The sequence below is a fragment of the Equus caballus genome, chromosome 8, assembly GCF_041296265.1.
Source record: "Equus caballus isolate H_3958 breed thoroughbred chromosome 8, TB-T2T, whole genome shotgun sequence".
Taxonomy (NCBI): domain Eukaryota; kingdom Metazoa; phylum Chordata; class Mammalia; order Perissodactyla; family Equidae; genus Equus; species Equus caballus.
Window position 1 is genome coordinate 25,181,143 of NC_091691.1, and position 121,896 is coordinate 25,303,038.

At 46.5% G+C, this 121,896-nt stretch overlaps 3 protein-coding genes and 1 long non-coding RNA gene across 14 annotated transcripts; 3 read left to right on the plus strand and 1 right to left on the minus strand.

Moving 5' to 3' along the window:
* Nucleotides 1–3,446: 3,446 nt before the first annotated feature.
* Nucleotides 3,447–14,784, plus strand: DENR (density regulated re-initiation and release factor). Its single transcript, XM_001492695.7, has 8 exons — nucleotides 3,447–3,472; nucleotides 4,427–4,541; nucleotides 8,404–8,423; nucleotides 9,400–9,484; nucleotides 11,372–11,455; nucleotides 13,331–13,447; nucleotides 14,241–14,380; nucleotides 14,488–14,784. The coding sequence occupies exons 2-8, from the start codon at nucleotides 4,436–4,438 to the stop codon at nucleotides 14,530–14,532; spliced, it is 597 nt and encodes a 198-aa protein (XP_001492745.2). The 5' UTR covers nucleotides 3,447–3,472; nucleotides 4,427–4,435; the 3' UTR covers nucleotides 14,533–14,784.
* A 3,533-nt stretch (nucleotides 14,785–18,317) lies between these two features.
* HIP1R (huntingtin interacting protein 1 related) lies at nucleotides 18,318–88,162 on the plus strand. 10 transcript variants are annotated; one of them, XR_011420847.1, is made up of 35 exons: nucleotides 18,613–18,847; nucleotides 21,194–21,386; nucleotides 24,063–24,229; nucleotides 26,426–26,527; nucleotides 73,073–73,136; nucleotides 73,678–73,820; nucleotides 74,157–74,213; nucleotides 75,399–75,479; nucleotides 75,855–75,931; nucleotides 76,217–76,278; nucleotides 78,401–78,541; nucleotides 79,288–79,345; nucleotides 79,469–79,544; nucleotides 79,704–79,844; nucleotides 79,973–80,034; nucleotides 80,265–80,337; nucleotides 80,447–80,630; nucleotides 80,754–80,842; nucleotides 80,938–81,054; nucleotides 81,160–81,261; nucleotides 81,583–81,777; nucleotides 82,812–82,959; nucleotides 83,066–83,152; nucleotides 83,534–83,641; nucleotides 83,807–83,943; nucleotides 84,212–84,322; nucleotides 84,627–84,714; nucleotides 84,985–85,015; nucleotides 85,098–85,160; nucleotides 85,514–85,628; nucleotides 85,736–85,841; nucleotides 85,985–86,108; nucleotides 86,184–86,245; nucleotides 86,348–86,554; nucleotides 86,832–88,162. XR_011420847.1 is itself a non-coding variant. In XM_070220336.1 (35 exons), the coding sequence occupies exons 1-35, from the start codon at nucleotides 18,812–18,814 to the stop codon at nucleotides 86,877–86,879; spliced, it is 3,612 nt and encodes a 1,203-aa protein (XP_070076437.1). In that variant the 5' UTR covers nucleotides 18,613–18,811; the 3' UTR covers nucleotides 86,880–88,162. The 10 variants fall into 10 exon arrangements, 5 of the variants coding, with proteins under 5 accessions (XP_070076439.1, XP_005612678.1, XP_070076437.1 ...); XR_011420846.1 differs by having other exon boundaries at nucleotides 85,514–85,614; XR_011420845.1 differs by having other exon boundaries at nucleotides 84,656–84,714.
* Nucleotides 88,163–90,404: 2,242 nt separating this feature from the next.
* On the minus strand, nucleotides 90,405–118,304 carry VPS37B (VPS37B subunit of ESCRT-I). Of its 2 annotated transcripts, XM_023647255.2 has the most exons (6): nucleotides 118,143–118,304; nucleotides 117,663–117,849; nucleotides 116,354–116,641; nucleotides 95,313–95,484; nucleotides 93,574–93,656; nucleotides 90,405–92,689 (listed from the first exon to the last, which is right to left on the minus strand). In XM_023647255.2, exons 3-6 carry the CDS (start codon nucleotides 116,462–116,464, stop codon nucleotides 92,195–92,197), a joined length of 861 nt encoding a protein of 286 aa, XP_023503023.1. In that variant the 5' UTR covers nucleotides 116,465–116,641; nucleotides 117,663–117,849; nucleotides 118,143–118,304; the 3' UTR covers nucleotides 90,405–92,194. The 2 variants fall into 2 exon arrangements, with proteins under 2 accessions (XP_023503023.1, XP_014597678.1); XM_014742192.3 differs by lacking the exons at nucleotides 116,354–116,641; nucleotides 117,663–117,849; nucleotides 118,143–118,304 and adding an exon at nucleotides 96,334–97,190.
* LOC111774666 (uncharacterized) lies at nucleotides 116,471–119,541 on the plus strand. The gene is made up of 3 exons (XR_002809764.2): nucleotides 116,471–116,644; nucleotides 118,086–118,192; nucleotides 118,397–119,541. It is a non-coding gene; the product is annotated as an uncharacterized lncRNA (long non-coding RNA).
* Nucleotides 119,542–121,896: the final 2,355 nt, after the last annotated feature.

Consider the following 121,896-nt stretch of genomic DNA (forward strand, 5'->3'; position numbering starts at 1 on the left):
ACAGATGGGTGATGAAACGATGAAAGATCAAGATGACAACAAAGAGTATGCTACACAGGACACCTAGTCTTCTTTTTTGCCCATTTAAAAATCTTTCACAATGTTTCCGGACAGAAGGGATGCCCTCCTCAGCATCTACCTATAGCGCATTAACCGGAACTGTGTCACACAGCCACCTTCACTGCAAGGGAGACTAAGTAATCACATATCTTTAGCTGGATCTGGTGATGGACCACTGCTATCTCAAGCGAAATAGGATTCTATTAATAAGGAAGTCTGCCTCATCTATTCACCCATTTGATGTGTTAAAGCCACTAGATTTTTAAATAATTTTCAGCACATGTGAGTATGAGGACGTCTGTAGTGGACATCTGCTGTTTTTGATACTTCAGCATCATTCCCTCTTCTGGTCATAGTGCCTCAAATTTCCTTTGAGATGTTCCCTGTCCCACTCTCTAAACCCAGCTCCAAAGGTAGACAGTTGACTCAGGGCTTGTTTAGTTATGGTGACTGATTTAGGGTGGGACCTGACTGGGGCCGGGCCAATCAGATTCAACTTTTGGATTTTCTTGGAACAAAACTGTAACTTACACGAAAAAATAGTAATACTTACGTCTGAAAGATATTTAGTCAATTTCCTGACAATGCTTGGTGCACAAGTGGATTCCTGTATCCTTTGCAATAATTCTGCTGGCTCTCAATGAGTCTATGGCTTCCTGATAAGAAACCACCATGACATTTCTTTATTTACTATGTCGTTCCTCTTTTTAGAATCTGAGAGCTGATAGGCTGTGGTATGTGCTAGGAAGTGCAAATCTAGGTTTGAAGGCCAGTAGTGTCAGGCAGAGCCCACCCAGTAAACAGAACTCCATCTAAGTATTTAAAGTAGAGGAGAATTTCATTTAGAGGATTGGCTACAACGGGGAGTTGAACTGTTGAAAAGCTAAACAGAGGTGGTGAGGCAACTCAGAGATTAGCAGCAGCAAGTAGCCATCAGTCACCACCACTAGGCTAGAGACTAGATACTTCCTGGAAGGGGGCTATGTTACAGGAGCCCAGTGGCTGGGATCCCCTAATGACGCAGAGGGAGAACCAGCTACTGCCAGAGATGCTACTCAAGGGGGCGAGATGGAGTGGCTGGGAAAGGGGCGGCTCCCATTGCTGTCTCCCATTGGCTGAGCTTAGCTGGAAGCTCCGGAACCAGGAAGCCTGAGAATACAGTCTATCGAGTCAGAACCCGCTTCTCTACAAAGCAGAGCAGAAAAAGGGCGAGGAACGGAAAAAGGGAAAGGGTGAAGATTGGGTCTACTGTGAAGGACTGGCCATCTATCCATATTTCATCACATCTAAGATGCCATTGATTGTAAGATGCACCATTATTTTATGCATCACCAAGAAAGAAAAATGCTTCCAATTAAACTATAATGCAACACTAAGACTCTGTCCACTGAAATACATCTTGATATGAGAGATGGTAATATGTGGAAAATAGAGGCCACCCGTGGCCAAGTGGTTAAGTTTGTGCACTTTGCTTCTGTGGCCCAGGGTTCACCCGTTAGGATCCTGGGAGCAGACGTACACACCTGTCATCAAGCCATGCTGTGGTGGCATCTCAATAAAGGAACTAGAGTGACCTTCAGCTAGGGTATACAACTACGTACTGGGGCTTTGGGGGGAAAAAAAAAGAGGAAGATTGGCAACAGATGTTAGCTCAGGGCCAATCTATCTCACACACATACAAAAAAGTGAAAAATGTGAACTTTTTTTCTCTTCTTCTTTTTCTTCCCAAAGCCCCCCAGTAAATAGTTGAATATTCTAGTTGTAGGTCCTTCTGGCTCTGCTATGTGGGATGCCGCCTCAGCACAGCTTGATGAGCGGTGTTAGGTTGGCACCCAGGATCTGAACCAGGAAAACCCTGGGCCACCCAAGTGGAGCACACGAACTTAACCACTCAGCCACAGGGTGGCCCCTGATATGTGTCTTAAGATCAATAAAATATGCTATTAGCTGTGTAATCTTAAGCATATGTGAACTTAATTCATTTCCACCTTTGAGCTTTGATTTTACCATCTGGAAACTAGAGACAATACCTTCTTCACAGGGTTTCTATGAGGATTAAATCGGCTAATATGTCTAAGACTGTTAAGTTTAGTGAGAGTGGGGACTTTGTCTTTTATTCACTGTATCCGCAGGGCCTAGCACAGTGCCTGGTGCATAGTAGGAACCCAAGAAAGTTTTATGGAATGAATCCACCTGGACTTTATCCCCAAATGGGCAGGTTCTTGGCAGATAGTGGGAGGTGGGTGTCAATAAATGGAGGCTGTTATTATTAGAATCAAACAGGCTTGGGAACAAGATCTTTTTTCACTAATGTCATGTAGAATTGCTCTTCTGTGAAGGGGGAACTCTTTAAGAAAGATGTCAGAGTGGAGGCAACAGTCTCTAGTGGAAAAGATTATTTCAGATGGCTTCCTGCCCACACACAGTAAGTTGTGAGCAGAAAATTTAAGAGTGATAGTGGTGGTGGCAAATGGAATTGGCAGGGAAGGAGAGGAATGAGGCAGGTGTGAGTGGAGGATAAAGCAAGGCAGAAAAGAAGAACCTCCACCACCTACGAAGCACTTTTTGTCATCATTTCCCTAACCCTCATAGCCCTGCAAGTGTTGTAGGGACTCAGGCTGAATATGGACATGAAGGGATTTTCCCAAATGAGACAACTAGATGGAAGCAAAGCTAATGTACACCGCGTGGTCACATGTACCAGACTCCAGCCTCCTGAGAGCAAGCCTGAGATGGGAGAGATTAATTCCAATTTACAACACACGGAATGATAGATAGGTAAACACGAAGAAGCTGATGAAAATAGTTGTTAGGGCGGTGAGACTGTAAACGATGAGAAAAATTTAAATAGCGTTGAAATTTTCTTTTCAAAAATAATTCCGCCAATGTAGGGAACGGTGTTGAAATGAAACAAAACGCCCATTCCAGCTGTAATCTCCCGGCGGGGGAGTGACTTATCCACCAGACTAAAGGTTCGTCAGGACTCCAGGTTGCAACCCAGAGTCCGGGTCAATGTTCCCTGGCTCATTAATAGGGAGTCATTGCTGACTCAAGCGTCCGTCTCCGCTACCCAATCAGCGTCCTCTTCCACGCGCCAACCGCTGCCCACCCACCCATCCTCTTCCACGGGTAACGAGCACCGCCTACCGGCTGTCAGCCTCTCGACTGCTTGGCTCCGCCCCCGAGCGGAATGCGCATGCTCCCCAATGCCTCTCCGCCCCCGCCTTCGGGCTTCTCGCGACAGCCGCCCAGCGGCAGCCTGAATCTCGCGAGAAGGACTTATTGTCTCGCGGGACCGCGGCTGGCAGACGGGCTCTCGGGCGGCCGTAGCCGGGGAAGAGGAGTTGCATGTGTCGCTTCAGCTGGCGGTAGTGGCGGGAGCGGAGGCGGCGGAGGCTGTGCGACCGCCTGGGTAATGACCCCTCGGGCCTCTCTCGCTTCCGACAAGCTCGTAGAGAACGTAGGGGAAGCTGAGGTGCCGCCTGGCGGAAGGGGGTCGGGCCGGGCGTCTCCACACCCCCGCCCACATGGGCCCCTCCGGGGTCCCCGGGATTGCCCCTTTGCCTCAGATCTGCCCTCACACCTGGCCGCCCTTGTCGCCTCAGTACTCTTACATTCTGCCCCATCCTGGCTCTTCTGCCCCCATTTTCTCTCCTCAGACTCTGGTCTCCCCGCCCCCTCCCACTCCCACCCCTGTTCCTGACTCCTGTGTCCCCCCCTTGGCATTTAGCTGCCCCCACACCCTGCACTCTGGGTACCACCTTCGTAGGCTTTTCCAGCCTGTCTTTCCAGCTGCTTTGTGGCCTTTCTCTGTTGCTGCAGTTTGCATGCCTTCCAGACCTTTTGCCCCGTCTCCACCGAAGTCATCCTCCCCATCCTTTTTCCCATTGCTTCCTCTTTCACTAGTGCCCTCCGCCCCCTATTCTTCGCGGTCCATTTGCTGAGAGTCTCACTGTCACCTGCTTCCCTGTAGACCTGTGGACCTGGTAAACGGTGTGCTCGGAATTGCTCATATTTTGTGAATCCTAATGCAGCTTGTAGCCTTCACTTAGCAACAGAGAATCGAAACAGATTTGGGATTGGGGGATTTCTAGTGGGAGGAGGTGAGACTACACCTGAAAACTGTTTCTCTGGGCTCTTGGTCCAAAATAGTCAAGATGTATTATTTACTAATTTTTAATTTTTTTTGTTGAGGTCATATTGGCTTATAACATTGTGTAAATTTCAGATGTACATTATTATGTATCAGTTTCTGTATATGCATCGTGTTCACCAATAGTCTAGTTTTTATCCATCACCGTACATATGTGCCCCTTTACCCCTTTCGCCCTTCCCCCAGAAGATGTGTTATTTTCCTTGCTTACAGGTTTGTGAGATGGCTGCTGACATTTCTGAATCTGGTGGGCATGACTGCAAAGGAGACCCAAGGAGCAATACCAAGTTAGATGCGGATTACCCACTTCGAGTCCTTTACTGTGGAGGCAAGTGTTGAAAGGCAGAAAATGGCTTTTATTCTCTGCATTTTTATGCGTTGTGATCATAGTGTCACATTTGGTACCTGTAATCTCTTTTTCATCTGTGTTTGTCATTTGGCAAAGCCTGAATTGGGAGGTGGGGAGATGATGAAGAGGACGCATGAGTTAACAGATTTTCCCCATCTGTGTGTGACTTGGGTCTTGCTGCTTGGCCTGGAGAAGCTTACAGTCCACTTGAAATAGAGATGTGCAAACAGATTATTTCAGCTGACTGTTACTTGCTAGTCCGGCTATTAGAGGAGGGCTTCTTGGAAGATCTCAAGTGTTAAGGGAAGATAGGGACAGGATGAGGAAGTGGGGAAGGGCATCCCAGACTAAGTGAACAGCTTTGCAAGAAAAAGCTTGAGGCATGTCTGTGGGAAAATAAGCAGCTTTGTATTAGGATAGCATGTAGAATAGGGAGGGAGTCAGTCAAGAGTGGAAGGTGATGAGGCTGAAGTGATGGGTAGAGGAACAGTCTTGGGAAAGTATTCTTGCTTTGACTAGTGAAATGTGTCTTAGGTTGAATCAGGATTTTTTTTCCTTTGGGTGTTTTCCTTCATTTTCAATTCCCTTTGGGTGTTTTTCTTCATTTTCAATACAGAAATATTTGTGAATTAGAAATATTCTAATTTATTAGCATCTTGGAAAGTTTCAGGAAAATTTGAAGATACAAGACAATAAAAGGGCAAGTAAATATTAATTTTTTTTAAAAAGTATTTTTAAGATATTTTAAAATATTAAAATATTTCTTTAAGTATTAAATTTTTGACCACTTACTATGTGCCTAGCAGTGTTTTGGGTTCTGGAGACTGAGTAGTGAATAAGTCAGAAAAGGTCCTTTTTCTCGTGGACCTTACATTCTGTGAGTGTCATAGAGACTTCATCTGGAGTTTAAGTGCTATAGAAGGAGACGTGATGTCACTGAGTTAAAAATTATATCAACTTATCACTTACTGAATGTCTTTGATAGTAAAATAAAATTAGTATAAAATACCTCAGTAAGAGAGTAGGCAGGGGAACTTTTTGTAGAGTTGATTGAGTTTTGTTATATTGGTCTTATTAGGTTATATTGTTTGCCTTTAGAGTCACAGTCCAGGGTTTGCATCCTGACTTCAGTGTTACCAGCTATGTGACCTTGGGCAGGTTACCTAATTTCACTAAGGGTTAGAGGTCTGTTTCTTAAAGTCTGTAAAATGAAGATGATGATTACATCTTAAATCAGAGGATTCCTGTAAAGCACCTGGTACATCAGCCAACACAACAACATAGTACAATAAGTGCTATTATTATTATTATTAGAAAAGCATACTAGTTTAGTATGGTTTATTCATCCTAGTTTGTTAGATGTAGTTAAGAGCTATTGTTTTTTGTACCCTATTTCGTCGAATCTAAGACTCCATATTTTATGTTCCACTAAGAAAGAAAAAATTGTTCGGTTGACATGCCGTAATTATAAAATGCATCCTTACAAAAATAAAAAAAAAATTTGGAATTGATGAAATACGGTATATAAAAATCATCCTGTTGAATTGCATATGTCACTCAAGGTGGCTTTTGAACAACTAAATATGCAGTTCACTCCATTGATAATTTGTGTCGACCAGAGGTCCCTAACCTTTTTGAGAAAGGATTATTTTGATTTCCTTCCCTGGTTTGTGTTAATATTCCAGGCACTAGGATGGGGAGAGGGTTACTTTTTCCTCAAGGAGTTTAAGATCTAGTTGTAGGAGAATCACTTAGGGAATATTAAATGCTAAATTAAATGATACTGAATCTGTGAATTAGGAGTTCAGGAAGGAGAGGGATCTTTTTTTCAGAAGGAAGTGGGAAATTTCCAAGGAAATGAGAAGCCTTAGGTAATAAGTAGAATTTGCAAGGAAAATTGAAGGAATTCATAAGAACAATGTGGTGGCAAGATTTAATATAGTTTCTTCATGGGAGAGGGGAAAGAAAGAGCAGAATGCTGGTTGGAGTATAGGGAGAAGCAATGGTAGGTAGGATGGGGTCATTTCCAGGGAGACATCTTGTCTTTAGGACTGAGACTTCAGACTCTGAAGTCAATCTGAGTTTGAATCCTGATCAGCCATTTACTTACTCACTGTGTGACCCTGGCCAGTTGCCTCATCCATGAAATGGATAACAGTAGAGCCTACTTCAGATGGCTCTCGAGAAGAAGAAATGAAATGATAGTCTCAAGGGCTCCACCTCCTAATACCATCACATTGGGTATTAGGTTTTCACCATGTGAATTTTGAGGGGACACAGACATTGAGAACAAAGCAGAAGGTTCCTTGGATGACGATGCATTGTTCTTCATCTTGCATCACGTCAGCAGCTACATAAAGTCAGGATGTGCCACTCTTAGTGATGTGAAGTTTGAAGATGGCTGCTAGATCTTTGTGTTGAAAAGCTACAGTTTACAAACAGTAAGTGATCTGTGGAGGGAAATTGACTTTAAGAGCAAATAACTGTGAACTTGGAACAATTGTCCAGATTTTCTCATTGTATTAGAATCGTGCTGAACTGAATATTATTCGAAATGGTGTACAAAGTTTTACAGCTTTGGTATTTGCTGTAATGGTATTTAACCTATAATTGTGTGTATATAAGTGTGGGTGGGTGTCTGTACCTACTAGTATTTGAACTTGAACTGTGAGGACTATAGAGCTCTGGTAATTAGGGAGAGCTTTAGTGGAAATGACTCTAAACTTGAAATAAAGAGACACTAGATTCCAGTTTTCTTCTGCCGCATACCACCTTTGTCATTGGATGAGCTATTTAACCTTTTGTAGGGCATCTATAACATAGCGATGGTGGGGTGAGAAGGACGATCACTGTCGACTGGCTGGCACACAGCTGCCTTGCCTGTGTACATTGTGTAATCTAATTTAGTGGTTAAGAGCATGAGCTTCAGAAACAGACCAGGGTTCAAATCCTGTTCTAACCAGATGCAAGTGGGTTATTTATGCTAAGTCTCATTTTTCTCATCTGTAAGATAGCTGTGGTAATTCTTACCTTATAGGGTTATGACAATTAAACATAATGGCTATAAAGCATAGCAAAGTGCCTAGCACATAATAGGTGGTCAATAGATGTTAGTTGCTATTATTAGTAATGGTGTACCACCTCTCCTCTCCCTCATAATCTCAAGACATTGGGCACACTGAACTACTCCTTCCTTTGCCTTAAAAATAAAAACAAAATAAGCAATTGACCCAGTACTAGAATTATAGTTAAAATTGGGAAACCCTTTGAGTTCTTCTAGTCCATTAGCCTGTGCAGGCTCTACAGTGACAGGATTGAACCAGTGTTCCTTCTAGCTTTACAGTTTCATGATCTTATGTAGCATAATAGGAAAAGAAAAGGAAAAGTATATTGCAAAGAAATGGTGGCAAAAGTGCTGCTGAAGTTTATAAATGTGGTAGTGTGAATAAAAAGTAGTGGCTTCTTTGGTAAAGCTATCAAAAGAAATAACCAGCTCCATTCAAGCTTTGTTGTATGGGGAAGTGTTCTCATTTTAGCTTAGTTTCAGATCCATTGAAGTGGTTATGGTAAAACCTTAAGATGTGCAAGTTGGTATAGTTTGATGTTGCATCAACTGAAGAAGACATTCTTCTTGAGATCAAAAAAATAAAGATAATATCTTTATTAACCATGTTCCCCTCACCTCAAAAAAAGAAAAACATTTGAAAAGTGGTACAGAAGAGTTATAGGAAAAAGTAGAAACGAAGCATGTTTTCAAATTTAAGATAAAAGTTTTGATGAACCCTGTGTGTGTGTATATATATTTTTTAATTTTCAAATCTTTTTCTCTCCATTTCTCCAGTCTGTTCATTACCAACAGAGGTAAGTCCTTTTAAAATGATTTTCTCTTTTTAAAATTCTGCATTTGAGGTCATTCATTTTAGAGCTGGCTTGAGAACTTCTTTTTCTTATTTTTCGTTTTCTATCATTTGATAGTAGGGTTTCAACCTTTTATAGAGAACTTTGGTTTAGAATAATTTCATAGTCTTACAGATTGTTTTCTTTAAACTTTGAGTCACGTGGACATCTTTTGCACTTGGCTATACATTTTGGATTTTTCCATGGAACTCATAGTCAGCTAATAAAAGATGAGTCACTTTATAGCCAAAATTTAATGTCCAAGCAAAGGAGAGAAAGCACAAATTAAATTATGTATAAGACTTTCTATTAATAAGCTTGTAAGTCAGGTTCTGTGGGCAAGTCATGAAAATGAAACACCTATATGTCCAAAACAAGAAATAGACATGCTTGTTTTTGTCTCTTTGCTCCTTCTTCTAATGGTCTTTCTGTTTGATGGAGAAGAAATAAATTACTACAGTGAGGAGGGGCCTAATCCTTTTTAATTTCTAATTTCTTATGGGGTATTTCCTGGTTGAATCCAGATTTTCTGTGGATAAGAGGTCAGGTGAGAGTAGTTAGTTTTATCTTTCTTGATATAACAAGTATAGGGAATGATTTTTAATTAAAATGTATTGGTTGGGGGCTGGCCCAGTGGTGCAGAGGTTAAGTGCACACATTCTGCTTTCGTGGTCCCGGGTTCCCCGGTTCGAATCCTGGGTGCGGGCATGGCACTGCTTGGCAAGCCATGCTGTGGTAGGCATCCCACATATAAAGTAAGGGAAGAAGGGCACAGATGTTAGCTCAGGGCCAACCTTCCTCAGCAAAAAGCAGAGGATTGGCAGCAGATGTTAGCTCAGGGCTAATCTTCCTCAAAAAAAAAATTTTTTTTAATTAAAAATGTATTGGTTGAATGAAAATGTTCTGTTGTGACTCAATTTGTTCTTTTCCCTCCCACCAGTACTGTGAATATATGCCTGATGTTGCTAAATGTAGACAATGGTTAGAGAAGAATTTTCCAAATGAGTTTGCAAAACTTACTGTAGGTATGAACATCTTTTTCTTTCATCAAAGCTTGTATACCTGAAACAAATGTATATAAGGAATTATTTTAAAGATAGGAAAGTCTTCCTTTAGTAGGATATTATAGAATTATATTTATCTATATCTACTAACTTTAAAACTGTTTTCAGTTCTTGGGTTAAAATTACTTGTATAAAGTCACACACTGTTTCCTGTGTCTTATCTCCCTGAGACAGGATAGATCAAAGTATCGACGTTCTTACATAAAGAATAGTAAATGATTTAGGGGAAAATATATTTTCACTCATTCACTTAACATTTACTTGTGAGCCTAGTATATGCTCCACACTGTTTTGGATACTGAGGATAAAGCAGTAAACAAAAGATCCTTTGGGGATGGCCCAGCCCCATGGACTAGTGGTTAATTATGGCATGTTCCACTTCGGCGGCCTGGGTTCAGTTCCACTTGTTAGCGGCCATACTGTGGTGGCAACCCACATAGAAAAAAGAGGAAGATTGGCAACAGATCTTAGCTCAGGGTAAATCTTCCTCAGCAAAAAGAAAAAAAGATCCTCTGCGCCCAGAGCTTATCAAAGGAATGGGAGAGCGGTATGAGATGAACTTAGAGAAGTAATGGAGGACCACATCTTAGAGGCCAAGTCTTGGCTTTTACCCTGAGTGAGCTGAGGAGCTATCGATGGTTTGAGCTGAAGAGTGATAAGGTGTGACTTTTGTTTCCACGGCATCTCTGGCTGCTGTGTTGAGAATAGGCTGAAGAGGGGCATAGGCAGCCAAGAAGGGAGACCAGATAGGAGGCTCCTGCAGTTATCCAGTCAGGAGATGATGATGACCTGGACCAGAATGATAGCAGTGGAGGTGCTGAAAAGTGGTCAGATTCTGGATTTTTTTTTTTTTATTCTTCTCCCCAAAGCCCCCCAGTACATAGTTGTAGATTCTAGTTGTGAGTGCCTCTGGTTGTGCTATGTGGGATGGTGCCTCAGCATGGCCTGATGAGTGGTGCCATGTCTGGCGCCAGGCGAACTGGCGAAACCCTGGGCTGCTGAAGCAGAGTGCGCGAACTTAACCACTCGGCCACGGGGCCGGCCTCCAGATTCTGGATATATTTTGAAGATAGAGCTAACAGGATTTTATGATATGTTGCACGTGGGATGTGAGAAAAAGGGGCATCTAGGGCTTTAGCCCGAGCAACTAGAAGACGGGAGTTGCTGTTGCCAGAGGTAAGGAAGACTTTGGAGGATCAGAATTCCTCGATTTGCTAAAATTGATGGCTTCTTTTACAAGATTGCTAAAAATGAAGGCAGTCATAGGAAGAAGGGAAAGCCTTCTATACCCACTGTTACCCCACTATTTGCCGCTTTGATTTTTCAGATTGTTTCCATGAGGCAGGCACAACCCCTGAAACTTGAGAAGGCTGTTTCGGTAGTAGTAGCCATATGCTCTCTGTCAGTAGTTGGATGAGAACTCTCATGTCTGGTGTGACAGTCAGTGTACATGGTTGGCCCTGAACATGACCTGCTAGGACGTGATGTGACTTGAGGAGGGGCTGGGAAGCTCTTCATATTTGGGACCAGACTTCCTGTTAACAAGATTAGTATGTTTAGATGCTAAACACTTCTGCAGAGTCTGAGTGTTTTATGCTCCTTTCATGTGGCTGAAAAGATCCTAATCCTCACCTATCAGGCTTTGTTTTGTCTTCTGTTTCCATACACTTACCATAATGACTTCAGAATTAGCCTTGATAGGAATCTACAGTATAATCATTTGCTTTATAAACGTCATGCTCAATTGTTGGTAAAATGCCTTATTTGTGTATGAGATTGCTCAAAGGTGATTTTTTAATGTTAGTATTAAGTGGTGATAATGCTTTTGGATTTCGTTTTTACATTTAGAAAATTCACCCAAACAAGAAGCTGGAATTAGCGAGGGTCAAGGAACAGCAGGGGAGGAGGAAGAGAAGAAAAAACAAAAGAGAGGTGAGACCTAAATCTATTATTTGATCTACACAAACATACCTTCTCTCTGCTAGAAGAAATAAGTAATGAAAGCTTCCCCAAAGTCAGTAACCTCTACCTGTTATTGTAATGCCATGTGTATATCATACAGAGGGATACAGAATCGTGTTCCCAGGGTGGCTAGATGTTGTGTGATTTGGGCTTTATCAGTAAATTAGACCTAAGAAAACAAGCTTTATTTGCCATCTATATGCAGGTAAAAAGCAACGTGTATATGATTTGAAAACTTTGTTACCGTATTAAAATAAGCTTATAAATAGTTTCAGGACTTTGCAGCTTTTAAAAAAAATTCCCCCAAGATCCCGTCTCTTTCTTTGCCTTAATCCCTTGCCTTCCCTTCTTAGCCAGACTTCTTTAACAAGGCTACTCACTATCCCCCTTACCATTCTGTCGTTCACTCTTCTCTCCTCAGTCAGTCCTAACCTGACTTTCATGTCACTAAAACTCCTCTAATAAGGGTCACCAGTGACTGGGTAATTCCTAAATAGTAAGAGCATTGTACACTCTCTTCTTCTTGAAGTGTTGTGCTTGCTTGGTTTCTATGACGTTCTTCTTCCTCATTCTCCTGTCACTCCTCCTCAGTCTTCTGTGCAGACTTCTCTTCTCCCTTCTGTCCCTTCACAGTTGGTGTTTCCCAGGATTCTGTCTTCAGCCCTCTGACCTCTTCATTCTGCCTGTTCTTCCTGGATGATTCTTCCACATCCATGCTTCTGCCATCACTCTACTCTTATAATTCCCAAGTCTATAATGTCTCGTCCTGGCCTGTGTCTCTAGACTGGAAATGTGCATGGTTCCACAGTCACCTCAAATTCAGCACTTCCAAAATAAATTTACTAAGTCCCAAATCTGCACCTTTTGTGTTCCCTATTTTGGTTAATGATAGCACAGTTTATCCCGTCATCTGAGCCAGAAACCTGAGACCCATCCTAGGTTCTCTCTCTTGCTCCTTTGAATCAGTTCTAAATTCTGCTATTTCTCCTCCTTACTCTCTTTCTCCTATGCCTAGTGGCCATTACTGTTGCCACTGCTTTGTTTAGATTTGGATTAATTTCTGCCTGAACTGATGCAGGAGCCTCCTCAGTGGCCTCTCTGTCAGTCTTACTCTTTACAGACACACTCTCCACACTGTAGAGTGATCTTGATAACACATAAATCTGGTTATTTCACTCCTGCATAGTTGTTCAGTGTTTTGTCTTCTTCCTCAGTATAAAATAACAGAGCTTGAAGTACTAGTCCTTTAATGACTGGTATATAATCTTCTGCTTTTATGACTTCATCTGCTGCATATCCATAAGCCTCCTTCATCAAGACAAGTGTAGTTCTCAAATATAATGCCTTTTTCTATCTCTGTACTTGTTCCCTTTTCCTGGAATGTCCTTTCTTATGCCCTTCTCCCTTCACCTGGACAATTCCTTATTCTGCAAGAACTTAGATGCCACTTCCTCTAGGAGAACTTTTCTGTCCTCCAGAAGCAGAGTAAGCCATTCCTCAGCAAAGCTCTGTGAGTACCACATTCATGGATCCTATTATAGTATATATCAGGTTGCTATAACTATTTAACTTTTTTTGTCTCCTTTTACTAGACTGAGAGTCCTAGAGGGGAGGGACTATGTTCTGTCCTGTTCCTCTTTATGTCCTCATCCCTTTGTGCAGTGCTTGGCACCTATTAAAAATATTTATTGTCTGAATACTCATGCATCTGTTTATTAATTTTGTGTTAGGAAAAGAAACTTAAGAAATTAATATTTAGTACCTTTCGAAAATTAAATATAAAGTCAATATTCTCTGTGTTAAAAACAAAACAATTAATGCTGAGCTCTTTCTTAATAAATAAAGGTGGAAGGGGTCAAATAAAACAAAAAAAGAAGACTGTACCACAAAAGGTTACGATAGCCAAAATTCCCAGAGCAAAGAAGAAATATGTAACAAGAGTGTGTGGCCTTGCAACATTTGGTGAGTTGAAGCTTAAGTATGTTTAAAATGTGTAAAGTATATTCTATCTCTCTTTTTTAATCTATCATGAAAATTTCACAGGTATGTTTTGCATGAGATTTTGCATTTCTAACTATAGCTTCAAAATCAAATTTTGAAGAAATTTAAAAATCTTTTGCAGACAGAACTGGTTTAACTTTTTACTTTCAGGAATTCCTGCTTGGGCACATCTTATGTAGAATGAGGAGGGCTAGAAAGGATTCCCTTTGAGCCTGCGTATGCTGCTCCTCTCTCCCTGTATGCTTGGTGGCAGCAGGTTGCAAAACAGCTTCTCCCCTCTGGGAATGACAGTAGAGGGTGAAGGAAGGTGGGTAGTGGCAGATTGTCCTGCTTCAGAGCCCCTCAGTTCCTGGAGGCCTTGAGTCAATAGTGAAACTGAGTTGAAATTATAAACCAAGGTCCTTCATGTGACAACACATTCAAAAACAATCACTGGGCCACATTATAAATACTAGGTTTGTTTCTCTGCTGTAAATTTTTCTTTTGTGAAAAAGGATAAACAAAAGAATTTCTATGAGTTATGAACAGTAAGGATGATGCTATTTTTATGTACTGAGCTTTATTTGACCTTGAAAATGTAAGTTGAATTGTTAAGACCTCTGCCTGTGGTAGTTTGTTCTGAAAGTAGTAATGTGAAACCCATTAATGCAGTCTGTTTTATGAATTTAAAATGCAGATTAAATTTCAAAATGGGGAAAAATATCTTTGCCATATGACTCCAATTTTAGTCTTGCTTTTTTTTTTTAAATAACAGAAATTGATCTTAAAGAAGCACAAAGATTTTTTGCTCAGAAATTCTCCTGTGGTGCCTCAGTAACAGGAGAGGATGAAATCATCATTCAGGGAGACTTTACAGATGACATAATTGATGTCATTCAGGAAAAATGGCCAGAGGTAATTATATGGAACATGTGTATCTGGAGAAATAAGTTTTTAAAGCAAGTTGCTTTCGTATTATTTGCTACAAGAGCTCATGAAATGCAATTATTTGTGTTTTATAGGTGGATGATGATAGCATCGAAGATCTTGGAGAAGTGAAGAAGTGATTTTGAACATTTGTCTCTATTTAATGATCTGAACTGAGAGTTGATATGGCCAAAGGGAGAGAGGCCTTTTAAAAATATATATATTTATGCTACAGTAAAACTGTAGACTACCCTCGCCCTTGGCATTTTCACTGTTCTGTACAAGGCTGCTTGTTTTTTTTATTGCCAAAGTCTAATAAACAGGGGTGACTGTCATGCTTATGCATGAAATAGAATTTAGTCAAATAAAAATTTTTGGTCATTTGGTACTGACTTTTCTCTTTCTCTCTCTTTTTAACTTTTTATTTTTGGAAAAACACTGTAGACTTTTTGTGGAAAGCTTTTCTGTTGATTATTTTTAAATAATCATGATTTAATCAAATCATGATTTCAAGCTGAGTAATTTTTTAAAGAATTTGAATTTGGCTTCATCACCAGTAATAACTCTCCTTGCTTCTTTGGTGTGATAGTTTTGAGATGCTTGAGCATCTAATAGATTTTGTGGTTGAATTTGCTTCATTGTTACCAACCAAGTCCACTTTCTGGGCACATTAACATACTGGTGGTAGTTGTTCAAGTTATTCTGGAGATTATTTGGTAAAGTATATTAAAAGCCTTAAAGCCATCTGCACTGTTTGACCCAGTAAGCCACTTGTTTGACATTATCCTAAAGATATACTCAATCTTGCTTAAAACTATGGATGACAGTGTTCATGACGATGTTACTCATATCAGAAATTTGCAAATGATATAAATGAACAATTGGGAAATGGTTAAAGAAATGATGGTATATCATATGGTAGAATATTATGCATATATTTAAAAATATTTTCCAAGAATACTTGGAAACATGTCTGGTAATGTTAAGTAGGAGGCAGACCCCAAATCCATTTTACACATTATTATCATTGTTTTGAGTGGAAGGCTATTCAGAGAGGCTAAGAATTCTTATTGAGGCTATAAATTATGTGAGTAAAATTCTGCTAACCAAGTGAAAATAATATACCCCCATGTTCAATATATAGTCTGGGAAATAGCAATTGAAACATGTTTTTCTCACACTAGTGACAATTTTAATGAATGCACTAAATTAAATTTTGTTTGTAATAAAGGTCCTAGGTCAGGTGCTACAAATTGGAAAGAAGACTCATGGGATTTTAAAGTGCTATAGACACCTTTGAGAAATTTAGAACCCATTGTTTATTGCCCTGCAAATTACAATCTTGAATGAAAGAGTGGTTTTTTAAAAGTAATTAAAGTCTTAGAAAGAATGTGTAATAAAGATGTGAATTAAGAAAATGAAATTCTACATTAACTGAAGTTTACTAAATACGATTATCTGATGAAGCAAATTTATCCATTAAGACCATTTGGTATGTGTTATGTATGTATCCTGTTGGTGCTGGAAGATGTCTCTGTGCCTGTGTCAGCACACGTGACTTCGTGTAAAGATTCTTAATGTTCACAGTTCTTTGCAAATGCAGTTTCAATCCATATATAGGCAGCAGTGGATGTTACTGCAGGAAAATGCAGGATTAAAATTGTCCTTGTGTATAACGTGTGAATCTTTTTCTTTGACCTGAAACTTAAAATGCAGCATAGTTTAATCTCTGATGAAAAATGTATTGAAAGTTCAAAGGTTGACTTTAATTCATACATTCTCTTTATGTATTATGTAAATGTTTTCACAGTCTAGTATTTTTAGCAAAAAGAATACTAACCTTTAAATAGCCTTATCTCATAATATGTATAAGAGATTTGCCATAATCAAGCTGGCAACTTCAAATGCAAATACAGTTTTGGTATGTCGTATTTTATTTATTTTAAAAAAAATAGATGCTGATAATTGATTTTAAATTGTTTCTCAGTTATTACATAGATGCTTCAGTAGTTACTTAGTTATTACATGGATGCCTGTAGCTTAAGATATAATCCGTGGTATCTTTCTCACTCTTAGTTAAAAAGTTGGTAAATTATTATTTTAAAGAGGAATGCTACCTTGCAGATCATGTCTTTGTTATTCAGCCAGCCCTTGTGGTCTAGTGGTTAAGATTCAGTGCTCTCACCGCTGCAGCCCAGGTTCCGTTCTGGTCAGGGAGCCACACCACTGGGCTGTCAGTTGTCATACTGTGGCGCCTGCATGTTGCTGTGATGCTGAAAGCTATGCCATGGGTATGTCAAATACCAGCAGGGTCACTCATGGTAGGCAAATTTCAGTGGAGCTTCCAGACTAAGAGTAGGAAGAAGGACCTGGCCACCCACTTCCAGTTGTAAAAAATTGGCCATGAAAAATCTATGGATAGCAGCAAAGCATTGTCTGACATAGCACAGCAAAGTGAGAGGATAGAGTTCAGCTCTAACAGGGCTGCTAGGAGTCGACCTGACGGCACTATCAACAACTTTGTTATTTACTAAATTTCTTTACTTAGGAAGTAAGGTAGACCAGAATGAGTCTGTTTAGTTCATCATTTTGAAATAGAGTGTAAAATCAGAAGGAGTATAGTTCTTGTAGCTTTCATAAAACATCATCTTTTGTCATTTAAAGAAGTTATATCTTTGAAGTTTTTTGTTTTAAAGAAAACCTGCGGGAGTGAACTTAAAAATATTGAGGTTTCTGATTTGCAACTGGTCATAATCCTCTCACCACATTCAATTAATGTTTAACAATCAGGGGCCGGCCCAGTGGTGCAGCAGTTAAGTTTGCACATTCTGCTCCGGCGGCCCGGGGTTCACCAGTTTGGATCCCGGGTGCAGACGGGGCGCTGCTTGGCAAGCCATCCTGTGGTAGGCATCCCACATGTAAAGTAGAGGAAGATGGGCACAGATGTTAGCTCAGAGGCAGTCTTCCTCAGCAAAAAGAGGAGGATTGGCAGCAGATGTTAGCTCAGGGCTAATCTTCCTCAAAAAAAAAAAAAATTATAATCTCAAAATGAGCTTCATTTATTACTACTTTTTTTATTCCTACTTTTACAGTGAGTGTTAAGTATGTGGTTGCTTGGTGAACAACGGCATTTTAGGGCTTCCCAGAAAAATACCAAATCTTGCAATGTGAGATTTGAGAAGCGTGTGGATTAAAATGCTCCTCAATTGGGAAATTGACATTCAGCCACACTCATTTTCATCTTTCTCGTTCCACCAAGACTACTGCATAGCATCTACTGATAAGCTGTTTTTAACTAGTCAGAATTTGCTTTCTTGATTTTAAATTCTAAAACATTGTCGTCTTGGTTCTCCTAACCATAAGCCTATCCTAAGGAGGCAAGTGTCACCCAAATAAGTAAAGCTTCAAAGCAAGAAATTTTAATTGTGTTTTTCCATTTTGAGATTGTCTTTTAAGAACACAAAGGCATGTTTTGCTAATTCATAGTCAACCAAAAAGTAAAGTTGAAAGGCTGGTCATTTGTCTTCCCAGTAATACCATCTTAGGAGTTAAGCAGTTGGGCTTGGGCCGGCAGGAGTTAAATGTGATAAGTAGTAGTTTTCCTTAGTCCAGTTCCTGTATAATGTGAAGTGTAAATTGGAGAAGGGGTGACTGAAGCAACAGGTGAAAAAGCTTAGATTCAATCCAGAATGTGGTAAATTTTGTCACGATAAAGCGCCAAGGTTCTCATTGCTATTCAAGAGCTAAGTCGAGAGTCCAAAAAGAATTTTTTTCTCTTCGTCTGTGATTCTTAGTTTAGGGCTGCCTGCTAGGATGGCCAGCAGCTATTAGCTGCCAGGGCTGGCGTCTGCCTCCATCCGTTTACTCGTTTGAATGCCCAACACCGTCCCCAGTGCCAGGTAGACAGCGGCTAACGAGACCGAGCTCACAGTTCGGGAAGACGAAAAGAAGTGAGCAACTCAAATGCCACAAACCAGGGTGATGGGGACAGAAACAATTTAATCTGCTTCCCCATTCACCGGGTAACGGTAAAGACCGATTCTTTGAGGTCCGTGCGGAATGGGTTTTACAGTCTCAGTTCACTCCTGCGAGAGCTCCCAGGCCCCGATTCGGAGGAAGAATCGCCGGGAAGGCGGCGCCGGCCGCGCCCCCTCGGGCCGGGGAGGGAGCCGGCCTCCTCCCGCGCCGGGTCGCGCGGCCGCCGGGCTGTCGCGAGAGCCGGGGCGGCCCCTCGGCGACGCCGTAGGAGCGGGCCGGGCGCGCTCCGCCGGGCAGCGGTTTGGGCGGGCGAGCTCGGGGCCGACGGCGCGGGGCTCCGGGGCTCGGGGCTCGCCCCCGCCGCTCGGGACAGGCGCGCCGATGGCGTTTCTCAGGTGACGCTGCGCACAGCGGCTTTCTCCGGGGGCGGAGGAAGCACCTATGAACCTGTCGGCGACCTTCCTCGCCGGGCGCCAGGTGAGCGCCGCCGCGTCCCGGGGCTGGGGGCCCGCGGACCTCGGGGACAGCGTGCACTGGGGCCCAGCGTGGCTGGGTTTTAAGGAGCAGTTTCTGCCCCGAATCTAAAACGATGCACAGCACGCAGAGGAAAAACGGAGCGTCACATCCGTCTCCTTACCTTAGGGAAGACTGGGTTTCCGCCCCGGCGCAGACTGGCGGCGAGCCCCGCGTCTCACTTTTAACCCCAACGGGGGGCATCTGTAGGGCGGCTTTGGTATCCGCCGCCTCGCCTCCGCTCCTTAATTTACTTCACAGTAGCCAGCGAACGGAGGAGCGCTCACAGCTCCGTTTTACCAAAAACTCTTGAAAGGGAACTTGGGGCCGGCCCCGTGGCCGAGTTGTCGAGTTCCCGCGCTCCGCTTCGGCGGCCTGGGCATCACCGGTTCTGATCCCGGGATCGGACCTTAGCACCGCTCATCAAGCCATGCTGTGGCGGCGTCCCACATAGAGGAACTAGAAGGACCTACAGTTGGGATATACAACTATGTACTGGGGCTTTGGGGGGAAAAGAAAAACAGAGGAAGATTGGCAACAGATGTTAGCTCAGGGCCAATCTTCCTCTCCAAAAAAAAAGAAGAAAATGGCAAACTTTAGGAAAAAATAAAACAATCTTCAGACACCTCTAAAAAAGAAAAAAGAAACAGAAAGTGAACTTGCCCGATGTTTGCATTTCTCAGTATACAATGAAAGTGTTTTGTATACTTGACATATTGCTTGTTTTCCTATGCTAATGTATATGCTCCTTGCCGGCGTACTCGTTGCTGTATCCCCAGCCATTTGGTGTTGAGTAAATATTTGTTGAGTGAATGAATGAATGAGTGAATGAATGGCTTACCAAAGACCGGAATTCATGTCTAGTGACTTGGAATCCCTTGACTCCAAATTCCATTTTCTGTGTTTAAGTTACTAGTAAGTAACTGTAATTTATTCACCATTATCTATTTTTCAGAAAGCAGGAATGATGGACACGGGCCTCTGGTGAACTACTTGTCTTTAAGGTAGAATTCGTAAAGTAACACTTTTTAGTCTTTATTTTGTAGGTGGGGACAGTACCATATTTTGAAGTGTGACTTACACTCTTAATAGGTAATGTTTGTGGAGTGCTTTCAGAGCTTATCTTGCTTAATGCACACAACTCTAAGAAGTGAAAGTGCGGTTATTACCGTTTTACAGTGAGGAAACTAAAGCTTGGGGACACGAAGTAACTTGCCCCAGGTTAGAGAGCCACTAAGTGGCTGATTTTGCGTTCACACGAAGGTCAGACCAACTTCAATGCACTAGACTTTCAAATGATGGATGCTTAAAAGGAATTATTGTAGATAATTTTGTTAGGTATGAAAATGGCATCATGGTTGCATAAAAATGATCATTTTTAGAGATGCATACTGAAATATGTGAAGGTAAAATGTGTTTTTAATCAACAAAAAGAAAAAGGAAAATTGCAACGCATTTGGCAAAATCTTGATTATGGTCGGACCTAGGTCCCGAGCATATGGGAGCTTACAGTTCTATTCTGTGTATGTTTGAAATGTTTCCTTTAGAAAATTTGTTTTTAAATAGGTGTGTTGAGTTTGGACCAGTCACAATATTAAACTGTTCTTGGTGGCCTGAGTGTATGGGCATGTGTTAGATGTTATGAGAATTATTTACATTTAAACAGTAATTATTTCATGTTTCCCTTTACTCAATTACACCAGAATGGCTGGGGCAAGGTGAGGGTTCACAGCAAAGAAAAAAAAAGCAGAAATGGGTTTATTTGTGATGAGCTAATGGAGGTTTTACAACCAGTCCCGCTTTCTAAGAGTGTATGTGTGATATGACTGGAAATGATGGAGACAGGGTGCACAGTAGCTGTGAACTTGTTTTATTTGTTTATTTATTTATATTTTTTCCTGAGGAATATTAGCCCTGAGCTAACATCTGTTGCCCATCCTCCTCTTTTTTTGCTTGAGGAAGATTAGCCCTGAGCTAACACCCGTGCCACTCTTCCTCCACTTTATATGTGGGATGCTGCCACAGCATGGCTGATGACTGGTGTAGGTCTGCGCCCGGGATCTGAACATGTGAACCTGGGCCGCTGAAGCAGAACGCCCCGAACTTAACCACTACACCACAGGGCAGCCCCCAACTTGCTTTAAATATGCATAATTTTGATGCCATGTTATAAACGGTGAGTAACGCTTGGTTAATTTAACTACCTTGAATTGGCAGCAAAAGAAGATCTAATTATTTGGAAAATATGCTTTGGCCAATTTATGTTATTCATTAGTCTTATTTTGATATAAAATGACTTTGTATGTTTAGAACATCGCGTCAGAAGTTGAGAATTCCACTATCGAAAAACAACGGAAAGAGCTGCAGCTGCTCATTGGAGAATTAAAAGACCGAGATAAAGAGCTCAATGACATGGTTGCAGTCCATCAGAGACAACTTCTTTCATGGGAAGAGGATCGGCAGAAAGTGTTGACTTTGGAAGAACGTTGCAGCAAATTAGAAGGTCAGAAATATGTTCAGCGACATCCGTTGTGCACTTCTCTATGCTAACACGTTGGAAGGGCTCACAGGAAAGACAGAGAAGGAATGTGTCAACACAGTCCTTGCTGTCCCCGAGCTTAGTTTAATTGAAGAGAGGAGGACTTTCTGAACCCTCAGGATCAAACAGATAAACATAAATGTGAATCACAGTCCGACAAACAAAGTACTTCATTGTAAAAGGGTGTCAGGTAGAGCTCCAGCCCACATGGCACGGCAAGAGCGAATCTCAGGGAACGTGGTTTTGAGGTAGAATATGGATAAAGATGCCAAGGCTAGCCATTTCTCTTGAACTGACTCCAAGATTTTAAACTTTCGGTATTGAACGTGATCTTAAGTACCTAAAACAATCATCTTTTAAAATTACAGCAATGTCAAAAGTGGCTGGCAGAAATTTTCTTTCCTATGGTATTTTAATTTTATCATCCCTTTAGTGCTGCCCTAAAGTCTGAATGTTCTGCTGACACTACATTAATACTAGAATGTATTAGGAGCCAGCCCCGCGGCCGAGTGGTTAAGTTTGCACTCTGTGCTGCAGTGGCCCAGGGTTTCCCTGGTTCTGATCCTGGGTGCGGACATGGTACCGCTCATCAGGCCATGCTGAGGCGGCGTCCCACATGCTACAACTAGAAGGACCCACAACTAAAATATACAACTATGTACTGGGGGGATTGGGGAGAAAAAAGCAATAAAAAAAAGAAGAAGATTGGCAACAGTTGTTAGCTCAGGTGCCAGTCTTTAAGGAAAAAAAAAAATACTAGAGTGTATTAGAGGGGAAAACACTAGATCTGTTTAATAGGAAGATAACCATACAGCTCCTTCTTTTTACTTATATTACGCAAAGGATCCTGTAAACATGACAATCTAAATATGCATCTTTTTTGTTTCTTTGATGACCATCTGATTTTACTCTGACCATACCTGGTCCCATATATATACACATGAACATAGTGTTTAATATAATTGTACATGGGACATAATATCTTTATATGAACATGTTAAATAAGAAAGATAACAGATTATATGTAGCCATCAGTGTCTGGTTTTAAAATGAGTAAGAAACTTGAATAGGCCTTTCGTGGAAAACTGAATGGCCAGTAAATATGTAAAAGGGTTCTCATTCTCATTAGTAATTAGGGAAATGCAAATTAAAACCATAATGAGATACCATTTTATACTTACCAGACTGGCAAAAAATATCAGGTATTAGTAAAGGTGTGGAGCCAAGGGAAGCCTCATTCACTGCTGGTAGGAGTGTCAGTTGGTACAACTACTTTGGAAAATCATTCAACAGTGTATAGTGAAGGTGAAGAGATACATAGCTTGTGGCCTAGAATTTCCACTTCTAGGAATGTACTCATACTTTAATATACACATGAATTACCGAAAGATCTTGTTAATATGTAGATTCTAATACAATAGGTCAGGGGCCTAAGAGTCTGCATTTCTAACAAGTTCTCAGGTGATGTCAATGCTCCTGGTCCAAGGACCACATTTTGAGTAGCAAGGCTCTAGAGAAACTCAGGCGAAATTGCACCAAGACACGTGAACAAGAATATTCAGAGCGACATTGTTCATAACAGCTGCCAAGTGGAAACAACCCACCCAACCATCAATAGTAGGATGGAGAAATAAATTTCGGCATAATCACATAATGCAATATTATGTAGCAATGACAGTGCACAAACAGGAGTTACACACAACAACATAGATAAATCTCAGGATCATAATCTTCAGTGAAAAAAAGCAAACAAGAATTCATAGAGTATAATTCCATTTATGTATGGTTCAAATTAAACTATATTTTTAGGGATGTGGTCATAGGTGGTAAAACTATAATAAAAAGCAAGGAAATGATTAAGATCAGTGTGGTGGGGGGCTGGCCCCGTGGCCCAGTGGTTGAGTTCACGCGCTCTGCTGCAGGCGGTCCAGTGTTTCGTTGGTTCGAGTCCTGGGTGCGGACATGGCACTGCTCGTCGGACCACGCTGAGGCAGCGTCCCACATGCCACAACTGAAGAACCCACAACGAAGAATATACAACTATGTACCAGGGGGCTTTGGGGAGAAAAAGGAAATAATAAAATCTTTAAAAAAAAAGAAAAAAAAAAAAAGATCAGTGTGGTGGCTGGGAAAATGGAAATTGGAGAGAATGTGTTCAGGAAGTGACATACGGGAGGCTTCTGGGTTGCTGACAGTATTCTGTTTCTTCACTAGGGTACAGTATCATGCATTTCATAATAAAACTTTTAAAAGAAGAATTAATTCTGGGGCTGGCTCGGTGGTATAGTGGTTAAGTTCTCGCACTCTGCTTTGGTGGCTCGGGGTTCACAGGTTTGGATCCTGGACACAGACCTACACACCATTCATCAAACCATCCTGTGGTGGTATCCTACATACAAAAAAATAGAAGAAGATTAGCACAAATGTTAGCTCATCGACAATCTTCCTCAAGCAAAAAGAGGAATATTGGCAACAGATGTTAGCTCAGGGCCAATCTTCCTCACCAAGAAAAAGAAAAAAAAGAGAATTATCCTTTAAAAAATTCTTTAGCACACTTACTTTTTAAATGTGTGTTTGAAAATAATGCATTTTAAGTTTCAGATCTGACCAGGAATAAGTTATTGATGACGTTTCCCTCAGGTGAACTACATAAAAGAACTGAAATAATCAAGTCACTCACAAAGAAGGTAAAAACCCTTGAATCTAATCAAATGGAATGCCAGACGGTTCTTCAGAAGACTCAGCTACAGCTTCAGGAAATGGTTCAAAAGGCGACCCATTCCTCTCTCCTATCTGAAGACCTTGAGGTTGGTAGCCCCACGTTCCGTCTGTTTCATTTATTGAGAAGTTAGATTTAAATGTTTCTATTAAAATGCATCTGTGTGTGTATGAAAGTACGTGCATCCGTCTATCATAGTTTTGTGTTCATCGTACTGCTTTGCTTAGCTACACAGCGCTAGAGATGAAGCTTCGTTACAACCCTTTTTTAACTGTTAGCCATTTGTTTTAGAAGGCTATCGTTTTATCAACAATGGGTTATTTTAGAAAGCCTTTTTCAAAGTCTGAGATCCGTATCATCAAGTTTTGGTAGCTTCAAATTATGCTTTCTAAATAATTGTGTCTTATCTGATATGATAAACAAAAATCAACACCATGTTAGTGGTGTACTGGGAATAAAATCTGTAAGACAGTTTTCAGTTTTCAGTTCTAACTGGTCAGTCATCAAATACTTTTTGAGCTCTTGCTTTGTGAGAGGCACAGAGAGAAAGCCATTATTTTTGTTGTTGTTATATCCTCCATATTCTTGTGTCATAATGATATTCAGTATAGATCTTGGTAATGAGTCTTAGTAATTCATAATAATAGTATAGATTTTATTTTATGCCTTTTTTATTTTTTCAGATTACTATTCTAGACAGTTTCTAGCTCTAAAATAAGTGAAAGCTATCCTGTAATCTACTGATGTGTTGAGTTAAAAACAGAAGTGCATTAGTCAGCTTGGGCTGCCGTAACTGAATGGCCTAGACTGGGTGGCTTACACACCAGAGAGTTCTTTCCTCACAGTTCTGGAGGCTGGTGGTCCAAGATCAAGGCGCCATCATGGTCACTTTCTGGTGAGGGCTCTTTTCCTGACTTGTGGACAGCCGCCTTCCTGCTGTGTCCTCAAGTGCTGGAGTGAGAGTGAGCAAGCTCACCTCCGCTTAGTTACGCTCAAAGGCCCCCCCCCTCCAAATACCACCACACTGGAGGGTAGAGCTTCAACATATGCGTTTGGCGGGGGTGCAATTCAGTGCATGGCAGGAAGTTTTTGGGTTTTTTTATTTTTTTAGTTAATAAACTTTATTTTTTAGAGCAGTATTAGGTTCACAGCAAAATTGAGTGAAACCGTAGAGAGATTTCTCATACATCTTCGGCCCTCCCGCACACACAGCCCCCCCACTGTGGACATTCTGCACCACAGTGGTACATTTGTTATAATCAGTGGATCTGCACAGACACATCATTATCACCCAAAGTCCATAGTTTACGTTAAGGTTCGTTCTTGGTGTTGTACATTCTATGGGTTTTGACAAATCTATAATGACATGTATGCACCATTGTAGTATCATACAGGATAGTTTCCCTGCCCTAAAAATCCTCTGTGCTCCATCCCTCCCTCCCACAACCCCTGGCAACCACTGATCTCTTTTACTGTGTCCATAGTTTTGCCTTTTCCAAAGTGTCATGTACAGTCACGAGTCACTTACTGACAGGGATACATTCTGAGAAAAGCATCATTAGGTGATTTCATCATTGTGCAAACATTGTGAAGTGTCCTTACACAAACCTAGATGATGTAGTCTGCTGCACACCTAGGCTATGTGGTATTAATCTTATGGGACAACCATTGTTGACTGAAGTATTATGTGGGGCATGACTGTAGTTAGAATCATGTAGTATGTACCCTTTTCAGATTGGCTTCTTGCACTTAGTAATATGCATTTAAGTTTCCTCTATGAAGATATCGTTAAAAAACCCTGATTGTTCTTTTTTTCCAACCAATAAATACATCATGTACAAAATAATTATATCAGATATAGTTCTATGGTTTAAAAAAACCCTGATAACTGGGAATACCCCACTTGAAGCTGAAGTTCTTTTAACATAGAGTTAAAAAAAATGCACAGAAGTTCACTAATGCTTCTTTATACTGCCAAAGGAAGTTTCTTACTAATCCAATTTTCATTCTTTCATTCATTTTCCTCTTTCTTGCCAAGCTAGAATTATAGATTGTTTATAAACATAACCAGTATAACTCAGTTGGGCAAACACGAGTATTGAGAGGATGTTAGAGGTCATGGCGAAATCAACATTTGTATTCCTTGTTGACGACTGCTTATTTAGCCCACTTTGTTACTAAAAAAAGTTAAATAAACAGAAAAATAAGCACAGATTGTGGCTGGTGATAGTAATGAAAGCTTTTAAATGACTCAATTAGTATTTTATGTGTTGTTCTCTTGTAGGCTAGAAATGAAAACCTCAGCAACACATTAATGGAACTTTCTGCTCAGGTAGGACAATTACAAGCTCGAGAGCAGGCTCTCACTACCATGATAAAGCTAAAGGTAATTCACAATAATACCTCCATTGCCAGGGCACTTTGTAGTTTATAAATTATGGTCATATACATTATCTTACATAAGCCCATAGCAACTCAGCTACCAACGTTGGTCTCTCTTTTTAAATTCTAGTTTTAGAAATGAGGGAAACAAGTTAAAAATGATGTCCCCAAGGCATTGAGAGAGGAGGCAGGACTCCACTTTTGGTCTCTGTCTCCAAGGCCCATTCCATGGTATAGCATGGCTGGATTAACGTGTTTTCTTCCAAGGCATCCATTATTAAGTCTCGTGAAGTCACTGACAGTCAGATTGCTTGTTAATGTTTTTTTAAAATGGAGAGAAAAACTGTTAGCAATCAAGCATTGATATGGTCACTAAGGTGCCATAAACAGTGATTGATGAACAGTCTCTTCTGTAACACGTGTTTTTGATACCTGGTGAGTAGGGGAATAATGTTGGTATATTGGGACAACCCATGCTAATTCATCTGTGGCTTTTCCCAGCACATTAATGTTTGGAAGTGATCACGGGCAAGCTTTCTTAAAATTCAAGAGAAAATGTTAATATCTACAGAATTGTCTTTAGTCAAGAACTGACCGGTTTAGAGACTTCAGCAACCACTATGGTTTCCATCGCAGCAACTCCCTGGCAAAGCTGTGATTACTAACGCAGGTGCTGCAGAGGCATTTCCCCTGCATGAAAAAAGTGGATTGGTTAAGAAGGCTGTATTTCCAGAATTAGAATTTTTATTTTGATGAAAATGGTCTCTATGAGAAACAAATGCCCTCCAGGACATACTTACAAAAGAGGAAGAAGGGGTCTCAGGTTTAAGCCCGAAAAGGATTGACTGTTAGGTCTACACTGGCATTTTCCAAACGGTTCATATTTATAAACTGTGTTCGTTAGGACTGTTGTTTTTCGTTACTGAACTGATCACAAATTTCCGTTGGTTTTTGGAATGGTCTGCCCAACCCTGTTTTTCCCATAAGTCCTCCTAGTGTGAGGGTACAGACTGGGAGGTTTTTCAGGAAGGTGTATTTGATGCTGTAGCAGAAACGCTTCTATGCATCTGCTTAAGCGGGGGTAAAACCTGCTAATTTAAACAGTTATGTCAGGTGAGTAGTGAAGGGAGAGAACTTTTACTTATTATTTTTATTCTTTCAGATATTGCTTGAATTGCTCTTCAGCAAATGGATAGCTTTTTTGTAATTAAAACAACCACCTCAACAATAAGAGTTTCTGATTTGAGTAGGTTTGGGGTGAGGTCTTGGAGTCTGTCATTTTAACAAGCTGAAAAGAAAGGGAGGGAGCGCGGGGCCCATGGGATTTATCTGTAATACAGAGAATAAGTCCCTTTCCAGGGCCGACACCCTCCTATTGCTATTTCAGTTTTTTAGGTAATTGAATTGTCTGGTTCTAAACTTTCTGAGACAGACAATAAGCTATGATGGTTTGTGCATGGTTTCTGGAACCAGCTGACTAGGTTCAAATTAGGGCTCCATCACTAACTAGTTGTGTAACTGTGGGCAATTTATTTGTTTATTAAAGACTTTATTTTTCCTTTTTCTCCCCAAAGCCCCCTGGTACATAGTTGTATATTTTTAGTTGTGGGTCATTCTGGTTGTGGCATGTGGGACGCTACCCCAGCATGGGCCGACTAGTGCTGCCATGTCCGCGCCCAGGATTCAAACTGGCAAAACCCTGGGCCACCGCAGCAGAGCGTGGGAACTTAACCACTTGGCCACGGGGCTGGCCCCTGTGGGCAGTTTGCTGTTGACTTGTCTGTCTTGTGGAGATAACAATAGTCCCTATCTCCGAGAGTTACTTTGAACATTAAGGGAGTTAACACTTGCGAAGTGCTTAGAACGAAACCTGGCACACAGTGAGATAGATCTTAGTAAGTGTGATCTTTTTGTATTGATTAGTTAGAATTTAAAAATCTTATAGAATGGTTTTCAAATTTCGTTTTTAGGACAAAGATATTATTGAGGCAGTCAATCACATTTCAGACTGCTCAGGAAAATTTAAATTGTTAGAACATGCCTTACGCGATGCTAAGATGGTGGAGAGTTGTATCGTGAAAGAAAAGCAAGACTATAAGCAGAAATTGAAGGCACTTAAGATCGAAATTAATAAATTAAAAGGTAAGGAGGAGACATCAATTTAAGCATTTTATTTTGGGAATATATTTCTTCGTTTTGGTTCACTTAGTCTTATGATTGAGAGTAGGTCTGTTGCTGGCTTTGGGGCCTACCACGCAATATTCATTTCATTTGTTTAGAATTATGCTGCAATTTTTGTGTTACAAGATCAACAAAAGAGTTGGGGGAAACTGCATAATACATTATATTTTAAAAGTATTCCTGCCTTGGCTGTGCCAGTTATCTATTGCTAATATATGCTTTGTAACAGCCAACGACAATATCTCAGTGGCATGCAGTCGTAAGCATTAATACACTCATGGATCTGGAGGCGAAACAGGAATTGGCTGATCTCGATTGGGCCCAGCTGAGCTGCTCGTCTGGGGCATCTCTGCTGTATGTGTCTAGTCATCTCCTCCCCAGTGGGCTAGCCTGCGCATTTCTTCCCATGGTGAAGGCAGAAGCTTAAAAGAAGCAGCAGAAGCACATGAGGACCTGACACCATCGCTTCCCCCTTGTTCAGCCTGTTGGCCAAAGCAAGTCACATGGTTGAACCCAAAGTCAAGCGGTAGAGAAATATCCTCTGCCCCTTTGTGGGAAGAATTGAAAAAAATTGTGGGAGGAATGCAGGGCGGAATGAGGAATTGCCACCAACAGCACAGTCTGCCAGAGGGCTTTTTGGGCCATGTTTTATTTTTGAAAATTCCCTTTCGGTTCTCCTTGTCTGTTTTCATTCTCACAGTAACTCCATGATTTGTTCTTTCTAAGTAATATTATTTGAAGTTTAATAATGGAATGAAGGCTGGGCATACCAGATAGGTTAGTGCTATGCACTTGAATATTTAAAATTTAAATTTGTCTACAAAGGGTATGGAGGTAGGCCCACTTTTCTCTGGCCTTTCCCCACTATGGAGCAGAGTGAACAGTTGGACTGAGAACCTATCATTTTAGTCTTAAATCTGCACCCATAGTATCATATTTTATAAACGGTGATCACATCAGACACGAAGACCGCGTCCCACTGTGGAACAGGAAACCTTAGAATGACAAAGCCATTCTATGTCGTGGATGTTACTCTTCCCTCTGTCTAGTGGGGTGCCTCGTGAAGCAGTGAGTCGCTGTTGAAATTGTGATAGTTTATCGTGGCTAATTTAATTGAAAAGACTCAGCCTTCTAAAATCTTGTTCTTATGATGCCCTGACTTGTGGCAAATCACAGGTTTTGTCTCCATTTGTAGCTTCAGCTAAAACCATAATCATAGTGTAAGCCCCTTGACAGCAGGAGCAAACTCTCTTGTCTCTTTTTCGGATCTGCTGCTAATAGCACAGCCCCCAGGGTACAGTGTAGACGTTCGATAAATATTTATTAAATGCTGTGTATACCTAGGTAAGATATTCAAGTAAACAGAAGTCAGTTTTATCAGTATTTATGCCTTATTTTATAAATTCGATATTTTTTAAAAACATTTTGTAAAAAAAAAGGAAAACAAGGTAATGGATAGTGGACTAGAAAGTGAGGGAAATAGAGTCATTTCCTTTGGGTGGACTGGGAAGACATCTTTGAAGACAACGATTGAGCTGAAGCTTGGCTGATGGGAGGAACCAGCCGTGTGAAGATCTGGGCCAAGAATCTTCTGTGCAGAGGGAACAGCAAATGCAAAATCCCTAGGGCGGCTTTTGAGCTTGGGACCTGCTCAAGGAACAGAACAAAAGGAGAGGAGAGTGACAGGCAGGGCCAGGCCATGCAGGGCTTAAGGTTACGAGTTTGGACTTCATCCTAGGTGGAGTAGGAGGGCTTTTAACAGAGAGGTGACTTGAGCAGATTTTTATTCTTTAAAGATTGCCCTGATTGCTCTGTGGACAGTGGGCTGTAACAGGAGAGACAAAGGTGAGCGGGGAGACCAGTCAGGTGAGAGAGAGGGAAGCCTCAGCAGGGTCCTTGCCAGGGACGCGGTGAGATGCAGGATGTGGAACATATTTTGGCTGCAGATTCAGCAGGACTTCATATTATTTGGAAGGGAGTGCTGAGAACATGAGAGGTATTCATAGTGTGTATTCTCCAGAAATTAGTATTTATTTGAGGACTAGTATTTTATTGAGGACTTTTTTTCTTCTATTTGTAAAGAGGATCTAAATGAAAAGACAACAGAAAATAATGAACAACGAGAAGAGATCATTCGCCTCAAGCAAGAGAATAGTTGCCTGCATGATGAATTGATTTTTACTGGTAAAAATAGATAATTAGTTTAAGTGATTGAATAGTTATATATTTGCAACCTAAACTTTCTACGATACTGCTATGACAGGCTAAGGAATTACAAACCTCTTTCAAAATAGTTTCTGTTTGTGTTTTTTACATCCTTTAAGTGGCGGGGAGGGACCAGGCAGGGAATTTTAAGCATTATCGTGCCTCCCAGTTAACTGTTTCCTCTTCTATAAAATGAGGAACTACCCTCCCTTCTAACCTGAGTGTGTGACTATACCTCTCACTAAAAACATAGTACTTGTGCTTAAAAATCCATTCAGAAAAAATCTTATGAATTGAGAAGGAAGGATATTTGTACTTTTGCAAATACTAGATAAAATTTAGGAATTCAACATTTTTCCATTTTCGCAAATAGATTACCTGTAATTATTACATTTGGGAAAATACTCATGTGTTTTGTTACATCATTATGACCCTAAAATAATAGCGTTGGGAATGAATTTTTCATGATTTAAAAGGAAATTTATTAATAAGGTTTAACTTAGGTCCCTTTCTGATAAACGTGAACATTGCGTTCATCCCCCCAGCCGCGTTCTCCCGTCTGTGTCCCGGTATCTCAGAGTTTGCACTAGTGAGAGCCTCTCCGTTTCACCGCTCCCAGCTGAGAATCACCGATACACAGAGCTTATCTCTGTCCCTGCCGGCCAAGCAGTTCTTATTCGGCTTTCATTTTGGTAGTTTTTGTTATGAAAATCATAGATTTGGAGGTAAAGTTCCAAATAGAAATTAAATTAACATTTTTCAAATCTTCTCATACGTAACCACAATGCCCTTCCTTCTAGGACGAGAATACATTTCTGTAAGTTAAAGGGCAAAATTCGGTATTATATATTTTTTTCAAATAAAATGGAATTCTTAATTTTAATCTCGGGTGATTAAAGATTGGGGAAATGTGGTTTTCTACCACTAGAGGTCACTATTCCATTAATTCTGGGATTGCTGCGCCTTAATAGTGTCTCTTATATTGCTAAAGATATATACATGGATAGCTTTACAGATATGTCCGTATATGTATCTATCTTTATAGAGATATATATGGATATATTTGTAGCTTTACAGTTTAATTCAAACAATCTTTGGATAAGCATTTGTGTGCCAGGCACTCTGCCAGTTGCCAAAAAGCTCATAGGCCCACAGAGAATTTAGTACTACATATACAAATGCTGTGAATAAAACGCTCTGGGAGGTCAGACGAAGGAAAAAAATTTACAGGATATTTTAATAGCCTCCTTTCTTTTTGATTCATAACTTTTTACTCATACATCCTATTAGGTATTACTAGGTAAAGTATATGAAATTTGTTAGATAGCACTATAATCCATTTTGTGAAATAATTTTTAAAAATCATTTCCTAAGCTGGTTTTGTAAACATCTTTTCTACTCATACCACTGTCTGAAAATAATTTTTGTATTTTTGAATTATAAACATGAATTAAGGGGCCGGCCCCGTGGCCTAGTGGTTAAGTTCGTGCTCTCTGCTTCGGTGGCCCGGGGTTGCACGGACGTGGCACTGCGTGTCAAGCCATGCTGCGGCGGCATCCCACATGCCACAGCTAGAAGGACCCACGACTAAAATATACAACTATGTACCGGGGGCTTTGGGGAGAAGAAGGAAAAATAAAATTTTTTTTAAAAAAAGTGAATTAAGCCTAAAAATAATTTTAAAAGGCTTCACATGGTATTATGCTGTCAGGGGCTATGGCTAAAAATTAACATGTATTATCTGAAGTTGGAAGATGTCTTAAAAGTGTGCTTTTCTTTTAAGTTGAAAACTTTTGTTTCCTCTTGTTGAAGATGAAGTTCTTCACGGAGGCTTAGACACCTGTTTCGTTTGTTTGTACATATTGCTAATAAGAAGTTTACAAATAAAACAGTGATACTGGTTTACATTTCTGTGGTCCTGACAGTCCTGTCAATGAGGCCTCTGAGACTGAGTGCCTTGCCTGAGGTCTCCCAGTCAGTGAAAGGCAGAGCCTTGACCCAAGTTTAGCAGGGTCCAGACTTCCAGTCCCCTTCCATTGTGCTGTTTCTTAGCAGAGTTCCAGACCTCTTTGTTCTCTGTGACCAACTTGTGGAAATAGGTGGACCTACTCCACTTTGATCTCTCAGGTAAACCCAGCCATGTAGAAAACCATCTGATTTAGGGAAACATTTATATTTACAGTAAAGTTGCCTCTTATACAACAATAGATTATTCTAAAGTCAGAGCTTCAGGCAAAACTCAAATATATTTAAAATGACCCATGAGTGCCAGATAAAATAGTTGGCTTTTGTTTAGGGGCTGTGCTGTATCCAAAACAAGTATCTCTGAACACTAGGAATATACCCAGTGTGTCACAATGCTGTTAATATGAGAGGCGTGTGGAATTGAGACCATCTGAGAGTCACAGATGCACTGTGGGCATCACTTCCACTGTTAGAGTAGCTGTGTTTCCTTTTTTCTTTTCTTTCTTCTTCTTCTTCTTCCTTTTTTTCTTTTGGTGAGGAAGATTGGCCCTGAGCTAATATCTATTGCCAATCTCCCTCTTTTTGCTTAAGGAAGATTGTCACTGAGCTAACATCTGTGCCAGTCTTCCTCTATTTTGTATGTGAGATGCCGCTGCAGCCTGGCTTGACAAGCAGCTGTAGGTCTGCATCCAGGATATGAACCTGTGAACCCTGGGCTGCCGAAGGGGACTGCATGAACATAACCACTATGCCACTGGGCTGGCCCCATCCTTTTTTATTTTTTTCTTTGTGAATGTAATTGAATTCACATAAACTAAATGCAATTCCACATAAATAATGCAAGTGCACTACATTTATATGATTTTTTTGTTGTGGTGTTGACTATGGTCTAATTGGTATCAATGGTATTGACTATGGTCTAATCCAAAGAAATAAATTCAGAATTGAATAGAAAAGACAGAGTAGTTTAAACCTGGAGCTGGGCTTTCACTGTGCTTTTCTTCTCTTTTCTTTTTTTTTGAAGATTAGCCCTGAGCTAACATTCGCTGCCAATCCTCCTCTTTTTGCTGAGGAAGACTGGCCCTGAGCTAACATCTGTGCCCATCTTCCTCTGTTTTATATGTGGGACGCCTGCCACAGCATGGCTTGAGGAGCGGTGCATAGCTCCGTGCCCGGGATCCAAACTGGCAAAACCCAGGCCACCAAAGTGTAGCTTGCAAACTTAGCTGCTGTGCCACCAGGCGAGCTCCTTATTGTCCTTTTCTTCACGTTCTCAATTTTGTGTACCAGGATTACCGTAAAAGTAAGACAATGCTGCAGACCCATATTGGAAGGGCTGAGCATTAAGTGTGTTTCTGGGGGCGGGATGGCTGTGCACAGATCCCTCTCCCTGTTTGCTCTGCTTGGTCCCCTGTGACACAGCAGACACTGCGGCATAGCTGTGTAGGTGGGGCTGCAATCTACAGCACAGTACACGCCTCTGTCCTTAGGTGGTTTTTGTGATGTTCCAAATGGAGAGTGAGAGTAAATATTTTTATTCTTTTCATCCACAAGAAAGATGATATTTGGAAAAGGTGTTTTATGGAAGAACCAAAGATATAAATTGTAAATTTTGATTTAGATTGCGTCAGATTCACTTAAAATGGATTCATGTAGCGAGAGAGGGTAGTTTTATACGTTTAGTTTGAACTTCTTATAAAGATACTGATTTTTTTAAGTGAAGCATTTATTGTTGATTTCTCACTTTTATGTGAATCAAATTGTTTCTTCTTAAGCTTAATTTTATTGTTTTCTGATATAAGTCCTTGTATAGCACTTTAGATCCTTTCCTTTCTGTGAGTTCTCGTTTACCAACTTCTGATCCTGTTTTTAAAATATTGATTTCTCGTGCCCCAGCTCTAGTAATACTGAAGTGTCCATGTTTCAGCAAAATGTTTATGGTTGTAAAAGAATGAAGATTAAAAAAAATTACTTCTCTATTCTGTCTTTTTGCACTAAGAAATTAAATGTATCACCATGTATATTAAAGAGAATTCTGAATCTTAATTACCTATCAGATAAAAAGAGTTTTCAAGCAATAGAAAGTCTTTAAAGGAGTGCTGGGCTGTTCTTCAAGTGGAAATAGTTTGTCTGCCTGTGCGGGCGCCTCATAGGGACAATTATCTACGGTCTTTGGTCAGTGAGAATACAGCGGAAGGGCCTGTGAAATTACTGTAGCAGACTGATTTGCATGCTGTTAAAAATAGTGATTTTTCGCCCCTTGTAATGTTATTTTTTTCTGTTAATAAAGAGAATGTGTCTTTTAGATTTTTACAATGAAAATGCATTCATAGGTTACCTGTGTAATGTGAAAAAAATTGAAAATTAGAGTAAGACATATTAATTCTAGAGATTTGGAAACCAGTGCCCGCCCAAGAGAAAAAGAAGAGAGGAAAATCATCATCATTAATACTGCCATCCAAATGTAACTTCTTTTAGTACCTTGGTATACTTGCTCTCAGACTTTTTCTGTGCGTCTGTACATACAAACACACATGCATTTTGATCCTAGAGTTGATACAATTTTGAATCATTTTTTTTGACTTGGCATTAATTATATTGTGAAAATTTTCTCATTTGATGTAGGATCTAGTCAGATTAAAGCTCTTCCCAGCATCCTCTTTTGCAATTTTTAAATTCAGAAATGAGGGAAAAAATGTTAGCTGAGCATTAAATTGTTGGAAATGAAGAGGTTTGTGTTGATATGACTGATGAGAAATATTTTAATAATATTTGTTCTTACATAGCAGAGAGAGAGAAAAGGAAAGATGAGTTACTTGATATCGCAAAGTCAAAGCAAGAGCGTACAAATGCAGAGCTGCGTAACCTGAGACAGGTAGGTCCCCAGTCAGGCTTCTAACACTTAGGTGGAAACGTTTATAAACAAACACCCAATCAGGAGAACAGGATGCCTGTTGATTTTGTTTAGGGTGCTTTTGGAATCCTAACTCCTTAATGGTATATCATATGTAGCATAGCAGATGGCGTCCTGCTCATGGTAATTAAAGGTTAGGAGACTAGTGGTATTAACAAATCTCATTGCTAACGTAGGAAAAATAAAATCAAAGATATTTAGTGTATTTCTTTAGTCACTATCTGATCTGTTTTAGTGTTTGAAAGTACTAAATTATTGGCTCCATTTAGTTTTGTTGTTACATTTTATATTGATTTATCAATATCTACGGCAGATTTACGTAAAACAACAGAGTGATCTGCAGTTTCTCAATGTCAATGTGGAAAAGTCTCAGGAATTGATACAGATATATGACTCAAAGATGGAGGAGTCAAAGTCCCTGGAATCCGGGTAATCTTAGCAAGATGCTGTTAATACCATCTTGTATTTTATTTCATCATTCAGTCAATATTCCTTAAGTACTTACTATGGGCCAGTACCTAGTACTATTCCCTATATAGCAGGGACTAAATATATGTGAGCTAATATTTATCATTATAATCCTGTGTGTAACGAGACCTTGTCTTAGAATTCTAGGCGTGATCCTAATTTAGCCACTTGATAAAAGAAAGTCATTAAACATTATTTGTGTGTCTGTTGTGTAGAAGGCTTTGAGCTAAAGTAGAAACTTCAGAGATGAATCATTTATTCATTCATTCAGCACTCACCGTCTTTTAGGCACTGGGCTAGGAATAGGGAAAATAAAGATATGTAGGACATGGTACTTGCCTAAAAGAAATGATGCCAAAGAATGATATAAATAACTGCAATAGGAGTTCAGCTAGCTGAGGGTCATCTCTGCTCTTAGCTTGATTTTCCTGTTTTCCTTGTTAATAGGAGACGTCTTCTCTTACCTATAGCAAGCAGTGTGAATTAAATTAGTTTCTGTAAAATTAAAATATAAGTAAATGAGGTGTGGTTTAATTTAACAGGCATATAACTGTCCCACAGTTAAATTTAGTCTGCTTTTCTAAGCAGAAACGTTACAAGGAGTGCCAAAAAGGGACTTATGGAAGTTCCCGGCAACTCCGTGTGCCCGCAGAGCCTGCGCTGGAGTGACGGCCTGGTGCTGAGTAGTCCGCAGGAGTGGTCCGCAGGAGTGGGTGTGAGCGCCTCTTGCTACAGACAGCACCACCCAGATTCAACCGCCCTTTTCTGTGCTGGCTCTCCTTGTCTTTTGAGGCCTTCTGCTGGGGTCGTTACACTGTTGCTCTGTATCCCAGCGGCTCCTGCTGCTGCTAATAAACACCAGACCAACCCAGGGTTCTCTTGCAGGCAAAAGCCCCAACATAGACGCTCTTTTTCCTTTAGTACTTCATTGTCCCTGGGAGGTACCTGAGCTCCATGAGGGACGTTATTCTTTAAGAGTATAAAATGGTTTATGCTATTGTAGAAGGAGGGGTTGAGCTTTCTGAGGGGTCAGAACTATGCAGATCAGAATACCTGAGTAGGTATGACATGAAAAACTTTAAAAGATGGTGTCTTAAAAGGTTTATCACATATATGTAGTATTCTTCATTTTTATTTTATGCACGTGTCATTTTTACTTTAGACTAGCTTTCAGTATATAGCTATGTAAGTATTCAGCACATAAATGGGATAGTCCTGACTGCAGTATGGAAGACACATTGGGCACTTTCCCCTTTGTCTTTGTACCTTGAATCTCCATTACCTTTCAGTTCTGGCTTTACCTCTGTTTATTGTGAAACTAATAGAATTAGGAAGAGAAATAACAGATCAATCAACAAGTATTTACGGAACACTTAATATATGTTAAAGGCTGTCCTAGGTGCCAGGAGGATTAAAAATGCCTCTATGTATTAAAAAACTTAACAATCTGTTGAGAAGATAGGATATATGCATGAAACAGTGAACAATATAGCTGGAAGAAGAGATTTGCTGTGTGATTAGTTAGGTAATATATACAGTAGGATAATGACGTGATATAGACAGTAAGTCCAGAGGGAGTTAAGGATGGGAGGGGAAAGTGTGGGTCGTGATCAGAAAGACTTCCTAGAGAAGGCTGGGCTGAAATTGGGTCTGAAGAAAGGATAAATGTTCATTATATTTTCATTTCATAAAAATGGGTCTTATTATGATTTAGCTCAGTTAATGTGGGTTGGGTGAAATATTTAGAATGACAATATCAAGTATATCTTATAACTTCTGTTTTTTATAATGCCATCATAGCAGAGACATGTGTTTATCAGACCTTGAAAATAACCGCTCAAAAGTCAATATTAAGAGGGAGAAAAGTCAGAAGTCACTGGTTAAGGACCCAAAATTTGAGACCATGTTGATTCAGCAAAGTAAGTCAGACAGGAGCTCTTGTGATGTATGCAAAGAGAAGAAACTACAGGTTAATACTTCATTTGGGGAAAAAAGTGTAATTGCTATCTCGTCTCTGTTTACGAAAGACTTAATGGAGAAACAAAAGTCTTGGGCTCTGGGAGGAAAAATCCAGGATGAACCCGAAAACAAAAGTATGCTGTGCAAGATCCATGCAAAATCACCACAAAGTGATGGACTTGGCATTCAGAATGAAGAGAAACAACTCTCAGAAACATTAACATCCTTATCTGATGAAAAGCAGTGGCACGATGTCAGTGTTTACTTGGGCCTGGCCAACTGTTCTGGTTCAAAGCAACCAGAAAAGCTGGATGTTGAATGTCAAGATCACATAGAAAGGTCTGGAATCTCATATTGCCATAAAAATGAAGCCTGCCTGGGTGAAAGTGACATGTGTGAATCCAAATGCTGCCACCCGAGTAATTTCATAATTGAAGCCCCAGGCCACATGTCTGATGTAGAGTGGATGAGTATTTTCAAACCTTCTAAAGTGCAAAGAATCGTTCACCACAGATCTGTGTGCACTTGTTCAGAAAGTGCCAGTGGAGAAAAATATAACTCCCCAACAAGGTTAGTAATGTTTCACTTCTGTAAACATCCAGGGAGCCCACAGACTGTGTTTAGATATATAAAGGGCCGCAGTAGCCGCTTCATGTGACTGTTAAATGGAAAGGAGTGGCTTTTTTTTTGCTTTTTTTCCCCAAAGCCCCTCCCCCAGTACATAGTTGTATGTTCTTCATTGTGGTCCTTCTAGTTGTGGCATGTGGGACACTGCCTCAGCGTGGTTTGATGAGCAGTGCCATGTCCGCACCCAGGATTCGAACCAACGAAACACTGGGCCGCCTGCAGCAGAGCGCACAAACTTAACCACTCAGCCACGGGGCCAGCCCCGAAAGGTGTGTTTGCAAACAGAGATCATGTTTAAGACAAACCATTTACTCCTTTCATTGCAGCGGAGGCTGTTGAGTTTTTGATTGTGCAAAGAGAATGTATTAGATTCCAGTGGAAAGTTTGTACCTAGGGCAGCTTCTGAGACAAAGATTTTGCTTAAAAACAAAGCCAGTTGTCATGAGTTGGGCAACTGTGTTTTATTTAAAACAAACAGGTGGGTCACTTTACAGAATAGAATGCTGCTCTGGGGCATTCCTCACCCTAGGATTCTTTTTGAATTGATAAGCTGTCTCTTTGTGTCCAGATTGCATTCCTTAGACCCCGGATAAGAATTTCGCTTTTTCCTCCCATTGACATATTTACATATCCAGTTGCTTCTGCCTTTGTGTTCATTTTACATTTCCCAAACTTTCTTACTGTTTAAAATCATGTAAGAGAAAGAATTTTTATATTTAACAAGCTGGTAAAAGCTATTGGTTTTTTAAGAGAAGAAAATAGATTAGTTATTAGCATTTGCTGCATTATTCAGGCTCATCTTATTGTTAGAACTGCTGAATCTTCTGGTTGAGGGGCGCTATCATAATGTCTGCTATTTTTGGATAAAACCTAGCTCTTCAATATTTCATTACAGAAAGAACAAAGTTTCTGTACTGAGAGCCTTGTTTTAATTATCACATCGACTTTCATAGGACTTTGTGATTAAAAGTTCGATATTTTCATTATTTGGATTATTATTTGGCTCTTTTAGAAGCCTGAGTCTTTTAAAAATCATACAGATAGTTACTGTGAGTTGCAAAATTTAAAAAAAAATTGGTGCCACACTAAATGTCATCTATTCATCATTGGTTTTGAAAGATCTTCTTTAAATAATTGCAAGTATCAGTAGGGCACAATTGCATATTTTTCACTACTGAACAAGAACACACGTACATTTAAGGGAAGAGCTCACGTTAGATAGTTTTCAGAGCATAAAGGACATATATTAAACTTAATGTATGAAAGACATTCAAATTTAATTTCAGAGTTTTCTTTCAAGGCCCTTTTGACCTCCCTGGCTTGAAATAGTTGAAGTGACTTCTTGTTTTGCCAGCAGAGGCACATGCCAAGGCACCGCATGACAAATACATGATTAAGTAGAAATGATAATTATGTTTTCCTGTTTTTCCTTAGATTATAAGAACTTGTGTACCTACTTTATTATCTGACTAAAGTGTTCACATTTGTACCACGGTTCCGTTTGGGAAGTAGAGGTTTGCCTGCGGAGGGAGAAGCCAGGGGCAGGCTGCTCTCACTTAGAGGATCCATGGGCGGAGGAGGTTCCGGTGCCTCCGGTCTGTTCCAGGACAGCTTTTGCTGTTAACTTTGCTTTGAGCCCAAACTTTAATAATGTACCCAGAGGCTTAGCTACGTGTGTTTGTTCTCTAATACTAAGAGCCTATAGAAGAATTTTTCATTTTTAAAAATTTTTTATTGCAGTAACTGGTTTATAACGTTATATAAATTTCAGGTGTACATCACTATATTTTGACTTGTGTGCAGATTACACCATGTTCACCACTCAAAGACTAATTACAATCCATATCGAAGAATTAATAGCCACAACAATGCTATTCTACTTTCACAAAAGGACTTTTGAAAACCATTAACAAAAATCAGTCTCACAAACCAAAAACCCAAACTTCTCACAAGTTTAACCTTATACTGTGTTGATTTTTGTCCTTCCTTTTGGATGATCCTGTCCCTCGAACATTCTTTTCTTTGTTTTTTTTTGTGTGTGTGGGGGGGAGAGAAATTCTCTATTCTGTAGTTACTCTTTAAGAATTTTGTTTTAATTCTTACTGCAAAGGGTTGCATTAATTTATAATATTCTACTCATATATTCTATTCAAATCCATAATATTCTGCTCAGACTTGAGCTTCTTCATTAAAAAAGAAAAGCAGCTTTGTTTTTGTCCTGTTGAGAGACTTTTAAGTTTGAGTCTTGGTGATAAATGCTTGATTTTGTGTGTTTTGTCTGGTTTTCTTATTCACAGTGAGCTAGTTGCCATCCAGCATTCCCACTGCTGGGGTTCTTCAAAATCTGCCTTAAGAGAGGATGAGAAGTTGATAGAGACAGAGTCCTCTTCTGATAAAAAGCACGCTTCTAAGATTTTGTTAATCAACAAAGATGCAGCTTTGCCCGGTGAAAAGGTGTGTATTTCGCTTAGTAGCATCCCGCTTATTCAGGCAAGACTTTTCCCCAGCATACTTTTAATTCTTCTCTAGCACTATTGTTAGTGTGCTTAATTTTGGCCATTCTTCAGGGTTTTTTTAATTATAGGATTTTAATTATATTATTTAGCTAAAGTCAAAATTGCTCACCTTCTGTTTTCTTTAAATATTTTGTAGATTAGCGTTAGGCAAGATGTCTCTCAGGCCCTCCAGGTGATTGATGTATCTATTTTTAATTAATAAATATTTTCAGCATACAAAAAAAGAAGAACCTGACAAGGAATTGTGCACCTAGTTCAGATTTAACATGTTTACATTTTGCCATATTTGCTTCATTTTTTTTGCTAAAGAAATAAAATGTTACACATAAAGTGTAAGTCCCACATGCCATTCTCCCCATGTCCATTCCCCCCACCCCTTAACCACTGTCCTTAAGTTGCTTCCATGCTTGTTTTTATACTTTTACTACATAAAAGTATATACTGAAACATTACATAGTGTTTTGTGTGTGTTTAAAATGTATATAAATGGTAAAATACTGTCTATATCCTATTGCAGTGTGATTTTTCCAACTTTGTCAATATTTTGTGACATTTATCCATGCTGACACTTGTGACCTAGTCTCTTCATTTTGCTTGTTGATTAACTTGTAGTCCCTTGATTGAATAAACCAGTTTGTTTGTCCATACCCCTACTGATGGGCACTGAGGTTGTATCTACATTGTCACTATTGTGGATGAGCCAGTGTCTTCATCATGAGCAAAGTCTTTTTTTTTTAGAGTTCAAATTTTGTTTTTAATTCTTTTTTGGGTAACATTTACATAAAATGGAATGCACAAATCTTAAATGTACAATTTATGAGTTTTGGAAAATGCATACATCTGTGTAACCTACAATCCTAACAATATATAGAGCCTTTCCATCACGCCGGAAATTTCCCTTATGCTCCAGTTTCCAATCAGTTCCCCACAAGAGGCAACCATTTTTCTGATGTTTTTCACCATAGACAAGTAATTTTAAAACTTTATGTAAATGAAATCATGCAGTATGTTCTCTTTTGCATCTGGCTTTTCGCCCAGCATGTTGAAGTGATTTACCTCTGTTGTTGCATGCATCAATAGTTCATTCCCATTTGTTGCTGAATTGTTAGTCCATTGGATAAGTATGCTACAAATTGTTTATATATTTTCTTGTTATTGCCTCTTTTGGTTGTTTCCAATTTTTGGCCATTTTTGCTGTGATGAAGCTGCTATCAGCATTCTTGTGCAAGTTTTTTTGTGGACGTATATTTTCATTCTCTTCAGTATTTACCTAGGAGTGGGATTGCCAGGTTATTGGGTAGAAGCTGTCAGTTCTCTCCAAAGTGTCGTACTGGTTGACACACCCACCAGCAGTGTTGAAGCTTTCTGGTTGCTCCACATCCTTGTCAACATTTGGTGTTGTCAGTCTTTTTTAGTTTTAGCCCTTCAGGTAAGGGTGTAGTGATGTGTCATTGTGGCTTTACTTTTACACTTCCCTCATGACTAATAGTGTTGAGCACATTTTCATCTGCTTATACAAAATGTATGTATTTTTGTCTTTGATGAATGAGGTCTTCATCACAGATCTCTCACAAAGAAAACAAGTTCAAGTAAACTTAATTTACTTTGATGTCATTTGGGGAAGATATTGGGCTTTGAAATCAAACTGACCTGAGTTCAAATCCCCATTTTACTTTGTCTTAGCTCATTGACCTTAGCAAAGTTGTTTAATTTCTTATGTTTCCTCATCCACAAATATGCAGTACTAAGATCACAGTCATTTTGGTGAAATGAGATGTCGTGGGGCCTGGCCCCTAATGGGTATTTGCTGAGTGTTAATTCTCCATTGACCATGCCACGTGTTGACTAGAATCCTGGGCAACTGCGAGTTTGATTCACTGACGGTGAGGATGTAAAGAGGACAGCCACTGTGCATAACACTTTGGTAGTTTCTGTAAAGGTTAAATATACACCTACCATGTGACCCAGCTATTCCACTCCCAGAGAAATAGAAATATATATCCACACAAAGACTTATACACAAATATTCAAGCAGTGTTACTTGTACTAGCTAAAAAACTGGAAACGACCCAAATATGTATCAGTAGGTGCACAGATAAGCAAACTATGGTACATCCATACAATGGAGTACTTCTCAGCAATAAAAAGGAATGAACTATTTATATACAACATGGGTGAATCTCAAGATAATTATGCTGAATAAAAGAAGCTAGGGGCTGGCCCGTTGGTGTAGAGGTTTAGTTTGCTCACACCACATTGACGGCCCAGGGTTCGCCGGTTCAGATCCTGGCGTGGACCTAGGCACTGCTTAGCAAGCCATACTATGCCAGGCATTCCACATATAAAACAGAGGAAGATGGGTGCAGATTTTAGCTCAGGGCCAGTCTTCCTCAGCAAAAAGAGGAGGATTCGCAGCAGATGTTAGCTCAGGGCTAATCTTCCTCAAAAAAAAAAAAAAAGCCAGACAGACAACAGCATGAATCTGTTTATACTAGCAATGCAGACTAATCTCTGGTGACAGACAGCAGGTGAGTAGTTGTTTGGGAATAGGGGGAGGGGCTCACAGAGGCAGGAATTCCAAAGGGGCCTCGGTGTGAAGAATACGATCCCTGTTCATTGGGGGGATGGTTTCATGGATGTGTGCACATGTCAGAACTCATCAGACTGTACACTTTAATTGTACAGTTAATTGTATGTCAATTATACCTCAAAGCTGTTAATTTTTTTAAGTTATACATTTGAGGGGAAATACTAGCTATTACCTTTTCTAGCTTTTAGGAGACCCTTTTTCGATGTTTGCATCTACTTTTCTGAGGCAGTATATGACATTGCATGCCTATGTTGTCGATGCATGTATATATATCTGTATGTGTGTGTGTGTGTGTCTGTATGTGTGTTGTATATATGTATATACATAGATATAGTCATATAGCAGATATTTATTAAATGTCTTCTAGATCAGCTCAGTATTGATCATTGTTCACGGAAAATTAGAAATGAACTTTTCTTTTTCTTTTTTTTAAATTTATTTTATTTTATTATTTATTTATTTTTTTAAAGATTGGCACCTGAGCTAACAACTGTTGCCAATCTTTTTTTTGTTTCTTCTTGCTTTTTTTTCCTCCCCAAATCCCCCCAGTACATAGTTCTATATTTTAGTTGTGGGTCCTTCTAGTTGTGGCATGTGGGATGCCGCCTCAACATGGCCTAATGAGCGGCACCATGTCTGCGCCCAGGATTCGAACCCTGGGCCGCTGAAGTGGAGCACGCGAGCTTAACCACTCGACCATGGGGCTGGCCCCAGAAATGAACTTTTCTTAATGGAAAAATTAGCCTAGGTGTTGTTAAAATTTGTTTTGTTTTGTTCTGTTTTTGAGGAAGACCAGCCCTGGGCTAACATCCGTGCCCATCTTCCTCTACTTTATATGTGGGACACCTGCCACAGCATGGTTTGACAAGTGGTGCGTAGGTCTGAATTGGTGGACCCCGCGCTGCTGAAGTAGAACATGCGAACATAACCGCTACACCACCAGGCTGGCCCCTAGTCTAGGTGTTTTTGAGAGCAGTTGGCATGCTAAAAAATTCAGATCCCAAAGTTGAAAATTAAACAAGAACAAACTAGGGCATAGTTCCACATATTTTTAAAAGCTTTACAAGCCTTTAGTGTTGAAGTTGCATTTTGCAACTATTTTGACATTCTAGTTATGGCCTAGGAAAGATGATTTAGGAGAGCTAAACAATGCCTGGTATTCTTTTATCACTTGGATGTTAGTTAATTAGTTGTAGTAAATTCTGTTTCAGACAAGTTATTTAGCTATGTGAGTTCTAAGAAATACATGGACTTTGGTTATTCTAGTATTTAATATCCTGCTTTATAATACCTAAAGTCAAAAAATATTAACAAGTAGTTAACATTTGTGTTTGTAACATTGTATTTGTGAACGTAAACATTTAAAAATGCTTCTTGATCTCATGAATGCTTAAACTGCGTTACCTTGGCAGGATGATTTTTCTCCCACTAGCAAGCTTCAGCGTTTGCTGGCAGAATCCCGTCAGATGGTTACAGATCTGGAGCTGAGTACTCTGCTCCCCCTCAGCTCTGAGAGTTTCAACAGCAGTGCCCAAAATGTACGTGGTTACTTTTCTTTTGACCCCATCTGTTGTAACTGAACAGTCCACTGAGTACTTGTGTGCAAATATTGCTAGCAGGGCAGCCTTTTCTGTTAGAAAGTTTATGTCTCTGAGAGAGGGAGGTAGTACACTGGTTTTAAGGAGGAGGAAAAAGTCACACTCAAATGTTGCTGCACCCAAACTTCCTCTTTCTCATTACCTGGGCATATGAATATAAATTCTGGGAGATTTTTTTTTCTTCCCCTGAGGAAGATTCGCCCTGAGCTAACAGCTGTGACAATCTTCGTCTGTTTTGCATGTGGGTTGCCACCACAGCATGGCTGCTGGTGAACGGTGTAGCTCTGGGCCTGGGAACTGAACCTGGGCCACCAAAGCAGAGGGTGCTGAACTTAACCACTAGGCCACAGACTGGCCCCCTTTTGGGGATTTTTGAAAAACATTTTATTGTAGAAAATTTCAAGTACACACAGAAGTAGAAAGACTAATATAATCACAGACTGTCGAGAACCATCAACTTTCTGCCATTTTTGTTTTATCTTCCCCCATCCATACACATTTTCTTCTGAAGCAATTTAAAGCAAATTCTAAACGTCATATCATTCCACTCATAAATACTTCGTTATATATCTCTAGCAGATAAGGACTTTTAAAAAGCAACCAGAACGTTATCCACCCAACCAAATTAACAATAATAATTAGATGATTTAGTCATCTAATGACTAAATCATATTGTTTTCTCCATTAATCTCAAAAATGTCTTTTTACCCTTTGTTCAAATTAATATCCAACCAAGGTCCATATTTGGCATTTGGATCTGTCCTGTGAAGTCCCTCTTAATCCCCAACAGTTCCTTCTCCTGCCCTCTCTCTGCCCTGCTTCCTTCCTTCCACTTCCTTCCTTCTTCCTCCTCCCCTTTCTTCTTCCTCTTCCTTCCTCTCCTTCACTTTTTTTTTTATGAGGAAGATTCACCCTGAGCTAACATCCATTGCCAATCCTCCTCTTTTTGCCGAGGAAGACTGGCCCTGAGCTAACATCTGTGCCCATCTTCCTCTACTTTCTATGTGGGACGCCTACCACAGCATGGCTTGCCAAGCGGTGCCGTGTCTGCACCTGGGATCCAATCCGGTGAACCGCAGGGTGCCGAAGCAGAACGTGCGCACTTAACTGCTCCGCCACCGGGCCGGCCCCTCAACTAATGATTTTAGCATTCCTTGACTATTATTATTTAGATTTATTACTTCATTAGGAATTGCAAAATAGTAATTTTCTAAATCTGTCATTCCTTCAGGAATTGTTTCACATGTTAATTTTAACTGCTTTTTCTGAGCATGGTAACATGTCAGTAGCCATGATATAAGTTGCTTTGTAGATTTTATAGCGTTAACGTAAACGGTGAAAAGAACCTCAAACTAGAAATCAGGATCCTTGGGTCCCAGTTTCCTAACCTGTTAAGTAAGAGCTTGGAACTGATGCTTTGAGTTTAGGCTTCCAGGTTCATGACTTGTGTGTGTTATATGCATGGTTAAAGATATTTGAAAGCCATTGAGTTAAACTTTTTTGTATCCCTGACCAAAAAACTAAAATAAAAAAGGTCTCCAAGAACACTGAAATACTTTTCTTTTATCAAGGTTTTTTTTTTTTCCTTTTTCTCCCCAAAGCCCCCCAGTGCATAGTTGTATATTTTTAGTTATGGGTCCTTCTAGTTGTGGCACGTGGGATGCCACCTCAGCATGGCCTGATGAGCGGTGCCATGTCCGCACCCAGGATTCGAACTGGTAGATCCTGGGCTGCTGAATCGGAGCCCATGAACTCAACCACTTGGCCACGGGGCCGGCCCCTGTACTTTTCTTTTAAAATCTACTTTATTGACGTATAATTTGTATACAATAAAATAGAGATTTTATTAGGAATGTCTTTAATGCCTATATACTTGTTCTTTCATGAAGAACTGGTACAGATCGCTAGTTCAATGAGTTTAGGTAAATGTATATGTGCCCATGTAACCAGCATCTCTGTCAAGATATAGAATGTTTCCATCTCCCCAGAAAGTTCCGTCATGCTCTGTAGAGTGAATCCCTCCTTACCCCACTCCAGGCAGCTACTGGTCTGGTTTTATCGCTAGAGCATAGTTTTGCCTGTTCTGGAACTTCACGTAAATGCGCTCATACAGCAGGTGCTCTTCAGCTTCTTCAAACAGAATTATTCTCGATTCATCCATGTTGTTGTGCATCAGACCCTCACTGCTTTTTACTGCTGCTCAGTGTTCCAGTGTATGAATAGACTACAGTTTGTTTTCTCACCTGTTGATGGGACATTTGGGTTGTTTCTAGCTGGGGGCTATTATGAATAAAGCTGCTATGAACATTTTCATACAACCTTTTTTTATGGACATATGTTTTCATTTCTCTAAGGTAAATATCTAATAGGTTAGGTTATGTAATAGGTTAGGTGGATGTTTAACTTTTTTGTAAACTGCCAAGTTGTTTTCAAGATGGTTGTACCATTTTACGTCTCTACCAAGTGTATGAAAGTTCCAGGTGTGCCACATCCTTACCACCACTTGGTTTTGTCAGTCGATTTAATTTTAGCCATTCTAGTAAATACGAAGTGGCATCTCCTTGCCATTTAATTTGCATTTTCCTGATGACCTAATGATGTTCATCTCTTCATGTGCTTATTGGCTCTTCATTTCTTTTGCAAAGTGTCTCTTCAAGTCTTCTGCCTGTTTTAGCTTTGACCTGTTTCCTTTGTTATTGAGTTTTAAGAGTTCTTTGCATAGTCTGGACACAAGTCCTTTGTCTTTTGCCAGATGTATTGTGAATATTTTTTTCCAGTTTGTGGTTTGCCTTTTCATTTTCTTAAGTGTCTTTTGAAGAGCAGAAATTTAAAATTTTGATGAAGTCCCATTTATCCATTTTTTTTAAATGGTGCCTTTTGTGTCATAGAAATCTACTCCAAGATTGTGAATATTTTCTCCTCCTAGAAGTTTTATAGTTCTGATTAGGGCTATAGTTCATCTTAATTTTTGCTGATGGTGTGAAGTAAAGATCAAGGTTCATTTTTCTCATACAGATATCTAGTTCCAACACCATTTGTTGAGAAGATTGTCCTTTCTCCATTTCGGCACCTTTGTTGAAAATCAGTTGATTATATACGTGAGAGTCTATTTCTGGACTCTGATCAGTTCCACTTGATCTGCTTGTTGTCCTTACAGTAATACCACACTGTATTGATTATGTAACTCTATGGAAATCCAGTAGTATACGTCCTCTACTGTTTTCTTCTTTTGCAAGATTGTTTTCCCATTCTAGGTCCTTTGCAAGTCTGTAGCAGTTTTAAAGTCTACTTGTCAATTTTTGTAAAAATGCACACTGATACTGTGATTTCAGTGAATCTGTAGGTCTTTTGGGAAGAACTGACATCTATGGATAGAGTATTTCTCCATTTATTTAGGCTGCCTTCATTTCTCTTAACCATATTTTATAATTTTCATTGTAGGGGTCCTGCACATCTTTTGTTAAATTTATTCCTGATATTTTTCACTGATGCCAATATACATGGTATTTTAAATTTCATTCTCAAATTGTTTGTTGATGATATAAAGAACTATAAATGACTTTTGTAAATTGCATCTTTGTTAAATTCACCTAGTCTAGTAGATTTTCTGTTGGTTCTTAGGATTTGCCACCTAGACAATCATGTCATTTGTGAATAAAGAATTTCAGGGGCTGGCCCAGTGGCACAATGGTTAAGTTTGCATGTTCCACTTCTGTGGCCCAGGGTTCGCCAGTTCAGATCCCGGATGCAGACATGGCACCACTTGGCAAGCTATGCTATGGTAGGCGTCCCACATAGAAAGTAGAGGAAGATGGGCATGGATGTTAGCTCAGGGCCAGTCTTCCTCAGCAAAGAGAGGAGGATTAGCAGCAGATATTAGCTCAGGGCTAATCTCCCTCAAAAAAAAAAAACAATTTCTTTTTCTAATCTTTATGCCTTATTTCTTTTTCTTACCTCATTGCTCTGGCTAAGACCTCCAGATCAATGTTGAATAGAAATAACGAGAGTGGACTTCTTTGTCTTATTTCCATGAAATACTCTCTGGGGGCATTTCTTACTTAGCTCTTCTTCACATGGCATTTTGTTAGACTCAAGAGTTCCATGGAGCAGTTTCCATGGGACACAGATGATCTGAAACTAGAACCTTAACTATTTTAGAATCAACATGCTCATTGCCACAAACCTCAACAGGTAGTTGCAAAGATTGCCTTAAAGAATAATGGGCTCCAAAAATAGTGATTTTTAAAACTATACATACCATATGTGCCATATAAGCTTTTCAAAGTGGAAACCATGATGGACTTTGTGGTGGTTTCTGGGAAGATACTTTCTCAACAAACTCTCTTGGAAGCATTAGTGAAATAATTTATATACATTGGGGCAGAGAATATTTTTAAATATTGGTAAGGGCTTTTTAAAAACATCTTTATTGAGATACAATGTACATATCATAAAGTTCTCCCACGTAAAGTACATAATTCAGTGGTTTTAGTATATTTACAAAGTTGTGTGACTATCACCATAATCCGATTTTAGAACATTTTCATCATCCCAAAAGAAATCTTGTCCCCCTCAGCAGCATTCCCCATTCCTCCTCCCCACAGTTCCTGGCCACCACTAGTCTACTTTCTGCCTCTCTGGATTTGTTAGGTAGAGGTTTTTAATCAGAGTCTGTTGAGTAGAATTCAGGGGATCCATAAATTTTGATGGGAATAAAAATTATACCTAAGTTTATTTTGATTAACTCTAATTGAGATTTAGCACTTCCTTCATTAAGAATACAGGAAACAAGCCACAGTAATGCCTGATACCTGTGACTTTGTCACTAGTAGAGATCACAGATAGTTTCACGTCACATTTCAGTTATTACAGGTATCGTGAAATATCATTTATCCTTAGAACTACCTCAGAATTATGGAATATTAGCCTTGCTGCTAGATCTTCTTATTTAATGCACTAATGGAGTATGTATTATTATATCACTACCTTGCTTAATACTGTGATAACCACAGTTTCTTCTGCTGTAATACAACGTGTGAGTTCCTAAATTTCACCACACAGTGCACAATTGCACAATAAAAACCACACAGCTGACGGGAAGAATGGGGTTAGGAGCATGACACTCAAACGCTTGTGTCAGTGACACATTTTTTAAAAAGGACAGGAATATAATCAGAATGGTAGGACAGCTTTATACATGTCAAGTGGTTACGAAATACTTAAATACTGCAGTAAATATGCCACTACCTTGAAAAAGACCGAAGTTTGCCTGCAGGATTGAGTGGTGTCGGAGAGGTTGCTGCACGTGACTCCTTAGGAAGTGGTGGAAGGAGGGCTCTCGGATGGAAGCTTCTCGCCGCAGATGTGGGGAAGCCAGGACATGTCTGAGGGGTGTATGTGAGTGTGTGTGTGTGTGCACGTGCATGTGTGTGCGCGTGTGTGTGTATTCCTACATGGCGGGGCTCAGTCCAGCTGGGTACATAGTTCACCTAGTGTTTCTCTTGGACAAAATCTCAGGCAAACAAATGCAAACTTCACATTATGCTCAATCTGTTCCCTAACATATCAGATGTGTTGGAACAAATTCACATTTTCAAAATAAGTGTATAGCAGAACTTACTATATTTCAGTATAATCTACCTGACAGACTCCTACTCAGCCTCCTGGCCTCAAGCTTTTCTCTTAACCTGTTCTCTAGGGTTTTACGTTAAATTCCTGTCTAAGATATGGTCAGTAGCTTCCCCACTTTCGTCCTCATAGCACGGCTCTGTGTGTGTGATGGTGTACGGATCTCCCTCAGAGTGCACGTCACAGTAAATGACATACCCATCTCCCTGCCCCTCTGTGAGCGCCGTGAGGAGCCCCCTCCTTCATCTTGGTTTCCCCAGTTGTGGCACACACAGTACCTGGTATGGAGGATACTGTGAATGGAACTGATAGGGAAAGCGCAGGAAAAAGGCACAAAACAGTGACTTCAGGTATAGACTGAAAAAATGCTAAAGCTTTTTGAGGTTGGTGAAAACTTAATTTGAGAGAATTTTTGAGCTAGAAAGATCCCTAAAAGATATCTGTCAGTCTTTTACTTTACAGGTGAGGAAAGTCATTAAATCTCCTAACATCTCACAGCCAGCGTCAGATATCACTTATTTGGAAAAAGTATCGGCTCCAGACGTAATATATTTTCTTGTGGATTGTTAACTAATTCTAGAGATGTTAGGAAAACAGAATTTAATGAACAGAAATCCCCTTGGCCACGGACTTTACAAACTCCTCTCTTCTAGTTCTTTGAACTGGGTATAGCTAGTTACAGAAAAAGCAAATAATTTTGTAAAAAGTTCTTAATTTTTGCAGTAAGGAAGCAGGGTAGAGTTCTGAGAGTTCTGTCTGCCTCACCAGGGCTTTGCCATCTGTTAATAAAGACAAGAGTCTCGTTTCAAAGCCTTTCTCTGAAACAGGCCCTATGGTGCTGGCACAAAGTGATGCAGTCCTTCTGGCAGGGAACTTGGCAATATTTCCTGAAAATTGCAGAACTGACCCTTTAATGCAGCAGTGTCACTTTAGGAATCTCTCGTACAGTTATATCTGCATGTGTGTAAAGTGGCATATGTATGAGTTTTTCATTGCACCATTGCTTTATCATAGCAAAAGTTAGGAAATGATCCAAGTGTCCAGCAAAAAGGAACTGAGTGAATAGCTATGGTATGTCCACACACTGGAATATTACCCAGCCATGAAACAGAATGGGGAAGATCTTGGATGTGTAAATGTTTCCAGAATATATTATTAAGTGAAAAGAAGCAAGATCCTGAAAGATTTATGTGGTATTCTACATATGTACAAAAGGGGGCAGGAATAAGAATATACATTGTTTTTATTTTCAAATCATGTCAGTATATCAACTATTAAAAAAAACCAATAATTTAAAAATAGGGGAAAAAGGAAAGAAAGAGTAAAACACAGCACAGCTGACCACTCACCTTCCCCCACAGCAGGCTTTCTACTTTCCTGAAGTGTGGGAATGGGGAGGGACTCAGCCTGAAACTGAACTTGGAATTTTGACTAGAACATGGGACTGGACATCCTCAGGACTGTTGTGAGACTGTTGGTATTATTTGTGGCAGACTGGTAGAGGCCTTTTAGAATAATGTTTTGTTTCTTGGGGTTTTTTTTTAAGATTTTATTTTTCCTTTTTCTCCCAAAGCCCCCCAGTACATAGTTGTGTATTTTTAGTTGTGGGTCCTTCTAGTTGTGGCATATGGGATGCCACATCGTCTGACGAGCGGTGCCATGTCTGCACCCAGGATTTGAACTGGCGAAACCCTGGGCCACCAAAGCAGAGTATGTGAACTTAACCACTCGGCCATGGGGCTGGCCCCTAGAATAATGTTTTTAAATGAATAAAATAAAATACATCAGATTGTAAAATATAGGAGGGCTATTTGAGTAGAGAGGAAGCAGCGTGAGTAAAAGCACAGACGTCTGGAAGCTCGGAGAATAATCCTCGGATGGCTCAGATAGAGGCCCCACGGGGAGGAGAAAGAGGCTGAGAAGGCAGCTTACCCTGCATGCTGAAGTTCATCACCTGCGAGTACCCGTGTCTGGCCAGGTGTCATCCTCCTCCTCTTTCCTCCTTCTTCTCTTCTTTTTTAAATATCTCCCCCAAACTTAACAATGCTAACTAAGCCCTCAGTAGGCACTTTAATGAATTATAACACTTAGACTTGTTGATTCTTCTGATGACTGTTGCTTCATTAAGGGCTCACCACATCGTCTATGTTGGGCTGACAAAGAGCCGCTTATATTTGGGCATTAGCTGATTGCCAGAGTTTAGCAATGACACATATGGTAAAGCAAACAGCATTCCTACGATGCCATGAGGGACAGAGGGCCCCACACAGGAGTAGGAAATCCCTACCTCTTTGTTGGACGGATGGATGGTAGTTGATGAAATTACTTCCTTCTATTCCATTAATTCCCAAAGGTCTTTTAAAGGCAATTCTGCTATGTTTGTGTATTGTCTTCTTAAGTATTTTCTAGTTTTCCTTTCCTGGGTACTGATTTGGGATTTGTTTTGTAGAATTTAGAAGTCTCAGAAGAGTCAGCTCAAAAAAATACCTTTCTCAGTAATTAGAGAAAACAAAAGTCAACTCCAGTCTTTGTTGTGATCGTGGGTAAGTCACCTTTGCTTGTCTCACCTGTGTCTCAGTTGGCATTTAATAAGTAACTTGGGAACATTGATAATGTGGAGTCAAGGCCATGCATTTGGACGCCCTGTAATCCTTTCTCTTGTGCTTGACCTATTTATACATACCTTCTAAATTTAATCAGAGGAAAATGGCAGTTACTTGTAAGAGAAATGCAGATCAAAAAGTTCTTGTTCTCAGTACCCAGATTTTTAACCTAAGGAAATGAATACGTACAGCTTTCAAAATCGGAATCTAAATGAACATTTCAGCATTTCATCTGAATGTCTGTCTGGAAAGAAGTCTTTTCCTGGGGGTTTCAAGTTTTATAAAAAGGTTTATTGACCCAGTAACCACTTTCTTGATTTGTGTTTTCTTCTATCAAACCTTCATTTCATATGCAAAGGCTCTTTAGAATCCAGTTACGAAGTATAATCATGTCAGTTGTTTTCAGTGTAAGCGCAAGAGCAGAAAACCGTGGGAGCAGTGAGCTTAAGAAGCCCTCTCCCTTGATCCCTCTCTCCTGTTCTCGCCCTTTGCTGGGAAGTTTTCATATTTAGAATATCTGGCACGGCCGTGTGTTGATGAAGATCAGGATGTGTAGTTAATGTCTGAGAGCCCGGAGCCTAGAGCACGCCGGGCAGCCCTCATCGATTTTGATTCTATTAACTGCGTTTCCTTCCTGTAGAAGCCGATTTCTCATCTATGTGGAAGGCAGGAAGCAGACATCAATACCTGGGACTTCACCTTTGAAAACAAAAAGAGGATTGTAATCCTTTGTGAGCAACATTTAATACCAAAGGGGAGCAGAAACTGAAAGTGAATTTTTAAACATCTATATTTTGTTTTTCAAATTACCCATTTTCTTATGTAAGAAATATTTTTCATGTGCAAGAAATTAGCCCTTATTGTATATTGTTTGTATACGACGGTTAAATACTAGAAAAGCTCTTTAATCAAAATAGAGAAGCCTGCATATAAAATGCTATTTTAACTATCTGATTTTTTTAAAGCTATGCATACATTTAAATTACAACTAGTGGTTTATCAGAGTCAGCTCCAAATATATGAGAAAAAGTATTCTCTTCTCTTGTGGTTTTAGCTCTGGACTTTGCTGTGTAAATAGACATGAAATGATATAATATAAAATATTTTTAACTGGAATTAGCTCCTCGGTTACTGACAGTCGCGGTCCTTCTGTCCCAAAGCTGAGCAGAGCCCAATGTTGTCGGGGTCTGTAGTCCCGTCTACTCAAACAAACAAAACCTTGCTGGCAGATCAAGTCTTATATGTATTTTTTTTTTATCATTAAAGACTAAAGCACTTATGTTTTAACTTGTAAAGTAATTTAATTTTTTGAAGAATATACTATGTGCCTCTCTGTCCCTTCTAAGAGAATTGATCAGCTTCAGTCAATAAAAAATATTTTTAATAATAAAAAGTAATTTTCTTTGGTTTCTGTTTATTATACAGTGGTTAAATAGGAAAGTTAGTTGCTTGAAAACGAACCTGGCGAGTTAATTTCCTCAGGAATGGGAGTGTATTTTTTTAAGCATTGCAGATAATCAAAGTTCTATTGTGCTGTATAAATGCCGCTTTGTTAAAAGGTTTCAGTGCTGCTTCAGAGATGATTTTCATGAGAGTGGAGGAGCCACCCCATTTAGCCTTTTTAATTAGGGTGCTGAAAAGAGAAATTGGGTGAGGTTTGGCTATGTTCTTTCTAAATGCTTCCTTTCTCCCTCAGCCTATGCTGGTTTGTACAGAGCAAGTCTGAGGAAGGTATAGCTGATTCTCAACTATCCCCTCCAAATTGGAAACCTAAAATGTCCCTGGACAGGCTGACTTCCAGTCTGAGAAACAAAATATTAAATTTTCTCCTTCTCTTTTTTTTTTTTTGAGGAATATTAGCCCTGAGCTAACATCTGCCGCCAATACTCCTCTTTTTGCTGAGGAAGACTGGCCCTGAGCTAACATCTGTGCCCTTCTTCTACTTTCTGTGTGGGATGCCTGCCATAGCATGGCTTGATAAGCGGTGCCATGTTCGCACCTGGGATCCGAAGCAGCGAACCCTGGGGCTGCTGAAGCAGAACTTGTGCACTTAACCACTGCGCCACCAGGCCAGCCCCTCTCCTTATCCTTCTGATAGGTTCATGGCAACATGTCAATTTGCCTGGTGAAAGGAGAACACTGATCAGGTCTAAGTAGGAAAATTTGGGAAACTAAAGGATTTGAAAAAAGTCAGACATTATTTTGTGGCTTAGTATATTTTAACTCATAGGGTTATAGTATCTACAGTACCTGTTCTTACCCCAACACATTATTGTGAATTATAACATGTGGAATTAAAAAATGGGAAATCTTCATATTATCAATTTGTCTATCTCAACCTAAGTTATTTAAATGTGTGAGCAATTTCTGTTACAGAGAGGCAGCCTCAGTGTGTTTGAAATAGTTGCAAGATAAAACTAGATTTTAGCGTGTATATTTTGTCATCAGCATTCTTTCATCTTAAGAGGAGGCAACTAAATTATACTGTAATTTGCCTGCCAGAAATTCTCAGCCATCAGAAGAGACTGATATAAGGGTATTTTTAGAATTTGTGAATAGATCTTTTAAACAGAAATAGAAATAGCCCAAAAGAAAGAAATTCTGAATCAAGATAATAAATACTAACAGCAGTTTTACCTAAAAAGTGCCAGTAGAATGCATGGAACTGAGAGGCCCTGGGGTAGGGCTGGTTCATTTCAGGAACGTGGCTGAGGATCGAAACCTGTGTCTGCTCTGACTAATTGATCCTGGAGTTTTTCTCGGTGGCCTTGACCTGAGATTTTCCTTCCCTGGAGTTCTGTAGTGTCCTTAATGTGATTGTTTCGAAGTAATGTACCTTTGCTTCTCTTGAGCCATTTGGCGACGATTTTGTTAGGGTCCATTTCAGGAAAGTTCATCATTCTCAGTCTTAAACAGAATAATCTTAACCACTTCCTACGTGATAGAAAACAGTGACTAAGATCAGATTAAGAAACCAGACACATTAATCAGGACCACAGCTGACAAGGGAGGTTAAAACCAGGATGGTTTTTGAGAGGAGTTTGTCAAACGAAGAGGGCGTATGAATCAGTCCCATAAAGGATGATTTCTGGGTTCTCAGCCAAATGCGAGCTCAGGAGATCTAAACAGAAAAGAACAAAATAATTTGAGTACACAGTAAGTACTGCTTTGCTGGCCACTGGAGGCACAAAGTGAGCAAAGCAGACTCAATCCTTGTTTACAGTCTAGTGGAAGAGATAGACCTTAATCAAATAATCACAAAGAGGTCATAGAAAACTGGTAAGTGCTATGAAATAATGCTTTGAGCTAGGGGCCTAGGTGGAGGGTTCTGGGAAGGCTTCCCTGAGGAAGTGACGTCTGAACTAAGCTAAAAAAGGAGTAGATGCTAACTGGCAAACAGGAGGAGGAAGAGCATTCCAGACAATGGTAACAGCATGTGCAAAGGCCCTGAGGTGGGAAGGAGTATGACATATTTTCAAACCTAATGGACTAGGATGACGCAAGATGAAGCTGGACAGAGAAGCTGGGGCTAGATCATACACATGTGTTAATGAGGCACTGGGGATTGCAGCACCATCATTTTAGTAAGCCCAATGATGTAAATGCTACTGTTTGTCTTCTTGGGTTTTCCTTGAAACAAAGTCTAATTTGTATCCCAAACACTTTGCCTTTGTAATAGTCTGGGGGAAGCATTAAAGAACCCTGGAGATACACCAAACTGGCACCTTGATTCTAATGACATGAGAATCTCAGCCAACCAGGGATGGAGCCAGTACTAGAACCAGGTGTCCTGTCTGAGATGTTCTGAGAGATGAACCTAGACAAACTAAGAGTGGGGAAGCTTGTATCCTTGTGTCCCCAGGAATGCTCTTTCATAAAACTGAGCCATATGGTGAAGTGTACCAAATTATGGGGAGTTGTTTACTCACTTTCAGCCCTTCATTTCACGGGCGTTTATTGAACATTGCTGATGCACCAGGCACCCTGCTAGGCACTGAGTGTATGAAACTGAGTAAGACAGAGTGGTCCTTGACCTCTGGTAGCTGAAAACCTTGCTTACAAGCAGATAAGTTACAAGTCACTAGAGATGTTTTAGCCAAGTGCTCTGGGATCCCAACACATGTTGAGCACAGTGTCTGGCACAGAAATAACTCTATTCTTAAGAAGAGTGGTAGTTGGTTGCTAATGTTAAGTCACTGTGGCAGACATCACAGATCCAGAGGGGTTGTTGCCTCGATTAAAAGAAGATACTGTGTTAAGTGTGAAGATGACAGGAAAACTGCTTTTGTTCAAGTCGAAAGAGGAGTCTGAGAAACAGCTTGTACGGAGCCAGCAAACTCCTTTACTGTGGACTTTGACCACAGCTATTGACCAGGGTGCTGAGGATTAAATATGAAATAATACATGTAAAGGGTTTAGCCCAGTGTCTAGCAAACAATAAGCATTCAATAAATATTAGCTATTGTTATTCTGGTAAAGAAGCTTTTCAGTGATTGGAATTACAGAAAGCATGGTTAATTTCTCTAGAGTGAGAGGAGAGCTCTGTCAAATACATCTTTCCAGTACCCAGCATCAGCTCTGGACCCAGGCAGCCAGGAATCCGTGAGGTTACAGAAAGGGTCCGGAGACAATGTTCAGGGTTATGTAGGCATCACCTTCCCTCTTGGTTCCTGTATTGGGCGATTTCACACCTATATTCTGAGAGGAAAGCTGAGGATAGCAGAAACAAAATAACCATTTGAGAGCACACACTTGGGAGAACTGTGATTTTTTTACTTCAGTCTTGTTTGTGCCCAATAATTTAAAAAGCAAACCAATAATAATGGTTTTAAAAGTCTCACACCACCTCCTGCGGCATCTTTCCGATGCACTTCGATGGCCCAGCACTGTGTTTTGTTCAGATCTGTCTGCAGGCTGTCCCAGCCCTGCCTCCCGGTCCCCTTACTCTGGCAAGGCGTCTGCATGCTGGAGCCTGCAGTCTCTGAAATTTCATCCCACAGCCCCGCACTGATAACAACTGCAGTTACGTTAGAGATGCACAAAGAGAGGACAGCTTAATTGTATGCATTTTTGACACATAAGTCAATATAAGACTAAAAAGGAAAAGTGAAAAAGGCTAGTTGTGCTTCCATTGGTCAGATTCACTTAGGCCAAGTTTTCTCCAATTAACCAGATCCTGGCCTGGTGTAGACAGGACTTAGTGTCCGGGGTGGAGGGTGTGTCGGGAGGAAGGGAATTGGCCCGCGCCCGGAGTTCTGAGGAAGGAGGAAGCACGGGTGTTTTCGCTCGGCCTTGAGAGGGGAGGGTGGAGGTGTGGAGGGGGCGCTGGCTTGCGGCTCGCCTGGCGGGAGGCGGGGCGGGGGCGGGGCGAGGGGCGGGGCCTGGCTCCTCCCCCGGCGGGCGCCGTGCGGGCCTCGCGGTGCCTAGGCTCGGGCGCCGGCGGTGACGCGCTCAGTCGCGCGGAGCCGGGCCGGGAGCGCGGGCGGCGGGCCGGCAGGATGAACAGCATCAAGAACGTGCCGGCGCGGGTGCTGAGCCGCAGGCCGGGCCACAGCCTGGAGGCCGAGCGCGAGCAGTTCGACAAGACCCAGGCGAGCGGCGGGGCCGCGGGCGGGCGGGAGGGAGGGAGGGCGGGCGGCGCCCTCTCCCCGGCCCCTCGCGCGCGTCCCTCAGGGCCCGGCCTGCCCGCCTCCGAGCGCCCAGGGCTGGGGCCGCCCGCGCCGCCTCGCTCCCCGGCCTCCGCCGCCCGGTCGCCCCGCGCGCAGGTGGACCGGAAGCGCGCGCCGGAGCCCGGCCGAGGTGGCGGGGGAGCGAGGTGGCGGCGACCGAGATGCGGCCCGGGGAGCGAGGTGGTGGGCGACCGAGATGCGGCCCGGGGAGCGAGGCGGCGGGACCCAGGTGGCCGGGGAGCGAGGTGGCGGGGGACCCAGGTGGAGCGGGGCCGAGACGCGGAGGCGCCCGGCGGGGTCGGGGTGCGTCCTGCCGGCGCGGGCCGACGGATTCTCTGCCCTGGCGGTGCTGCCCTCCCCGGCTCCTGCAGACGGGCTCCTGCCACCTGCTTCCACGCCTTATAAAAATGCCCCCACCTCAGGGAGGCAGTGCATTTCCTTGAAGGAAACTCCCTGTTTCCTTTTCTCCTGAGCTGTTTTCCAGGGCCGCACAATATCTCATTATCTACTTGGCGAAAAGTTGCACGTATGCAGCCAGACTTGTTTGCCGGTGCGCTGGCCCACATATATAAATAGGTTCACACCCCCTTATTAAATTCCAGCGCCTGACAGATAGAAACTTCCTCGGGCTCCCTTCCCGCACTTCCCACGCGCCGGCATCTCCTCCAGAGCATGGCCTATCCTGAGAAGGCTGTTTTAAAAATTAAACAATGGTGTGTATTTCTACATGTGCTCCTGCTGAGACCCCACCATGCAGGTGTCGCTGTGTTTCTGCTTTTCTGTTCCTTTTTATTTTACCAACACTGGGGTGTTCTTATGCCCCGGGGAGGGGAGAGCAGACTTGCTCATTTGCCAGAATAAGTCAACCAAGACTGAAATAGCAGAAAACTTTTACTTTAGAAATCAAACAAGCCAAAAGGACCCCACCCACCTCTGTCTGAAGCAGGATGATGACATTTGTGGCTGCCTTTAGCAAGTTCCTTCCCACCTCTCCCTGCAGAGAGCCGTGACGTCTGCAGTTGCTTTCAAATCAAGTTAGCACATGCAGCCTGCAACAGCTTTCGTTTTGAAATAAGAAAAACTCAGGGAGACCTTCTCACCTTTGTGCTTGTAATTAACAATGAAAATGATAGTAAAACCTTGAGACATCAAGGCTATGTGAAAGCCAAGCGCTGGAACCAACCTGGCCGCAAAGTATTAATTTATCCTTGTGATCATCATCATCATCTGGCCTACGGTGTATTTTCAGCCCGGACAGCCCATCGTGAAAACAAATGTGGCATTTAATTTAAAGTTACTAATGCATAATTAATTGTGCCAGGAACTTGCGGAAGGAATGGGGAGAAAAATTTAATTGGCAGAGAGAATCTGGGTGTTGTCACAAGCTTTATTTATTCACTGAGTTTTAGATTTTCTCCGTGCTTTTGAGGATAAAGAGGTCTGATTGTTTCGTAGAGGAGGTGGAATTTAAAGGGCCAACTTCATTGATCTTAAGTTATAAATCAAGGGCAACCTTCTTTAATGTCAAAGAGAACTCTGATTATAGGTCTACACATTTTAGTGGGTGGCTTGGTAAACTAGAAGGTATTTTGTTTTGGTTTTGCCATTGGGTTTTTCTCAGCGTCTGAGAGGGTCACTTATAATGAATAACTTTCTAATGGGTGAATCTCATAGGATTTACCCATTCCAGGGCCCTTTTCTCTGGAAAGGTAGAGTTTGGGTTCAGTGTCGGAGTTTGCTTGTCGTCAGAGTGACTTATTGAGGGATGTAGGAATAAGGTTTTGTGCATGGTTAATATTTAATTAGATCGCTCCCAGAAATATCTAGTGAGCCGCCAGCCAGGCCCCGTTGGTGGAAAGGACCTGGAGAGCTGAGGTTGCTGCTTGCATGTCTCCCTGTGGACAGAAAATAGCATGCCCCGTCCATGGGCCCACCTTCCCTGTGGAATACGCTGCCTCTGTCTCCACGTTGACCACAGTGCCCCGTGTCCCAGAGGAGCACTTTGGCTTGCTTAGAATTTAAGTCACCGTTCTGCCAGCCTCGCCTTTCCTCTTGGGCTCCTGAGCCAGGAGGAGGAAAATGCTTCCATATTAGCTTACTTGACAGGCCACGCCCTGTTTTGCAAAGGTCCCTTCCCCACCCAGTCAGGAGTGTTCAGGGAGGATAGCTGGTCCTTGTGATTGTTGTATGGTGAGAGAGAGAGTGTGTGTGTGTGTGTGTGTGTGTGTGTGTGTGTGTGTGTGTAATCCCAGGGGGAATGTCTAGAAAGCTGCTCAGTTCTTCCCCATGACTTTAGTCCTTTGGTGATAAAACCCTTTTCAAAATGGAGGTGATAGGATTGGCTTTTTGTTGGTGTTGCAGTATTCTGAATACAGAATGCTATAGAGTACAGTATGCCTGCATTCTGAACCTGAAAATTGCCTGTACCATTAAAAGATGGTGTGATGTCATGGAAAGTGCTTGTAGGCAGGTAGATCTGAGTGCTCGCCTGTGTCCCTGGGCAAGTTGCTTAAGTCCTGAATTTGTTTCCTCATCTGTAAAAATAGAGATAATTCAGTCTACCTCCTACGGCTGTCTTAAGGTGTAGATACGGTGAGGAAGGCTGAATAACAGCCTCTCAAAGATTTATGTGTCCTGATGCCTGGAACCTGTGAATATGTTCTAGTCCTTGGTAAGAAAATGTTAATCAGCTGACCTTAAAATAGGGGGCGTAGCCTGGGTTATCCAGATGGGCCCAATGGAATCCCAGGGCCTTTAATGAGGAAGAGAGAGGTGGAAGGAGTCAGAGTGATGCCATATGAGGTATGAGGAGGACTCCACCGGCCATTGCTGGCTTCGAAGAGGGAGGAAGGAGCTGCCAGCTGAGGAACATGGGCATCTTCTAGAATCCAAAAAAGGCAGGCAATAAATTCTTCCATAGAGCCTGTAGAAAGAAACAGCCCTGCCGGCACCTTGATTTTAGCTCCATAAGACTCATCTTGGACTTCCGACTTCCAGAACTGTAAGATGATAAATTTGTGCTTTTAATCCACTGAGTTTGTGGTGATTTGTTATAGCAGTGATAGGCAACTAACGCATACAGAATGCAAACACGTAGTAGAGTGCTGTGCGCATAGTCAGGCAGCTGTCTTTCTCCCTCCTTCCCCACCCCAAAAAATGCTTTAAAATTTGAGAACTATTTCAGACCGTCCACCAGAGAGGAGACCCGTCTTTGAGGCCTATCGTGGTGAGGACTCAGCAGATAGGGGTCTTAGAAATGCTCAACTCAGCCTTGCTTCTTCCTTATCTAAGAGCCCCTTTGCTTCTCTGGGCCTCAGTTTCCCCTGCAGGATATGGAAATAGAGCCCCAAAGCTTCCTTCCTCTCAGGTCAGGACGAGAGAGAGGGGCCATGCTGCTCAGTGAGCCAAGCCCCAGGGTGGGCGTTAGATACAGGCATAGCGGTGAGACTACCCAGGAGCTGGGGGTTTCCACTGGGGGTGGAACTGTGGAGGGGGGCCAGCCGGCAGACAACAGTTCACGGGTTCAATGTTCCGGGTCAGTGACACGTGCCCCTCCTGCGCCTCAGCAGCCTCTCTGGAACTGCAGACTGGTAAAGATTAACATTTATTGACACGGACTTCACAGCCCCGGCTCGTGTTATAACAGCACTGTCCAATAGAAACAGAATATGAGCCATGTGTATAATTTTTAGATTATTGAGCTACATGAAGACAGCAGAGACAGGCGAAATTCATTTTAGTTGTGTATTTTCTTTAGCCCCGTGTATCCAGAATATAACCAGTTCAACATGGAATCACTATAAAAATTATGAGTGGGATATTTTACATTCTTTTCCTCCTAAGTCGTCAAAATCCATTGTGTGTTGGACACTCAGCACATCTCACTCTGGGCTCTCACATTTCAGTTGCTCAGTAGCCACTGTGGCCAGAGGCTACCATATTGGACGGCATGGTGTTAGAATCACGTGGGGAGGTTTTTAAAAATGTCAGTGCCTAGGTTCTGGAGATTCAGAGTGGTTTGTTCTGAATTGGGGCCCTAGGCATTGGTCTATTTTTTTTTTAAACTTCCCCGACCAGGAATTCTTTGGAACCCTCTTGTTAAAGGCAGACCACAGGACACAAAGAGGTGTTTGGGAACTTAACTCAAGTTTCTGGTTTGCGGTGTTCTTCAGGACTCCCATTTTTTGCACACGTTGGTCCCTCTGCCCTGACTTCCTTCCGCCTTGTACCCATCCCCTCCTCCCTGGAGTCTCCTCTGATGAGCAGGTGGACTTACACACCCCCAGCTTTATGTCTTCATTATTCCTTACAAACACTCTAAGTCACTAACCACTTTCTGGGCCTCCTTTAAATGTTCACCTGAAAAAACTTCCTCTGGCCTCCGAGTTTGGGGAGAAATCTAAATCATGTGGTAGACAGCCAGAACACCCCCCACCTCTGTCCCACCACTGTCATGGGGGCCACTGTCAGGACCCTGGGGGCAGGGGTGGGTCTGTCTTCTCTTCCTCAGGTCCCCACATACCAGGTACAGACTGGTTGAATAGCTGAAGAACAGAGGTGAGCCAAGGCTCCTTCCTGAGAAGGAGAGAGAACCAGGCTCCCAACCAGCCTAGGGCATTGCCCCCAAAGCCGAACAGGAGCCAGTCCAGGAGCTCTTACCTCCCCCGCCCAGGCCTGAGCCAGCTGGAGTGGGTTGTGGGTAGTGAGCTGTGCCCTTCCTGCCACGTATGCTGCTGTTTCATGCCAACATGCCCTCCACCTGGTTCTGCCACATCAGCCTGCTTGGCGATGCTCAGACAGGCAGCTGACTTCCTGACTCCCAGGCTGCCGGAATCCCCTCGGCTCCCTGGGTATCTGGTGACCTCTTGGTCCAGGGTAGGGATGGGGCTGCTAGTCCTCCCCTCCCCCTTCCCGCCTTTGGTGTGTGTTTGCCCCCATGACAGTTCATGAGGACCATTTACTGTGTGTCTTTTGGCTTGTTCCTGGTGCTTTGGGGTGTGCTACAGGAAGATAAAGATCATTCTTGTTCCCTCCCAGAGTTTTCATTTCAGCGAAGGAGGTGGGAGAGGTGGGAGATGGACAGGTGTGCTGTGGCAGAGTAGTTGAGAGCAAGACTCTGCCTTGGTCTCCTCACCTGCCAAATGGAGATGGTAATAGTAGTACCCATGTCATGGGGTGATTGTGAGTATTTACAGGACTTCATAGTGCCTGGTGCAGAGTAAATGCTGTTACATTGCGTACAGAGAAGCAGGTGGGACAGAAAAAATAGCAATCCTGTCCCTCTTGGGTTCTGGGCCCCTAGTTTAGCCAACTATGAATGAAGAGAGGAGTGAGGGCAGTTTGGAAGAGAAGCAGATCTACAGCCAGGGTTGGGCGGACACAGGAAGGTGGGGAACAGCCCGTTCCTGGAGGAGTGAGCCTGCAGGTGCTCACGTTCCAGACTGGCCGGCCCCTTCTCCAGGACAGCAGGCCTCTGCTTCCAGGTGACGTTGTCCTCTGGGAAGATACTCCAGGGGGAAGCCCCAGGGAGGCTGGCCAGCATCTGACTCCTTTGGCAGAAATGCCCGCTCTTCTGACATTGCCCCCAGGCCAGCATCCCAGGCTGGACAGGCTGGGGCCGTTTGTGACTGAAACCCGACTGGGCACTTGATTCCAGCATCTCGATGTGGAAACTCTCTGGAGTCAAATCCAGGCCTGCTTGGCTGAGGGACAGGGAAACCCAGCCAGCTAACCTGAGACGCCCGGCCCGAAGAACGGAGCCACTTTGGCCAACCAGCTGTGTTGTCGGCGATGCCCTTCCTCTTCACCTGATTTCAGGGTGGACTCAAATGTCACCTTCTTTGTGAAGCCATCAGCTGCTTTCCTCCTGCCCAAGCCTTGCTACGCGTCCCCAGTTCTCATGTGTTATTCGCACTGTCTCCCCACCTCCACGATATACTGTGGCTGAACCGGCAGAAGTGGACGGATGCAAGGTTGGGCATGTGTTTAGGTCCCGGGTCATGGGAGGAGGGTTTGCACTGCCTGCCCTCTGAGCCCCCTAAGTACTAGGCCCCTGAACTCCAAGATCCTCAGGCTGGGACAGTGTTGGCTCCTCTTGTGTCCTAGCACCCAGGAGTGCCTGGCTCAGGGAACACACTCAGTGTGCGTGCGCCGAATGAATGGATGATGCCAGCGGGGACGGGCGAGTCTCCCTTCTTTGAGTGTCCCTTCTTTAGTACCATTGCTTAGCGAGGCCTGAAAGGCCCACAGCACCCACTGCAGTGAAGGATGAGCCATGGAGAAAAGTTTAATTGAGGCGGGATTGTTTTTTCTCTTGCTGAAATAAACACAGTCCTCAAACTGCAGTAGGTTCGCCTGCCAGGAAATGTCTCAGCTCCTGGCTTGTGGGACAAACAGGTCTGTGGAGTGATGTCACCAGGGCCCAGGGAAGGAAACCTCCTGGGCTGGCTCCCTGTTGATTCTGGAGGCACGACTTAGGGCGTTGTCCTCCTCTTCCTCATGTGTCACCTGCAGAGCGCAGGGGAGAGGTGGCAGTGGGCTGGGCTGCCCCCTCTGGACTGGGTCCTGGTGAGAGGGAGGACCCTTCCCTGGGCTTACACCTGTCCTCTGGAGGGGTAGGTGGCCCCAGCGCCACCTCCAGTTTCATAAGTTGGAATGATTGAGAGGCCTGGCCAGGGCGGGACTGGGGGACGTGAATGAAGAGAGAGGAGGTTGAGTCGGTAGGACCAGCCTTGCTCTGCTGACTTCTCGTCTGCTGAAATCACCGGGCTGCAGACCTCGGCCCCAGAGCTCCTCACCGCTTTGCATGCGACCACATCCTAGCCGCCGCCTCAGCTACAGAAATCCTGTGTTTGCTTCACCAGTGGCTTTGAGGTGGCAGACGTGTCTGAATGAGATCGCTCTGTCCTTCAAACAGCTCTCTGGAAACGCTAAAGCAGAATGACCCACCTCTGCCAGCCCCTGTGCCGGCTCTTTGAAGGACGCTTTTGTCCCTGCTGACCGCTGCCGTTCACGTCATGATAACGTTACAAGGAGCCTTAAGTCTGATTCATCTCAGGGTTGATTTTAAAAACAGAAATTGTTTTATAGTTGCCTTTACTGTTTAACTCTAGTGGTTAAATTATTAGCTGGAGAAAGAGACACTCACTGCCTTGAATTTAACCAGTACTTAGATTTGAAAGAGCTTTTGTTCATTCAAGTGTTCACTTTCATTCATCCAATAAAGATTTATTGACGCCAGGCACGGGTCTGGGGCCTGGAGATACAGCAGGGAGTGAGACCGACGGATTCCTCAGGCTGTGTACATCTGTTCGGGGGCTGGAGGTAGAAACAGAATAAATGGTAAACAAGATGGTTTCCAATAATAAATGTCCCGGGTGAAATTAAACGGGAAGATGCTGCCCGTGTGGAGGGAGGGCCTGCTGTAGATAGGGTGTTTGGGGAAGACGCCCCCAGGAGGATGCGTTTGAGCTCAGAGCTGGGTGAGGGACGTGGGACCTGGCTTCTCTTTGAGGAACAGAAGGAAGTACATGTGGCTAGAACCTAGTGAGATGTTTCATACAAGCTTTGTGTGTGTTTGCATTTTAGAAGACCTGAGAATTTTTTATTCCTGCTTCTCAGATGGGAAAGCTCTGGTCTGGAAAGGGGAAGTTTCTAAAGCAGAGGCTCCCCAGTGAGTCGGGGCCCAGGGGACCAGGGTCTGAGGGCTGGGGTGCTGCGGCCGGCAGCTGTGGAAGTAGGCAAGGAAACCTGTTTTGTCCCCAGACCCGTGGGCTGCCAGACGCAAGGGCTTCTGGAGAATGGGTCTCCCCGAGTCCGTGTTCCTCTGCTGTGCAGGTCTCCCCAGGGACTTCAGGATGTCAGATCTCACAGAACAGCCAGGGCTGCGGCCCCTGCGGTCCCTCAGCTCTGACCCCTCACCCAGGGCTCTGGGTGCCGGCGACGGTGTTCTGACATTGGCACGCATTGGGCTGAGGAGCTGTGGCCCCGTGAGAGGCTTACACTCTTGCTCAGTCCTCAGTGATTGTCCCCTCCCTTCTGCTTCCCTGACTTTGTGGGTCTTCCTAAACTTCCTGGGAACCCCTTTGCCCAGCTTGAAGCCCCACAGCCAATGGGGCTTCCCGGCTCGGTCATCTGGCTTCCTCAGTGTCCATGCCCCAAGGCTCTGCTTCTGTCTCGAGCCTCTTGGGGGTATCACCTGTGGTGGCTCTAGCCCTGGCTTGGCTGGCTGCCTCCCCCAGCTCTCTTCTCTCTAGATCTCCGCTGAGATGCTTCCTGGTGTGTGTCCCTACGAGGGGCCATCCAGGGACGAATGGCGGCTCTATCTGACCTGGTCCTGGGATTGTCTCCTCAGGCTTGACTCCCAGGGCCTCTCCTGGATTGGGTTCTTATTAGACAGACTAGGACAAGATTGTTCCTGGAAGCAGGCAGGTGTGTCTTGAGGGCCCAGGCTCTCTTGGACCCGATGGGGCCCCTGTTAGAGGCCTTCCCAGATGTCCCCGCCCTGGCCTCAGGTCAGAAGCTGCCCGGGACAGAGCCACAGTGAGCCGAGATGAAGGCTGGGGCCCAGAGTCAGATGCTCTCTCCACAGGAATGAGGGGTCAGTGGAGGAGCCCCAGGAGCTGCTCAGTGCCTCCCCAGTGATGTTATTACCCTGCTCTGAACATATTCCCCAATCCAGAATCTGCATCCTGGCTTGGAGTCGGGCCAGGTCCTGCCTGAGCGGAAGTGGGCCCCTGGGGAGCTGGGTTCCTGTGGTGGGACAAAGAAGGATGTCTGTGTTGATGCACTGCTCCCTCAGCCCAGCCTCTCTTCCCCGAAGACCACGAGGTGGCAGAGAGGACAGTCCCCAGAGCCGAGCAGCCTGGCTTCCAGTCCTGCCAGCCACCCTGGGCAGTTGCTTGACCTGCTGTGCTGCAGATTCCTGGTGCGGGTTGATGGGGGAGGATTGTGTGAGGGTCGAGTCACTACAGTAAAGTGCTTAGAATAGCACCTGGCAGGGCTTAAGCACTCGTCAAAATGTCATTATTATGACCTTGGGCAGGCGATTAAGCTCCTTAAGTCTCGCTTTCTTCATCCGCCTGCTTCCAGGGTTACTTAGGAGATTAAATGAGATAATACCAGTGAATTGCTCAGCACGGTGCCTGGCACATGGCTGAACTCGATAAAAATCATTTTATTATTAGGTTATCGAGATCAGTTTGCTGGTCTGGTGGCATGAAGTGCACCTTTTACAAACTTCCCAGTGCTGTGGATTTCAACGTTGTCTCTAGAGCATGCTGGAACCTTCCCATCCCTTGGCCTGTGGCCACCCCTAGTGTTGTCCTCACCTCTGCCCTTCAGAAGGTGAGGCCCCTCACTCTTCCAGCACTGGGTGGAACAAGGCGCAGACTCTTGGAGAGTTCCAGGGGAGGTGGCTCCCCAGAGCCTGGGGTGTGGACTTGTTGGATTTTTCCAGCACAGAAGGAGCAGCGGTGGTCTGAATGCCCATGAAACTGTTTGATCCCCACCCTCACGGGTCTAAGGAGCGTCTTTGCCTGCCCTCTGCTGTCTTTGCAGACCCTCCTGCTCACTCCCCCAAAGTCCCCCTGGGCATTTCTGGGGATCTCACAACAGCTGTGGAACCCACCGCTTTGCTCTTGCCCTGCTTCCTCTGTTCAGACGTGGGGAGAGCCGCTCGCTGCCCCCACCCCTGAGCACTCAGAGGTGGAATGGGAACGGCTCCCCTTCCTCGCCCGCAGGACCCTTCTCTCCAGCTCCGGGTTTTCTACCCTGACACTGAGGCCCCTAATCAATCCATTCCACTCAAAGCTTGTGTCTCCCTGGAAGGTTTCTCTCCATGGCAATTGATCCCACCAGCTGTGAGGGATTAAATTCGCTGGGGGTGGTTCTGGCCCGGGTGGCTGTACCAGGGCAGAAGAAAGCCTTTTTTCAGGCCCGCAGACTAGAGAGAACCCACACGATGGTCCTGGATTTCCCTCTGGCTCCCCCTTACCCTGCAGTTTTCCCACAGTCACCCCTTGGGGTGGCATGAGGATGCCATGCTGTGTAGACAGAACCAAGTGTCACTGGCAGATCTGCCTTGAGACTGGGCTATGTCAAAATCTCCTGGCATAGATTCCAGTGCTGAGGGGAAGAACCCTAATGTTCTCCCCACCTCTGCAGCCTACTCAGGACAGGCGGGGGGAGGTGGACGGGCGCCCCCAGGCCTGACGTCCCCTCCTGGGACGAGGCTTGGCTGCTGCGCCTGGCAGGAAAAGTGAGGCCCTGTGAAGTGTCCACAGACTCCCTCTGTGTGAGCACTGTGCCTCCTTGTGAGGCTTCCCGACCCACACATCTGCCGCCCTGCACACAACGGGGCCGTGTTCCCGCTGGGGAGGACCCTGTTCCTGTAGCCAGCGTGGGGAGTGGGCGGCACTGGGGGCCGGGGGGTGGAGGCCTGACACCCTGACAGACTGTGCCCTGTACCCAAGTCACCACATCCCGCTGGGTCCCCGGAGCCTCCCTCCCTGCTTCTGAAAATCTTCCCTGTGCCGGGCTCTGTTTAGGGATGAGGGTACAGCAGCGACCAGAGAGGCAGAACCGCTTCGCTTGTGGCGCTGACATCTGGTGCGGTGGGGAGAGATGGATAATAGTCAAATAAGGAAAACATTGTTCTCAGGGGTGCTGAGTACACAGAGAAGCATAAATCAGGCGGGATTTAAATAGGGTGGCAGCAGGAAGGTGACAGGTGAGCAGAGACCCAAAGGTCGGGGGAGCCTGGCACTCTTTCTGGGGTCCAGTGTCCCGCCATGAGAGGGGCCTGGTGTACGTTTGTACCAATGATGAAGTAAAAGCCTGTGCCTAGTGACCCGTGGGGAAGACTGGGAAGTGGAAGTACCTAACCTTGCCCCCAGCTAAGCAGTGCCGTGGCTGCCCTCCTCCCTGCTCCAGGAAAGGCAGCCCTCCCCCTGGGCCCCAGCCAGCCCATTCCTCTAGGGTGTGTCTGCTTCTGCTCTCCAGCTGCAGGCCCTGGGAGGAGAAAGGGGGAGGCCTCCAGGAGGGAGAGGAGTTAATACGCAGCCCCTTCCTGGGGTGTGCTCTGGACGTGGGGAGGAGAAAGCACTTGCTGTGACTGTGGTTGCATCTCTGCGTCCACAGCTGCCTCCTGGCCTGCTCTGCATGTGTAGCTTCTGCTCTGCTTTGCTCTTCCTTGGATTCTGGAACCAGGTGGCAGTCGTCAGAAGAGGCAGCTCAGGTGACAAGGCAGCTGGGGATGGGGTTACACACCCCCAGAAACAGGACACTCCTGGCTTACAAGCTGGCAACTGCTTGCTACTGGGGGAGGCACGGCCCCACCCCATTGCCCTGTGCACTGCCATGCATGCCTGTCTCTTCCCAGCTCTGCGCCGGCACGGGAAGGAGGTGCCTGGGGAGCTGTAGAGCAGACTTACTAAGGACGCCAAGTGTGGAGTCAGCCAGCCCTGGCTTTGCCCTTAGTAGCTGTACAGACGAGATGCCTAACCCCTCTGTGCATCAGTATTCTCATCAGAATTTTGGGCTCATGACCACTTCCCAGGCTTCTTGGTGGGAGGCATGTTGCCTGTGCCTGGCGCAGGGTAAGCACCCAGTAAATGGCGGTTGTTGATCATCATCACCACCACTATTGTGGACAGAGTTCTGCTGGGTGGGGTGTGATTTTCATGTGGGACAGGGAGTGGCCCGTGTCAGGGCACAGTTCCTCTCACGGTGGCTGCTCAGTGATGCTTGTTGAGCAAAGGCAGGCGCCAAGGCTGTGCTGGCAAAGGATTGGCAAACAGAACAGATCGCCAGGGGAGCCTTCCGTGTCTGGCTTGCTGAGGCTTTGAGAATAAGAGGAGCCAGAGCCTGTCTGGGTTTCTCTTAGGGCCCTGGTTCAGGGAGGCAGGGAGCTGCTCTCCCAGCTTGTCCCTGATCCCAGGAGAGTGGCCCCTGAGGGGCCCAGGGTGGTGTGTGGCTGCGGCCCCAGGACTCCCCACACCCCACGAACCGGGCCACAATGGGCACTGTGTGTGAAAGGAGGTCAGCCTGCCTTGTGGAGTAGGGGGGAGGGAACCAGGCCTCCTGCTTCCAGCCCCATCCACTCCTAGGTCTGTGTGTTTGATCAGAAAGGACCGCCTATACTCCCGTGGGCTGCTTTTCTTACGGAGGAAACCTCACAGCCTGCCCAGTAGGCGAAGGTCGGTTCCCAATAGACTGTAAATGAGTGAAATCACCTCCTTGCCGGGCAGGGGCAGCTATTACTGCTCAGATGCCAGAGTGGAGAGTGCAGTGGCCTCTAAGATAAAAAGGAAGTGCCAGCGCTGCCCCTCAAGGCTCCCCCTGCCGTGTCCCCGCTCCTATGAGGACTGCTGGGGCCTGTGCTCCTGTCCCAGTCACACCATGCAAGTGCGTCCTGATGACGAGGCGGCGACCTGCGGGCTCAGGTCCTGGCTACAGGGTGACCACGCAGCCCCTGGAGTCCTTGCTCTGCCCAGGGCAGGTCCTTGGAGGGCGTGGGGGAAGCTCAGTGTGGGCCCTGGCTAAGGACCTGAGGGAGACTTGGGAGAATCAGCTGGCCTGGAGAGGTGTCTGCATTTGTCGAGTGTCCTGTCCCTTCCTCCAATGGCACAGGAAGCTCTTCTCAGCCCACAAACACTGATGTCCCTAGCTCGGTGCTGGATGGGTGGAGAGGCTTCTAAGACCTGCCCCCAGGTGGAGAAATAAATCATATCCACAAGTAAACCCAGGACTGGCAATAATTCCAGGGTGAGTGGGGTGGAGGGTGACAGTAAGTGCTGTGAGCCTTTGGTGAGGGAGCAGTCACGTCCAGGAAGCCTTCTTGGAAGAGGAGGCATTGAGCTAAGGTAGAGGAGACAGGACTCCAGCAGATGGAAATGGGAGAGGCCCTTCTCCAAGGGTGAGATTGCTGCTTGCTCAGGGCCCAAGTGACAGCAGCAGGTGTGCTAAGTGGACCCCCCACTTCCTGCCACTCCTGCAGGGCCACAGTTGCCATCTGCATTGGTGGGGATGGGAGCTGAGTCAGGACTTGGGCCCACCCAGGAGAGGTTGCCTGCGTGGCAGACAGGCGACGGGAGCTGGGCTCATCCTGGTTTTCCACATAGTGGCTGTGTGGGCCTTGTCAGCTTGCATCATTTCTTGGGCCTTGCCCCACAGTAAGTGGGGATGACGCACAGCTCTTTAAGGTGGGCCGTGAGGGCTCAGGTCCCAGAGGAGGGACGGAATGGAGGAGGCCAGGTTGTGCCGTGACTGGCCGCTCCCCTGGGGCCCAGAGGGCCTCACCTCCTGGGGACAGCTAAACGCATGTAGGTTTCAGACCAGAGGTAGTCTCCTGCAGCCACAGCCAGCCTCCTCCTTATTCCCCAGACCCTGGAGGCTCTCGGTGGCTTTGTGGCTTCGGGTGTTAGCTGTAGTTTGAGCCGCACATATCGAGTGAAAGAAAAGTCTTCAGACGTCTGGTTTGCTTAGGTTGAGAGAATTTCTCTACACTCGCCTTGAAGTGGAGAATCCATCCTGTCTGCCTGTTGCCCTTTCCCCCTGTGAGGTGTTCTCCCCCAGGGAAGCCTGCCCAGCGGGTGTGTGAACTCCCCCTCCTCTGTTCCTTCACAGGCCATCAGCATCAGCAAAGCCATCAACACCCAGGAGGCCCCCGTGAAGGAGAAGCATGCCCGGCGTATCCTTCCCTGCCTCCAAACGGCCCTCCATGTCTCTGGGCTCCTGGGGGCAGGCGGGGAGGCTGGGAGGCTCTGAGGAGGACCTGGGCCTCCCCGGCATGGCCTCTGAACGTGGATTTGGTGGGAGTGAGTTATGGGGGCAGTGTGGCTCTGCAGATGGCCACCAGCGCTTTGTGAAGTCTGCCCTCACTGAGGAGGGAGGCCCATGTCCTCGTGTGGCCTTGGACCAGCTGGGCCTCCCGTCTTGCTCAGCTCCTCAGACTCTGAATCCCATCTCAGGAGCACCATCCATGGTCTTAGTCTGTTGGGCCCAGTTGAATTCGTGGGGCATGATGTTGCCCTGTTTCATGCCCTTCGCTAAAGACCATAGCTCTCGGTGAACTGTGGAAGACACGGAGGGAGAAGGATGTGGGGAGAAGGCGCTCAGTGGCTATGGGGTGAGGGCTGGCCTCCCATGCGTGTCTCTGCAGTCACTGAGTGGCCTCTGACCTTCCCCACGCCTGAGTCTCTGCTTCCTGCACTTGGCCTTGACCCTGGTAGGCATCATACTGGGCACTCACCACGAGAAGGGGGCCTTCACCTTCTGGTCCTATGCTATCGGTCTGCCACTTCCCAGCAGCTCCATCCTCAGCTGGAAGTTCTGCCATGTCCTCCACAAGGTCCTTCGAGACGGGCACCCCAATGTAAGTAGCTGTTCACCGGTCCCGGGAGAAGCAAATCTGTTCCAGCCACCTTGTGCTTCCCAGGGCAGTGGGAGGCCTGGGAGCCTGGGTCCTCCATCTGCTGCTGCCTGAGCAGGCCAGTGCCCCAGGGAGGCAGAGCAGCATCCCTTTGAAATGAGACTGTCCCTGCGTCTGTCTGCCTCAGCTCGGGGCTGGCCCACCCTGCCTGATGCCTTCCACCCCATGCCTCCCCGCCCTCGGCGTGCCAGCTAGCGTGGGGAATAAATGTGTCGGGACTCTGCTCGCAAGCTTCTGGATCCCTCACCCTTCTCCCTTGTCTCCCCTTCCGTGCTGCAGGTGCTGCACGACTGCCAGCGCTATCGGAGCAACATTCGGGAGATTGGAGATCTGTGGGTAGGTGCGGCCTGAGCACCCTACAGACGGGCACCGTCCAGAAAGTCTAGCTACAGACCTGCTAGGCATTTGTGTCCCCCAGCGCACGGGGCTGAGCAAATGGGAGCATCCTGTGACGGGTGTCTTTCTCCTTTCTCTCAGAGCAGAAGTTAGTGATGTTCTTTGGGGCTACAGTGGAGGGAGATGAGCATCAGTAAGTGAAGTTGCAGCCTTGCTTCTAGGGCCCAGTACAGGAGGTTCCAAACGCAGAGCTCACGGGCCCTCCGGCTCCAAAAGTCACCAGCCTTCAGTCCCTGTGGGTTGGGAAATGTGGCAACACCCAACCCCAAGTCCAGGCATCTCACAGTGGTGCTTAGAGCCCAGGTGAAGGCTGCAGACTCCTGGGCCCCTCAGACCAGCTGCTTTAGAATCTCGGGATTGGAAGTCTGCATTTTCAGAGGGCTCCCCAGAAGATTCTTACCCACAGTAAAGGTGGAACCCCAGAGCCTGTGTTCTAGAGCCCCTCCCAGACCCTCAGGAATTGGAGGTATCCTCTAGGTGGAAAGAGGGCCTCAGGCCTTATTTGTCTGCTAAAACTGCTGGGGCCGACTGGCTGGGCAGGAACAGGGCGGCCTCTGGGAACTGACCTGGCCTGCAGAAGGCGGCGCATGACCCAGAACTGCTGTGTTTTTCGCATGCCCTTTGAAGTGAGGAAAACAGTGCCGTGGTGCCATTTGCAGATGCAGGCCCAGCTGGCATGGCCACAGGAGACGTGGTGTTTGGAGGTGACAGAGGAGGCAGCTGGGAGGATGTGTACACACGCCTGTTGGAATGTGCCTCCCTGACTGCCACCAGCATTTTAATAAAGTATCCCAATCAGAGTTGGCCTGTTGCCCTGGACAAAGTGCTCTTGTCACAAGAGTTTCCTTGGCAAGAATGACAAGGAGGAAGGTTGAAAAAGAGCTATAGACTAGGAGGGAGATTGGAGGGGGCCCTTAGGAATGAAGAGGTAGCCGCCTCTGGCGAGTTGAGCAATATTTGTTGGTGAAGAAGTGACTGAGTGGGTGGGTGAAGGAATGATGTTCAGCTTGTGGCCTCGCATCTTCCCGCCTCGGCTTCCTTGTCTGCCCTGAACGTGCCTGGGTCCTGTAGGATAGCTGGGCGTGTTCACGGGCAGCCGCCTTACCCTGGGCTCCTTCTCCACAGGGGCATCTGCATGACCGATACGGACAACTGGTGAACGTTTACACCAAACTCTTGCTGACCAAAATCTCCTTCCACCTCAAGGTAGTTTCCCCGGGAGAGCCGTGGGGCTGCAGGGACCCTGGGCTCTTCCCTCTGTCACGCTGTAGGACAGAGAGGAGCACAGGATCTGTTCTGTCCCAACCTTGGCTCAAGGAGAACAAGGGATGCCAAGGCGTCAGGAGAGTCACAACACCCTCGAGGCCTTTCCCTGGGATGTTGGGGGTGGTCTCAGCCTTGCCCTAGGCTCCCAGCAGCCTCTCTGGTCCCTCCCAGCCCCTCCTCAGCCAGCACCCAGGGCAGTTGGTGGCTTCACAGGCTGGGGGCATCTCTGGCCTCTTCCCCTCCCTCAAAAGCTAGAACCAGTTCTGGGCCAGGGCCAACATGGGCTGCACTTGAGTGGGGGTGTCCTCTCTGCAGCACCCCCAGTTTCCTGCGGGCCTGGAGGTGACAGACGAGGTGTTGGAAAAGGCAGCTGGGACGGACGTCAACAATATGTGAGTCCCTCAGGATGGTGGAGTGGCCTGGCCCAGGCTCCCTTCTCCTCCCTCAGTCTCCCTGTTTGTTCCTAAAGTCTTCCACACCCAGGTGCTCACGTGGGGCTGGTGCTGTCGGTGACTCTCGGGGGCTGAAGGTCATGTTCCCAGGAGATGAGGCCAGAGTTAAAGGGATGGGGTTCTTTGGAGTCAGGCATTTTTGGCTGAAGGATTGTTGTCCTGTGCAAGGGCGTGCCGATGAACTGTGCTCCCATCTCATCACTCCCCTCCTCCTTTCCCCTGTAGCTTCCAGCTCACCGTGGAGATGTTCGATTACATGGACTGTGAGCTGAAGCTTTCTGAATCAGGTGAGCCGAACGAGCAGATCCAGGTCCTGAGTGCGATTCCTCAGGACCCAGGGTTGGGGTGGCTGTTAGCCATACTGACTTCCCAGTCTTGAATGCCCACCCCCTGGGAGTCCATGTCCCTGCCAGGAATAGGAAACAGGGCCTCCAGGTGCCCCCAAAGCATGGGCGAGACGCCTGCCTACCCCTGCAGGATGCCAGGCCCCGGTGGTGTGTGCAGGGCATGGTCTTGCCGGGCCTTCCACTGACTGAACCCACTCTGTTGGCCCCAAGGCAGGGAGAGTGCAGGGCAGGGGCCGCTGGGAGCCGCCTCTTCAGGGCCCTGACCTGAGCTGGTTTGGGTCCTCTTGCCCATTTTCTGCTGTAAAAGGCCTCTGAGTCATGTTGGACTTCCCAACCGGGAACTAGCAGCCGTTGGACAGGAAATCTCAGAGGGCTCCCCCTCCCGGGGCCACAGAGGTGATTATTTTGGGTGGCAGCTTCAGAACAATTTGTGGGTGACTCAGCGCTCTCCACAAGACGGCGAAAAGTAAATGCCTTTTAAGGGAAAATCAGGAGTTGGAAAGGTGGGTCTGGGCAGCCTCCTGGTGTTCCCGGGTCTGGCCTCCCAGGCTGGGCGAGTCCAGCGGGCAGCTCGGACCTAAACTCTCTGTGCCCTGGAAGGCCTGCCCAGGACCCGGCCTGGGGAGCCAAGGGCAGGTGTCCAGGGCCATGGCTGTGGGTTCTGTGTCCTCGCAGAGATGTGCCAGGCGGAGCCAAGTACTACTGTCCCCACCCCGTGCTGCTCTCAGCCTGGGGACGACTGGGCCGAGTGTGGGGAGGCAGTGGTCCCCAGGAGGGAGGGTGGAGAAAACCACAGGCAGGCGCCCCACTCCTGGGAACACTGACGTCTCGCTGAAGCACAGAGAAGGGGCACACAGGTTGTCCCACGTGCCAGCATCTCCCTGGAGAAACGGTGCAAGGGGTTTCCCACCGCTGGGTTTTAACAGCCAAAAAAAGGGAAACACCATCAGTGCCCCCTAGTGGAGAAATGGCTGCAGCACACTGTGCGCTTGGGGTAGGAAGTGGAGAGAGATGCATCTGTATCTGCTCTGACAGGGGAAGAGCTAGAAAACGTTCTGCAGAGCGAAATAAAGCCCATTGCAGAACAATATTTACCCACGTGTTTAAAACTCAGCAGTACTCTGTGATTTAATTTTTTATAAGGAAAATGTACTTAACATTTAGCTAAAAAGTAATTTTTTAAAAGGTGAGGGACAGCTTAGCTCTTTCCTTCTTGTCCCTTCCTTCCTGGGGATTCTCATGTCACCGTGGAGGTTTGCAAATGGTCCCACCCCAGGCCAGGTAAGAGTAGGACCCCAGGGCTTGGAGCCCACTGTTCTGGAACTGTGTGCTGGTGTCTGTCCCGTGCGGGTGCCCTGGCGGCTCCCCTACCCTGGCATGCTGCCTGCTCATGGTCATTTCTCTCTCTGCCCCAGAGAAGAGGCCACCTGGGGAGGCAGCCTCATGTTTGTCCCTGTCCCCCCTGCTCGGTCAGTCTGATGAAAGGCTTGATTGTCAGGGGCAGGGAGATTGACCCCAGGTGCAAGTAGGGTCTTAGGGTCCTTTGGGATTTGCAAAGCTGAGTCCTGACCCTGCTGTGGTGTGACTGACCAAGCCAGGGCCTGTCCCCATGTCTGTAAAGGAGGCATTTGGGCTCCCCAGCCTTAGGCTCCCTAAGATGGAGAGTGAGCTTGAGGCCCACAGGTACAGGACTGTCTAAGTCACCCTTGTCTGGGGCCCACCACATGGAGGGTCTGGAAACCCTGGCCGAGGTGAGCTGGATTTCATTTGCCCTGACCTCGCTGTCACCTAGTTCACAGGAGCACTGGACCTCCGTCTGGGGCAGCCACAGCACATGGGTTCCCATTCTAGCAGTTGGAGCATGTTGGGGGACCCAGGATAGAGTCCCACTGCCCAGCTGGGAGCAGTAAAGCCTGTTACTACCCAGTAGTAAAGCTGCCCCATCTTCAGACCCACCTCCCAGGGTTGCTGTGATGGTGCCATTCGCATCATGGCTGTCACCAACGCTGGTACCTGTGGGGTCCCGCACTCATGCTCCTTCTCCCGCCTCTCTTTTGTGCAGTTTTTCGGCAGCTCAACACAGCCATCGCTGTGTCTCAGATGTCCTCAGGCCAGTGCCGCCTGGCCCCCCTCATCCAGGTCATCCAGGACTGCAGCCACCTCTACCACTACACAGTCAAGCTCCTGTTCAAGCTGCACTCCTGTGAGTCCCCCAGCCCTCCTGCTGCCAGCCGCGGGCCCCCAAGGCTCAGCTGAAGCCCCAAAGGGCTGTGTTTATGTAGCTTATGTTGATCAGCATGTACTGTTATCAGAAGTGAAAATCAAGAAATTAGTTAAAAGTAGCCAATAATAAACTCATTATCCATTAACACAAATAACATACTTGTTATGAAAAATCACTATTTTCCAAAACGAAAAAAGACTTAGTGAGAAGAGTGGCCTAGTTTTACGTGTCTCTGGCTCTCTTGAATGAGCGGGCAGCCGGCCTCTCACCTGCTTCCCTGCTCCGTCTGTGTGGACCCGGTGGACCCTCTGAAAGGGTCTTGTCCCCAGACCCACTTAGAGAACTGCTGGCCTAGGGTTTGTGAGCTATTCAGACATTCGCCCAGGGCAGATGCAGGTCTGAAAGTGACTTCACGGGGCGCCCCAGGGCCAGGCATGCGCTTGGTTTGCTATGGTTGCGGGATGTCCTTCCTACTCACCATTTCCTTTTCTCCCCTCACTTGGAAAGTCGAGAGCTAACCCCTCAACCCGGGTCTCATCCCACCCTTCTCCCCACGGGTGGGAGGGACCCAGCCAGGTGGTGGATGATGGTGATCTCTCTGATCTATGACGGTTTCTAGAACGTGGAAGAACAGGGAGGGGAGAGGAAGGGAGTGAATGTGCAGTCTTCCTAAGCCACAGAGCAGTGAGCAGAGAGGAAGTCCGTTAAACCTGTACCGCCCGCAGGTCTCCCGGCAGACACCCTGCAAGGCCACAGGGACCGGTTCCACGAGCAGTTTCACAGGTACCCGCCTGGGCAGCGCTGAGGCCCGGCCGGGAAGACACTCCGTGGCTCCCAGCCACGTGTGCTGGGGCTGCCCGTCCGGAGCCCGGCTCCTCAGTGACCTCCCCTGTCCATCCCCTGCAGCCTCAGAAACTTCTTCCGCAGAGCCTCGGACATGCTCTACTTCAAGCGGCTCATCCAGATCCCCCGGCTGCCCGAGGTGCCTGCCGCCTGCCGAGCTGTTCCTGCCCTGGGCTCTGGGCGCTTTGAGGATTCCGGGCGCCCAGCAGGGACCCCACGTGGGCTCTGGGGATGGTGGAAGGAGGGCTGCCTGTAGGGGAGGGGACGCTGAGCAGCTCCCCACCCGCTGCCCCTGTAGGGACCTCCCAACTTCCTGCGGGCCTCGGCACTGGCCGAGCACATCAAGCCTGTGGTGGTGATCCCTGAGGAGGCCCCCGAGGACGAGGAGCCCGAGACCCTCATCGAGATCAGCACAGGGCCCCCGGCCGGGGAGCCAGTGGTGAGCTGCCCCCATTCCCACGTGGGGTGTCGGGGAGGGGTCTGGCTCCCTCCCTCTGCTCCCTCCTGCTCCTGGCCTGGAGGGCCCAGGGGAGTCAGGGTGGGGGTCACCGTGCTTTGCTATGGCAGGTGGTGGCTGACCTCTTTGAGCAGACGTTTGGACCCCCCAATGGCTCAGTGAAGGATGACAGGTGAGGGCCTGGGGAGCTGACTGCTATTGCAGGGGCTGGAAATGGCTTCACAGAGCTGTGGTCAGGAAAGGGCACAGGTTGGGGACACAACTTAAGATACCCAAATCCCATGGGGCCGCTGATGAGAACACCAGTTCCCGTGCCCGGGTCTTCTGATTTTCCTGGTTGACTGAACTTGAACACCAGGACTGTGTGGGCCTCAGAAAACTGCCCTCCTGACCTCTCCTCAGGGACCTCCAGATCGAGACTTTGAAAAGAGAGGTAGAGACGCTCCGTGCCGAGCTGGACAAGATCAAGCTGGAGGTGAGGGGCATGGGCGGAGGGCGGGCCTGGGGCTGTGGGGCTGCCCCCACCACCAGCCAGGCCAAGCAGGGCCCCCACGCCCACCCCCACGCCCGTCCTGCCGCTGCAGGCCCAGCGGTACATCTCGCAGCTGAAGGGCCAGGTGAACACGCTGGAGGCTGAGCTGGAGGAGCAGCGGAAGCAGAAGCAAAAGGCTCTGGTGGACAACGAGCAGCTCCGCCATGAGCTGGCCCAGCTGAGGGCCGCCCAGCTGGAGGGCGAGCGGAACCAGGGCCTGCGCGAGGAGGCTGAGAGTGCGTGGGCCCGGCCGGGGCGGGCGTGTCCCCACGTGAGCGCCTCGTCCCGAGGTGTGGGCGCCGGGCTGCTGGGGGGCCTCTGCCATGTTTGGGGATCACGGCTTGGCCTCTCACCTGCAGAGAAGGCCAGCGCTACAGAGGCGCGCTACAACAAGCTGAAGGAAAAGCACAGCGAGCTCATCAACACGCACGCTGAGCTGCTCAGGAAGGTAGGCTCCAGGCCAGCCCTGTGTAGGCAGAGCTGGCCCGGAGGAGGGGAGTCCCCAGTGGTGGCAGAGCATGAGCCTGTCCCCCGCCTGTGCAGAACGCAGACACAGCCAAGCAGCTGACAGTGACACAGCAGAGCCAGGAGGAGGTGGCGCGAGTGAAGGAGCAGTTGGCCTTCCAGATGGAGCAGGTGAAACGGGAGTCCGAGATGAAGGTGCGTCCCCTGTGTGCACAGGGCCCCGACCTCGTCAGTCTCAGCAGCCCCGCTCTGGAGTCCCCGGCAGCCCTACTGCCTCCGTGACACACTGTCCTGTTCCAGCTGGAGGAGCAGAGTGACCAGCTAGAGAAGCTCAAGAGGGAGCTGGAGGCCAAGGCTGGGGAGCTGGTGCACGTGCAGGAGGCCCTGAGCCGCACAGAGCAGGTGTGGTGGCTGCTGGGCAGCGTGGCCTCCCAGGATCGGGTGGGACAGAAATTAGGGGCCTCTTTCCTGTGAACTGGGCCATGCCTAGATGCCACTAGGTTGGCTCAGAGGGGCCCTCGGCAGTCCTGGGGTGTTGCTCTGACCCAGCCCTAGCGGGGATACACAGGAAACAGGACCTGGCCCTGGCCCTCAGGAACCTCTCAGCCTGAGAGCAGGGGATAGTGAAGACATGGCCCTAAGGAACTGTCTGTCAATTTGCGGGGGGGATGCGGGGGCGGGCAGGGCCCCTGGAAGCCTTGCTCACATGCCAGGTGTTAACAGAGCGGGTCAGAGCTGAGCTCGAGGCTGGACACGCTGAGTGCAGAGAAGGACACGCTGAGCAGCGCCATGCGGCAGCGGGAGGCTGACCTGCTGGCGGCCCAGAACCTGGTGCGGGAGAAGGAGGAGGCGCTGAGCCAGGAGCAGCAGCGAAACTCCCAGGAGAGGGGCGAGCTGCAGGGGCGGCTGGCGGACAAGGTAGCGGGCCCCCCACCCTGTATAACAGCTAGATTGAGATAGAATTCACATACCACACAGCTGACCCGTTTAGAGGGTACAAGTCAGTGGTTCTTAATATGTGCACAGGACTGTACAAGCATCCACCTTGTACTTCCAGAACATTTTCACCACTCCAGAAAGAACCCCTTATCCAATGAGCAGTTAGTCCCCATTCTCCCTTCACAGTCCCCACCACCAGCCCCTGGCAACCACTAATCTCCTTCCTGTCTCCGTGGATTTACCTATTCTGGACATTTCACGTAAATGGAATCACATGATATGACTGGCTCCTTTCACTATGCATGTTCCCAAGGTTCATCCATGTGTCAGTACTTCCTTCCTTTGCACGGCCCAGTAATATTCCGTTGTATGGATAGACCACATTTTGTTAATCCATTCTTCAGTTGATGGAGGTTTGGGTGGTTTCCACTTTTTGGTTATTGTGAATGCTGCTGCTTGAACATGTGTGTACAAGGTTTTGTGTGAACGTGTGTTTGCATTTCTCTTGGATATATACCTATGAGTGAAACTGGATCACATGGTAATCCTGTGTTTAACTTTTGAGGAACTGCCAAAGTGTCTTCCAAAGTGGCTGTGCCATTTTGCAGTCTTACGAGGAATGTATGAGGGTGCCAGTTTCCCTACATCCTTGCTAATGCTTGTTACCATCTCTTTTTTATTTTAGCCGTCCTAGTAGATGTGAAGTGGTGGCTCACTGTGGTTCTGATTTGCATTTCTCTAATGGCTAATGATGCTGAGCATCTTTTTACATGTTCACTGCCACTCATATATTTTTGCAGAAATGTCTGTTCAGATCCTTTGCCTATTTTTAATTAGGTTGTTTTTTATTACTGTGCTGTCCACTCCACTCTTGAGGGAGCAGCCCAAGCACTGGGTGGAGTGGGGCCTCTCCTCAGACCCCTGTCCCCAGCGAGGGTCTCACCTGGGTCGTTCCTGCTTGGCTGGCTGTCCCTGAGGCGGGATGTCTAATTTGCTTCTCCCTCTCCCACCAGGAGTCTCAGGAGCAGGGGCTACGGCAGAGGCTCCTGGATGAGCAGTTTGCGGTGCTCCGGGGCACTGCCGCTGAGGCCGAGCGCATCCTGCAGGACGCTGTGAGCAAGCTGGATGACCCCCTGCACCTGCGCTGCACCAGCTCCCCGGGTAGGGCTGCTGGTGCAGGCACTCGCCCTCCCTGAGGGAAGCAGGCGGGAGGGTGAGGGGGCCTCAGGCCAGGCACCCCGCTCACCGCTGCTCCCTGTGCTTGCAGACTACCTGGTGAGCAGGGCCCAGGCGGCCCTGGAGGCTGTGAGTGCCCTGGAGAAGGGCCACACCCTGTACCTCGCCTCCAGATCAGGTGAGAGCAGAGGGGGACTGGACTGGGACAGGACTGAGGCCACCAGCAGTGGTGTGCTGGTTCCATTGGCCATTGCTGCCTCCTTCCTTCCAGGGGGTTTCCCACAACAGGCCCCTCTCCAGGAAGCTGAGCAGGTGCCCCCAGGAGCCCCGCCCTATGAGCCTGGGGTCACGCAGACCTGGGTTTGGCTCCTGCCCTGCTGCTTTCCAGTTGCATGACCTTGGCCTAGCACCTTCTCCCCTTCAGGCCCTCCCCTCCTCATCTGCAAACTGGGGTTCAGGTGTCTGTCTTGGGCTTGCTGGGCAGCCTGTTGTGAGGCGTCAGCCAGGCCTTGCTCCATGGCAGCAGCCTTAGGCTTCCATTGTTTTCCTCCCCTCACAGATGCCTCTGCCCTGGTGGCAGCCCTGACCCAGTTCTCCCACCTGACTGCCGACACCATCGTCAATGGCGGTGCCACCTCCCACCTGGCCCCCACTGACCCTGCTGACCGTAAGTGGGCCTCAGGCTTGTGTCTCATGGGGTCCTCATGGTGGACCAGGGAAAGATGGGGGCCTGCAGACGGGTCCTGGCGTCAGATCCTGGGCTGGGGTCTGTGTGTGGGAGCTTCTTCCAGGGTCCTTGGGCACGGGCCCCCTCACATCTCTCTTGCCCCAGGCCTGATCGACACCTGCCGGGAGTGCGGGGCCCGGGCCCTGGAGCTTGTGAGGCAGCTGCAGGATCAGCAGGCTCTGCAGCAGGCCCAGCCCGGCCTGGTGCGGAACCCCCTGCAGGGCATCCTTCAGCTGGGCCAGGTGAGGTGTGCAGCCACGACACTGAGCGTGGGCCAGGGTCTGGAGCCAGGGCAATGGGCTGGGGTGGGGCTTGGGTCCCCGACTTCTCTGCACCTTCCTCCACTATGGCTGAACAGGGGCTCGTGTGCAGAGCCTGCATCTTCAGGACATGGGGCAGGGACAGAGCACCCCCCCAGAGCACTGCTGCCCACCTGTCTCCCAGGCCCCCGGTGGGGTTGCTAGGGGTCGAACCCACACTGTCTGACTCCTGGATGCCCTCCTCCCCCAGGAGCTGAAGCCCAAGAGCCTGGATGTGCGTCAGGAGGAGCTGGGGGCCATGGTGGACAAGGAAATGGCAGCTACATCCGCAGCCATTGAAGACGCTGTGCAGAGGATCGAGGTGAGGACTGGGGTGCAAGGCATCCTTCAGTTCCTGCAGGAGCCCTGGGGGCTGGGCTGAGTGCGGGCTGTGCCCACCTCTGCACTTGGTCTTTGTGGAAGGGACAGATGGCCTCTGCAGGTCAGAACTGGCAGGGCAGGCAGGTGGCCCTGGCTTTTCCACCCTGAGCTCTGCCCTCTCCTCACCAGCTCAGTGGCTGTTCTCAGGGACTGGTACTGTGCCAGTGTTCCCTTTCCCCAGCACTGCCCCCTCTCATGCTGCCCCCCTCTCGCGCTGCCCCCTTCTCGCGCTGCCCTTCTTGCAGCCTGCTCACAATGCTGTCATTGGGCGTAGGACATGATGAACCAGGCCCGCCACGCCAGCTCCGGGGTAAAGCTGGAGGTGAATGAGAGGTGAGCCTCCCTTCTGCCCCCCAGTACATTACGAGGCAGGTTCTCCACGGCCCTCCTAGATCCATCGGGGTTGTGCCCTCCTGCTTGCTTCGTTCTCTGGAAAGAAGGGCTGGAACAAGCAGAGCTGGACCCACCCTGCAGGCCCACCCTCTGAGCACCTGCTGTGGCCAGGCCCTGCGATTGTCCACATAGAGGCCAGGCCAGGCTCCCTGCTACCCACCCTCTGTGGTTTATGGGGCCACACTGCAGATCCTTCTCTCTTCCCCCCAGGATCCTCAACTCCTGCACAGACCTGATGAAGGTGAGTGCTGAGTGAGACACCAGGACAGGCTCTGTACCTGGGAGCGCCGCTCCGAGAGTGATATGTGTCTTGGTCTTGGCAGGCCATTCGGCTCCTGGTGACAACGTCCACCAGCCTGCAGAAGGAAATTGTGGAGAGTGGCAGGGTGAGCTGAACCGCCTGCTGGTCTGAGAGGCCGTCCCTGGCTGGGCGAGTGCCAAGCAGGCCACACAGCTGGGCCAGCGAGGGACAGATTCCTGAAAGGGCCATGACCCAAGAACACTCCAACCTGTGGCTGAAGCCGACCACAGGGCTCCTTTGGGCGTGAGACTCCTGAAGTGTACAGAGTGATGAGACGACCCCCCCAATGCACACCACATGCCCAGAAATCACAGCCAAATCGCCCCACGGCCCAGGGATGCGCCCTTGTGGCTGGGGTGAGGGGAGAGGGCCCTGTGGGGATCCCTTGCCACCTGTGATGTCATTGACTGATCCGCCCTGCCCTCCTTTCACCACTAGGGGGCAGCCACACAGCAGGAGTTTTACGCGAAGAACTCGCGGTGGACGGAAGGCCTCATCTCTGCCTCCAAGGCGGTGGGCTGGGGAGCCACGCAGCTGGTGTATGTCGCCCCAGGTCGGGGGGCAGCAGGGTCTGTGGTGCTCACGTTGTGGGGAGGAGCGTAGGGGTGGCCGGCTGTCCATGAGGTCAGAGACCCAGGCCCTGCCCGGCTCCATCCCCAGGGAGTCAGCTGACAAAGTGGTGCTTCACACGGGCAAGTATGAAGAGCTCATCGTCTGCTCCCACGAGATTGCAGCCAGCACAGCCCAGCTGGTGGCAGCCTCCAAGGTGAGGCTCCGTGCTCAGCCTTGCCTTGCCTCGCCTCGGGTTACTCAACTCCTGGCCGTGGTGGATATGCCACACGTGGAGGGGAGACCATGGGATGGAGGGCGAGCCCAGCAGGCCCCCTGACTCACCCCCATGCTCCCCAGGTGAAGGCTGACAAGCACAGCCCCCACCTGAGTCGCCTACAGGAGTGCTCCCGCACTGTCAATGAGATGGCCGCCAATGTGGTGGCTTCTACCAAGTCAGGCCAGGAGCAGATCGAAGAGAGAGGCAAGTGGTGGGGCCCTGGTAGTGGCTGGGGTGGGAGTGAGTGCCCAGACACTTACGCCCTCTCTCTGGCCACAGACACCATGGACTTCTCTGGCCTGTCACTCATCAAGCTGAAGAAGCAGGAGATGGAGACCCAGGTAGGGTGCCGGTCTTGGGTGCATGGCTGGCCTCTGGGCCTGTCCGTCTCTGAGGGCTGAGCTCCGAGAAGGGCCATGCTGAGTGGGGTTGCGGGTCTGCAGGTGCGAGTCTTGGAGCTGGAGAAGACGCTGGAGGCAGAGCGTGTGCGGCTGGGGGAGCTACGGAAGCAGCACTATGTGCTAGCCGGGGTGGTGGGGACGCCTGGCGAAGAGGAGCCTGGCCGGCCCAGCCCTGCCCCCCGCAGCGGGACCTCCAAGAAGCCACCCCTGGCCCAGAAGCCCAGCGTGGCCCCCAGGCAGGACCACCAGGTGCCAGGCATCAGCGCTGGGGCAGGGAGGGGGTTGATGGGAGGGCGCCTGGGAAGTGCTGTCCTGGCCTCTGCTCCTGGGTCTGTGGGGCACGTGGCCATGGGAGAGTCAGAGACCACTGAGAAGCCCCAGCAGGAGCAGAAATGCTGCACCAACAACATGGGGAACACAGCAGGTGGCAGGGCCTTGCTCAAGGGGAAAATGCAGGGGCCAGGAGAGGTGGGGTGTATGGGGGCCTGGCCATGTCCACTGAGCCCCTCACCTTTGACCCCTGCAGCTCGACAAAAAGGATGGCATCTACCCGGCTCAACTTGTGAACTACTAGGCCCCCAAGGGGTCCAGCAAGGAGGCTGGTGGGCAGGCCTGGGCCTCACATGGCTTCCCTGACTTGGCCGAGGAGCCTCCAAGGGGTCCAGTCGCCGGCCGATGGCACCAGCCCCCACACCAGGTGCCCAAGCCCCCTGCCCCACGGCCCGGATCAGTGTCCCAGAGGCCCACAGCCCTTGCTGAGCCCATGGGATCTGGGCTGACCAGGGTGGTTCTCCTGGACATGCGTCTATTTATCTGCAATAGGAACTGTGAGAACAGCCAGGACCCAGCAGGCCTGAGCCACAACTCTTCAGGAAATACACGGAACATTCTCAGTATTCCGAGTTAGACCTTTTCTGTATGAGTTTGTTTTCAGCACACTGGGAAGCAGGGCCTCCCCTGCCTTTTGGATTCAGGGTCTGAGGTTAGAGATGAACAGAAAGAACAGAGTCCGTGCTAGCTGTAGGAGACGCGAGTAAGACGTCACCTGTTTATGGCCTTGGGGCACTGATTCCATGGAGACGGGACGTGGTGCGACCTCAGGCAAAGCAGGATGTTCCAGAGCAGGCTGGGGGCATCCCCCCTTCCTCCCTACCTCGCTCTGGGGCACCAGCGATGAGAGTGCGGAGGGGGAGGGCGAACACTGGATGAGTCCCTTGTCCAGAGGGAGGGGCAGAGTCCATGCTGCCGCCAGGCAGGCAGGTGCTGTGGCTGCGCACCCAGCCCCGGCGCAGGTGCTGCGTTCACCCCTGGAGTCTGTTACCCTTCAAATCTGTGGTGATTCTCCCGTTTCATGTTTTTCGTGCCCCTGCCCTGGTGACCCAGTTCTTCCTGCTCCCCATTGCCCCCTCCTCCCCCAGGGTGATTTCTAGCCCTCCTGAAGGTGGGGCCTTGGCCCTGGGCTTCTCCAGCTCAGCTGGAAAAAGCCCAGAAACCAGGAGCTGCCTGCCTCCGAATCAAGGGCTCCTTGTGCTCCACAGGAAGGGGCTGCCCTCAGGGAAGGACCACCGCTCTGCCCAACAGCCCTGCCCTAGTCAGAGGATAGAATGCATTCCTTGGGCCCCACCCTCTTTGGGGAATCGGGGGGTGGGGGGGACCTGACTGGGAGGACAGGACCAGCTGCTGGGTCGGACGAACCCCCCCACCCAGCCCTTAGCCGTTTGCCGGTGCTCTGGGAAGGCTGCCCGATAGCAGCCACGGTCTGGAGACAGCACAGGAGCCAGCTCTTTTGCTTTGCGTTTATTATTCCCGTGTGTTGATGAGTCAGATTGGCAATAAAACGCACTTTGACTGTTGTCATCACTGCCCCACAGTGAGGGGCTGGGTCTGGGCTGTTCATTTCTCCGGGGCCAGGACACTGGGTAGGAACCACTGAGTCGGACTCTGCAGGGAACAGACTTCTTGCGACCACAGAAAACCTTGCTAGTGCTGCTTCTGGTTCTGCCAAGAAGTGTCCCGGCTCGTCTCTGGGAGGTTTATGTGACTCAAGGTCCTGGGAGGCCTGTATGGTGAGTCGTGGCTTTTCTCTGCCACCCCAAGTCTACCCTCTGAGGCCCCCGTGGTTCCCAGCCAGAGGCCCCTCCCCTAGCCCTGCTGGAAATCACTTTGGGAAAGGGAGGAATGACCGCTACTTGTGCAGTTGAGAATTTCACATATATGACCTTGTTGGCAGTGACCCTGAATCCTGGCTGCTCTGGACTTGACGGTTGTGGCCACACACACTCTCTCTATTAGGGAACTTAGGTGTCCAGGTTCCCGAGACCGAGCAAGCACCCACTTTCCCCAGGAGCACACTGCTATCCCCTCCCCCGGGAAGGCTCCACACTGGCTTGCTGCGGCCTACGTGCCCTCAGAAACTGCCCTCCGCCCCCCGCCTCCAGATCACCAGCGTTTGTCGAACAAAAGGACCGTGCAAGTCAGGGGAGAAAGATCAGCTTAGGCGCTCCCACCGAGCTGGCTCCTGCCATGTGGACTCAGACAAGTGTCCACTCCCTGGCCTCGGCTTCCTGAAGGACGCAGTGGGGCCGCCCGGCGCTGCCTGCCTCCAGGGTGGTTGTGAGAGGCGGGTGGGGGCAGGTGTGACAGTGCTTGGACTGTAGTCTCCACAAACAGGACGGGTGCCGAGATGGAGCAGGCGTCTGGTGCTTGTTTGTTAGGGAAAACAGCTTCAGAAAGTAGACTTCAGAGCAGACGGCTCTCCCCACCAACTGCAAACCAGTGAAAACTGGCCTGAGTTGACTACACTTAACGGAGCCAAGGAAACCTGACTTAAGTCCTCAACGAGCAAACCTTTAACTGGAGACCCCAGAAGAGAAGCCTCGGGGTCTGGTCTTGCCACACCCACCTGCCACTTTAGCTCGGGTCAGGCACTGTCCCTCCCTGGACCTTCCCACGAGCACTGGGGCCGGGAGGGTGAGGAGAGGCTCAGATGAGGCTGGGCTCGTGAGGAGCCACGCTCACCCTCACCTTAGCACCCTCATGCCTGGACTGCAGACCTGGCTCTAAACTTCCTAGCGGCCACTGGGAAGAGAAACGACCAGATAGAGATTGTCTGAAGCAAAAAACAAATGTGATTTCTCAGGAAAAGCTTCCCTCGTCCTGACAGGAAAAGCACAGCAGTGTCTCCTGCGCGGCATCACTGACGTGCCGGGCACGCATCCCTCGCGGAGGCAACAGCGATGGGTGAGCCTGTGCAGGGCTGCTCATGCTCCACCGATGTGGGGAGGAAAGTCCCTCCCGGGGCCTCAGGCCCTGACACACAGCTGAACTGAGGGGCAGACCACAGGAGGAAGGGTGCCCCTCAGCCTCGAGAGGGAGGCAGCACCTGGCTTGGTGTGGTGGGGAGGGCAGCCCTTGAAACACCTGTGGGCACGTCCCCAGAGCAAAATGGCAGCCACTGAATTCTATCATTTACTTGAAACAAGCAGAGAACGTCCTAACTGGAGTTTCTATCAGCTGTGCAGCACATGGTGGTGACCCTGTGGACAGGCCAGGGAGGGAGAGGGCAGTGGGCACCCTCAGTCCCCCACTTACAGGTCCCTGCGACCCTGAAGACAGTCCTCTGACACAGGAGGAGTGTACTGCTTTCTGCCCCTTACTGACATTTATGACACTATGATCAAAGGGAAAAGGCCCTGCCCTTAGTGCTGGGGACCCTGGACAAGCAGACACTTTGGCTGTCTCAGGGGGCTTTAAGATTGGCTCTGAGCTAACATCTGTTGCCAATCTTTTTTTTTTTTCTTCTCCTCAAAGCCCCCCAGTATGTAGTTGTACATGCTAGTTGTAGGTCCTTCTAGTTGTGGCATGTGGGACGCCGCCTCACCGTGGATTGATAAGCAGTGCCATGTCCACACCCAGGCTCTGAACTGACAAAACCCTGGGCCGCTGAAGTGGAGTGCACGAACTTAACCACTTGGCCCCGGGGCCAGCCCAGGCTTTTAACTTCAATAGACAAGCCAGCTCGCTTCACTGTTGAAACTGGATCACTGATATTCTAGAACCAAACCCATCACCAACGTCCCAGGTAAATAAATGACAGGGCTGTTGTTAACAATTCTCTCTTTATTAAAAAGGGTCCTACAGCTTTACAAACACAGCTCAGACGTGGCCCTGCAGAGATGGCGAGGCCAGCCTGGAGGCCCCTGCACCATGTCAACATCGAGCTCACACGTTTGGCTGCGCCCCGTGCGGGCTGCGGGCACCCCGACAGCGGGGCACGTGGCAGAGGTATCGGGTGGTGGCACCGCACTCTCAAGATTCACAGAACATGGTAGGCCCACCTGATTGGCATGGCACTGAGTCCTGTACAGCTTTTAAAAAGACAATTATGACACAGAGTTCAAGTCCAGGAGAACTGTACAGTAATTGAGTACAAAGTTTGGTGGCCTTGCCCGTGGCCCGCTGGGACAGATGCCATTTGAGCTCTGCCTTGATTCTGTCACCCGGGTGGCAGCCAGCTGGGTGAGTGGTCACAGGCTGGGGCCAGGGGTTCACCAATGAGCACACAGCCCTTTTTTGCCAGCAGGTGGGGGGTGGCCTTCCCCCCACCCCCACGAGCCCTGGGAATTCGGCACGTGTGGGTGAGAACCCAGAGGGGAAGGAAGAGCCTGGGGTGCTGCCAGAGGTCTGAGTGTGCTGGGGCCCTCTAATCTCAGGGGGCGGGCTTCTCTAAACCCAGCTGAATGCTGCTGGCATCCCTGCCCCACTCGTGTCCTGAGGCCCAGCCAGCCAGGGGCAGAGAACACTGGCTAAGAGGATCCTGGCTCAAGGTGGGCAGACTTCCTCCAGCGGCAACAAAACAATGCAAAAAAGCCCCTGTGGAACCTAGAGCCACCAAGGGTGGTGGCAACAGCAGCTGGTAACAGCCCCCACCGCCTGCCCGTCCTGAGGCCCACAGGGGAGCCACGGCCGCCCCTCACTGGCACCAGGTGAAGCTAAGGCACAGCACGGGCCGCGGTGCGACTGGGCACTACTTCCAAGAAGGGCACTGCATTCACTTCGTGTGCACTTCACTCTGCTCAGAACAGTATGTGCATTTTTATAGTTTCCCTGAATGGTCTTGTGTCAAAAAAGTTTTCTTTGCCAATAAAAAATAGGAAAATTACACATGTAGTAAAAATACGGGGGGAGTATTTCTTCATAGAAACCCTCAGGGCTGGCTCGAGGCGGAGGGAGAGCAGGAGAGCCCGGAACATCATCTGCTGTGCAAAGTCCAGCTCGGAGCCATCTCCTCAGGGCCGGCCGCAACTCGCCCGGCGAGGCCGTGGCAGTGGGCCAAGTGCAAACTCTGCGTGTGGCTTTGAAACACCCACGTTCAGGAGAGGAGGGGGTGACTGACGACCACCCCACACAGATTAAGCAAGCACCTTCCGGGCTAGCCCACCCAACCAACCCGTACCAGGGGCTGCGGCGGGCGGCGGGCTGGGACACACACAACTGTCTTTTGAAAACAAACCAGAAATGATGAACCATGCTTACTAGATAAAGCTGCAACAGGAGGACCACGATTCTAAACAGGAACGGAGGGAGGCTTTTTCCTCCAAACTCGTGAGTTCATCAACACTACGAGACTTAGAAATGATACCGAGAACGCAAACCAGCGCAACCACAGGGATGCCAGGCGGAGGCCCAGCACACACAGCCGCCTGGGTGTACACGACTGGTTTCTACGTCTACTTACCACTGACCTACAGTTCTAAAATCAGATGGACATCCCGGCCCAGGGCACCGGAGCCCTTGGCAGAGCACCTGGTCCTCGAAGCCTCCCCGGTGTGTGCGGAACCCCGGCCAGCAGGCGCAGGTGAGGGAGCCTCCCAGGAGGCCGAGGGCCACTCACTGGAGGATGAAGCCCGGCTGGTGAGGCAGCCGGGGTGGGGGTCTCTGGGGGAGAGGTGGCGGGTATGGTGACACAAACTGTGTGGAGAATCCTTGGGGGGGGGGAAGGCCCACGCGGGGGGGCAGGGGTGGGCACTGTGATCCTGGGTACGGAAAGGCCTGTCCTGAGGCCAAGGCGGCGGTAAATGGCGTGGCTGACCGTCCTGCAGGCACCGGGGGCGGTGGGGGTGGGATGCGCCGAGGCACGACTGACGGGGGCCCGCTGGCCTCCGAGGCGGAGTAGGGCAGGGGGGCAGCGGGCACTGGTTCGGGCACCCTGGGGGGCAGCGGGGCTGGAGCTGGGGCCTGCGGAAGTCTCTGCCCCTTCAGCACCATCTCCTGGAGCTTCTCAATTTTAACTCTGCGCATGTGGGCCAGTTTCCGCTTGCTCTGGTAGACATCGATGAAGGAGTCGAGAGGAAGCTCTCCATCGAGAAACTTCTCTGCCATGTTCTGGAAGCAGCAGGAGAAACCCGATTACAGGGAAGGTCAGCTGTGAGGGAAGGCGCTCCCTCACTACCCGGTGCGCAGGGAGAGGCAGCACCCAGCTTCCTCCCAACACCTGTCCCCTTCTGCTATCTGCCACCGCTCCATGCTGCTGTCCTCAGTGGGGGCTCTGCCCTGGACAGATGGGCTGGTCATGCCTACCCCACCCTCCCAAACCACAGGCCAGACAGGCAGCAGGCCGTGGGGAGAGCCAGCCTTAAGACGAAGCCCCGAGCTGCTGGCTCTCCCGGCCCGGAGAGGAAACCACTGCACCCAGTTCTGACCCTCCCGCGTTAAACCAACTGGAATCCAGTGTTTCCTTCCTTCCACCAGCCGCATCCTGACAGACTGGCCCCGTTCGGAGTCAGCAGGACAGAAATTTGCTCGTGCCCATCAGGGCTCCCGCCTAATGGCGATGGTTAATTAGACCAAGTAGCCTAACTTGGTAACACACTGCCAGCCCTGATGCGCTACAACTGCGCAACTTTCAACCCTGACTCATTTATCACTTAGTGAGGCTCCAGCCTCAAGAGCCCAGCTGGCCACATCCCACAGGCCCTGCCCCACCAGCTGACTCAGAGCGAATGGGAGCTCAGCCACTGGCACCCACAGGACCAGTGCCAATTCACAGGGCAGCGTGCATCCCTCACTTGAGGACCAGACCTCAGCTTGGCACTTTCTCTGACCACAGGCCAGGCTGCCCAGGCTCACGTGCAGCTTACACATGCGGGAGGCACCATCTCCTGGCCATGGAGATGTGGCACTCACTGTCCCCGAGGGAACTGGGCCCAAAGTGGCCAGGACACGGGTAACTGTGCCCTGGGCACTCCACCAAGGCTGGCTGGCTTTACCTCGGTGTCTTCCTCGATCTTGGCCCCTTCCGCCTGAAGAAGTGCTAGCAGGGTCTCCAAGGAAGCACTGCTGGACTGCTTATCTGGAAGAGGAGGCGGCGCGATGAGAGGGGCACGACCCCCAGCCCTTCAAACCTGCTCCTCCGCCTCCTTCCCTCCCCTGCCAGAGGAGGAGTGCCTTGTAACTGGAAAGGCACTAGGAGAGTCAAACCTTCTGAGAGCTGACTTTCCAGGAAGCTGAAAGTGAAGTAAGGCTTAAACTCCAGGGGAGGAACAAGTGCACGGACCAGTGTGGGCACTCGGGGCTGCACATGCATCAGCGTGCCGAGCATCAGCACTGCCCTAGAGAACTGTACGGAACACCCGTTACATATGTCCCTTGTATTTCTGAGTGATAACTTACATAAAGCATACACGTCATTAAGTGTATCACGTGATTTTTTACATATGTCTAAACCCCAGCAACCAGCACCAGCTCAGGACATAGCATATTTGCAAAGCTCCCTCAGGCCCACCCCCAGCAACGCCCCCCAGAGGGAGGCCCTGAGCCGACCTGCACCACCCTGGAGTGCCACCCGGTCCTGAACCTCACACAAGCGGCATCACAGTGTGTGCTCTGCGCCGGCTTCCTGCGCTCACACCAGGTCTCTGATCTCACCCTAGTGTCATATGAATCTGTCTGAGTCAGCAGCTGTCTCCTTCACTGCTGTGTCCATTGTGTAAATATCACAACTAACCCATCCCTCTGTAGCCTGACATCTACACTGTTTCCACATCTGGCTGTCAGGAATACAGCTCCAATGACCATTCTTGTGCATCTTCTGAGAGACATAAATGCGCACTGCTGCTGGAAACAGACCCGGAGTGGAAGTGCTGAATCCCAGAGCACGCACATCTCTCACGTTAGCAGGGACTGCCAAGCAGCTTTTCCGAGGTGGTCTTACCAGTTTACACTCCTACCAGCACTGGGCAGTGCCAGCCTTTTCAACTTTATTCACTCTGGTGGGCACATTAAAGTCCATTTTTGCTGCCTTTACAGAGACAATGAAAGGGGATTTGGGCATCAGAAGTCTCTGTAAACCTCTCTGCAGGGGGTAATCTTTAACCTTCTCTAATCTAAGTCTCTTCGAAAGCAATCCAAAGTATGGAGGACTCGAACAATATCCAACTCCACGCTCTCTTCAAAATGGCTGTGAATCAAAGTGTGACATTAAAATAAAATGTTCCAGTGAGGAGTATTTTTCAGAGTTAATTCTGAGGGCTAACTTCACAAGATAACACATTTGTTGAACCATAATTCAGAAAACTGCCTCTTTCCTAATGCTGTTTGGAGAAGGTGGAGTCTTATTTAAAAAGCAGTTAAGTCTCTTTTCTAAATTGGTGACAATTCTAAATATAAACCATTTCTTTGTGGCAGTAATTACTGTCTTAATCTGAAATTTTCTCATAATAATATTTCTTTCCTGGTAGTGCAACAGCTTGAAAATGTGTCCTTCCCTCAACTCTTTATTCTTTTTTTCTTTATTTTTGTTTTTTTGGTGAGGAAGAGTGGCCCTGAGCTAACATCTGGTATGTGGGCCACTGCCACAGGGTGGCTTGATGAGCAGTGTGTGGGTCCATGCCTGGGATTCGAACCTCCAAACCCTGGGCCACCAAAGCAAAGCATGCAAATTTAACCACTACACCACCAGGCTGGCCCTCAACTTTTTATTCTTGAAAGATCACCCTAAAAAAGTTACCTAATTTGGTCTTCTTTATCTGATAGGCTTCAAAGAGAACCTGAAGTTCCTGGTATTTTTGGGTCAAACGTGCTTTCAGAGCATCCAGTTGGGGCTGGTACAAAAGGTTTCCTTCTGCCAGGCTCCGGTTGCTGGCCAGCGTCATTTCTTTGTTAAGCTGAACGTTCTGTGTCTGCAAGGAACACACAGGATGATGAGAACCAAAGTGTGTTAGTTCATAGGCAAGTCCCCAGAGGTTCCCACGCCCCACGCCCAGGAGCTGCCACATCTGCTTCCGTTTGGCTGTGTCTCCAGGCTCGGCCACGTGCGGGGCAGCCATTCCCAGCCCCAAAGACTCCAGCCTCTCAGATTTCTAGTTTGGACACTGCCCCCTATTCTTAAACAGTGAGGCCACTTCCTTTCCAACCAGTTTGCAAGATGGGCTTTGTCTTGTGACCTGTCGAGGCTTTCGCTTCAGCAGCTGCGCCGTGCCTGAAGTTCCTTACTCCCGCCACTGTGCTTGCAGGAATAGACAGCTGTAAAGATTTAGGGCTAGATTTTTTCAAAACAAGTTCCTGCTACTCCAGAGAGTTAAAGAATCGCTTTTATCAGAGGAGGACCAGTCAGTGCAATGTCAATTCAGGCTTAACACTCAGGCTTACAGCTCAAGCACGAAAGCCTGAGGCCCCAGGGATGAATTCCGTTTACAGGATTCTGCCCTCGTCCCTCCCCCACCCCAGCACCAGCTCTTCCTGGCTGAGGGGAGGGCCTCATCTCGCCAGCTCCTGGCCAGTCCCTCAGTGAGGCTGACCCAAGGCTGGGCAAGGGGGACTTACTTGCCCAACAGGGTTTCATTCTCCAAGTGGGGACACGTTATTTGGGAGGTAGAGAAGCCCGCCTGGACGTCAGGAGTGAGAGGGAGAAATGGAAGGTCTGAGAAAAAGGTAAGGAGCTCCTAATAAAACTTAGCAAAAGTATATTAAAGAAAAACCAAAAAACACAAGGCATCCGTGCCATGTCCTCCAGCTCCCCTTTCACTCACCTTGATCGGCTTCCTCCAGCGCGGCCTGCCCACTGCTCACATTCTGGATTTGAAGTTTCAACAACACACAATTCCTTCCCCACACATGCCCGCGTTTTTAGGAGCTCTTCTTCACCCCGACGCCAGGCATCTCGTTTTTCCCCTTAATATTTCCTACCACCGCACCCAGGCTATTTTCGCTGCTACTTCCTTCCTCTTGATAGTTTGAGTGTAGATTCCTGGCTGCGCTGCCTCTGCTCTGCACCCCTCCCCCCAGCCATACCCATTTGTTGCTCATGCCCAGTTTCCAGCACACTCATAGAGGCGTGTGCACACACACACACGCACGCACAACTTAGTGAAGGAAGAGAACAAAGGGAAAGCCCTTGGATGGACGCCTCCACCAGGAGGCCCTGACCACCAGGCTGGGGGCTCTTCAGCAGACACATAATCTCTCTCTCCACACAGATGAGCTGGGTGCAGGGCCTGAAAGATTAGGCCAGCTCAAAACAGAATTTAAATTAAGGATTTACATTAAGATAGAAAATTAAGCCTCTAGCTCAACACTAAAATTAGTGCAGTAGAAATAGTTTCTGTTGGGGGCTGGAAAGACTGAGTTTAAACAGGGTTTCTGCTATCTCGGGGTTTCGGAACGGCCCTCGGAGGGGGCTCCCCTCACTCGCTCCCCGCCTCCCCCTTACAGCGGCTCGCCCTCCATGTGCACTGTATCCCGAGGTCCTGCAGGAGAGTCTTTCCTTCGATTGTTAAGCCATTTAAAAGAACAAACAAAAATAAACCATTGCACAGCCACTCTGGAAGACAGCTCAGCAACTTCTTTTAAAACTAAACATGCAACTACCATATGACCCCGAAATTGTACTCCTGGGTATTTATCCCAGAGAAATGAACATTTATATTCACACGAAAACCTGTACGTGAACGTTCAGAACAGCTTTATTTGTAACAGCCAAAACCTTGAAGCAACCCAGGTGTCCTTCGGCAAGTGAAGGGTTAACCAAAGTGAGTTCCATCCACACCAGGGAACACTACTCAGCCATAAAAAAGAACCAACTGTGGATACACATGGCAATTTGGATGAAGCTCCAGGGAATTCTGCTGAGTGAAAAAAGCCAACCCAGAGAGTCACATACTCTATGATTCCGAGTATACAACATTCTTGAAATGAGAGAATTACAGAAATGCAGACAGATTAGTGGCTGGGGGAGGGAAGTGGCTACAAGGACAACATGAAGGATCTTCGTGGTGATGGAATGTTCTCCTGTTCCCTATGCTGACTGTATCAGTGTCGCTATCCTGACTGTGAGAGTGGACTAGAATTCTGTAAGATGCTGCCATTGGGGGAAACTGGGTGAAGATACATACAGTATCTCTGTACTGTTTCTTCCAATGGCATACAAATCTACAATTATCTTAAAATTCAAAGTTTAGTTATAAACAAACCAACTGCTGATGAGATCTTTTCCTCCCACTGGTCTCATCTGATGGATGAGAAGAGGGCAGGGGTTGGAGGCCACAGTGAAGACCTAGACGCCTGCTCCCAGACTCACTGCTCTGTGCACGCGAAATTCTGACTCAATCAATTCTTTGTTCAATAAACATTTACTGAGCAACTATTATTTTCCAGGCCCTGAGCAATGAGTGGAACATGAGCGCTTCTGTCCTCACCTAAACTCACAGTCAGCACAAATGGAACCGAACTTGCCATGTCCCGATCTCTGAGATTCAGGGTGACCTGTTCCCACTCGCCCCGTCCTGAGAAGAAATGGAACTCTTCCCTCCACAGGCCTCTGGCACTCAGGTCTGCTCTTCCATCCGGCTCCTGCTCATTGTCAGGCCCAAGCTTAATGCCTTGCCCTCAGAGGCCTCGCTGACCGTCCTATCTAAGCTGGCAGTCACCCTCTGTCACAGCACTCCTTTCTGTCCTGCCACTAATTGCAATCAGTGAATATCAAATCTGGTTTCTTGCTCACTGTCTCCCCCACTGGAATATTAATGACATAGGCAATATCCTGTCATCTGTGGCGTTCCCAGTACCGAGCACATATCAGCCACTCAGCATCCACCGAAAGAGTCAGAATGACCCTTCCCCACCCACAAAAAGCCAGTCACTTGAGGTCAGGTCCGACAAACAAGGTGGGTAACAAAATCGAGAGTGAAAAAAAAAAAAAGAAGAGCCGTGTTTGTCAGGCAATAACTGCCCCCAATCCTTTCCGCAACAGGCAGGCTCCCTTGACACAGTCCTTTGAGCCTGAGTCTGTCGGGGAGTCTCACATTAGATCTAAGGGTAATTCCGAAAGCAGGATTTCTCCAAAACTCTTAAGCAAAGGCAGCACTGTAAGCTCAGGTCTCCCAAGGTGACCGCAGGAAAGGCACTGGCACCCAGGGAAGTGCATAATCCTAGCACGCTGTTAAATATGACTTTACAGCAGTGGTTCTCAACTTCAGCTGCACGTCAGAATCACCCGACAAAATCCCCAATACCCAGACCAACCCCATAGCAGCCAAACTCTCTAGGAGGGGCCCAGGCACACTTTTTATTTGTTTTTTTGGTGAGGAAGACTGGCTCTGAGTGAACATCTGTTGCCACCTTCCTCTTTTTTTTCCTTTCTTTCCCCAAAGCCTCAGTACATAGTTGCATCTCCTAGTTGTAGATCATTCTAGTTCCTCCATGTGGGACGCTGCCACAGCATGGCTTGATGAGCGGTGCATAGGTCCACATCCAGGATCCAAACTGATGAACCCCGAGCCTCCAAAGCAGAGCATGCAACCTTAACCACTTGGCCATGCATGGACATTTTTTCAAAGCTCCCCAGGTGACTGCAACATACAGCTAAGTGTCCCTGCCTCAGTTTCACAGTATAATACCTCCGCAAATAAATCTTATTCTCGTAGGGTCTAAGTCAGTCAAAACCCCCTTCTTCTCCATGCTAGAAAGTCCTAGGAGAGAGTAACCCAAGGAAGCACAGGCTACAGTCAAAAGGAAGCTCATCTGCACAGGATGCATAAAGGCAAAGTCGAAGTCACCAGCCAGCAAAAGAGACCAAATTAACTTCAACTGATGACCGTTATGCTGCTGAAACTTTTTACATCCTTTGGATACTCAGATTTTTTTTTTTTTTGAGGAAGTTTAGCCCTGAGCTAACATCTGCTGCCAATCCTCCTCTTTTTGCTGAGGAAGACAGGCCCTGAGCTCACATCCGTGCCCATCTCCCTCTACTTTATATGTGGAATGCCTGCCACAGCATGGCGTGCCAAGAGGTGCCGTGTCCGCACCTGGGATCTGAACTGGCGAACCCCGGGCCACGAAGAAGCAGAACGTGGGCACTTAATCGCTGCGCCACCGGGCCGGCCCCCAAATATTTTTACATAAATAAATATCAGTAAATTCTAAGCAGCCATGCAGGGTACACCCACAGCACTCTCCAGGGGGACAATGGTGGCAGGGGAACACGGCCGCGGGGCCACGGCCAGGACACCTGCGCTGAGGTGGGGAGGAGCGTCTTTTCTTAAGCATCTGATAAAGCTCTTCCAACACTCCTATGGGCCCTGTACACACCTTTGATGTTGCATTAGATGTAGAAAAAGACTCTTTCCTTCATAATATTCCCTCCTCTTGTTCCCATTGAGGAAAATGGGGAGAAACACGCAGCCTGTTCTATCATTTTTTTTTTTTAAAAGATTGGCACCTGAGCTAACAACGGTTGCCAATCTTTTTTTTTTTCCTCCCCGAATCCCCCCAGCATATAGTTGTGTATTTTTAGTTGTGGGTCCTTCTAGTTGTGGCATGTGGGATGCCGCCTCAGCGTGGCCTGATGAGCGGCGCCACGTCCGCGCCCAGGATCCAAACCGGTCAAACCCTGGGCCGCCGCAGCAGAGCGCGCAAACCTAACCACTAGGCCACGGGGCCGGCCCCTGTTCTATCATTTGCAAAGCGAAGGCGAGCTGGGCAGGATGGGACTCAGGGCCCGTCCTTAGGGACAGTGCACACCACACTCAGCAAGGCCCAAGTGCAGCCACTCTGGGTGACACGCAGCCCCACTCTCCACCTCCTCTCAGCTCGATTCCAGCCTCGACGTCTGTAACCAAAGCTGTACAGTAAATCTGAAAACGCCGGCAGAGGCCCCCCCGTGTTCTAGGAGCCAGGTTTGGAGCCAAGAGGTCCCTGAAATTGAAAATAGGGTCCCAACCTCCTGACAGTTCTCTTGACCGTTTTTCTTAACCATAGAGAAATCTTTTCAGGAAACAATCACTCTGTGGTAAGGAACCATTTTTATAAATGTACTCAGTTTCACTTCAGTTTCTTTTTCTGCTCATATCAAAGAAAAACAAGAGGCATGATAGATGGCAACATTCACATAGGACCCCATTTATACTGCTACTTCCGCCCATCTGTCTACGCGCGCAGAGAGCTGTCTAGAAGGATGTTCACTCCAAGTTAACAACAGCAACCTCTGAATGGTGTGATTTTTTTTTTACTTCCCTCTACTTGTATATAGCGCTTGATTCATTATAACAAGCATGTATAAATTTACAGAATGCTCATTTTTTAATTAAAAAAAACCTGTTAGATATTAATAGAACCAAAAGGGCAGAGGCTCTAGGGAAATAAGCTGCCTTTGTTTTAAAAAAGCAAACAAGGTATTTTATACTCACTTGTCCAGGCAGAAATGTGGAGACCCTTTTTATCTCTCGGGATGCTTACATCCAAATGTGAAGTTCTCACAGAATGCACATTCTACTGCAAATGCATGTCATTATTTATTTATTTATTTGGGGTGGGGGAGTGTGGCAAAAAATAAAGCTGGCAAGAAAGAAGAGAGACAGAAACTCCCCTCTGGACGACACATGCAGTGGTTACAGATGAGAGGCACCCGAGACAGGGATGGGAAGTGGCCCACGCCCGCTGGCCAGCCTGGGTCAAAGGTTTGGGCTTGCAGGGGACGTTTTCCAAACCAGACGCTTCTAAGATGTGAAAGTCTGACTCAAGCTGGACGGTCTGGCTCCTTCATCTATAATTATAATGGTGTCCTCCTAAACAATATGGCAGACAGATGTGTCCACATTTCCAAGCTGAATCTTGCTATGGCAGAGTACTCAAGGCGGCCCCTTACTCCTTCTTACATATCATATAATCCTTGTCATAACAAAGTAAACGTCAGCACTGCATTATGTCAGCGAATTTCAACAAACAAACGGAAATTCTTAATAGCACTGGAAGGCCTTTAAATGCTCAAAACGGAGTCAGTGCTCGGGAATGTGGGCGGGGCACTGGGGGCACAGGTGCTCCCTCTCACCTGCCCTGCCCCCCCAGAGGGCCTGGTATTTACACAAGGTAAACAATCACATTTTATTTAACAAGTAAACATGTGCCTGGAGGATAACATGCTCTCAACCCATGACTTTGCTCACACTGGCCCCTCAGCCTGGAATGCCCTCCTTCCCCAAAGCTCTGCCCTAACAGAGGCCCCCGGCAACAGCTTTGGGCCTTTTCCGGCCCTCCCCAAGCCCCAGACAAAGCCACACAATCTTGCTCGCTTGATCACCAGGCACTCTTCTGAGGCACAACTTTACTGCGGTGTAATTCACGTCCTATATGATCCGCCATTGAAAGCGCCCACTGAACGGTGTTTAGTGTACTCACAGAGCAGACCCCTGCTTTCACTCTGTTTGCATTGTCGTCTGCTGTGCTTGTTCGTTCGTCTGTTAATTCACTCACCCAAAAAAAGCTTTTTTTTATGTGCTGGCTCCGGGCAGGGCAGGCAATGGAGACAGAAGTGAACAGGAAAGGCAGGTCCCTGCCCCCTTGGAGGGTGTGTCCACTGAAGACAGTCAACAGAAGTACACCAACAATCAGTTACCAATGTGTCATGATGGAGCTTTAACTCTCCTGGGAGTGAAAGGTGCTTGCAGCGGGCTGAATGGTGGCCCCCCCAAAAGATGTGTCTACATTCTAATCCTGGAACCTGTGAATGTGACCTTACCTAGAAAAAGGATCCTTGCAAATGTAATTAAGCTAAGGATCTGGAGACAAGGTGGTCATCCTAGATTATCTGGGTGGCCCTAAATCCAATGACAAGTGTCCTTATAAGAGACACACAGGAGAAGACATACGCAGAGGAGAAGGCCATGTGAAGACAGAGGCAGAGAGTGGAGTAATGTGGCCACAAGCCAAGGAAGTGAGCAATCACTAGAAGCAGGAAGAGGAAGGCACGCATTCTCCCCTTGAGCCCCGGAGAGAGCACGGACACCTTGATTTCAGACTTCTAGCCTCCAGAACTGTAAGAGAATAAATCTCTCTTGTTTTAAGCCTCCGAATTTGTGAGAATTTGTCATGGCATCCACAAGAAACTAGTACAGTGCTGGAATCTGCCGCCTGTCCTTGAGATCCACGCCCCATCCTGCTCTGTGCCCCAGGGGCCACAATGACCACTTCAACAGGCCACTTGCCTTCTGGTTCGAGCTGGCATCAGCGATGGGGACTGGGGGTGGGGGAAGAATGAAATGAGGAGGGGGTTCTCTGGGGTCCTCCCTCTATGGGTCCCTGTAGGTGGCCAGATCCCTCCCAACCAAAGCAGTTCTCTCTCCCTCTCTTGGTTCTCTGCACCCTGCTCTGCCTATCAGGCCTGGAGGGGAGATGTGCACAACCGTGGCTAGTGCTGTACCAGCCCTGGGGGGTCTACACCCACCCTCTCCTTGTAAAGAAGGCCTTTAAAGGCCTCTCCAGTCCCCCAAGCTGAGTGCCCCCTGTCTTGCCAGCTGCCTGACTGATATAACTGAACAGATTTCCCAATGAAATAAAATGACATTTGAGCTCACTCCCCCTTTCGATGAAAACACGAAGCCCCTTAAAAGGAGAGCTGTGTCTTATTCATTTCCTGAGGCCCAGAACCTAGTACACCACCCAGGCCAACGCGGGCATTTCACTAAATTCTTGCTCGACTTAATCTGTAGGAATCTTGATTGCTGGGGCCTCAAGCCACTATCAGTTCACTTTTAAAAACTTGCTAAATTGCTCTGAAGATTAGCTTCTTTAAATGCTTATAATAAATTTTTAAACAGTAACATCATAGAGTAATGCTTATTATTACAAACAACTACACGTTGACTGGGAAACTATTTGCACTCCTACTTCACCACAGTAGTGATAATGGTTTGGAAGTGAAATGTAAGTAGAAAAAATTAAGATTGTGACAGTGATTGCTCTAAGGCAAACTGCCCATTACTGTGTCAGGACAGTTTGTCTCCAAGTGTGTTTTCTACATGATTATGGCGTGAATTAATTCCGTAGGATCTAGTCTGCTATCATTTCTCTATTTTCAAGTGCCAACAATCATTTAAATCTCATTTCTATTTACCTTTTGTCTTTTGAGGATATATTCAAACACAGAGCAAAAGGAGAGGTAAGCACAGTGAATCCCTGCGTGCTCTTCTCCAGGTGCAACAACCCGCGGCATTCGCCCATCTTGTTCCGTCCACTCCTCACTTTTTCAAGTATTTTAAAGCAAATCTCAGGCAGCATATCATTTCACCCTTAAAAACTTTAACATGTATCTTTAATGGGTAAGAACTTTATAACTCTAACTAGAATGCTGTAATCACACTGAACTAAAATTAACAATTCTTTAATTTCATCTTCTGCATGTGTTGGCTTGAATTCTTCTATACTGAGGTTTCTGCCTCATGTTTTTGAGTATGTAAAATAGTTTATATAGGCAAAGCAGGATAAATGTTTGATTCTGCACCCTTTTCCCCTTTAAACCAACTTTTAGAAGACTGAGTTAATGCTCAAGTAACCTCCAAAAATGACCAATAAGCTTTTTTAGGGGTATCAGTATTAAGTAATGGATTTGTATCTTTCTGTGTGTTTCAATCAGTTACAGTCCTGAATCTTTCTGATGCTCAAATTGTCCCTGGCCAGTGGGAGACACTTCAAGCAGGCTCTTAAGCTCACATACCCCAGGGCTCTGACAGCTTCCCTACCCTGGTAAAACAAGATGTCCCAGGACCACCTGTGCACCTGCTGCCCCTGACCAGCACCAGCCCTTCTCGAAGACATACTGGTTCCTTTTGGTGGAAAATTTCTTTTGATTTTGATGTTTTCTTCTCCAGATAAAATTAAATTGAAAGTTATCTATAATACAAAGACAAAGAATGAAACAAATGCTGGCTTTTGTACTTTTCTACTAGCAGAAAAGTTTAAGTTACATTAAGACTTTAAATACAGCAGGCTTACCGATTAGGTGATGAAAAGGCTGGCATGCATTCAGCCAGGTTAATCTCATATCCTCTTATTGTACTATTCTTGATCTAGCTCACCAATTAATTTTAGGGTAAATTTCACCAAAGTCACATGTAATTTGAGTTTGGGCTTGAATATTAAGTGTTGGCTTATTAGAAAGCCCAAATTCATCTTCTGTTCAGTGCAAAGGCCTTCCCAGTGACAACTCATTTCACCAGAGTCCTCCAGTCGAACGTGGGCTTTCAGGTGGAGCCTGTAATCCCAGCCCACGCCACTCCAGAGGTGTGCTGCAAACACCCCTAACGTGTTTTAACTCAATCCAAATGTTCCTTGAGTTTTAATGAAAAAACTTAACAGTTGCAGAGTTGAACTGTTTAATATGTTAACAAAATTAAAGATCTGAAAATACAAAAATACAGTGAAAGAACTGTAGAACATTACGAAACTGTTCTAAAATACAACAATCTCGGGGGCTGTGTGAAACCATCTCCAAGACTACAGCCTACTCGGGAAAGGAAATTTACCAGCTGCTTATCAAATGTTCCAAGAAAACGACCGACTCAACAAACAACGTATTAATCAAGATTGCTATTTTTGATTGACGATGTCAAAACCGTTCTTGTTGAGATGAAACTTGCTGCCCTCAGAAAGCAGCAGGCAGCAGGATGCAGACTGGAACAATCCCTTCCATGTGGAGCAGGCTCGCATCTTAAGAATTAGTATGTTGTGCGCTTTAAGTGTACCTGACCACAGAAATGCAAAAAGCTAGGCATGAAAATAAATGGACTCGTCTCAGAGAAGAATTAAGTGGTCTCAGGGACACATAATTTGACAGTTTTCTAGTTCTGGCAGGCACAACACATCAAGGTGTTTGGGTTAGCTTTTTTTTCCTAGAAGACTTATTTTTGAATATTCAGAGGAAAAAAACTAGATCTCCCTACTTCTTGGACTTGTGGATAATTGTGTCAATAATAAAGAAATATAATAATAGGTGTGACCAGTTCTGATAACTGTCATGTGCTATAAAATGTTACTTTCCTAGGATCACTGGCCTTATAACACCTGGGGACTCTGGGTGGAGGAGGGGAGCGATGTGGAGCAGAAGGCAAGACGGGACACCAAAGCTGATCATAGTTAACTGCCTTTGTCCCCAGTCTCCTAAAAGCAAGGGGCTTGTCACACTTGCCCCAGGCTAGTCCTACTGAATCAGAATCTCAGCAGGTGAGTCAGGGAAGCCAATGAGAAGCCCTCACTCCAGATTAGCAGAACCAGTTAGCTGCTGGTTAACTGAGCAGTCTGGTTAAAGCAGTAAATCACTAGACACACACACAATGTTAAAGATACACATCCGTCTACTTTTTCATATAAGGCAAAGGTCTTTTCTTAGAGAAAGAGTCCACTGGCCCCAGTTCCAAAAGTTCTTTCCCACCCAGACCACATCCTTCCATATGGAGAATTTAAGACACTGGACAGGCAAAAGGAGAGCAGATGCCTTCTGGAATTCTTCCATCTTCCCCAATCTAGTCTACGCCTAACTCACTAGCAAGTTTTTTTCTAGTGACTCACATTCTATGTAACTCTTTCTAAAGCACTGTGCTTACAGTTCTCACTCTTCCTCTTTTCACTCACGGTTCATCAGTTGCCAGAGTATTTAATGAAATCATTTAATGACAACAAATAAAAGCAGAATGAACAGGTCAGAGGAAACGCGTTTGACTCTCGGTAGGTATGCAACGGCCACGTGGGAGCAGAAACACGAAAGCACCTAACCATAATGGGGGGGGCATCAATCACTATATTCGATGAAGGGACTGGAGAAGAATTACTGAACACTTCAGTTAAGTGGAGGGAAGTCGATTAACAGCTTCTACTGTAATTTTAAAATCCAGATCCCTCCTCCTCTCCCCCAAAAGAAAGCAGCCTATAGAAGACCAAATTTCCAAACTCTGCTTTTCTTCTTAGTAGTCTGGCCAGGACGAACAACCAAAGCATTCACTTGTTTAGTCAGAGCTTAAGGGTTTTTTTCCTCTTCTCTATTTCCTTTTAACCACAATTTACAAGAAACGCATGTATGAGAATTTTCTGGTGTAGTCTCTACACAGGTGCAAATAAGAAAATCCCTGTCCAGGCGGATCCTGGATTTATGGCATTAAGACACTATCTTTTGACAATTTTGCTTTTACATTTAAAATTCATCATGACATGAACTTTCCAACACCTGACTCAAGAATTCGTTTTAATAGATAAAAGTTACTCTCACATGACTGAAATTATTCATCTTACTACTCAGTATGAGAAAATGCTATTCTAATAATGAGATTATTTTTTTAGTCTATGGGGAGAGAAAGGGATTAGTCAAAGGAGAAGAGTTACTCTAAATTACTCTAATTTCATAACAAAAACTGCAATTATATCTGACAGAGGGAATTAGATGTTTTAACTAAAAGAACTGCCTAGATACTTAAGACTTACTGCTTTTCAAACAACAACGAAATGTTGATATTTTAACAGATTTATGTTCAAAGATGTTAACTGCAACATAATTTATGGTAGCAAAAAAAGCATCTAAATACTCAATAGGGGAATGGTCACATAAACTATGACATATCCACATGATCAAATATCATGTAGCCATTAAAATTCATGTCATATAAGAATATTCTAACAAAAAAAGGGCACAGATATATTCTTGTATTCTGATAAGAAAATGCCCAGAGTATAACTTTAGGTGAAAAAAACAACACAAAACAAACCAAAAAAATGTATATACAGAATGATCCTAATGAGAAAAAAGACAGAAAACATAGAAAATGTTTGTTAACAGTGTCTATCTCTGGACGGTGGTATTACATGTGATTACATTTTTCCTCTTTATAGTTTTCTGTATTTTAAATTGTTTTTCTATAATAAACATGTAAAAAAATGTTATTTTTAAAGATTTGATCAGCTGGGATCAGAAATAACAAATAGTATATACTTCCCTGACTTCTTAAACAGCACAGAAAAGTAGGGCAGCTTTTGATGAGACAAAACTGTCATTATGAATATCAAGTAACTGTGGCACTGTCTGTGACAAACCAACACCCAGGGGCTGCGGAAGCAGATGGATACATTTATCCCCTGAACAGGCATTTGCCAAAGTGCGCCCCAGGGAACCTAGTCCACCAGTTCTGCGACAGGTGAGTTTGGGAAACACTGCAACATATGCCCCTCTGGGGCTTCACCACACACCCTAGCAGGAAGGACCAAACAAAGCAAAACAAAACAAAACCCCTCTTATTTAACCACAGGTTTCCCAAATTCACATACCAAGGAATCCTTTTTAAAGTCATCACTATCAAAATCCAGATGTTGGGAAACACTTCCTTAAATCGAACGGCTCCAACCAATTCATTAAGAAGTGTCACAGCTTGCAGTTCCCGGGCAGGTACTGCCACGAACTGTGTTCAGCAGTTTCCCAGTATCGCCTCATTTAATCCTCATAACAACTCCATCAGGACAGTATCGCAATACTCTCATTTTAAACACGAGGAAATTGACATTGAGGAAGGTGAATCCGTATCCAAAGTTTCCTAGCAACCCAAATCCTATTTTAGTAACTACTATGCTTAAGAGTTGACCTTATGTTTTTTGTGCAGCTTTTTATGACTTGTGCCTCCTCTTTCTCTATCATTTATTTCTTGATGATGTTACTGGCCCTACTCCTTTTTCCCTACACCCTTTAAAAGTCTGCCACTGACAGATAAACCATATAACCAAATGTGTTTTTACTGGAACTGTGTGCAAAGCAAGACAACAGGCTCTGCGATGAGTGCAGTGTAAGCCCTCAAGGTCAGTGATTTGGGTTGCCCAAAGATCTTTTTTAGTATCATCCTTCAGCCTTCTAACTGACCTCCCTGCTTTCTGGTCTTATACCCCTCAAAGCCATCCTTCCCCTGGCTGCCTGAATCATCTACAGACATCAGAAGTGTGACTGCAGCACTCTCTGGTTTAAAATTCTCCCACGGCTCCCTCTGACTAGAGCCCAAGCTCCTTTACATCTGGTCTCTGCCTGCCCTCTGGCCTTGTCGCCCACCATGCCCTGCTCTGTTCCCTTCAACAAGGCCTGTGATATTCCTTGCATAAGCTCTCTCTAGGCTTCTTTCCTCTATGCCTCTGTTCCTGCTTCCCACCCCCAGGCCTGGAAGCCCTTCTCTCTCATTACCTGGTTAATGCATCCTTTGAATCCCAGCTCCTGAGTCCTCTCCTCCAGAAAACATTCCCATTGATCTCCCCCAGCCCCATAAAAGTTTGTGGGGTCTCCGCATCACTACTGTTTTCCATGTACAATGTTTTGTGAAATCAGCTTTTGTATACCTGCGTCAACCCAAAAAATGAAAACCATGTGGCTTAGCAGTTTCGCATCCCCACGGTGCTCCATAAAGCTTGAGTAAATGAATAAACTTCCCGGACCTCAGCTGTGTTCACATTAATGAAAGCTGCCGACTGATGGCAAACAGTAATTAGCACTTACTCTATCCCTCCACCAACCCAGGCACTGGGCTACGGATATGAAAATAACCTTGAGGTGCCATTAACTAAGCTTGACAATAATAAAGGATTTTATTTGAAAGAAACATTAACTATGACACTGCTTGTAACGTAAACTACAGTCATGTGCCACATAATGACGTTTTGGTAAACAACAGAGCGCATATATGATGGTGGTCCCATAAGATTAGTGCCATATAGAATACTACTCAGCCGTAAAAAAAGACAATTGTCCCATCTGCAGCCACATGGATGGACCTCGAGGGCATCATGTTAAGTGAAATAAGCCAGAAAGAGAAAGACAAACACCGTATGATTTCACTCATATGTGGAATATAAACAAACTTATGGACAAAGAGAACAATTTAGTGGTTACCAGGGGAAGGGAGATGGTGGGCACAAGGGGTGCAGGGGCACATTTATATGATGTTTGAATATTAATGTACAACTGAAAGTTCACAATGTTATAAACTATTTAGACCACAATAAAAAAATTTTTAAAAAAATTAATGCCATATAGCCTAGGTGTGTAGTAGGCTATACCATCTAGATTTGTGAAAGCACACTCTATGAGGTTCACACAACGACAAAACTGGCTAATGACAAGTTTCTCAAAACATAACTCCGTCGTTAAGTGACCACAACTGTATTCAAATAGCTGCTTTTCACATAAACTCTTTGGCACAATAACAAACAATGTTCCTCACAATTCCACGAGAAACACTTTTAGGAGCTTTCCCTTGACACACTGCAATGTAACCTAGTGACAATAAAGGTACATCTCCCTCTACTTTCACTCTTCCCTATGAAGAAATTCTACCAAGAACTTTCCTCTGTCTTTGTACCTCTGGGTAAGATAGTTGTGAATAATGATGGAATGTGAACAACCCACACGGCTGAGGAAGGAAATAAACCAACTACAGCTCTTGTTCCAGCATGTTGTCTGCGTCAGCAATTACATAGGTGAACAGTGGCTGACACACAGGTCCTTACAGATAACCCTGCACTGGTACCTGGCGTAATCCCCATAGCAACACACTGCTACAAATACTGTGATAAGGGCCAAAGCAACAACAAAGCTGGCTTAGCTGGAGAGCACATCAACCCTGCACAGGACGGCTGAGGTTCAAACAGTTTGGTCTACTTCTAGGTTCCTCTTTTGGCTGGTCTGCTACAGTACAAGCGCTCTAACAGGATGTCAACTGGTCTGTAAAATAAGGTCACTGGATTTGTTTCTCCCTGGCCCCTCTTTCCTTCTCCCAACCCGCTAATTACTCCTTGTGGCCTTTCAAACTTTTATAGTCTCCCCTATTTCCACAAGCACTTGGAGGAAATTAGTGCCCAAGTTTGTATTTCAGCAGACTGCTCCCTGAGGTCCAGAACTACACCTCCAACTGCCTGCCAGCCAGTGCCACATAACTACCCTGCTTGTCCCTCACACTTAGGCTGGCACAGTCTCAACGACCCCCTCTGTCCTCCTCCTGCCTCACTCTCTTACTGCCACTTGAAGCCCAGTTATTTCCACTCACTCAGCAGCACTAACTGGGCACATCCCGTGTGCAAGGCATCATGCTAGATGCCAAGGACACAATGATAAGCACAACAAAATGCAGCCTCCAGGCTAGTCACAGGAACAGGGAAGTAAATGACTTACAAAATGTGTGTCAAGTGCCTCAGAAGAGGTATACAAAGAGGCTAAGGGACCGTGTGTCTGTGACTAAGGGAGGGGGCAGGGCATTTGGAAGGATACGTTGATGAGGTCTCTCGGTGGGCAGGGGAGGGCGAGGGACAACTCCATGAGGGCACTGAGGTGTGAAGGGAGCCCCGGAGGCTGCTCTGTTCTCTCTCCTGGAAGCCTAGCTCAAATCCTAATTTCTTCTTCCCTCCACTTGTTTCCACCTTCGACCTGGTCTTCCCGAATCTCCCCATGTGAAGCCAGCCCATACACTGCTGCCCAATTAATCCGCCTACAGAGCACCTCTCATCACACTGTTCCTCTGCTCCAAAGTCAGGGAAACTCAGGCTACCAAATTCCCCGCCCTGGAGCTCACCCCCGGCACTCTGCCCCTTCAGCCTTACCGTGCGTCATCTCCCTACTCATAAGCAAATCTGTTCAGGCTCAAGTAGATGGTAACTCACCAGTCACAGAACCTGTCTCTGCCTTCCCGCTTTGTGCCTAGGCTCAGGCTGTCACTTCTTCTCGAGCCCCCATTTCTGTTTGTCAAAATCCTACTTAGAGAAATAAATACCTAATTCAAGACAGCAGCTCCCAGGGTGGGCCATGCTCAGGACGGAGCACAAAGAGGGCTTCTCACTGGGCTGGGAGTGTTTACTTCCTAAGCCGGGCGGCAGGTACACAGATGTTCCTTATATTATTCTATACTGTCTTATAGGTACTACTGTATTTGATCATTTATTTTCTTAAGTCTTACCCATCTACCGAAGTCACCTCTGGCACTCGGCACCCAATCCAGCCAGAGAGCCTCTCTTCATCTGACCTTCAACGTCATTTCCAATTCACACATGGCCTTTTTCTTATTCTTTTTGAAAAACTGTCATAAAATATACATAAAATTTATCATTTAACCCTTTTTAAGTATACACCTGAGGGGCATTAACTACATTCACACTGCTGTGTCACCACTATCCATCCCCACAACTTTTTCATCTTCCCAAACTGAAACCCCCTACCCCTTAATCTCTCTCGTACTGTAGATGCTTGTGTACTTGGTATCTTGCCCATCTTATAATATAGGGATTATGCCCTATTCATGTTTCTATCCTTTACAATGCCTTGCACACAGGAAGCACGCCACAGCTTGGAACTGAAATGGAATCTTCTTGAAAAGGCCCAAAGTTTTAGCTTTACTAGCTAATAATAACAATTTACTGTGTTCACTCTGTGCTAGGTACCACGTTAAGCATCTTATATACTTATTTCATTTAATCCACCCAACAACCCTATGAAGTAGGTTACTGTTATTACCCCTTTGTTTTCAAGGAGGAAACTGCAAGTGGAAAGACTGAATACTTGCCAAAGGTCACACTGCTAGTATCAAAAGCCAGTTCTGTACTATGCCAAGCCCACTGCACTTTTAATCAGTGCAAAAGAAGTACAGAGCAATTAAATAAAATAAGGGATCAGACTTCATCTAAGCCAGTCTAACAATTCCGAAAATCTCTTACTAAAGAAAGGGAGCTGGGCTCTACTGAAAGCTTCCTCTGCGCCACGTACTGCCTCCACCTGCTATTCTGTTTACCCTCACAAGAACCCTAAAAGGCAGGCGAGTTACAACCCTCACTTTACAGTGGAGGGGCTGAAGCACAGAGTTTAAATAACAGAAATGAGGTCACAACTCTCAGCTAAGCTCTTTCTATGAAACTTTGATGCCCCCTTTAAAAAAAGTAAAATCAGATAAAATTGAATTTCAGAAAATATTCCTGGGCACAGTACTTTTTTACTCAAGACTTAAATAGGTCCATGAAAGTGAAGATTTAAACAGAAAAACTGAAGGCTTTACATACACACTAATGACTGCACAACAGGAACAGAAGCAAACTCCAGTAGTACCCACCCAAAGAGTTTAAATCTCAGCCTCCGAAAACCAGTCCCACCAGCGATGGGAGTGTGTGTTGGGGAAGCAGCCCCGGGTTTACAGCAGAGTGGATGCATTTCAATGAGCCATCATGATTCACACGGCAGCTCCACAGCCCCACACAAATCACACAGGACACGCCTTAGGGAAACACCTTCTTCCAGACCAGACTCTCGACTTTCCGCAAAACAATCTGTTTTTCAGACCCTCAGAGTTTCCGCATGTGGGCATTTTCACTTGCCACAGGGAGAAAGATCCTGAATTTGCATCCTCAGGGGGATCCTTACTTAACACGAACCCATCAGCGTTTCCTCAGAGAACACACTGGGAGAAGTGACCCGAGAGGTCCCGGTTAGCTGCCTAATCCCCTAAGCGACAGTTCCTTTTAAGGGAGCGCCTTGCCAAGTCCAGCAGGGTTAACGTGGACGCTACAGAAAGGCGCATTCCACTGCCATGTAAAAATAACTTTAAATAAAAATAAAAATGTGTGCATATGAAACGTCAGCCCACGGCAACAGGAAAGAGCGTAAGATCACTAGGGCTGTGCTCCATTTAGGGAGCTGCACGCGGACAGGAGGAACAGGAAAAGATAAACACACGGGCCAGAAAATGAGAACGTCCAGGGCTCCGAGATGATTTGAATGTCTTGCGCTGCGCTCAAGCTCAGACACCACAATTAAAACGATGTAAGTGTGGCATAATGCACTGCTGTACTTAAACCTAGCAGTGAATGCCTTTGAAACCTAGCCACACTTTCCAGTGGCCACAAAATATCCCCTCAGGCTTGAAGAAGCCTTACTCTACAATTTAAAACACTTCCTTCTTACAATAAAAGAAAAAAAAGCATTGGTTCAGGTCAAGGGAATCTATGCTGTGAAAGATCTGTTCCATTTACTGTCTCGTCCAGACCTACTGACATACGTAATCATTTTAACCGTAGAAAGGTAAAATGTTTCTTAGACTAATGGCAAATAAAAATTTACTTAAAATTCTTGTCAGGATGATCTGGTATTAATGATTGTCGTTAACCTTTCTAAAAAGAAAGAACTACAGATGATTATTAATAATTACAATTACTCTTTATCGAGCACTAACTATATGCTGTGTTAAGGACTAACATGCACTATCTCACATAATCCCCGCACCAAATCCAGGAAGTAAACATTCTATTATCCTGCCCCAATAGATGCTCAGAGAGCTGAAGTGACTTGCTGGGAAGTGGCCAAGTCCAGCCTGGAATGTATGATTCCAAAGCCTGTTCTTTAACACACCATAAATGTTCCACTTGGTCAAGAGTGGACAGTTCACAAAGTATTTCCTTCTACTGTGTCTAACAACCACTCGAAAATAAAGCAACGCATAACAGTAACAGCTGAGTGAAACTGTGATGGCCAGAACTCTGGCTGTTCGTGCTCCATGTTCCTACAGAAACATGCCACGTCCGGCCAGAGCAATCGGATTGCTAAGTGTCACGGTGGCTAGGTGAGCCGCCTGGCTAAGGCATTCTGGTCTTCGCAGTCAGTTTCCTTGTTTTGAAAGCACTACGCCCTGAAGAACAAACTACTGCTGAGTAATTTAGCTTGAACTATGTGGTCTAATCCAGTGGAGGCAGTGAGCCCTCAGGATCCGTACAGGGCAGTCTAGCATGAAGGTCACCTATACTCAAAAATCAAACAAAAAAATTCTGCTAGATTAATTTGCCCTTCCATTTAAAAAATCATCTCCAGTTTCTTAGGTAGAAGAAACAAGTGAAGCTGTCCCTAACGGCCTCGGAGTCAGCAGAATTACTCCATTCTTTCCACAATCCTCCCTCCACTAAAAGGCAGTTTATTTCTCTTAATGTTCCACCAATATAACTACAGTATTCTGTTCTTACTGAAACAGAATAGTCACATATAGCAGAATACCTTGTAGGTGGGGTTAAAACATTAGAAAAAGACATCTATCATTTTATTATTAAACTAGAAAGATGCCAGCTGACAATCAACAAAAGGCCTCCCAGCAACTGAAAAGCACAGAAACTAAGCAAAGATTTTCTTTTCTCTGAAGACACGAAACTCTCATTCAGTCAAGAAAGATGGATTTTGTCACTCATTATTCTCTAAAATGGAAAGTGCCACATGGAGACCATAAATGGGGTAAATTGCATCTCGGAGCAAAGTTGTATGTGCCAAGTTACAAAGCCTGTGAATACAAGGGGTGTATTAATGGAAAGACTGATACCATCTTACTACAGTGGCCTCTCTGTAGCTTCAGACAATGATCTGTTGAGGGTTTTCCAGTGATTTTGAATGTGCAACCTCCATACAAGCCCCCTTTTAAGGGGGCTGGCTGGGTGCTGAACAATCCCTCTTAGGAAAGAAAGCCAAAAGCCCCTACTGGGGCTTTGGGGTGAGAGGCTCAGTCCTGGAGGCGTGGGAAGGCTCAGACTTCAGACACAAAGGAGTAGGAGTGGTGGAGGGGCCGGGAGAGCCGAGATCAGCCTGGGTCCACCTGCCTGGAGGGGACCCAGCCCCACAGGATGGGACTTTCACAGCAAGAGTTCAAAAGGGTTGGGAGTTAGGAAGAGAAGGAAGCAGATGCTGCAAATGTAAGAGTAAAGTCAGTTACCCCTGAGAGCAAACCATGCCACAAGGGGTGGAGTGCGATAACCAGAAACAGGGTGGGCACATGCCTTCTGGAAGCTGGGCAGGCCCTGGACCATCAAAGAGCTAGGGGTTAGCTGTCAGCCCCCAATTCCCAGTTTCTCTTCTCCCAAAAAAACAGCTCCAGGAACCCTCCTTGGCCCCAGCGGGGTAGGGCACTGCCACTGCCAGGCAAAACCACCATACTAGAATTCCCACATTCCCTTCTTCCATGGGGCGCGGGGGGGGGGGGGGGGGCCGCAACTCTTAGAGAGAAAGGGAGCCTGCTGCCACCCTAAGGCACATCCACCAGACGGGAGAGAATAGCCCCCTGGGTAACTCTGCTAGGACCACTTCCAAATGAAACCAGACCCCGCAGGGCCCTTCTGACACTCTTGGGAACCCCCAGATACAAGGACCCCGCAAATCCTAACCCGGCTAAATCCGTGGCCTCGTGTCTCCCAACCTCGGGGACCCCTGCCCAATCCTAAAGCCCAGCTCAGAACTACCTCCCGAACACAGCTACAGACACTCAGCCCCCTACATCCATCTTGGAAGCCCCACATCCCAAGACTCAAACGCAGCCAGTCCACTCAGCCCCTCAAAACCTATCCTCAGACCCCAATAACTCCCTCAGTCCCCCGGGACCCCCCAACCTCCCAATCCCCGCCCAGCCCCAGCCCCCGGCCCGGTCTCAGTCATCCCGAATCCTCGACCGCAGTCCCCTCCACCCTCTCCAACTCACCTCGATCCCCCCAGGTCCCTCCCCGCCGCCTCAGACGCGGCCACAGCGCGCCCGTCCCCGCGCGCGCCCGCCGGGCTCCGCTCCCCGCTCGCTCCGGCCCCGGGACCCGGCCAGCCCCCGAGCCCGTCTCAGGACGCGTCCCCTCACCCCCGGTCCGTCGCAAGCCCCCCGCGTCTCGCCCCAGTCCCCTCAGCCCAACTTGAGGCAGCGCCACCGCCTGCGCCCCGGGCCGCCCCTGCCCGCCGCGGCCCCCGGCCCCCAGGCCCCGCCGCCGCGCTCGGCTCACCTCCTCCATCTTCTGCACCATCTCCGTCAGCTGGCCCTCGTCCTCCAGCAGCTCGTTGAGCTGCACCAGCGACAGCCCGGCAAACCGGGCTTCGCTCGCGGCGCCCGCCATCCCCGCGTCTCGGCCGCCGCCGCCGCCGCCGCCGCTGCCGCTCTGACCGCCAGGCTCCGCCGACCGGAAGCGCCGCCCTCAAGGCCCGCCCCCGACGGGGGGGGCACGTGACGCCAGCCCTGGGGCGTGACGTCATCGCCGCGCGGGCGGGCGGACGTGACGGAGCTGGCCAGGCACCTGGTGAGAGTGGCGGAGGAGGATTCCTCAGGGAAGGTTGGGGGCGTCTGAGGGAGGGAGAAAGGACCTGGGGACGGACTTGTGAGGCTGCGATCGGCGGTGATGATGTCACTGCGGCACAGGAGAGTGCGCTGTGACGTCATAAGAGCCTTTTTCCTCAAGGAAGAGAAATGCCGAGATCCGCAGAGATCAAGCAGTGGGAAGGAAGTTACCGCAGCCTAAGCCCGGCCTGGGCCGGGGAACCCCAAAGAAAGGAGACTTTATGGGGAAACTATAGATGCGTTTGGAGCTGCCAAGTCATTCATTTAACAAATGTTTATTGAGACCTACTATGTGAACTAGAAATTGGGGATAAAATTCTGAATAAAACAAAAAGGAGCCCTGCCTACACGGAGCTAATGGAGTGACAGGAGAAGCAAAGAAAAAACAAGTAAGAGTAGAGAAGACCTTCTTTAGGGAGAGTTGGAAATGATGGCCCTCTTAGAGAGGGTGACATCTAAGGAGATCTAAAGGATGAGAAGGGAGGAACCAGCCACTATTCCTGTAGGAAGCCCAAGGCAGCAAGACGAGCATGTGCAAAGGCCCCGAGTCAGGACTAGCTTGGTACATTGAAGGAATGGGCAGAAAACCAGTATGACTGGAGCATCCTAAGCAAGGACCCATGCAAGTAGCCCCTTTACACCAACTCAGAGGAAGGCGCCTAGACACGTAGGTGGGCCCAGCTGTGCTCTTTCAGAAACAACATGACTTAGAGTGCAATTGCTCAGTCTCTCCAGCTGTCTAGAAGTCTCTCGAGATCCAGGAGTCTGGGACTCATTATCCTGCTTTGGAATCTGCCACCATTCTAGTTGGGGAAAAAACCCTAAGTCTGAGGTTAGCCAGTACAGCCCCCTAATTTTACATATAAAGAAACTGAGGCCCTGTGAGGAGGAAGTTTTTGGTTTTTTCCAAAATCTAGTAATTGGCAGGTCTCCTGGCTCCCAGTCTGGCATTCACCACGCTGGCATCATACCACACTGACCTGGTCGCATGACTCGGCACTGAACACAGTCGAGGCATTCAGTCATAGCTGATTGGCTGCCTTGTGAGCTTTGTGTATGGAGATGATGCGTCTGCTCTCCCATCCGTAGAACATAAGGTCTAAGTTGTCTGTGCGTACGAGCTGGGCTCCACTGGCCCGTTCTTTCTCTCCTTCCAGCCCCTTGTGACTAAGGGCACACATTTGTAGAAAAATGAACAAAGTTAGAGAAAGCATTTCATACTCTCTGTAAGCAAAAGGTTTTACTGAGTTCAAAAGGAGCACTCAATAGTTTTCTTCCTTTTAACTTGTTGTACTTGGTCAAAAAAGGTGGTTTTGATGAGAAAAGACCACAGTAAAGAGTAAGGGGAAGCAGAAAGTCAAGTTTGTGTTCCGGATACTAGCTCATTTTTCTTTTCTTTCCAGGAAAACAGTAGACCTGCCAAAGTGGGCACAGTAGCTATATTTCCAGGAACTTCTCACCTGGGAGGCTTAAGATGTTGTCCAGAAATTCCTCATGGTCCCCACAGAAGGTGAGACTAGGTTAGGGGTCCGGGGGCTGCGGAATATAGAGGGATGAGGTGACTCAGCCAAGAGCACACACCAGGAACAAGCCCCGTGCTGAATGCCACACCTGTATGCAGTGACCGCTGAAATGCTCAGTTGGAACAAAGTTCACATTCTTAGCCTCGCCTAGTCCTTTTATAACTTTTCTCCAACCTGTTTTCTGCCACCAGCCTATTCAAGTTACACACCACTTCCTTTGTCAAGCGGAGCAAACCACAGAAACGTCGTGTGTGCTGCTGCTCTAAAAACTTCTTGTCGCTCTTAAAAGTGGTTGAAAGAAGAAAAGAAACATCAGAAAATCCTGGCATTGGTGTCAAACCTGTCGATGTAATGCGTGGGTGGACTTGTACATTTTTTCCCCTTTTGTGGTTGACTGATATTTGGGTTTCTCTGCGTACCTACGTCTGCCTGTAATAGTTGTAGGTTAACTAATGTTTTGCTCTGGCAAATCAAGGACAACGTATGTGTGTGCCAGGGCTTCTCTCTCACTGGAGTATTGTTGCCGCCCAAGAAATGAATCTCCTGTTAGACAACATCAGGAATTGTTTCGAAAGCATTCTTCCAAAAAAAACCACACGTAACCTTTGCATAATTGAACCTCAAAATCCTCCAGCCTTGAAATTAGACTTCTCTCTCTCCAATGCAAGTTAGTAGAATTATTCAAAATATTTTCCAGTTCGAAGAGCTGGGAGAAAATGTGTTGACCTGGTGACAAGGTATCGTAGCATATGCTGTGCAGCTCTGTGTGGGCAGGGGAGGTATTATCCCCTGAGGCGGCAAGTGGAACAGCCATGCCCCTCTCAGGACACACAGCCTGACGTCACCACCGCTGTCACTGTCATCCACTAACCTCTAAATACCCAGCAGGACCTAAGCCTTAATCATGAGAAAAAAAAATTATTTTAGACACAGTCCCTGCTTTGGAGAGAGAAAGAAGATATAAAAACTTGGAGCAGTATTTTAAAAATTATATATAAGATTGATATTACTTTGGTGTGTTATAAAGGTGGAGGATGCAGAAAGGTTAGTTATTTTGATTTGAGGTTTGACTCTTTTCAGTTTGGGATTTTTTTTCTCTTTTATTTATTTTCACTCCCGTGTGGGGTTTGTTTAAAGAAAGAGAGAATATAACAAACACTCATGTACTCACCAGGTTACGAGATAAACATCAGAGACGCAATTGAAGCCCTTATGTATCCTTTCTCCTCAATCCCATTTCCTTTCTCCCTCTCCAGAAGGTAGCTGCTATCCTATTTAGTTATCTTACCTTCTCTGGATAGATCTGTAAACAATAAAGATATTATATACAGATATATTTCTGCTACTTGTTTTGATCAACATTAAGTTTCTGAGCTGTATCCTTGCTGATCCATATAGTTTGAAACTCTCTTTTTTTCACAACTGTGTGGTGTTCTGCTGTATACCTACGTGATAATTTAAAACATCCTTTCTTCTCTTGTTGGGGGTCATAGGATTTTCATATCTGCAACTGTACGGGATATTGCCACATCATTCTCCAAAGTGGTTGTACCAGTAGTATTTGTTGTTTTATTGCAATAAAATATACATAATGTAGAATTAACCTTTTTTTTTTTTTGAGGAAGATTAGCCCTGAGCTAACATCTGCTGCCAATCCTCCTCTTTCTGCTGAGGAAGACTGGCCCTGAGCTAACATCCATGCCCATCTTCCTCTACTTTATATGTGGGATGCCTGCTAGAGCATGGCCTGACAAGCGGTGCCATGTCTGCACCCGGGATCCGAACTGGCAAACCCTAGGCTGCCAAAGCAGAACGTGCGCACTTAACCACTGCGCCACTGAGCCAGCCTCAGAATTAACCATTTGTAAGCGTACAGTTCAGTAGCATTAAATATATTCACATTGTTGTTCAACCAGCACCACCATCCATCTCAAGAACTGAAACTCTGTACTCCTTACACAGTAACTCTCGCTCCCCCTCCATCCAGCCCCCAGTAACCACCATTTTATCTTCCGTCTCTATGAATTGGACTACTCTAGGTACCTCAAAGACGTGAAATCATACATATTTGTCCTTTTGTGACTGGCTTATTTCAGTTAGCATAATATCCTCAAGGTTCGTCCATGTCATAGCATGTATCAGAATTTCATGCCTTTTAAAGGCTGAATAATATTCCACCGTATGCATATACCATATTTTTTTTATGCATTCCTCTGTTCATGGACATTTGGGCAGTTTCCACATTTTGGATATTGGAATAATGCTGCTTTGAACATTGGTGTATAAATGTCAGTTCTTTGGGGTATATGCCCAGAAGTGGAATTGCTCAATTATATGGTATTTTTAACTTTTTGAGGACCACCATACTTTTTTACACAGCAATTGTACCATTTTACATTCCCACCAGCCATGCACAAGGGTTCCAGTTTCTCTACATCCATGTCAAACTTGTTTTCTGGTTTGTTTTTTTTTGAGGAAGATTAGCCCTGAGCTAACATCTGCCTCCAATCCTCCTCTTTTTGCTGAAGAAGCCTGGCCCTGAGCTAACATCCGTGCCCATCTTCTTCTACTTCATATGTGGGACATCTGCCACAGCATGGCTTGACAAGCGATGCCATGTCCACACCCGGGATCCAAACCGGCAAACCCCGGGCCAGCGAAGTGGAACATGCAAACTTTACCACTGCGCCACCAGCTGGCCCCTGTTTTGTTTTTTTAAATAATAGCCATCCCGGGTTTTTTTGTTTTGCTTTGTTTTTTAAATAAGAGTTCTTTGTGTCAAAAAAGAGCTTTGAAAGATGTGCATCACTTCATTTCTCAGTTCAGGTCAGACGCAGGATGTCTGAAAAGTTCCAGAAACCAATTATTATCTATAAAGATAACTTTTCTTTATCCCTACAATCTAGAAAGTAAGATGTAAAGAGAATTCTGGTTGAGAAGAGAAATGAATGTCTCTGTATATAAAGGAAGTGGCTAATTGTTCCTGCAAAAAAGGTCTTTGTAGATTAAGACTGAGAATTTGAAAAAGATGAGAGAAAGGAGTGGGAAACAGATGGCTGTTAGAGATCAGAAAGGCACCTCCTGCTCTTCACACCCTTGAGTAGCCCTCTCTCATCTTGTACGGGGTTGGTTCTGTACAGGGTTGGTCTGTGTGATCAGTACAATATGGCAGAAGTGATGGCATATCACATCCAAGATTAGGTTTCTAGTTTCCTGTCTCACATGTCTAGCTCTGGGGGAAGCCAGCTGCCACAGCATGAGGACATTCAAGCACCCTGTGAAGAAGGACACATGATAAACTGAGCCCTGCCAACAACCATCCCCAGTCAGACCTCAGATGACTGCAACCTCATGAGAGACCCTGAGCCAGAAGCATCCAGCCAAGCTGTTCCAGGATTGCCGACACTCAGAACCGATGTGACATAATGTTGTTGTTAAGCTGCTAATTTGGGATGTAATTTGTTACACATCAACAGGTGACCAATGTAGCATCTGCAGAGTGATCATAGGAGGGAAGGCTGAATAAGTGACCACTATTAAGATAATTTAGATGACCGACACTAGGGGAATGGTTAAGTAAATTGTGGTAAATCTGATCCATGGTATATTTTCCAGCCATTAAAAATAAGAAACATAAAGACTACGAAGCAACATGGAAAATCCAATATCAATTAATATTAAGGTACAAAGG

Coding starts and splice junctions, on each gene's coding strand:
- DENR (XM_001492695.7), top strand. CDS start 4,436: ATGGCTGCTGACATTTCTGAATCTGGTGGGCATGACTGCAAAGGAGAC. Junction 4,542..8,403: donor TCGAGTCCTTTACTGTGGAG/GCAAGTGTTGAA, acceptor CCATTTCTCCAG/TCTGTTCATTACCAACAGAG. Junction 14,381..14,487: donor TTCAGGAAAAATGGCCAGAG/GTAATTATATGG, acceptor TGTGTTTTATAG/GTGGATGATGATAGCATCGA.
- HIP1R (XM_070220336.1), top strand. CDS start 18,812: ATGAACCTGTCGGCGACCTTCCTCGCCGGGCGCCAG. Junction 73,821..74,156: donor TTCGAGACGGGCACCCCAAT/GTAAGTAGCTGT, acceptor TCCGTGCTGCAG/GTGCTGCACGACTGCCAGCG. Junction 86,555..86,831: donor CCCCCAGGCAGGACCACCAG/GTGCCAGGCATC, acceptor TGACCCCTGCAG/CTCGACAAAAAGGATGGCAT.
- VPS37B (XM_023647255.2), bottom strand. CDS start 116,464: ATGGCGGGCGCCGCGAGCGAAGCCCGGTTTGCCGGGCTGTCGCTGGTG. Junction 95,485..116,353: donor TGGTGCAGAAGATGGAGGAG/GTGAGCCGAGCG, acceptor TGTTCCTTGCAG/ACACAGAACGTTCAGCTTAA. Junction 93,657..95,312: donor GATAAAGAAGACCAAATTAG/GTAACTTTTTTA, acceptor CTCCTCTTCCAG/ATAAGCAGTCCAGCAGTGCT.